This window comes from Furipterus horrens, unplaced genomic scaffold (genome assembly GCF_987537825.1).
Source record: "Furipterus horrens unplaced genomic scaffold, mFurHor1.1.pri manual_scaffold_22, whole genome shotgun sequence".
NCBI lineage: Eukaryota > Metazoa > Chordata > Mammalia > Chiroptera > Furipteridae > Furipterus > Furipterus horrens.
Genome location: NW_028327192.1, coordinates 706,853 through 851,031, shown reverse-complemented (window position 1 = coordinate 851,031; position 144,179 = coordinate 706,853). Strand labels below are relative to the sequence as shown.

Below are 144,179 nucleotides of genomic sequence, written 5' to 3'. Positions count from 1 at the left end.
TCCCAGAGTGGGTGGGTTTGCACACATTCTAGCACTGTGGGGGCCCTCTGAACTCTCCTGAGAGACAAGCAGTTTCTTCTGCCACACCAATCCCTCTGGTTTTCACAGTAGAAACAGAAAGGCTTTATTTTCCCGGTGCTGGAGACATGAGCTTTGTGGTCTGAACTGGGAGTGGGGTCGCTCCCCAGGTGTCCCTCTCAGTTTCTATAATGTATGACCACTGGTTCGCCAGCTGCAGCCACTGCTTTGCCGCCCCCGCTGCAGCTACACCTCATCCTCTCGCCCCAGCTCCTAGTCTCCGCCCCTCCCACCATCTGGATGAGTATTAATTCTTTATAGATTTGTTTGTTGGGCTTCTATGCGGTTCAATTCTCTTGCAGTTCTAGGTGGTTCTTTGTCTTGAGGTAGATGTAATCCTTACGGTTGTGCAAGGAGGTATGATGTGTCCACCTACACCTCCACTTTTGCCCTGGGGTTACTTTAAATGTTAGTTTGTGTTGTTCAGAGTTCTGGTTTTAACACATTGTGACTGGTGTGCAAAAGAGGATCGAGATTTACATACTATTCTATCTGTCTATCTATCTACCAATCATGTATCCACTTCCCACACACACCTTTAGAGAGAGAATTGAGTTGCAATCTTAGTACAAAATAGGAGAGGAAAATTATCTGCAACATTATGTACCAACCCTTAATGGAAGATGTTTGAACCATGGATCAAAGCATACGATGGCAGGACAATTTACTGTTTTCATTCAACACCCTTCCATTTGGTGATTGTCTCACTTAAGGAGGTGTTGTTTTACTAGTTGGAAAGTTAACTGTGGCTGATATTTTGGTTGTCTCCTGAAAGTGGTCCACTAAAGGGTTTGACACTTGAAAAGATGTACACACATGTGAATATGAGAGAATATTCAAAATGTTTCTACAATTTCAAAAGTGGTTTTCTATGTTATATAATATATGTATAAACAGAATAAAATGTCTCGAGTCCATGCATTACACATTTGCAGTAAGCATTCCTAGGTGTTAGATTAGATTATTGACGCTTAGTATTTGTCCCACTCTCTAATTTGAAACATCATTTTGGGTTTTCCATGTGCGTTTTTGAAATAAGGAACTAAAAGAAACTGCAAATAACATCTATACTAGAAGCAGAAACATGTGCATGCGTGTGTGGAGGCAGAGAGCAAGGATTACGTGTATCAATATCAGGCATCTGTGTCTCTAATGTGATTCTGGGTGATTGCGCGCGCGCGCTTGCTTGTGTGTGTGTGTGTGTGTGTGTGTGTGTGTGTATGTATGTACATGTGCCTTGGGATGCTGGCTGCTCTCTGGTTGGAGTTGAGGTCACCCAGGCACTCCTGCTTTGTGTGACAGGCTGGCAAGTCTTGTTGCAGAGAGGCTGCAAGGACTGAGTTACCTGTTTTTCCTTCCTCCTTTCTTTCTGTGCTCAGAGCAGGTACACTAAGTTCTCTAAGGCAGAGAACCTGAAACCTGCATGACCATGTTATGTCCAAATTATACACATTAAGTCACGGTATAGTTCATATATCTATGAGTGTGTGTGAACAAAGCTGCACATGCAGGCATTTACTACCGAAATCATATTCCATCTTCTAAAGAGCATCATTGGAGACTGATAACGGATGAGCTAAAATCTATAAGTGAATTATAATGCCTATCTGTACGGTGAATACAGAAAAGTAGAACCTATGAACATGGTACTTCTGGGTGGGAAGAGGAGGATTAAGAAAAGGATTGCATGTGCATCCCATACAACTAAATGTCTGAAATTTACTTCAAGTTCTTAAATTTCGGAAGGTCCACATTGTCAAGAGATTCACAAGAATGGTGTGAAAGTAGGCACTCACATGAAACGGTGATCAAGATGCTCTTGAGTGAGGAAATGCAATGGTAGGTCATAGGTGCAGGTATGTGCATACGAGTGCACGGGAGATGTGTGGGAAGCCCATTCGCCATCATACTGAGAGCGAGCATCTACAATGTGTCATCTCCTGCATACATTGCTCTGCACGTTTTACATTCTCCACAAGCCCATGTGATGTGTCTTTAGATGGACAAAACAACACACACTAGCATTACAGACCCAATGTTTGTGTCACACACACACCACGCACACACATGCTGCTGCTCTGAAAGACTCTATGAGTCCAAGGAAAAGGAGGACTGTCATGAAAGCAGTAGTGCCCACTCCTGTGGAGTAGGAGGGACTGGCATCAATGGAGTAGCTTCAGTTGGAAATAGATTGAAATGCAAAAAAGGAAGAAAAGAAGCATGGCATCTACATTATAAATAAGATTTAACTAACATTTCTGTTTAAGAATGGCATGCGTTCCAAGGTTGGGGAAGGGAAAATGATGACTCTATCCCCATTTATTCTTTTAAATATATATTTTTAATTATACTGTCATAGTTGTGCCAATTATTTTTCCCCTTGCTCCCCTCCACCCAGTACCCCCTTTCCCTCCAGCTATCCCACCCCCCTTACTTCATGTCCATGGGTCGTGCATGTAAGTTCTTTGGCTTCACCCTTTCCTATATTATACTTAACTTCCCCCTGTCTATTTTGTACCAATCAGTTATGCTTCTTAATCCCTGCACCTTTTCCACCATTCTCCTTCTTCCCCCTCCCAGCTCATAACCCTCCAACTAATCCCCAGACCGACGATTATGCTCCTATTCTGGTTGTTTGCTTAGCTTGCTTTTGTTCTTAACTTTTAGATTCTGTGTTGATAGGTATGAGTTTGTTGTCATTTGAATATTCATAGTCTGGATCTCCTTGTTCTTAAATAAGTCCCTTTAACATTTCATATAATAATGGCTTGATGATGATGAACTCCTTTAGCTTTACCTTGTCTGGGAAGCACTGTATCTCCCCTTCCGTTCTAAATGATAGCTTTGCTGGATAGAGTAATCTTGGTTGTAGGTCCTTGCTCTGCATCACTTTGAATACTTCTTGCCAGTTCCTTCCTGCCTGAAAAGTTTCTTTTGGAAAATCGGCTGACAGTTTTATAGGAACTCATTTGTAGAAGACTCATCTCTTCTCTTGCTGCTTTTAAGAGTCTCTCTGTCTTTCACCTTTGGCATTTAAACTACTACGTGTCTTGGTGTGGAACTCTTTGGATCCAGCTTGTTTGGGACTCTCTGTGCTTCCTGGACTTGTATGTCTGTTTCCTTTGTCATATTAAGAAAGTTTTTCTTCACCATTTTTTCACTACATTTTCAATTTCTGGCTATTCTTCTTCTTCTTCTTCTTCTTCTTCTTCTTCTTCTTCTTCTTCTTCTTCTTCTGGCACCCCTATGATTCAGATGTTGACACGTTTAAAGTTGTCCCAGAGGTTCCTAAGCCTCTCCTCGTTTTCTTCTATTCTTTTTCTTCATTTTGCACTGGTTGACTGTTAATTTCAGCCTTATGTTCCAAACCATTGATTTGAACCCTGGTTTCCTTCCCTCCACCATTGGTTTTGTGTGGATTTTCCTGCATTTCACTTTGTATAGTCTTCACTTCTTCCCTTAAGAGTTTGTCATACTCAAGCATGTCTTTCCAGTCTGTGAGCATCGTTATTACCAGTATCTAACTCTGCATCTCTTAGGTTGGCTATCTCCTCATCTCTTAGTTTTCCCACTGGAACCTTGATCCCTTCCCTCTTTTGGGCCATATTTCTGTCTCCCCAACTTGACCTGCTCCTGTGTTTGCCTCTGTGTCTTAGGTAGAGCTGTTGTACCTGTTACATGGTAAGGGGCAGAGCCTTAGGTGTTTCTCAGTACAGGGCAACCTGTTTCACCACATTGTGGCACTGTATATGGGGGAGGCGTCTGAGAGGGAACAATGCTGCTTGCTCAGCACTCATCCCTTTTCCAGGAGCTTCTCCCACTTCCTGTATGGGACTGGCACACCTCTAACTGTTTCCCTGGCCGTCGTTCCCAGGGTGGGTGGATTTGTGGATGTTCTAGGACTGCTGAGAGACTGGCGGCTTCTTCCTCCACCCCAATCCCTACTGGTTCTCACGGTCAGAAGCAACGATGCTTTATTTTCCCGAGCCCTGGAACCGTAAGCTGTGTGGTCTGGTCTGGAGCTGGGATATATTCCCCAGTTGTCCTCTAGACTTTCATAATGTGTGACTGCACTTTCTGCTGGCCGTCCACTGCCACTGCCTTGCTGCCACTGCCATTGCTGCCTCTGCCACCGCCACCACACCACCTGCTCTCCACCCCAGTTCTGCCCCTCCTACCTGTGTGGATGAGTATTACTTCTGTGTATCTGTTCGTTGGACTTCCATGCCGTGCAATGTTCTGGTAGTTCTGGGTGTTTTTAGTTCTGAGGTAGCTGTATTCCTTCTTATGGTTGTGGAGGGAGGGGAAGCATGTGTACCTGTGCTGCCATCTTGGCTGGAAGTACACCCTCTTCTCTCATTCCCCATTTAACTAACTCGCTTGGATTTCCTAGATTAATATAGAGGTGCATTTGGTACCATTTTATCCCTGGAAGAGCAGTGCACTTCAGAAGCCCAGAGAAGGGTAAAGGGCCTGTCCCACAAGCAGTTGGAGTTCAACAGATCCTGCTCACAGAACCTCGCCTACCACAGTCCACCTGGCATTCGGTAAGACTTTCCCATTGTACTACACATCTCATCTGCAATCATTTGTTTCATGTTGACATTTGGCATGTGTTTTATTTTTGCTCCTCACTGCACAGTCACTACTTCACACTGATTTGGTGCTTGAGGGTGGGGGTGGGGATCCATTTAAACCACCATGGAGAAGCAAAGAGATGTGTGTCCCAGCCAGTGGCCTGTGCCTGCAGCGATCCTTATGAACGGGAATACCTCTAACACCCACAAGAACTTCATGAACCCCTGGCTTCTATGTTCCCACTCTTGGACATGCTATCATGCTGATACCCATGTCTGTAGATCGGAGGTCATCTCTGACTTCCTTGGGTGCACAGGGCCATGCTCGCACACCAGAAAAGAGACCCTGAAGCATTCCCCTAGGATGAGCCCCGAGGAGCACAAAAGGCACTGGATGTCCAATGGCACAAATGAGATCCTGGACATGACGCCAACCTCCACACACAAGTGATCTTTATTATGCAGTAGTGACAACAGGACACAAAGTGGGTTCAGAGGGCTGTGGAATTCTTCTGGTATCTTTCATATTTTTTCCCAAATAGTTGCCTTGTACTCGGCCTCCCCCAACTCTGCCTGTTACACACCAAAAAAGTTCTTTCTGACACTCTTCTTCTTTTCCTTTTCCATATTCCAGTATTCTTCAGTTCAGTCTATCAAAACACAAGTTCCAGCATTTCTGGGAGATTCAGGTGGAGAAGAACAGGTCACACAAGCAATAATCCCTCTCAAGTCCTAGGCAAAAACATGTGGTGAAACACATTGCCTGAGGACAAACCTGCTGTAGCTGTGGGACAGCTGCACCCCTAGACTTCTGTTAATTACCTTTTAATACCCAAGACCAGTCATAATGGACTCCAAATATGTCTTGTGCAGTTGGAAAGGCCAGTTCTGGCCAGCAAGGGTTTTGTCCAGATCCGGACGCTCACCAAAAAATAAGAAGAAAAAGCCATGTTATCTACAAGTTGAAATACTCTCAGTAGGTAAAAATATTCAAGTGAAACGCAGGGAAGTAAAGATCCTAAATGAGTCTCAAGTTGAATCCATCTTCTCTTCGATAGTGGCCCAGCCAAAGGCCAGCGTCCCACCAGGAGAGCGAGCAGCCTACAGGAGAGCTTTGACATTGGCACAGAAGATTCTGAAAAAGAGAGCAAAGTTGGGTCCGTCCAGAGCATCAGATGATCCAGAGACCATTACAATGTCTCCAAAGGGGCCACGGATACAGTCTCATAAAAAATCTCGGGAGCCCAAAGGGCATTCACTGAGATGTCTTAGCCAAAGGAAAACCCCCAGATCACTGTTGGTACATTCAGGGGATGAAGACACCCCTGATGGTGACAAATCACAGGTACACACATGTGTCGCTCCTGTTCCAAGAAAAAAGCAAACAAAGTCCTCAGAGAGTTTCAGCATGTGCTCAAACTCCCCATTGCTTTCAGAAGACAACCATGAGAAAGACGGCAAGGAAAAGACAAACACCTCAAAAGCTAGGTCCCGGAATTGCACAGTCAGGAAGAACGGTGCAGGTGCTAAAAGGGGAGGCGTGCTTCCATGTCGGCCACCCAGTTTCATCGTCACTGTGCCCAAGGCTCTGAAAAGAAAGGCACCATGCAGAAGCTGCCCAAAGACCTCGGCTGTCTCCTCTGACTGCTCTGGGAACATCGAGGACCCTGGAGAGGGTGCCTGGAAGCCAGGCTCCAAAGGTGTGGCAGCACCCTCCAGTGCCTCTAAACCAGGGCTGCGGTATTCACGCCGTTTGGCATGCAAACAAAGGAAGCGGTGGGCACCAGAGTTTCAAAGAACACAGCAGGAACCTCAACCTCTTGTTGACTCAAAGGCTATGAACCCCACCACCGCCATGAAGAAGGATGTTGCCGAGGATGTGGGACAACCGATAGTCAGGAAGAACGGTGCAGGTGCTAAAAGGGGAGGCGTACTTCCATGTCGGCCACCCAGTTTCATCGTCACTGTGCCCAAGGCTCTGAAAAGAAAGGCACCATGCAGAAGCTGCCCAAAGACCTCGGCTGTCTCCTCTTACTGCTCCGGGAACATCGAGGACCCTGGAGAGGGTGCCTGGAAGCCAGGCTCCAAAGGTGTGGCAGCACCCTCCAGTGCCTCTAACCCAGGGCTGCGGTATTCACGCCGTTTGGCATGCAAACAAAGGAAGCGGTGGGCACCAGAATTTCAGAGAACATGGCAGGAACCTCAACCATTTGTTGACTCAAAGGCTGTGAACCCCACCACCGCTATGAAGAAGGATGCTGCTGAGGATGTGGGACAACCGATCGTCAGGAAGAACAGTGCAGGGGCTGAAAGGGGAGCCATCCTTCCATCTCTGCCACACAGTTCCATAGTCACTGTGCCCAAGGCTCCGAAAAGAAAGGCATCACGTAGCACCTGCCCCAAGACCCCAACTGTCTCCTCTGACTGTTCCGTGAACATCAAGGACCCTGCACAGGGTGCCTGGAAGCCAGGCTCTGAAGGTGTGTCAGCACCCTCCAGTGCCCCTAACACAGACCTGCGGTGTTCACGCCGTTTGGCATGCAAACCAAGGAAGCGGTGGGCACCAGAGTTTCAGAGAACACGGCAGGAACCTCAACCTTTTGTTGACTCAAAGGCTCTGAACCCCACCACCGCTATGAGGAAGCATGGCGCCAAGGATGTGCCACAACTGATAAGCAAGGCTGTCCCACAGGAGCTCGGCCCCATTGAAAGAGGAATGGTGGTCTGGTTTAAATTTCAAAACCACCCGTTTTGGCCAGCAGTGGTGAAGACTGTCAGCCACCCAGAGAAGACTGCAAGGGTGCTTCTGATTGATGCAAACATGTGCGCAGCATGGAGCGGCATTCGAGTGCCTCTTCGCAGGTTAAAGCATCTGCATTGTAAGGAGAAGGAGAAACTAATGGAGAGAGCCAAGAAAGTGTACGAGCATGGTGTGAACTGGTGCTTCTCCCTGATTTCCCACTACGGAGAACAGCTCCGTCACGGGTCTTTTGTGGGTTCTTTCCTGGACTACTATGCCGCCGACATCAGCTACCCAATTAGGAAAGCCATCCAAGAGGCGCATCTTGAGGTTGATTTCCCGAAGGTGAATTACGCCGACCTGGAAGATTCCGAGGAGGAGAGCTCCCCAGGCGGGAAGGGGCCCTGCAAGAAAACGCTCCCTGACCAGATGAGGGCTGCTTGGGACCGAGAAAACCAGAAGCTCGTGGACTTCATCGTGAGGAGAAAGGGAGCCGACTCCCATCTTCTGGACATCCTCAAAGGCAGGAAACAGTCCAGGTGGCTGGTGTCATTTATGAAATCAGCCAGATATGTGATCTGCGTTGAGACATACCTGGAGGATGAAGACCAGTTGGATGACGTGGTAGGGCATTTACAAGAGCTCTACAAGCAAATAGACAAGAAGGCGCTGTCTCTGACAAGGGATGACAAAGTAAGTTTTGTTCTGGAAGTCCTTCTGCCAGAAGCCATAATTTGTTCAATTGCTGCCCTTGATGGGCTAGATTACAAGGAGGCAGAAGTAAAGTACCTGCAAGGGCCACCTGTGCATTACCGGGAAAAAGAACTATTTGATAAAAATATCTTAAGGGAAATAAAAAAGAGATCGGCAATCGTGAGCAAGGCGAAATAACTCTCCCCCTGCACCCACACCTTAGCCAAGAGACCTCTCACTCGTAGCATTAGTAAGAAACCCCGACTGCACGAAACGTGTGATCCCTCCATCCTTTACCACACATAAAGACATTCTGGAAATTCGAGAATGTGCTAAGTTTGTTTTAGATCTTTCTCTGGCAGTTGTGGGTGGCACGGTCCTCATCATTTTTTGTTCACAAATTAATTTGTTAAAATATCACTGACACCTGTACTTGCCTCTGCTTGCTCAGATGTGTGACTCTCCAGGTCATTTAATAAAGTTGCTTTTGACCGTATATAGTTTGTATTTTCTTATAAGACACACACTCTGTCACTACCTGAAAGAGCCCTGGTAACAGGTACTAAGCAACAATTGCTTTCAAACTCTGAGACGTATTTTACAGAAACGTCACATGAGCTGCTCGTTATTTTCGTGATACATTCATATAAACGATTGAATTCCTTCCCAATATAATTCCTGAGTTTCCCCTGCTATGTGTATTCCTTTGGGGGAAGGGGGCAGGAACATCCCTGAGATGTGAGACCAATGACAGAGATCTTTTTCTATATATTATCACTACCATCAGATGGTTCTTGGAAAGGCAATCTGAAATCCAGACCAAGTGAAGGGATCATCTGCATATAGCCCACCTGTGAGTAAATGAGATCTCAGCATGCAGTAAACACTTGATCAGCCCGTGCTGGTAGAGCTGCTCCTACTGGGCCTCAGGGTTCTCAGCCCTCCTAGGGGGTCTGACGAGTCTTCCAGGGCCAGGACAGTGAAAGACCAGGTCCTCAGCGGGCGCCCCGTGTACATCCTCCAGGGTCTGCTCCACCGTGGGGGCCGCTGGGCGAGTGGGCAGCACCACGTGCTTTTTGGCCTTCGGGCCCGTCATCCCTCACCCCTTCAGTGTCCGGGGCCGGTGGAGGTCCACCTCTGCCTCTGTTTCCCCGCTGAAGTCACCTCACCTCACCTGGGCACGCGCCCAGGGCTGCTGGCACCAGAGGGAAGTCTAGTTTGACTCTTATGAACACATTTCACAACCTGTAGAAACATAGTTTCTTCTATTGGCAAATACACTCGCTTTCAAGAATCACACCTCTAACAAAGACATTTATCAGCAAGGCACTCATTAACAGCTCCAAATCCATTCTACAGCCTCTGCAACAAAAGCCAAAGCAGGCAAACCCAAGACTTGTCTAGCAATCAACGTTTTAGCATTTCAAAATATCTAGATATCCAATAACTTTCACCAAAATTCACTAATTTAGAGAGGAATAGGTGAAGTAAATTAAATCAAGGTGATCAGGTGTGGCTCGAGGTTTTTTTTTCAACACTTTTCATAAGATTTACCTTCCAGAAATTTGCACATTAAGATAGTCCAGATAAGAGTTATTGGACACCAGGCATTTGCATTTCAAAGGCAAACTTTGGTTTTGGAGTTGTGGGCGCGAGGTGAGGGGATGGCATTTATTAGCTTCAGAAGTCTTCTTTAGCTCAGAGATAGTCTCTAAATTTTCTTGTTAACCTTTGAAAAGGTTATCTGTGCTCCTCCTAGAGGCTTTTAATTTCTAAATCAATAAGCTTCTCATTCATTCAGTTTAGTTTTAGAGCCAGTATTTTCTAATTTTGCATGCAAAAAAAAATTAGGCTCCAAAAGAAAACTGTAGTTTGGCCATTTTAAGTTGGTAACACTTCTGGTTAAACCCTCCCCTTTCTTTAATGCACGTACAAGTCAAGGCTTTCTACCAGGAGTATTAATGAGGGCTGGGGGGTGGGAGTTTCTCTGGCTTTGGAGGCACAGTTTACCATGTTAATTTTAGTTTGATTTTGAGATCTGTACAGTCTGTACTTCACATTCACAGAAAGCAATACGAATTGAAAAGCAAAATTAAAAAACCACCCACTCATTTTTTCCCCTCCAGCCCTGCCTTAACCTGGGTTCTGTCAACCTTTAATCTTAGTTCCATTTTGAAGATTTAAAAAGACAACTCAGATAAAGTCAGGGTCTCATACCTTAAAACAGGGAGGTCTGGAATTCCAGTTGAAACTCACCCGAGTTCACCCTTTGGAAAACGAAGAGCCAGTGAGGCACAATGGGCCTCTGCTGATACATAGCATGAGTCTGGGTCTGCAACGTGGTCCGGGGTAAGATTCTTCGGAATCCTGCTGACTCTGTCAAGTTGTTATCGATGTAAGAAACATTTGAAAATACAGAGAATTTTTGGAGAGTTTATTTGAGCCAAATTGATGGCCAGGAAGCAATATCTCAATGGATTCAGAAATGCTCCCACATTTGAATTCACGTGAATCAGAAACCTCTTAGCACTGAAAAGAAAGATATTAAGGTTTCTAAATTTATAACCCTCGGTTTAAGTCTGTTTACTTAACAGATTTATTGTAGTTTATTTGTAAAAACAGAGAACAATGATTGTAGTTTTAATAGTATTATTCTGAAGGTGATATGTAATAATGATAATGAAATGTTTAGGCATATAATGTTGAATGTATGTTAAGTTATTAGCTTTTATTCTCCTCATTATTATTATTATTATTATTTTTTTTTACACCATGAACTTGTAATTTTGAGTCATTTAGTCAGGATTGTGGTTTGGGACGTGATGATATAATAGTTCGTTTCTTCATAAGATTTCTTCCTATGTAACGATTGGACTTATGATAGTGGCCTCCTATGAACCAGCTTTTATCAATATATTGAGTTCACCAATAACAAAGAAAATAAAATAACTCTTAATGTGGGGCTCTTCACTTCACAGTGGTTTATAAAAATGCAAATTAGTAACACTTTCTAATATGATGGACAATTTTGAATTATGAAATGTTCTATTGAATTTATTTATTTTAATACTTAATGTATGAGATAAATTTTGGCTTGTAATCGGTAGTATAACTAGTATATTTCATTGTGGGCTCAGAATGCTTGGTTTAGATTTAAAAGTTGAGCTATGAGCATTGTTTTCTCTACTGAATTACACAAAGTCCTTGCTATATGGAAATGGATATAGTATAAAAAAGGCATGCCTTCTCTTCCATAACAATCATTAGTACAGGGACAATCGATACTGTAGCCCTATAAATCTAACTGAGCCAGGGGCGATACTAAATATGTGTGATTGATTAGCTAAAAACAATCTTTAAGTAATAGCTCAAGTGATGGTTAAAAGTAGTTATAAATAGGGACTTCTGGCCAAGGTGGAGACCTAGACCAACACGCTGCATCTCCCTCCACCACTAAGAAGGAATACAGCTACCTCAAAACTAAACACAATGAGAAGTTTCAGAAAATCAAGCTGCATAGAAGTCCAACAAAGATATAAAGAAGAAATACTCATCCAGACAGGAGGGGCAGAGCCAGGGTGGAGAGGATGCGGTGTCGTGGCAGCGGCGGCGGCGGCGGTGGCGGCAGCAGCAGGCCAGCAGAAAGCACAGTCACACATTTTTTAAAGTCAGGAGGGGCACCTGGGGAGCGTTCCAAGCACCAGACCAGACCACACAGCTCACAGTCCCAGCACTGGGGAAAATAAAGCCTCACTGCTTCTGACTCTGCAAACCAGTGAGGATTGAGGCAGAGGAAGAAACTGCCAGTGTCTCAGCAGAGTACACTTGTTGAAAGGGTCCCCACAATCCTAGAACGTCCACAGACCCACCTACTCTGGGAACAATGGCCAGGGCAACAGCTAGAGAGGCGCCGGTCCCATACAAAGTGGGAGAAGTGCCTGGAAAAGGGGCGAGTGCTGAGCAAGTGGCATTGTTCCCTCTCAGACCCCTCCCCCACAAACAGCACCACAACGTGGTGAAACGGGTAGCCCTGTACTGACAAATACCTAAGGCTCCGCCCCTTATAACATAACAGCAGTGACAGCACTACCTAAGACACAGAGGCAAACAAACTCAGGAGCCTGCCAAGATGAGGAGACAGAGAAGTATGGCCCAGAAGAGGGAATGGATCAAGGTTCTAGTGGGAGAACTAAGTGACGAGGAGATAGCCAAGCTAACAAACGAGGAGGGAGGTAGCCAACCTAATGGAATCAGAGTTTAGAACAGTGGTGATAAAGATACTCACTGGTTTGACAGATATACTTAAGTATGGCAAGCAAGTGCAAAAGGGAAGAAGTGAAGGCTATGCTAAATGAAGTGAAGGAAAATCCACACAAAACTAATGGTGAAGGGAAGGAAACCAAAGTTCAAATCAATGACTTGGAACATAAGGGAAAAACGGTCAACCAGTACAGAATGAGGAAACAATTAAGAAAAAAAATGAGGAGAGGCTTAGGAACCTCTGGGACAACTTTAAACATGTGAACGTCCAAACCGTAGGGGTACTGGAGGGAGAAGAGGAAGAGCAAAAACTTTAAAACTTATGTGAGAAAATAATGAAGGAAAACTCTCCAAATTTGGCAAAGGAAACAGACATACAAGTCCAGGAAGCATACAGAGTCCCAAACAAACTAGTCCCAAAGAGGACCACACCAAGACACATCATAATTTAAATGCCAAAGGTTAAAGATAAAGAGAGAATCTTGAAAGCAGCAAGAGAAAAGCAAAGAGTTTCCTACAAGGGGGTGCCTATAGGACTATAGGCTGATTTCTCAAAAGGAACTTTGCAGGCAAGAAGGGACTGGCAAAAAGTATTCAAGGTGATGAAAAGCAAGGACTTACAACCAAGATTACTCTATCCAGCAAAGCTATCATTTAGAATGAAAGGGCAGATAAAGTGCTTCCCAGACAAGTTAAAACTAAAGGAGCTCATCACCACCATGCTCTTATTAGATGAAATATCAAAGGGACTTACTTAAGAAAAGGGTCAAAATTATGAACGTTAAAATGACAAAAACTCACAACTGTTAACAGCTGAATCTAAAAAGTAAAAACAAAATCCAACTAAGCAAACCAGAATAGGAACAGAATCAAAGATATGGGGATTATTTGGAGGGTTATTAGCTGGGAGTGGGGAGGGGGATAAATGGGGAAATGGTGGAAGGATTAAGAAGAATACTTGTTTGGTACAAAATAGACAGGGGGAAGTTAAGAACAATATGGAAAAGGGTGAAGACAATGAACTTATATGTATGACACATGGACATGAACTAAGGGGGTGGGATTGCTGGAGGGAAAGGGGTACTGGGCAGAGGGGAGCAAAGGGAAAAAATTGGGACCACTGGAACAACATAATCAATAAAATATACTTAAAAATAATTTTAAAAGAAAAAAAGAGTAGTTATAAATAAATGTTTCGGGACTTCCAGCCAAGATGGAGGTGTAGGTAGACAGACACGCTGCGTCTCCCTCCACAACTGAGAAGCAATACAACTACCTCAAAACTGTAGACAACCAGAAGTTCCAGAAATCCGAGCTGCATGGAAGTCCAACAAACAAAGATATAAAGAAGAAATACTCATTCAGACAGGCAGGAGGGGCAGAGCTGGGGTGGAGAGAATGTGGTGTGTTGGCAGCAGTGACAGCAGCTGTGACTGGCCGACAGAAAGCACAGTCACACATTAAGAAAAAAGTAGGGAGGGACATCTGGGGAACGGTCCGAGCCCCAGACAAGGCTGCACAGCTCACAGTTCTGGTTCCAGGGAAAACAAAGCCTCATTGCTTCTGACTGTGCAAAGCAGTGGGGGGTGGGGTGGCAGAAGAAACTGCTGGTCTCTCAGCAGACTCCATTTCTTTAGAAGGCCTCCATGGTCCTAGAATATCCACAAACCTACCCACTCTGGGAACCACAACCAGAGCAACAGCTAGAAGGGTGCCAGTCCCATACAGGAAGTAGGGCAAGTGCCTGGAAAAGGGGCAAGTGCTGAGCAAGTGGCATTGTTACCACGCAGACACCTCCCCCACGTACACCACAATGCGGTGAAACAAGTCGCCTGTCACTGACAAATACCTAAAGCTCCACTTCTTACAATGTGACAGGTGCAACAGCTCCACCTAAAACACAGAAGCAAACACAGGAAGATGTGAATTGAGAACACAGAGGTATCGCCCAAAAGAGGGAGCAGATCAAGGTTCTAGCGGGAGAACTAAGTGATGAGGAGATCGCCAACCTAACAGACGCAGAGATGAAAACACTGGTGATAAAGGTGCTCACATTGAGCATTGGCCTGCGGACCAAGTGTCGCTGGTTTGAGTCCCATTCAGGGCACATGACTAGGTTGCATGCCAGATCCCCAGCTGGGGCTGCGTGAGAGGCAACCGCACATTGATGTTTCTCTCCCTCTCTTTCTCCTTTCCCCTCTCTCTCAAACAGATAAATAAAATAAATAAAGTCACCCTTGTGAAAAATTAATTCATTAATTAATATTATAAAAAATAAATAAAGTTCTAAAAAAGAAAAGGTGCTCACAGACTTGACAAATACGCTTGACTATTGCAAATGCAGAAGGAAAGAAGTGAGGACTAGGCTAAGTGAAATGAATTAAAATATGCATGAAATCAATGGTGAAGGGAAGGAAACCAGGGTTCAAAGCAACAATCTGGAACATAAGGAAGAAATAAATAGTCAACCAGTACAGAATGAAGAAACAATTTTTGAAAATGAGGAGGGGCTTAGGAACCTCTGGGACAACTTCAAACGTGCCAACATCCAAATCATAGGAGGGCCAGCAGCAGAAGAGGAAGAGCAAGAAATTGGAAACTTATGTGAAAAAAATAATGAAGGAAAACTTTCCTCATTTGGTGAAGGAAATGGACATACAAGTCCAGGAAGCATACAGAGTCCCAAGCAAGCTAGGCCCAAAGAGGACCACACCAAGACGCATCATAATTAAAATGTCAAAGGTTAAAGATAAAGAGAGAATCTTAAAAGCAGCAAGAGAAAAGGACATAGTTACCTACAAAGGGGTCCCTATACACTATCAGGTGTTTTCTCCAAAGAAACTTTGTGAGCAATAATGGACTGGCAAGAAGTATCCAAAGTGATGAAAAGCAAGGACCTACAACCAAGATTATCCAGCAAAGCTGTCATTTAGAATGGAAGGGCAGATACAGTACTTTCCAGACAAGGTAAAGCTAAAGGAGTTCATCATCATCAAGCCATTATTATAGTAAATGTCAAAGAGACTTATTTAAGAAAAAGAAGAAGATCAAAACTATGAACATTAAAATGGCAACAAACTCACAACTATCAACAACAGGATCTGAGAAATAAGAACAAAAACAAGCTAAGCAAACAACCAGAATAGGAACATAATCGAAGATATGGGAATCAGTTGGAGGGTTATCAGCTGGGAAGGGGGAGGGGAAGAAATGGGGAAATGGTGCCGGGATTAAGAAGCATAAATGGTTGGTACAAAATAGGCCAGGGGATGTTAAGAGTCGTATAGGAAAGGCAATAGACAAAGAACATACAAGCATGACCCATGGACATGAACTAAGAGGGTTGGGACTGCTGGAGGGAAGGGGGGTACTGGGCAGAGGGGAGCAAAGGGAAAAGAAATGGGGACAACTGTAACAGCCTCATTAACGAGATGTAATTTTTTTTTAATTGTGAATCATGATTTTGGTATCATGTTTAAGAAAACTGTTAAACCCAAGTTTTGAAGATTTTATTTTATTCGAAAAGTTATATATTGAGTTAATTTTTGTTTAAAGTATAAGATATTAAGGTCAAGATTCATTAATTTATGTATGGAGTTCCAATTTCTGAACATCATTCGTAGAAATGAGCATCCTTTCTTCATTAAACTACTTTTCCACCTTTGTCAAAAGTTGTTGGCTATACTTGTTTGAGACATATTCTAAACTTTCCACTATGGTTGATTGAGCTAGGTTTTTGTTCCTATGCCAATATACACGATCTTGACAGTGAGTCTCATGTCTATAACTATTAACTGTAAGTGTTAATGTAACTATATAATAAGTCCTAAAACCAGGTGGTACAAAAGAAGAGCTGTTGTGCACGGGCTGATCTATAGTGCAAGACTATTTTTAGTGATCCTCTGGTGCCATTGATGCCACCCTTCAGGCGTGTTGGTTTCAGAACTGGTTGATTAAAGCTCTGCTGCAGTCTGAAAGTGGTCATCTGTGTGTTGGGCCTGGAGACTCTTTGGAGCATCTCCAGTGCGGGTCAAACTTAGCTGGCACTTTGGCAGGCTTCGACCACTTTGTACAAGATAAAAGGTGATCTGTGTTTGCTTGCTACTCGTGTTGGACTTGGAGGTACTTGGAAGAGGCTATACACTAAAAGCTGAGGCCAGCTGCCACTTTCCCTAGTCTTGTGGTTGCTTAGTTCAAACTGTTAAAGGACAAGACCGGTTGCCACTTATGCCAAACTTGGGGCCACTTGGTGGGATTCACAATGCAAATCAAGCTTGGTCGCTGCTTGTGCTGGGCTTGAGGTCACTTGGCTGGAGCTACAATGTACATCGAGGCTGATTACTATTTGTGTGGAAGTTTTGTGGAACTTTGCTATTTGTGTGGGGGGTTTGTGGAACTTTGAGAGATTCTTTAGCATGAGTTGAGGGCAGCCACTCTTTGTCTGTGGCTTTTGGACTTCTCAGAGAGTCTGAAATGTGAGCCAAATGCAGCTGCCACTTGTGTGAGGTTTGCCGACCTTCAAGAGAGTCTGAGGCACTAGCTGATGGCAGCCACCAGTTATGCCAAACTTCAGAGCCACTTGGGAGATGCTACAAAGTAATCTTCAGTTGGTTGCCACTTAGGCTAGGTTTGGAAGTTCTTGGGAGAAGCTGCAGGGTGAACCGAGACGGGCTGGCATTTGTGCCAGGCTTGAGAGTCTTCAGCGGACACTACCATGCGAGAAGACTCCAGCTGCCAGTCGTGATGTGCTCAGATATGCTTGGTTAGAACTATACTCCAGGCCACAACTGGCTGCCTCTTACAACAAGCTGTGAGCTACTTGATGGGATTTACAATACAGGTTAAAACTGGTAGTTGGCTGTTCTGGGCTTTGGGACACTTGGCAGGAGCTAAAATACCTGCAATGGCTACTGCTTGTGTGGCATTTGTGGATCTTTGAGAGACTGTAGCATGAGCCCAGGGTAGCTATCATCTGTGCGAGGTTTGCAAACTTCTGAGAAAGTCTGCAGTGGAAACTGTAGGCAGCCACCACTTGTGTGAGGTTTGTAAATTTGGGAGAAAGTCCACCTCATGGGCTAGGCAGGTGGCTTGTTTGGAGAAGTTGCCATGAAATGTTTGGCCAGGGGAGCAAGGAGGGTGGTGCAGAATCACAGGGAGTCGCCAGGGCAGGGAGAAGTGTTAACCAGGTTAGTGGAGAGAACACGTTTGGTACCCACCTGTGCAGGGCCAGCTGAGTGGCAAGAGAATTCAACCAAGTAACAATGACACATGCCAGAACTTCCTTCCTCGGAGATTTGCCCCAACCCCTGCCTTTTAAGTCCTCCCCTTGACATTCAATTAAGGTCTACCTCCTATGTTCCTGGCACTTTCTGAGCTGCACTGGAACTTAGAAGGAGTGAGTTTGTGCTTGGATCCTTTAAGAGCAGCGTATCTATCTCCCACAGCTTTTGTCTCTCAAATGCAATCTCTGCTGGTTTTCACAGACAGATATTATGGGGATTCCTCTTCATGTCACTGGTTACCTGGACTGGCGAGCTGGGTGTGGGCCTGGGATCCCCCACTTCTCAGTGTGGGTGGGGGATTCACTATTGAGCTTCCTCTCCTGTTTTATAATCACCACCCTGTGGGTGTGGACCTGCAGGGTCCACATATTTGCCTCTACTACCAGTTTCAACATGGCTTCTTCTTAATATTCTTAGTTACAGGAGTTCTGTTCAGCTCCTCTTCAAGTAGCTCTCAATGTCTGTTTTTCCATAATTTAGTTGCAATTTCAATGTGCTTATTGGAAGAGGTGAGCTCATAGTATACCTACTCTGCCGTCTTGTCCAAAATCAGGCTTATTCTTCTTAGTTTGCATGGAATTCTTTTTTCTACTATTTTATTTTTTTACATATCTACATCATTATTTATGAAGTAAATTTCTCATAGAATATAGATGGGATGATTTTGGTTGGTATTAATTTGACAGTCTCTGTTAGATGGGCCATTTATATTAAATACAACTATTTATAACTTAAGATTTAATTATGCCACTTTACTATTACCTTTCTTTTAGTTGGCTCCTTTTTTGTTCTGTTAAATCTCCTCTGCTTACCTGTGTGTTAGTTGAATTTTTAAAATATTTTCGTTTGAGATTGGCTCAAGAGAAATTAGCCATCTGAATACTACACCAAAAATATTCTAGAAATCGAACAGATTTTTAGGGACCTGGAAGACTGTAATAAAAGATCTAATGTTTTTGCACTTGGCTTATTTCTTCAAAGGGAGAGTAATGGAGAGTATCTGGGAAAGCATTCAAAAAATATTTTTTGAAAATTCTCCAAATTTGTTAAAAGACTGAAGTCTACGGACTAAAGAAGTTTAGGGAAATCCAAACAAGATAAACTTAATAAATCTCTGATAAGTTACATCATAGGCAAAATTTTAAAAATTGAGGAGTGATGTCACCAAGATGGCAGAATAGCAGATCACCAGCCCGCATCCCCCAAAGAAACAAATATTTCTCAGCCATCCATAGACCAAAATGACTTTGTGGTAGCTTTAAAATCTATGCAGAAGGTTGTGAAATCCCTGCGGAACCCAAGACTAAGGATGACTGCTTTCTGAAGGGAAAAACACACAGCAATGGTAGGCCGAACCATGGACTCTGCTATGGACAGAAAGAAGTCCTACCCTTCTCTTAACTCAGGTGTAGTTTTTCCCTTATGCGATCCCTTTGCCAACCAGGAGGAGCCATGACCATCTGTACCATCGGTAATAGGCTTGAGAATCGTGGACCCAACTATGTTCATTAAAGCAGTTCATAACTTGAGTGTAATAGCACTCTCTCAGAATCACAAGTCAATACTGCATGCACAGTGGACCACCCAAGAGACCCAGTAGAAATCACAACTACAGGTGTTCCCATAACAGGGATGTAGACCTCAGACAGGGTTGTACATGAAGCAATCCTGTGAACAGGCTTCAGTCCTCTGGGACAGCAATTATGGAGGCAATCACTTCAGTTTTGAGCAAGAGAGGTGTTCGCCAGCTACAATCATTCTGCGCAGACTGGATGATGTTTCAGTTCTTTCAAAGTTACATCAGCATAAGGCTCCCTGGATCTCAAACATCAGGCAACCATAATGGCCCAAGAATATTAATAAAGCTCCTGTAATCAATACTAAAATAAAATGGAGACCCATGAACTGCTTCAATAATAAAACAATACTTATAAAGGAGCTCAGTGAGCAGCAAAAGAACACAGGTAGATAACTAAAACTCAGGAAAACAAGATACACAAAATGAGAAATTTTCAAAAGAAACAGAAAATGTAAGATAGAATCAAAAATAAATCCTGGAGGGGAGCTGAACTAAAAATATACAATAGAGACCCACCTTGAGCATCTGTCTCACCGAGGAGGGGTGTCAATAGAGGGGCCTGAAGCTAGAGCCCCAACTCCCCACCTCACAGCTCATCCCACACCCCTCCACCCTAGGAGTGCAGGACCCTGAGGAGCTTCATGTCCATGAACAAAATTTTAACAGGTTTGCAGGTCGTGCCAGTTTATCTCTTAAAAAAGATGTGGGAGAGACAAGAGAAAGATGGTGGCAGAGTAAATAGCAGTGTGGTCTGCCTGCTCCCATCGCGGAAGGACTTGGAGTATACACATGGAGCAGAGAGTGAGTGAGAGCAGCTTTCAGAGAGGGCGAACAGGGATGGGAGTGTGGGAACAGCGTGGGAGAGGCCAGTAACCATGGCCTGCACTCTCCAAGCAGAGTCACTGGGCTTCGTAGCCCAGCACCTCTGATGTACCAAAAGGGGCAGCTGCTGACCGGCTCATTAGCCGGGAGCTGCTTGGAAACTGCACTACCACCGTAGGCGTCCTGACCAGCGACATCCGGGAATGGAGTCAGCCAGAAGGTTTGGTGAAACAGTCGGAGGCACAGGAACACAGAGGCCAGCCCTGACTGCAAGGAACTGTGTGGATTAAGACTTGGTAGGGACCCCCGGGGCGGGCAGCCCTGCGCCCATGGGCGCATGCGCACAGAGGCTCTGCCAGACACAAATGCAGAACTGAGCTACAGAGAGGGATGCACATGGGGGAAACCTGAGGGACAACCTGGGATTTGGTAGGGACCATGGTCTGGCAGCCCTGTACCCACGAGCATGCACACACAAAGGTTCTGCCAGACAAAAACACAGACAGACCAGTGCTGCACTTTGGAAGCCACACAGAGACTTTTTTGGAAAAGGAGAGGAAAAAAGGCCCAAGACTGGGCAAGGACTATGGGCATGCACACCAGCTCATCGGCAGAGTAGAGTTGCTAAACAAAAATGAAGAGCACTACAGGGTACCACAGAACCAGTGGAGGGGGAGACCCCAACTCAGAGCAGGTCATAGCAGAGAGCTGTGGCAGACTCACGAGCGAGAGAATAGCAGCCCTAGAATTTAGCTATATCTCCTCACAGACAGAGAGCCGGAAAGGAAGATATGAAACCCATGGAACTCTGACCAGGGCCAGATCCAGAAAGAGATGAAAGCAGTAAAAACCAGATATTACTGGGGAAAATTCCACCATGGTATTTTTCGTGAGTTATTGTTTGTCCTCTCAGTTTATGCATTTTAAGTCACTATATCAGTTGTTATATTATAGTTTATTCCAAATATCATATGTTGCTCCCCCCTTGTATTACCCCACCTTAACCTCCGATCTCCTCTTCTTACTTTGGTCTTAAATTCTATCTTCTCTCCTATTTCTCTCATTCTGTAAGCTTAAATATGAAAAAAAATATTTTCCTCTCTTAGCATGGTTTTCACTCCTCATTCTTAGTATATCATCTCAGATTCACTTCCCTCACCTTTGGGCATCTCTTAAACTTTTCTTTCTTTCTTTTTACCCTCTTAGTCCCATCCCACTTATATCAACCATAGCCCAAAGGTTGTACTGGGGGAAAGCTCTTTCTTTGGTCTGTTTCCTACCTTCTCTCCCTCTTATTCTTATTCTTCTTTATGGTTTTTGTTTGCCTTGTTCATGCTCCCTCTTGCACTAAATATATAACATATAACTTCTGTATAAACGTAATACTATACACTTCCACTCTCTCACTTCATTCTACCCTCTCTGTCCCTTTTTCAACATACAATGTAAATATTACTTACTGTCTCACATTGCCGTGTCCCTACTCACTACTATTATTACTCCTCCACTTTCCCTCTCAAAAGTCATCTTCCTTTCAGTTAGCCAACTCTTATCTGCTTTTCCTTTAGTATAATAGTCTTAATCTCTTTACATCTATGTTAATGCTACCTCATTTGCTGCTGCTACAGTGATTATGGGTGGGGGATCTTTTGAGGGCATGGGTTTCTTGCCAGGGTTGTTTGTTTGTGTTTTAACATCATCTCCACAAAAGAATTGAACATGTGGTGGGAAGAGTGACTCTCAACTAGTGAGAGGAAAGGTTCCCCAAAAGAGCAATAGAACAACCACAAACACTGAAATCCCACCAGACAGCCTAAACACACAGCATAAAGGGAATTCCAAGAGCATCAAGCTCAGGAGATCAAAGAGACTGCAACACTGAATCCCCCAGGTCTCCTATTACAGAAGGTCATACCATGAAGGCAGGAAGTCAAAGCAGACAAATCTAAGAAATAAAAACAAACAAGAAGATGCACCTAAAATGGGGAGACAAAGAAACAAACCCCCAATGGGAACAAATAAAGGAGGAATAGCCAGAAAAAGAGCTAGATGAAACAGAGGCGAGCAAACTATCAGACATGGAATTCAAAAGAATGGTTATAAGGAAGCTCAATAAACTTGACAAACTCAGAGAAAACTACAACGAACTCCAAGGGAATTGCAGAAAAACTCCAGGGAAACTATAAAGAACTCCAGGGAAGCTATAAGGAACTTACTGAGAACTACGCCAGCATTAAAAAGGACATAGAAACTAGTTATAAGAGCCAGGAGGAAATGAAGAATACAAGTTATGAACCGAAGAACACAGTAGAAGGAATCAAAAGCAGGCTAGAGGAAGTAGAGGATTGGATCAGCGAGCTGGAGGACAAGGTAGAAAAAAATTCCCAGACAGTGCAACGGCAACAACAACAACAACAACAACAAAACACTGAAAAAGAATGAAGAAGGTATAAGAGAGCTTCAGGACAACATGAAACATAACACTATCCATATCATAGGGATACCAGAGGGAGAAGAAGGGGAGCAAGGGATAGAAAGCGTGTTTAAAAAGGGAATGACAGAAAACTTCCCTGACTTGAGGAGAGGAAGACATCATGCAAGTCCAAGAAGCACAGATGGTCCGAATGAAGATTAACCCAAAGAGGCTCACGCCAAGACTCATCGTAATTAAAATGGCAACATTCAAAGGCAAAGAGAGAATCCTAAAGGCAGCAAGAGAGAAACAGTCAATAACACACAAAGGAGCTCCAATAAGACTATCAGTGGAATTCTCAACAGAAACACTACAAGCCAGAAAGGGATGGCAAAACATATTTCAAGCAATGAAAAAAAAGGCCTACAACCAAGACTGCTCTACCCAGCGAGGCTCTCAGTCAAGATGGAAGGTCAAATAAGGAGTTTCCCAGGCAAAAGGAAACTAAAAGAATAAACTTCCACCAAACTGGCATTGCAAGAGATGCTAAAGAGACTGCTTTAAGAAGGTGAAGAAAAAGAGAAAGAGAGAAGAAGAAAGGTACAAAGGGGGGGGAGCACAATGAATAAGTAACTATCTATAATAACCTTAAAAGTAAATAGATTAAATGTTCCAATAAAAAGGCATAGGGTAGCTGAGTGGATAAGAAAACATGACCCACATATATACTGTCTACAAGAGACCCACCTCAGAACAAAAGATCTACACAGACTAAAAATGAAGGGATGGAAAAAAGTATTTCAAGAAAACAGACATAAAAAAAAAAAGCGGGGATAGCAATACTTATATCAGACAAAATAGATTTCACAACAAAGGCCATAAAGAGAGACAGAGAAGGACATTTCATAATACTTAAAGGAACAACACATCAAGGAGATATAACCCTGGTAAACATATATGCACCAACATAGGACCACCCAAATATATAAAGAAAATCTTGCAAGACTATGAGGAGAGTATCAACAGCAACACAGTCATAGTAGAGAATTTTAACACCTTGTTATCACCAGTGGACAGATCTTCAAGCAAAGAAGCACCAAGGATATTGAGGCATTGAACAACACTCTAGGTCAAATGAACTTAGTTGATATATATAGAGCCTTTCACACCAGAGAAGCAAAATATACATTCTTGTCAAGTGCACATGGAACATTTTCAAAGAGAGACCACATGGTAGGACACAAAACAAGCCTCAACAAATTCAAGAAAATTGAAATTATATCAAGCATCTTCTCAGATCACAATGGCTTAAAATTGGAAATCAACCTCAAGGGAAAAACTCAAAAACACTTAAACACGTGGCGAATGAATAACATGATATTAAGTAATGAATGGGTTAACAATGACATCAAGGAAGAAATCAAGAAGTTTCTGGAAACAAATGATGATGAATACACAACAGCCCCAAACCTATGGGACACAGCAAAATCAGTCCTGAGAGGGAAGTTCATAGCAATACAGGCTTACCGAAAAAGGACAGAGGAATCCCCAATAAAAAATCTAACCCTACACCTACAAGAACTAGAGGAACAACAACAAACAAAGCCCAGAGTGAGAAGAAGGAAGGAAAACATCAAGACCAGAGCAGAATTAAATGACATAAAGACTCAACAAACAATTCAAAACATCAATAAAACCAGGAGCTGGTTCTTTGAAAAGACAAACAAAATTGACAAACCTTTAACCAGGCTCATCAAGAAAAAAAGAGAGAGAACCCAAATGAACAAAATCAAAACTGAAAGAGGAAAAATCACAACTGATACCACAGAAATACAAAAGATTATAAGAAATTACTACAAACAACTATGTGAAAAGAGATAGGAATGATATGAAACCTGGATGAAATGGACAAATGTCCGGAAACATATCATCTTCCAAAACTGAATCAAGAAGAAACAGGAAGCCTAAGTAGACCAATAACCAAGTGTGAAATTGAAGCAGTAATCCAAAAACTCCCGGCACACAAAAGCCTTGGACTGGATGGCTTTACAGGTAAGTTTTACAACACATTCAGGGGAGAACTAACTCCTATCCTTCTCAAACTACTCCCAAAAATCCAAGAAGAGGGAAGACTCCCAAAATCTTTCTATGAAGCCAGTACTACCCCAATTCCAAAACCAGGTCAAGACACAACAAAGGAAGAAAACTACAGGCCAATATCGCTGATGTACATCGATGCTAAAATCCTCAACAAAATATTGACAAACCGGATCCAGCAGCACATTAAAAAGGTCGTCCACCACGAGCAAGTGGGATTCATCCCAGGCATGCAAGGATAGTTTAATATTCACAAATCAATAAACATAATGCACCACATAAACAAAACAAAAGACAAAAAAAAAAAATCACATGATCATATCCATAGATGCTGACAAAGCATTTGATAAAGTAAAACACCCATTTTGATGAAGACACTCAGAAAAATGGGAATTGAGGGAGCATACCTCGACATAAATAAAGGCCGTATACGAGAAACCTGAAGCCAACATCGTATTCAATGGGCAAAAACTGAAACATTCCCCCTAAGATCAGGAACAAGACAAGGATGTCCACTTTCTCCTCTCTTATTCAACATAGTTTTGGAAGTCCAAGTTACAGCAATCAGAGAAGAAAAATAAATAAAAGGCATCCAAACTGGAAAAGAGGAAGTAAAGCTATCATTATTTGCAGATGACATGATAGTGTACATAGAAAGCCTTATAGATTCCACCAAAAAACTACTCTGCCTAATAAGTGAATTTGGCAAAATAGCAGGGTACAAAGTCAATATTCAGAAATCAAAGGCATTTCTGTACACCAACAATAAAATGTTAGAAATAGAAACTAGAAAAAAACCCATTTGCTATAGCAACAAGGAAAATAAAGTACTTAGGAATAAACTTAACCAAGAAGGTAAAAGACCTGTACTCGGGAAACTACAGAACACTGAAGAAAGAAATTAAGGAAGATACTGATAAATGGAAGCATATACCATGTTCACGGATGGGAAGAATCAACATCATTAAAATGTCCATACTACCCAAAGCAATTTATAGATTTAACACAATCCCTATTAAAATATCAACGACATATTTCACACACCTAGAATAACTACTTCTAAAATTTATAGGGAACCAAAAAAAGACCACGAATAGTTGCAGCAATCTTGAGGAAGAAGAACACAGTAGGAGGACTCACAATGCCTGATATCAAACTGTACTACAAAGCCACGGTGATCAAGACAGTCTGGTACTGGCATAAGAACAGAAATATAAATCAGTGGAACATAGAGAGCCCAGAAATAAACCCACATCTCTATGGTCAACTAATATTTGACATATGGGGAAGAAACATAAAATGGAGTGAAAAGAGCCTCTCCAACAAATGGTGCTGGGAGAACTGGACAGGGACATACAAAAAAATGAAACTAGACCACCAACTTGCACCACACACGAGAAAAAACTCAGGATGGATCAAAGACTTAAATGTAAGCCGTGACACCATAAAAGTCCTAGAGGAAAACATAGGCAGGGAAATCTCAGATACTCAATGTAGCAACATTTTCACCAACATATTTCCTAGAGCAAAGAGTAAACAAATGGGAGCACATCAAACTAAAGAGTTTCTGCTCGGCAAAAGAAAACATCAGCAAGATGAAAAGTGAACCAACCATATGGGAAAACATACTTGCCAATGTTACCTCAGACAAGGGTTTGATCTCCAAAATATATAAAGAACTTATAAGGGTTGGTGAAATATGGGGTGGTCTTCGGGCTTCACTTTAAAACTGGATTCTCTTTTCTATCCTAATGGCTTGGACATAAAGGGCCCAGAGGTGTGTGTGTGTGGGGGTGGGACTAAAATACTCCCCTCAGCCCAAAATTAGTACAGTGGACAAAAGGGCTCCGGACAGGTGTGATGTGTCTTGCACACCCTCTGTGAAAAAAGCCTTTTTCTTTTTCCTAAAGTGGCACATGGAAAAATTGTCTTCGGTAAAGATTTATTTCATTTACTTACAGCACATGGGCATGAGGACTAAGGGAGTAGGAGGTGAGCAGATTGGAAAGGTGCCTGGCAAGCACACAGTAGGTCTGCAATAAATATTAGCCAAGCAGGATTTCTTGGGCTGTATCCTGAGCCCCATTCTCTCTCTTCCCTACACCCTTCCTCTCACTTCTATTCTCTCCCAGAACTTTGACTTCTTCTGTAATGATTCCCAAATGTATTTGCAGCATGGAACTCTTTCCTGAGTTTCACATTCCTGTAGCCATATGTCCCTTGTTAATAATAAATATAAAGTTTATGAATGAACCATGTTGATTGCTAATAAGCCGTCTTCCCTTAGAAGCAGCACTTACAAGAATGTTCTTGACTTTTTATTTGAGCCAGTCCAAGTTTATTTATTTGAACAGTCCACTTCAACACAGGTGTCCAGCTCTAGTTTTAAACTGGGAGAGGAACATGAAAGGTTGGGGAAGGAAATTAACAGTGTGTGTAGGACTGCCTCTGAATTTCTGCTTGTTATCCAAAGCAGGTGTATATTCAAAGATAGCTCTACCCTTCAACCCTTATCACCTTCCTACCACCAAGTCATGAACACTGGGATTGTTGAGAGTGTGGTCAAACATGTGATCTCAAGGACCCTGACAACAGGCTACAAATGCTCCAGAACAGGAGACATATTCTGGTGATAAATAGCTACCTGGCACTTTGTTAAGGCTCCACATGCCTTAACCCACTTAAACATCATTATCAACTCCAAGGTGAGTGCTGACAATAGTCACATTTTCAGGTGGGTTCACGCTGGAATAGTAAAAGTTGCTCAAGATTACACAGCTAGAAAGTAGAGGAACAAGAATATGAACACGTACTGTCATACTCCAGAGCCTCACTCTGTTCATCAAGGTTCCTTAACCCCAGCACGAGTGACATTTGGAGCCAGATACCTGTGCTGTGGAGGACCTCCTGTACACTGTAGGATGTTTAGCAACACCACTGGCCTCTACCCACTAAATGTCAAAAGCAAACCCCAAGTGGTGACAATCAAAAATGTCTCCAACATTGCCCAATGCCTCATAGGGAGTAAAATTACCTCCCATTGAGAATCCCTGCTATAGATGGGAGTGGGCTAGTTTAGAGATTAAATAAGTTGCCGATCAATGATAACTAGTAAAGAGTCCAACCTGTATTCAAACCTAGCATGACTTGATGCCATATATTATGGCATATTAATCAATATGGCAGAAAAAACAAGAGCCTCCTCCACCACCACCCCCCAAAAAAAGAAAGAAAGGAGGAATAAAAGAAAATAAATAAGATGATTCTTTTCAAATGATTTGCTTTTGTTTAAAGCAAAAGAAAGAGAACAGAAGTAGTCCCTAAAGACTGTTAAAGAAACAGACTGTCAAAGATTGTTTTAAGAAAAAGAGTCTCTAATGTACTTAAACTTAACTAAGAGTACGCAGGAACATTCTATGAAGCAGTGTTTCCCAGACTCAGCTGTGTATTATAACGTCCCAGGGAGCTTTAAAAATACTGATATGAGTCCCAGCCCCAGGAGATTCTCATTTAATTGGTCTAGGATGTGGCCAGTGTTTAGGGATTTTTAAAGCTCTCCATGTGTTGCCCGCATGAATTCAAAGCTAAGAACCACTGCTATAAACAATTAAACTAACCTTATCAATTATGCATATTAAATTGATTATATTTCTTTAGCTTAATAGAAAACCAAATGGTTACTTAATAAACTGACTGTGTACACTATTCTCAACATCCATTGAGCTACTGATCATCAAATTTGTAGACATCCATAGCATTCTATAGCCAGAAGGGAAGTATTCTCTAGTTCCTAACCTTTGGGCCATCTAGCCTCCCATCATTATTTGCAATAGAAAATGAGCAAAAAAACTTGGAAAGGATATTTGTTATTTCATAATTTTTACAACATCGTAAAAACAAATTTTAGTTATTGGATAAAATCTGGTTTAGAATGGTTTTGAGGCTCTAAACATTCTTTTTATTATTCCAATATGTTTGACTGAGTGGTTTTTTCTAAAAGTTAACCTTGTCTCTACTATCATGAATAATCTAGAACTCAGTAGATGCATCAGTTTCTAATATGTGATTTATTCAGATGACAATAGGGCCTTATAGGTTTTCGTTAAGATAGTCTTCAAACTATGGAAATGATAACCATTTTTCTCAGCGAGCTTTCTGTCACAAAGACCAAGGAATCTTGTCTAATATGAACATAACCCTGCTGTTCACTCCAAGTATACTTCTTTTCCTTCCCTGGGCAATCTACACCTGCACATAAGCAATAAAACAGTGTGTGCGTTCTGATCATTTCTCCAATACCGATGACCTTTTCTAATCACACTGGACAAAAACTTGTCTAGCAATTTGCATTGATTCTTAGAAGACGGTCATTTCTCAAACACGCATCTAAATGTAGGTCATTTCTCACATACTGATCCATGGAATCTGCAAGGTTCTTCAGAATTAAACAAAAGAAACCAAAAATTATGTCCCGTTACAAGTTATCTTTCAATCACTACTCTGAAGATTAAGGGGTGGGTTTGCTTATTCTGTTTTGTGGTTTTTGCCCATTTTGTTGGGGCTTTTTTGGAGTAAGAAGAAGGCTGGGAACTATAAAAACCTTTCCCCAGCCCTGTAAGTTTATAAATACCTTTCAAGAGTTGGATGGAGCTCAATAAGCTATGGTAGAAATGCTCTTCAAAAGAGTCTATACTTCCGTAATGGCTACCATTACATTGGAGCCTTACTTTAGACACCAGAACTCAAAATAGCACTGACTCTGGGTAGCAGCAATATCTGAATTTATCTAACACCTAGATTCCCAGAGAGTTATGTGTAACTTAATTACATTTAATTCTGTTTTACTTATACAAACGGTCCACTATATCCTGCAGTTAACTCTTTCATTTAAAACAGATGAGGGCAGAGAGCACAAATGCTTACTTCTTTTGAGTCTCCATTGCATCTAGTAACCTGGTTTATGTTTAAAATATGCTTTTGTGTTCAAAATACGTGCTATTTCTTGGTTGTCAGAGGTAAATGATTCTTGCATCACAAATGATTATTCTCTAATTTCTGCTTTTCCTTGTTCCATTGCTCCTTCTAAACTAGAGAGAAATTTAGACCAGGATAAAGCCTATGAATGGAAAGGATGAAGTGACAAGGAAAAAGAATGGTGCAGATGTGAGCGTGGGTTTTTTGATGACTGTTGATTACTTGACTCTGGCTTTCAGTTTCCATCGATTGGTTGGGGTCGACTGGATTGACTACCATTATGCTTTGTTTCTGAGAGTGAGCATTTTATTTTCCGTGCAGCAGCATGCCCCTCGTGCATAGGTCATTTCCCTGAGACCTCAAGTATCCAGGAAACAGCCAAGAGCTAGGAAATAAGTCTGAACACTTCTGAGCATCCAAAATAGATATGGCCATTTCCCCACTGTCCAAAACCTTACATAAAGTGGTAAGCCCTTTAGAGCTCCCTGCTCGTAATTCTCGTAAACTGAACTGTGTGAGTTTCTAACAAGGCATGTTAGAAGCAGCACATTTGTTAGGAGGTTTGCAAAAATAAGGCTGCCAAAGCCTGAGACACTGGCAACCACGAAATGGCACCTGAGAGACAGCAAGAGAGAAAAAGACCAAACAACAGCAACAAGATAGAAAGCCTGACAAAACAAGAACCAAGGAATCAAAACTCAGATATCTGATCATGCCTTGTAGAGGCAAATAACCCTATAGTTGGACTGCATGTAAGGACAACATTGTATTCTAATGGGGAGAGATTGAGTCATGGTGACAAAACTGAGAAAGCCAAGAGTAAGATACACCCAGGAAACTGTTGGAGGGGGCAGAAAAGTATGCAATATGCTTTAGATCTATAGCCAACATCGTTTTGCAGTTGTTTTTGTGTTTAAGTGAGCGAAGATCATGGGGGGAAATGATATCTTAATTCTTAACCAGTTAACAGTTTTTAACAAAAAACCCATTCTTATTTAAATGATTTAAATAAGTCATTTAAATATGCCACATCCTCCGTAACATGCTGGATACATTAGGCATTACTGTATTTCGAGCAAAGCATGAAAATCTCTTTAGAAGTGTCGTGTTCTACGAAGTGTCACCATTACAGCAATGGAAGGAGAGACAGAGAGAGAAAGAGATACAGAGAGACAGAGATTCCAAGTTCTGTCAGGGTTATTACAGTTCCATCTTCCTTGCGTTTCTTTTCCAGCCACATGTGCTTTCCATTTTGACATAGTTACTAACACAATATTTAATTCATTCTGCTTTTATTTTATTTACTATCCACCAGACTTATCTTTCCATGTACCTCCATAATAGTCACAATTTTCGTTTTGATGGCTGCCATGTTCCTAAATTGCTTCCAACTTCACTAATTATCCATAAGAACTAGTGTAATAAATAAACATCTATACATATATAGCTATTATGTGCTTTTGTAGTTCTGAATTACAAATGTACCTAAGGTAGAGTAAGAAACGTACCTGAAGAGTGACCAGCTTTACAAGACTGTGGTAAAAATAAGGTCAAAACACTAATCAAAGCCCTCCTCCTAAGATTAGCAGTAATCTAATCCCTGGAGATCTGTTCTCCCACTGCTCTGCATTGCCCAAGATCCTGGGGATTCATTCAAATTCTTCACTGAGAGAAAACTAGGTACTTACACCATCTGGCGGACACTTCGTGACACTGCTTCAGTTAGTCCTGTACCGTGGCCCCGACGACCCCATGCACCTCATGGGCAACATGCACGGCTCTTATACTGGGAACACTCCTTGCCCACCTGTGAAGGGGGCCCGGTGGGCATTAGCATTCCTCTACTAACAGAAGAACACAGAGAAGCTCTGAGAAGTGGTTCCCTGACCAAGGCGTCACAACCAGTAAGGGACAAAGGCAAATGTTTCATCCCCTAAAACAAACCGTTGTCCATTTCATCACATGATCTCATCATGCCAAGCAAAATCTGAAAATATTGGTGGGGGGGCACTATTCACCTGATTTTTTAACTGTGAGGGACACACTGTACCATATATATAGGTCTGCTTCTGTATCATAACTTTTAAAATATCTTGTGAAAACAGAAAACATACCATATGTGAAATGATGCTCCAAAACACCCTTACACATTATTGGGCTCAAATAATTTTAGTCAGTTGAAATTAACAGTGTTATTCTTTTCCTTTTCATTGAATATATTGGGGTGACACTGGTTAACAAAATTATACAGGTCTCAGGCGCACGGTTCTACAGCACATCATCTGTACACTGTATTGTGTGTTCACCACCCCAAGTCAAGTCTCCTTCCATCACCAGGTACCCTCTTTGCCCTCCTCCACCTCCCTAGACCTTCTCCCCCTTGGAAATCACACTGTTGTTGGTGTCCATGAGGTTTTTTCCTCTCTCCTATTTGCTCAGTCCCTCTACCCAGCCACCCAACCACCCCCAGACAGCTGTCATCCTGCTCTCCATCTATGAGTCTGTCTCTATTTTGCTTGTTAGTTCAGTTTGTTCATTACATTCCACATAAGAGTGAAATCGTATGGTAATACTTAGAGATTAACATAAAAAACAACGTGAAAGAATCGAGTTGGAAATGCAGTCTCCAAACAACACATTATGGAACTTCAGATGTGTAGTTACACTCATTTCCATGTGATGATATGTCACTGCAGCCTATGGCTGTGAGATGAATTCACTTCCTATTTGCTTTTGAAAGTGTTTCTCCAGCAATAACTCTGTATAGCTGTGCCCTCTGCTGGATGGAAATGGGTACCACTTTGTGGAGCTGTGCAGAGATGTGGTGTGTTATAATTCCATCTATTTAGGCAGAAATTTTCATTACTTGAAGTCTGAGTAATATTTCATAAATTAGTTGGCTCCATCCCACGCCATTCCTCACTCATCTTTATAAGTTACCGGTAAAGAATCTCATCTACTGAAGATTCAAAATACTGTTAACGATTAGGTCAGTACTGTTTATCTGCTGATACTGACTTGTTACTTCCAAAAAAAGTACTCATGAATTAATATAATAACATAAATACAGATTAATCTTTTTGGAGTCTCCCGTGGTTCAAGAAAATGCATCATGAAACCTCTCATTAGAGTATTTAAGTTTGCAAATATCCAAAGAACCACAAGTATCATCCCATTTAATTTCATTGGGCCATTAAGCAAGTGTTCATTCCCAGGTGGTATGCTATGTTTCAAAGACACAGAACCAAATAAGGCATAGCCCCAGTTCTCAGGAGTTTTACCATGGAACAGAAGATGCTGAGAAGGAAATGGACAATTGTGGAGTAACACACGTCATGAACACTGGGCATAGCTCAGATGCCCCTTCATTGAAGGACTTGCTTCAGCCTCAGAAAGCCACCTCACCCAACACCATGCCCCCTTCCCGGGGCTCCTGTCCAGTGACTGCTGCCTATGAGAGAACAAAGGCCCTGACATCTCAGTCTAACTTGGACAACTGAGAAAGGCCATTTTAGCTCCTGAGATGCCTGCGGGTTCCACAGAGGCTGTTGTTAGGCCACATCCAAGTTCAACTCTTCTCTCTAGCCCAGTGCTTCTCAACTGGGGGTGATTTTGCAGCCCCCCTCCCCCAGCCGCATACTTGGCAATGTGGAAACAGTTCTGGTTGTCACAACTTGGGGAAGGAGAGTGGTGTGTGGGTGCTACTGACATCCAGAGGGTAGAGGACAGGGATGCTGCTAAACGTCCACAATTAGCAGCCCCACCGTAAAGCATTACCCATCTAGGTCAATATGCCAGCAGTTGAGAAATCCTTTCTACCCAGTCCTGCTTCTTTCATTTCCCTTTCATAGGTGTTGGCCCCGAGGTCATTCCTTAATAAACATCCTGCACACTAAATTCCGTTGTTGAGTCAGCGTTTGGAGGAACGGTTACAAAAGGATCTATAACAAGAACCCATTTTGGTTTTATATGTGTGTATATAAGCAAGAGAGTGGCATGTATGTGTTGAAATGTATTAGTATAACACAAACCTGGAAGGACATACTCTAAAGATGAAGAGCCGGTATTTTACAGTAATGGGACCGTGTCTTGTTTCCTTTTGTGCTTAAGTGCCTGGTTTCTGAGATTTGTGTATTTCTTCTTGTGATCTGTTCTGTGCAGAGAGCACATGTTACTTTTGCAACTTGGGGAGGGAAAGTGGGGTAATTTCAAAGAAAGAGGGCATGGCCAATAGTATCAAACATTGCAGAGAGGCCAAATAATGCCAGATAATAGCTAGGAAGAAGCCAGCAGAGAGCCTCGGGGAGGTGGCTGTAGAAGGCGAGGGAATCAAAGTAGGTCGTTTTCTACAGCAGTAGGACCACAAAGAGAAGTTGAAGAATAGAAGAGTAAGGTGCAGGAGATGAAAAGTCGACCAAACCGATTGCCAAGATCAGAGCCTGGACGAGATTGATGCAGACACAAAAGGAGCTGGGGAGAAGACATGTGCTGATGTAAGACAGAGGTGTGTAATTGGGCAAGGTGCGTGTGAGGGCGTGGGTTTGGATGCCAAGAACACAAGAATGGATTGGCCCAGGCAGAAGCCAAGAGCCCTCTTCTTCTAAAACAAGACGCACGGTCATTACGGAGTTCAGATGGCAACACATTTTGAAGTGATAAATTCTGCAACTGGTCATCTTCAATTTTTCAGTAGGAGGTGAGGTCGTCCACTGAAAGAGCGTCTGGGTGGCGGGACAGGAGTTTGCCAGGAAGGTGAAACGGAAGGGAAACAAGCGACCCAAAGCCCTGCCTGAGAGGGCATGCTCCTAGGAAACTTACCTTTCCTTTACCCAGTTTCAAAGTAAAATCTCAGGAGTGTTAGCACTACGGACATCACCGAGGCCAGGGAACGGGCTCCCAACCAGCGCTTCTCTACAACACTCAGGTGGCAGAGGGCTCCCGGAGGGCTCTAAAAGGCCCACCTGGCAGGATCAGCCACACCTGTACATCTCCACGGGGCTTTTGGGCACTCAGTATCACAGTCTGGGATTATTCTGTGCTACTTTCTGCTTTAGGGAACGGTGTCTGAAGATTTCCTTGCCTTGCCGTGGGGTTTCAAGAAGCTGTACAACCTCTCGCCGGGTCTTCTGGCATATCTCAATCTGATCTCCAGCTGCTGGGACTTCTCCAGAGTATAAAAAAGAGGGCATGTCATGCTGCAGCTGGAGCCTCGTTTTCTCCTAGCTCTCCCGGACACACCTGTCCACCCCCAGGACACGCTGATATGAGATCATTGTTAGCATATGGTCTTAATAGAGCGTGGAATTTTTAGGTGCTTTGTTAAAAGAAATGGTTCTCAACTGGGAGTAATTTTGCCTCCATGCCAAGGGGAGATTCGGCCATTTTGCTGAACATCCTACAATGCACAGGGCAGCTTCCACAACGAAGAATGATCTGTCCCCAAATGTCAATAGTGCTGAGGGTGAGAAACCCTGCTTTAAAGAGTTCCTTATCTGCAAGGACCTTTTCTTTTTTAAAATCCTCACTCCAGGATATGTTTTTAGTGATGAGAGAGGGAGACGGAGAAGGAGAGGGAGAGGGAGAGAAGGAGAGAGATTGATTGGTTGCCTCCTGTATGCACCCCGACCAGGAATCAAATCTGCAACCTATTGGTGCAGGGGAGACACTCCATCAACTGGGCCACCCAGCCAGGGCTGCAAGGACCTTTTTAAAGTCTTCCTAAAACCCATATAAGGGTTATTTTTAATTTGAAATTAGTGTCTAAAATAAATCAAAGAAAATGCCAGATGAGAGTGACGAATGGTAGGATTTATAAATGTCCACAAGATGGCACTGAAACACAGACGAAAATTCAATCTTCTCCAGCCTCCATTTCAGAATGCAGTTTCTCACTCACCCTGGTCAGCTTTCTAGGGTAACAAAAGCCCATCCTTTTTCTAAAGGGCTTGTCACTTTTTTGTGCCTAGTGTTCCCTACCACCAGTATTTTCATGCAAGTGAATTAAAATGATTAATGACTAAAACTTAGCCTGGAACATAAAAAGAACAGGGCCACCTACTCGATCAGCTACAGAATTTGCGGGAGAATCTGCTAGCTTCTTGCCTTCTTTTTAGCTTAACATTTAGCTGGGCACCTGGCTAGCAGACATTTCCAAGACTCCAGTACCCTTAGGATGGTCAAGTGACAAAGCTCTGGCCACAAGTGGGATTTAAGCAGAAGTGTTGTTGGAGACTTCTGGGTAATACCCTTAAAGAAGTGGTTCTCAACGGGGGGGGGGTGACTTTGCCCCTAGGGGACATTTGGCCATGCCTGGGACATCTTTAATGGTCACAACTGGAGGATGCTAGTAACCTGTAGTGGGTAGAGCCCAGGGATGCTGCTAAATATCCTACAATGCACAGGACAGCCCCCCAAACACAGAATTACCCAGCTTCCAATGTAAATTGTGCCCCGGTGGGAAAATGCTACTTCAGAGGAACAGGGCATGCCACGGCTTCCCATACCTCTCTTCCCACTGGCTGTGACGGTACAGTGGTGCACCATCTTGGTCCATGTGGGCCAAGGCAACAAATCAGGGAGCATGAAGCTACAAGATAGGTGGCATCTGAGTCCCTGAGCCAGTGAATCTACCTTACCACTCTGAACACCTTCCACCCAGAGACAGAATATATACACACACACTCATGGCACTATAGTCCACATACTCGTAGTACTTCAGTAACTGCTCTACCTCAAACATATCTACTCTAGACCTGTCTGTTCTGCCTTACCCAGGAGGCCCTTGGCATTTTCTCCCTCCTACTTACCCCTATTTTTCTCATGGTCCTTCTCCCCTGATGTGGCCTCTTCCCTAAGGCAGATATTTCAACAGCACCCAACTGATTTATCAGCCTCACTCCATACCTGACCTTTCCCAGAAGATACTACACTCCTAACCACTCCCCATACACCCCCACCTCCACCCCCATTCTATCCATAGATATTTCATTTTACCCCACATTCATTTCTTAAACAGAGCAAAACTACTAAAAAATGTCAGTATCATGAAAGAGCAATAAAAAAATCTGGGGAACTGTTCTAGATTGCAGGAGACTAAAAGATGGCAAAACGAAATATATGGATTGTGGATAGGGTAGAAACGAGTGGCAGTAGAGGCCATTATGGGATAGTTAAGGAAAATTGAATATGAATTGCATGTGGAAGAATGTCCTTGTTCCTAGGAGATGCATACTGAAGTATTTAAGATTGAATATCATGGTGTCTGCAACCAACTTCCGAATGGTTCAGCAAAATAAGGATTATTTTATATAATAACTACATATTCATAAGTTTAGTCAGTTGGGTGCTAGATAGATTTTAGATAAAGCAAGATGGCAAAACATTAATAATGGGTAAAACTGGATAAAGGGTCTATGAGTACTCATTGTACTGATTTTCCTTTGGGTTTTATTTTTTCCCAAAATATAAAGGGCTAATAGAACATCACTTGAAGAATGTTTTTCATAATACACGTGCTTCTGCTGTAGTCCAAAACCAAGGAATCAAGACTTTTCCTGGGTGGGACTTGGGAATCTGCATTTTAAAAGTCCTAGCGCCCCAAGTAAGAAACACGCCTGTGAAACTGCATCTCAGACCCGCCTCTGCCTCCTCTGGTCCTGGATTTCCTTCAGAACTTAAACCTTGACACTAGTTATTTTTGACAATGTTGAAAGCAGGTGCAGCTAGGGATTGGGGGTGGTGAGAAGAGCAGTGAACTGAGGATATGTTCGGGAGCACTCCAGTATTTTAAGATGGGCAGACAAGGAGAATTCCATGAGACATCAACAAGGAAGGGCCAGGGAAGTAAGATGGTAGAAATGCCAGGAGTGCACGTATATACTTCAAAAGAGGATAGAGATAGATGAGAAGGCATTCTAGGTGCGCCTGCTCTAGAAGTTGCATCAGGATGAGGAAAACTAAGTTGTTACATCAGTTCAGAAATGGGTCATTTGATGCCAGAGTAGATTTTCTTGGCCAGCCCTCTCTTCCTTCCAGTTGCCAGTATGTGCCGTGGGACTGGCTGACAGAGCCACCTGATATCTCAGACGGGAGAAATTTCTTTTCCAAAAAAAGCAAGGTCTCTGGGAGAGAGATGCTATCAAGCCCCAGAGAGAAAGTTTAGCAGTTAAGGGGGGTTTCCTTTGCTTCTTCCTCCTGCTGAATTCTGGGACGGGATTTATAGTTCTTGGGAGGCAGTGTACAAAACCACCTCAGAGTCACAGAAAATACTCCTGTTTGACATTTGAGAGTGAAGCGGTTGGGGATCATGGAGCCTGGAATCTACGGCTCCTAGAATTGGGTGGTAGTGAGAGTGTTAAATACAAGCTGTGAGACTTGACGAAGGGAAGTAAAAACCTACCACTCCTTCACCAATTGACTCCATCACAGCTGGGGTTTTACAGCCCCAGTCATAAGGGGCACCCTTTCTCGCTCTTACTTGCCCCGCTAAGACGTGTGTGGACCCAGGTATGGATAAATCCTCTTCACTTTCAGTGGAGCTCAGTGAGGCATTTTTAAAAATGTAAAATGAAAGAAGGATACAAACAGAAGTTAACAAAGGAAGTAAAGAACAGTTGGTCAGGACAACGGTCCATTTGATCCATTCTTCCCATAGCAGACGGAGCAACTGCTCCAGAACACAAATCTCACCCTGAAAATGCCAGGCTCAGACCTTTTAAGTGGTTTTCCATTGACCTCAGAAAAGAGTCCAAAATTGTAAATGACACACAAGGCCTTTCTGATACTAGCTGACGTTTGGCTTTGTCACCCATCAGTTCTCTTCACACACTCTACACTCCAGTTACCACTTTTGTATCTGTATGGCCACTGAAATCAAGCACAGTAGTTAAGAGTACAGACTCCAGAATCAGGCTACCAGGCCTTAATCTCAGACGTGAGCAAGACTCTGATCCTCTCTGCCTTCATTTCTTCAGTGACAAAACGAGGCTACCAACAGAGGTGCTTTAAGGATCAGATAAGAGGCCTGCCACAAAGTCAGCACACAATACATGTTAGCTGTTCCTCAACAAACAATGATTGGCTGACTGCCTGTCACGTCCATTTATCCCATGCTACTTCTCACCTAGAGGAAAGGCAGACATGTAAACAGGACATTATCATACGTTGTGATCAAAGTGAGGATAGAGCTGTGTGAGCCAGAGGGAACAACTCGTGGGTTTCCTCCCTCGCACCCTTCCCTCAGCTACATTCATCAAAGGTGTTACTTCAAATTCAACTTTTAGCCAGGCCCTGAGGCTTGAGAAAAGTAAATAATTTCCAATTTAATGCTGGCATTAGAACTTTAGGCACTGGCATAGTCCTACTGCCTGTTAAAATATCAAAATACTTTCATATTGCTTAGCAAATGCCCTGAGCACCTGAAGTGTTCTGGCTCTCGGGAGCACTGACTGGACACCATCAGCGTCCACCCTCGTTCCCCCTATGGCACATGTGTGGCAGCTTGTCCGACACTGTTCTTTTGCTCTCATACCCCACCCCGATGGTAGCAACTCTAGGCACTGTGAGCAAATGGGAATTACCAGTTTGTTCAAGCCAGCATTCATTTGGATATCACCTTGGCTTGCACTTGGGGATACCGCCTGCTCTATGAGTCCTAGGAGCTGTCTCTGTTTGCTTGTTGAGACGCCTGTTGTCTTAGGATAGCTTTTGGCCTTCTTTTGGGCCATGGCCTATGCCTGCAATACTCTTTGGAAACCTGTGCCTATCCACCAGCCTGGCTTCCTTCTAGCCATCTATCTACCCCACGTGAGAGGTTTCTGTTGCCTCCTAAAGGCACCCAATCCATTCTGTCGGTATTACCAGCTCTACGTACGCTAGGACTTATCATGACATGTGGCATTAGGAACATGTCCTGGTATCTATGAAAGAATACAAAGTGAGAGATTTGGAACCAGAGCTATCTGTCCTTGAATCCCAGCTCTACCATTTCTTAACTCTCTGAACTTGAGCAGGGTATTCAGCTTCTCTGGGCCTCAGTTGCCTCACCTGCAAAATCAGATAATACTAATATGTACTTCATAGGGCTTTGGGGAAAATTAAAAGACATAGTAGTGAAAAGCACTTAGAAGAATGCCTGGTACATAGGAAAAGCTCAGTAAATGTTATTATTGCTATTGTTACTATTCTTATTATTTTATATCGAAGCTTTAATGGGCACATTGAGCATATTTTCAAATAGTTTTACCTTGCTTGCCTTTTCGAGTGGCTCAACACCTCCACAAATGTAGGTACGAAAGACATTGATTAGCATGCCAATTTCCAAGGGGAAGAAACTGATGCTCAGCTATATTAAGGGATTAAGTGACATTAAGTGGCAGTGGTGAATGACACATTTTTGACTCCCTATTTTCTGTCATTTTCCCCACCTGGGAACACTGAAATAGGTGGATCATTATTTATTCAATAAAAATTTATTAAATGGCTACTATGTACCAGATATTGCGCTAAGCACCGAGGATACAGTAGTGAGCAAGACTGACATTCTAGTGGGAATAAACAGTCAATAACCAAACAAATAAGAATATAAATGACATATCAATTGGTATGATGAAAATAAAACAGGGTGATGTTTAAAGAATAACTGTGAGAGTTCGGTGAAGGAAGGAAGGCTTTTCTGAGGAGGAGACTTTCATGACAAGAAGACAAGCTGGAACCCTTTTCTTTTCTTTTCTTTTCCTTTTTTTTTTTTTTTTTTTCTGTGTGGTTGCCTCTCACTCGCGCCCGCAACTGGGGACCTGATGTGCAACCTGGTAATGTTCCCTGACTGGGAATCGAACCAGCGACACTTGATTCTCAGGCCGATGCTCAATCCACTGAGCCACAGCAGCCAGGGCTTGGAACCCTTTTCACATTTGATATGTGACTGGGATCTGGGAGGGAAGTTCTCACAGAAAGGAACTTCCTGCTCTGGGCCTCCACAGACAAGTGGAAGAAGCAGGAGGGAGGGCTGCAAGTTAAGGGTGGCTCAGGGCCTAAAGTCAGAATTAGAGACTTTCTGGAGAAGCACAAAGCAAAGAAACTCGTGAATAGTGCAAGGCATTTTCCTTACAAGTATTTATTAAGTCTATATTTTTCAATTAACTTTACTGAGATATAATTTAGATAGAATAATGTTCAGATAGAATAATGTTTACTAATTTCAAGTGTATAGTTTGCTGAGCCTTGAGAAATGTACACATAAACCTGCACTAACCACCCCCCTCTGTTATTATCAAGGTGCATAGATGACATTTCCATAACCCTAAAACATTCCCTTGTGAATCTTTGCAGTCAATTATTGTGAGGTATTTTGTATAATGTCCCTCGATTTGAGTTTACCGAATCATTTTCATGATTACGCCGGAGTCATGCTTTTTTTTTTTTTTTTTTTTTTTTTTGCAAAAATGCCGTAGAGGTAATGTGCCCTTCTCTTGACATCATGTCTGGAGGTAGGTGGTGTCAATGTCTTTACTGGCAATGTTAACCTTGATCACCTAATTAAAATGTGACTGATGGGGTTTATCTATTGTAGTTACTCCTTTTCCCTTTGTAATTAATAAATATTTTGTGGGAGGAGTGATATCCCATAAAGATTTACACTGGCATTGTATGAGACCTATGTGTTGAATTAGAGAATATTGTTTTGTTTTATTTAGTTATAGTAGAAGCATAGTCTGTTTCTGTATTTATCAGCTTTCCTCTATTTTCCTCGTTCATGTTTTATGGCTTTGTTTTTTAATAAACACGGGTTCTGAATGAATAGGAAAACAGTGTGAGAAGAATGGAAAGAAACATAGAGAAGCAAACTTGGATTTGAATACCAACTCTCCCACTTACTGATCACATGACCTTGCAAAAGTCTTTTAAACCTAAGCCTCTAGTTTCTCATCGGTAAAAATGGCTAATAACAAACCACGTCACAAGGTTTTAGGAAGAATTAAAGCACTTAGTAGTGTCTGGCACTCAGTAAGTGCTCTGTAAATGCCATTTCTTGCCTTCCTTAATATGCCAGTGTTTAATATTGTCATTGTCTTTCTCTGACTGGGTGGCTCTAGGATATAGAAACACAATCAATTTTTAGATGTTTTTCATGTTCTGACAGCACAAAGACTTTAGTGCAGGGGTAGTGCTCAACCTTTTACATGTTTCTGAGTCGCTGGGGAGAAAGAATCTGGAACTGTTTTAGTTGATGGCAAATTCTTACACCTCACTAGTATTTTCTATCTTATACTTCTGCAAAGTTCACTTATTACTTCTGGTATTAGGGGACGTGATTTTCATGGATGTACAAATATATATCATTTGCAAAAGTAGCATTTTTATTTGTCTTTTTTCCGTATTAGAACTATTTTAAAGCAGAATTTTGAAAGGTCGATTTTGTGTTGTCCCTGTTTTCAAGCACAATTAATGCAATATGAGCTTTGTTGGGAAGATGTACTCCTATGTTCAGCAAGAGAGGAAACACTACAGACATCCTTCTCCTTCTCCCTGATATTTGTAAGGTTTCAGTGAAACTTTGATTTCTCTGCTTTTTCCTTGCTCCAAGTTTTATTTCCCCTTTCCTAAACTTGTTTGATTTGTTCCCTACGTTCTTTAAGCAGGAGCCAATGCATTGGCTTCTTTTGTACTGATACACGTTTTTAGGACAAGACGTTCTCTAAGTACTGCCTTGGCAATATAATGCCTACCCATTTTTGCTTTTGCCTCAAGTTCCATTATGGTTTGGCATGGCACTGTTACTGTATCTTCTGTATCACAATCAAGGAATTTTTTGCATTAATTTTTTATTGAATTTGTTGGGGTGACATTGGTTAATAAAATTACAATCTATAGGTTTCAGGCGTACAGTTCTATAATAAGCCTTCTGTATATTGTATTGTGTGTTCACCACCCCTAGTCATATCTCCTTCTGTTAGGGATAAAGAAGCAAGCCAGTGACTCTCAAACCAGCAGGAGAAAATTAACAGATGAATCATGGAAAAGGGGCGAGGGAACGACATTCTGCAGCTCCTCACACATATCTCTGGGCTCAAAAGGAGAAAGACTGTTGTCACCAAACACAGAGAAATGGGAAGATGTAGCTAGATAACTTGGCAAGTACAGTAAGTTGGACATAGACCTATAACTAGATTACCCTTAGTTAATCACACCCTGAGTTAAGTAGTTAATCACATTAGAATAGATTGTGAACCCGGATTAACCAGTAGTGGAGAAACCGGGGAGAAGGAGAGGGGAGGAGAGCTCATCGCCTTAGTATAAAACCAGTTTACTTTGTCTACTTTGCGCGCACATGCTCCTGGCTGGTGGTGCGCCCAGCTCCGCAGACTCACGAATAAATGCCTCGCTTTGCTGCTCAAGTCCTGTGTACCAGTGATTTATTGTGAGCGTTTCTCACCCTTCCATCACCATTTTTCTCCCCTTTATCCTCTGCCTCCCCCAATTCCTTTTCCCTTTGGTAATCACCATACTGTTGTCTATGTCTATGAGGTGGGTTTTTTTTTCCTTTTTCTTTTTTGGCTTAATTTCTTCACCTTTTCCACACAGCCTCTCAACCTCCCTCCCTTGTGACAGTTGTCAGTCTGTTCTCTACCTGTTTTGTTTGTTTATTTTGTTCATTAGATTCCACATATGAGTGAAATCATATGGTACTTGTCTTTCTCTGACTGCTATTAATTTTGACTTAAAAAAACATTACACAGTATGGAATTTCCTCAAAAAACTAAAAATGGAACTGCCTTTTTACACATTGATTCCACCGCTGGGATTATACCCTAAGAACCCTGAAACACCAATTCAAAAGAACCTATGTACCTCAATGTTCATAGCAGTGTTATTTACATTAGCTAAGGGCTGGAAACAGCCTAAGTGCCCATCAATAAGTGAGTGGATCAAAAACTGTGATGCATTTACACAGTGCAATACTACACAGCAGAACGAAAGAAGGAACTCTCGCCCTTCACAAGAGCATGAGTGGACCTGGAGAATATTATGCTTAATGAAATCAGCTAGCGGTGAAAGGCAAATACTATACGATCTCACCTAATACAGGAACCTAATGAATAAAACAGACAAATGAGCAAAATAGAGCCAGTGATATATAAACAAAGAGCAGACTGACAGCGACCAAAGGGGAAGGGGAAGGGGAAGGGGAGTAATGGGGGAAAGAAAGGGAAGGGTCGAGTCAAGGAACAAGTATAAAGGACCCATGGTCATGAGCAAAAGGTAAGAACTGACTATGAATGTGGGAGTGGGGGTGGGCAGGGCAGGGGAGAGCAATGGGAAAAGGATTAGGACAACTGTAGTTGAACAACAATAAAATTAAAAATTAAAAAACTAAAAGCATATTAAAATAAAAATAGTACATTGAAATATTATTTATCTTGATTACTGAGTTTTCTGGTACCCCCTTAAAATGTGACCCTGAAGCAAGTGCTTCTAACACTTCACCTCAACACAGCCCTAGACCTGCAGTAACCTTCTAGATGAGTTATGCTCACAACTTCCTTTTAAAATGGATGCCTGATGCTCAGATAGACTAAAACTGTTAGAGATAGCAAACCAATTAATTACACCACCTATCAGGAGATAATTGTGATTTTCCCCTCCTTCTTCTCCTGTCTTCCCTTTTTACACGTTGGGTTCGCGGCTCAGCAGAAATCTTTGCCCATTTCCAACTGTTGGCACTGAGGAAGGCCGCATTGCTAATATGGTGCCGGGGAGCACTTCTCAATTTATAGAGGTGAAAGGCCAGGGTCCCACCCTCCAGGGATAAACCTCAAGACTGCAGAGCTGTTCCAGACACTTGCCAGGGCCCTTTGAGGCCCAAAGCATTCTTTTCTCTCTTGGAGTTTGTCAATTAGTTCTGGCAAAAATCAAGTTTCCTCACCCTGATCTTACCTCATCTACACAGGTTTCCCTGAGAAAATATGGAAAAGAAACTCTTATAATCCTGAAATATCAGAAGTAAAAAAGCCCTCAAGGAGAATCTTACCCCAATGCCTTCCACTTAACAGCACTTATAACTTCCTGTGCTGTATCTCCACAGTCCCAGGAATCCCTAAGGCTGCCTCATAATAAAAATCAGGAGCAAGTCAAGAGCCAAGTTAATCAAGGAAGTAAACTACTATGGGCCCCAGTTATGCTCAGGGAGATCTGAGTCATCAGAAATGCAGCCCTGGCCCTGTAACTTGTTTATTAAGGATTTTCCTAAGGACAGAGACAAGGATCTGTAGTGGCTCAACTCCAAAGCTCTTCATGGGGTGGGATGGGACTGCAAAAGATTTGACTAGCTTTCATTTGAGTTGTGGAGCTTTAAAGGTTCTGCTTTAAAGGGGCCTGCCTTTCCTTCTGACAGGTCCAGGCACTGTGAAGGTAAAGTTTGCCTCCATGCCTCTTATCCCCCACCCCTCACCCCGTAAAGTGTCTCTCTAGGTTACATTGTCAGAGAATTTTGTTTTTATTTTAAAATATATCAAGAACACTTGCAAATGTGTTAGGATGGGCTTTGAGACATACAGCTTCCTTCACATAGCCACATTTATAAGATTCACCTTGTGCAAAGCATCACATCCATTCCTCCAGCTTAAACAGTGAGGGTAATTTCTGGCTACATTTTACACGTGAAGAAACAGGCTTACAGTCTAGGTGACTCTGTAAGGCCACGTAGCTAGTAAGAGGCAAAAGCTTTGACTTTTGAATTCAGAAGGATGCCACATCTTGTGCTTGTTCTACAAAGCCACTCGCACCTCAAAGGTGCTAAGGTATGCCACAGCAAACTAGCTAGTAGAGGACCACAGGGTCAAAACCACTATCTTGATCTCATCTGATCTGCAATGAATTCTAGCATTATAATTGACTTCTGAGAAGCATACAACAAATCTAGGAACTTAGTGCTAGTCTCAATGGAATTCGCATAGCATGGCTATGAGGAATTTACCATTCTGTAGTTTATTCTCAGAAAAATTTCCTTTCAGACTGGTAGAAGACAAGGAAATCTCATCAATTGAAGGAAATGACTTATAAGGAAACTTTATTCACACAGGGGGGAGGATCAGAACACATTGTAGTTCAGTCAGTAAATACTAAATAGCCATGGCTAAATAGTAAGTACTAAATAGCCACATGCAGTTGATATGGAGTGTGTGTGTGTGTGTGTGTGTGTGTGGGCGTGCGCGAGCGCGCGCGTGCATGTGGCAAGTGGTCACAATGTCCTTGAGTAATATACCTATCAATTTTTTTTTTGTCTAAGCTAGCTGTCCTGTCATGATGACTGTAGTCAAGAACCCTGCCTCAACACCCATGTATTTCTCCAGCTTATCCTTACATAAAAGAGTGCCTTAGTATGCAGGTGCCACACTATCTCACAGTTCTTGTTGGCCCTGTGCTACTTCTGTTTAATTTCTTATATATATGAGTCCCTGTTGTCCAGGCAGTATGGATAATTTGTTACTGTCTTGCCTGCCGCCACGAGAATAAAGTTGGTGTGAATTCCTTCTGCAATGCCCCACTGTCATTTTGCAGTCTCACTGAATCCAAAGTTAACCTGCCTGGAGCTGAGCTCCTGCGGCACTTGGTACAGTCAGCAGGACTTGCCACAAACGAAAGCTATGGAGCAGGGGTCAGCCACGGGGCACGGCCACTCAGGGTGGGCTATCGGGTTGGCCTGCATGGATATGTGGTTCATGGTGGTGACCGTGTTGGAGGCTTCGGTGCCCCTGCAAGATTGGGAGAGGGTAGAAGTGACTCCTGAGGTGAGAGAAGAGGCTCTGCTGAAGATAGGGGGCTCTCTAGGGAAGAAAAGTGCCTGGGTAGGGGCTGGTGCTGTAGGCTGGCTATTTCTCTGTTCTGCATAAAGCATTCAGGGAGTTGCTTGAATTGGAAGCCCAGGTCCGAGAGTTGAAAGAGGACCTGTCTCAGGAGCAGGAATTGAGGGCTGCCTGGGAGAAAACATGGGAGCTATTAGAGGTGGAAGTGGCCACCCTGAGGGCCTGGATCAGGACTGGTTTTGTGACAGGATCAGAGGTACAGGTCATAGACTCCTCAGAGGATGAGGATGAGGAGGAGGATGTTGGGGAGGGCTAGACCTCACCCATTTCAGCCATGCCTGGGGTGGCGGTGGTGGTAATGCAGAAGATTAAGACTAAGTGTCCTTGAATGACTGAGGGTCAAGCCAGCCCCCTCTGCCAGTCACAGAGCACTCCACAGTGCATCCGTACTTGCAAGCAGAGCTGGTGGATTTGGGGAGCTGCTTCTGGCAAAAGGCGTCAGAATCTTTGGCGGCTTGGTTGCTAAGATTATGGGATGTAGGGGCGGGTGGCATTTTACTTCCTGGCCAGGGAATGGGTAAGCTTGTATCCAACCCCACGCACCCAGTGCTGAGGCAGCAGCTGCAGAATGCACACGAGACTCCAGGCAATCATTCCCTGTTAGATTGGATCAAGGCAGCTGATCGCATTACGTGGCCGAACCCAGGAGATCTTCCATCTACGTCCAGCAGGTGGCAGTTGTATACTGGGTTACAGCAGCTATTAGGAGAACTGGGACTGAAGGATGCTATTTATACTGTAATTTGAAAACTCATGGCCTGGATGAAGAAGTGTTCACAGCGAGAATAAGGGATTTGGTCCTACAAACTGCACTGTAGTAGTTATTCAGACCCAACAGAAACTACCCTGGGGAGGGGAGTAAAGGTGTGGTATACAAAACCAGGGAGGGACCTGATACCTGCTATTGTGTTATCTCAAGATATCTCTTTAGCATGCAGCCTACCGGACGAGCAAGACCTACCCTTGTTAGTACCACTAAAACCTGTTTTTAAAATCACCCTTAGGGTCAGTCTGTAGCAATGTGTACATGGACTGGGCATACACCCTTTGCTGAGGTGGCAAATGCCTTGGCATGCAGTGTCAGCACAGAGACGCCAAGCAGAATTGCCACCGGCTTACCATGGAGAGCGTGGATCCTTTGTTCCTGTCTCACCTGCTGCCACAAGAATAAACTTGGGACTTCTGGCCAAAATGGAGACATAGGTAGACACGCTGCATCTCCTTCCACAACTGAAAAGGAATACAACTACCTCAAAACTGGAGACACCCAGAAGTTCCAGAAAGTCGAGCTGCATGGAAGTTCAACAAACACAGATTTAAAGAAGAAAAACTCATCCAGAGAGGCAGGAGGGATGGAGCCGGGGCAGAGAGGAAGCAGTGAGGTGGCAGTGGCAGCTGTGGCATCGGCAGTGGCAGACCAGTGGAAAACGCAGTCACACCTTTAAAAAAAGTAGGGAGGAACACCTGGGGAGAGCTCTCAGCACCAGACCAGACAGTGCAGCTCACAGTTCCAGCACCAGGGAAAATAAAACCCATTGCTCGTGACTGAAAGCCAGTGGGGGTTGGGGCATGGGTAGAAGCTGCTGGTCTCTCAGCAGAGTTCCTTTGTTTAGAGGCCCTCAGAGTCCTAGAATGCCACAAACCCACCCATTCTGGGAACCACAGCCAGAGAAATAGCTAGAGACAGCCAGTTCCACACAGGAAGTGGGAGAAGTGCCTGGAAAAGGGGCGAGGGTTGAGCAAGCAGCTTTGTTCCCTCTCAGACTCCTCTCCCTCATATGGCACCACAACGTGGCAAAATGGGTCGCCCCATACTAACGAAGACCTAAGGCTCTGCCCCTCCCAATGTAGCAGTTGTGACAGCTCTACTAACACAGAGGCAAACACAGAAGCCTCTCAAGTTAATGAGACAGAGAAGTATGGCCCAAAAGAGAGAACGGATCAAGGTTCCAGTGGAAGAACTAAGCGATGAGGAGATAGGCAACCTAACAGACTGAGAGTTCAAACCACTGGTGATAAAGATGCTCACAGATGTGACAGATATGCTGGAGTGTGGCAAATGCAGAAGGGAACAAGTGAAGGCTAAGTTAAGTGAAACCAAGGACAATCCACACAAAACCAATAGTAAAGGGAAGGAAGTCTGGGTTCAAATCAATGACTTGGGACATAAGGAAGAAATAAACAGTCAACCATTGTAGAAGGAGGAAACAAGAATTGAAAAAAAAGAATGAGGACAGGCTTAGGAACCTCTGGGACAACTTGAAACGTGCCGTCATCTGAATCATAGGAGTGCCAGAAAGAGAAGAGGAAGAGCAAGAAATTGAACCTTATGTAAAAATAAATAAATAAATAAATAATGCCAACTTTGGCAAAGGGAAGAGACATACACGTCCAGGAAACACAGAGTCCCAAACAAACTAGACCCAAAGAGGACCACACCAAGACACATCACGATTAAAATGCCCAAGGTCAAAGATAGAGAATCTTCAAAGCAGCAAGAGAAAAGCAGAGTTACCTACAAAGGGGTGCCTGTAAGACTATCAGCTGATTTCTCAAAAGAAACATTGCAGGCCAGAAGGGACTGGTAAGAAGTATTCAAAGTGATGAAAAACAAGGATTTACAACCAAGATTACTCTATCCAGGAAAGCTATCATTTAGAATGGAAGGGCAGATAAAGTGCTCCCCAGACAATGTGAAGTTAAAGGAGTTCATCATCACCAAGCCCTTATTATATGAAACGTTAAAGGCACTTATTTAAGAGAAAGAGGGTCAAAACTATGAACATTAAAATGACAACAAAGTCACAACTATCAACAACAGAACCTAAAAAATAAAAACAAACCAATAAAAGTAAACAGGCAACCAGAATAGGAACAGAATCATAGGCATAGGGATCATTTGGAGGGTTATCGGCTGGGAAGGGGAAGGAGGAGAAGTAGTGCAGGGATTAAGGAGCATAATTAGTAGGTACAAAATAGGCAAGGAGACATTAAGAATAATATAGGAAAGGGTGAAGCTGAAGAACTGGTATGCACAACCAATGGACATGAACTAAGGGGGGTGGGACTGCTGGAAGGAAGAAGGATACTGGGTGGAGGGGAGCAAAGAGAAAAGAAATTGGGACAACTGTAACAGCATAATCAATAAAATATACTTAATTAAAAAAATCAACTTGGCACCTTCCTCCAAAGAAACCCTTTTGTTCCTCTAATGTGGGACATTGAAAAATTAATACCTGCCTTTTGTCATCTAGTGGTTATGGATTGAATGATGTCTTTTAACCCTGTTGCCAAAACTGTTGTCCCGAGAATACAACAAGGATGCCAGCCCGTTAAACCAAGCACGCCATTGTCCGGGGACAACCAACGGACCTGGAGTCTGCAAGACCCTTCCCCATGTGAAAAGACCACCCTCCCCTCCACACCCCCATTCTTATTAGCGATGTCTGGACCCAAGGGTAGGTAGGCCGACGGCCATGTCCAGAAGCAGTTAGAGGAGCTCCAGACCGTCACCCATTGTCCTTTATAAGATTATAAAGGGTCTTAAGTCTGAGAGGGGGGATTGTTATTTTTTATTGTTAGAATAATTAGTTAATTGATTAATTAATTAATTTTAAAAAAGAACAATATAGGAAAGGATGAAGCCAGAACTTGTATGTACGACCCATTGGTATGGACTGGGTTGGGGGGGTTGCTGGGGGAGGGGTGCTGCTGGGTAGAGGGGAGCAAAGGGGGAAAATTGGAGCTATTGTAACAATATAATTAATAAAATATACTTAAAAATAAATAAATAAACTTGGAATGAATTCCCTCTCAAACACTCCACTGTCACTTTTTGGTCTCACTTAATCCAAAGTTAACCTGCCTGGAGCTGAGCTCCTGCAGCACAGTAGCCCATCTGCAAATTCCTGACAAAGATCGAGAAAACCGTACCCTCGGGATTAGAGGGGAGATTATCAAGTTATATGTGTAATGTGGCAGAAACAGGGGGTCCACAGGTGGCAAACCTCTGGATCATAATGGACAAACCATATTACTTAGAGATTTGGACATGAGTTATATCTTTATGTCTTGGGTGCTCAGAAAATTACCTAAGGTCAGATATAGACCCAAGCCCAACACTGTATCACTAATCCTTGGATTTAGACCCACTCCCCTCTTTTGCCTCAGATATATCTGATTAAGAAACACGACTTTTTTTTTCTAGCCCTGGCTGCTGTGGCTCAGTGGATTGAGCATCGGCCTGCGAGCCAAGTGTCGTTGGTTCAATTCCCAGTCAGGGCACATGCCTGGGTTGCAGGTCAAGGTCCCAGTTGGGGGCTCGTGAGAGGCAACCACACATTGATGTTTCCCTCTCTTTCTCCCTCCGCTCCCCTCACTCTGGAAATAAATAAATAAATAAAATCTAAATAATAATAAAAAAGTTAACAATAGAATGTATATTTTAAAAAAAAGAACACAACGACTTTTTTTTTTAATTTTTAAATTCATGTTGTTGCCTAGCTTATTTATTACCTTGTACTTGCATAGTCCAACTGCTCAGACGTATTGGGAAAGACAGTCGTGTAGTGTGTTGTTCAACTTGCCTAATGAAGGGGCGCCCAGATGGCATGGAATGCTGCTGTGGGGATGGGGTGACTAGCTACAGAGTTGTTGAAGGGACTGTTAGTTTACAACTTAGTGAGCAGCCAGTCCAGCAGTTGTTTTCTAGCCATGTTGTCCATGGCTTCATCCAGTTGTCGTTCCTTGGCAAACCTCATTACTTCTCGAAGGAGATCTCCAACACTGTACCCCTTCTCTGCTGCCTTAGCTGAAACTTCTGGAAGCTGTGGAGGGAGCAGAGATAGCTTGAGTCATGTGATACTTTTGAAGAAAGGTCTCAGGTGGATAAAGTGAACTACCCCCCTCACCCACCTTTCCGCCCATGACTAAGATTAGAGTAAAAGCTTTCGCTGATCCAGGACTGCCTTCCCTCTCCTTTTTCCTTGACCCTCCTCTAATGTCATAGATCAAAATGAAAAACATAACTTCATTTTGAGCATCAAAAAACAAAACCTGGAATCAGTTGTCTTTACTAAATACTTCTCTCCAAGGCCTGGGTCTTTTGGTTAGTCTGTGCTGATTGCTAGGTCAAGGTTAGGGGTGGCCATCTCCCCCACCTTCCTAAAACATATTTTACCAAGTAGTTTGTTTAAAGGGCCACTGAATTTAAAAAAAAAAAAAAAAGCTAATCTTTCTCGCCTCCTCTTGGCTGAAATGTGCAGACCCCGAGGTGCTACAGCCTCAATTAATGGTTCATTGCTTTTGTGTCTTTTTATGAGGATAAAGTAATTCATAAAGCACATGGTAAAGAGCATACTTGAGAAAAATTTGGACTGCTCGTGAGCCCTAAGTACAGTTTTGCCTCACTTCCCCTGCCCAGTCTAACCATCTTTCTTCTTGTGCTTTGCCATTGTTTACCTTCTCCAGTTGTCCATCATCATCTCTCACGAAACAGAGCACAGGCTCCTTAAATTGGGAGGCTGCAATCCACTGCAGGACAGCCTGGAGCTGTTTCTGCAAGCTACTTGTTGAGCACCAATTATTGATGATGACTTCCGGCCCAGAAAACTCTCGATAGTTCTGTGACATTGCACTACTGTGACTGCATCTGGGGCCACCAACTTGGAAACTTGGGTTGTGTACCAAGGCTGCTTGTTCTTCCAATTCGGCCAGGGCTTCCCTGTTGTTGTGATACCTAGCCATGATAAGGCACAGCTTCCTCACAGGTTCTACCAGTTGATTGATGAATTGCCAGTTCATTTGCATCATCCCGCTGGCAAAATCAAGGTCTAAATTCTCCTGGAATTGTTTTTCCCCTCTCTTGGACATTGAAGTTGCTTTGTTTGGCCTGGGCTCAGAAGGCTTGCTCTCCCCTTCAGATTGCTCTTCACTGTTGAAGGAGGTCTCACTGAGCAGTTTCTGAATCAGTGATAGAATGATGTTTGACATATCGGACTTTTGGCACTCCGCCTGTTGTTGAGTCTCCTTTACAGAGGTAGATGGCCCAGGAGCTCCACAAGATTCTAGATGTTTCACTGAAAGTGCCTTGGCACTTTGGTCACTTGCGTTCTTTTCAAATTGGGCACTCTGAGTCCTATGGCCTATGGTGGAACCAGGATAGTCATCTTCAAGTGCATCTTTGGCCTCGGCCTGCTGGGTCAGGTGGTACTGAATCAGCATAGGGGCAGAGACAATCAAGTCCTTCGCCAGTGACTCTGTGGAAGGGCTGATCTTCTCTCTTTTTTCTTCCTTACTCACGCATGCTTTGCCAGCCATCTCGCCTTGGTTTCGTTGTTTTTGGTTCCACATGGACAGGCTCTCCTTGAGGATGTGTTCAGCAACTCTTTCGGCGCTAATCAATGACTTGCACTCCTCTGGTTTTATTTTGCATTTGTCCTTCCCCTTCAATTCAGTTTTCATGGTGGAGAATTCAAGACTTTGGTTTTGACTTTGGTTCTCGTATTTTTGAGACTGTGGGAGCCGGCCTTCAAGGATGCGTACAACAGAGGCTGTGATTTAGACTCCTTCTCTCCAAGCAGAACAGTAGCCAGGCGCTTCAGCATGGCCTCCATTATATGTGTAGCATTTTGTTTTCCGTGGTTGAACAGACTCTTCTTGACAGCTGAGATAAAGTCGCAGTCAGTCATCAGGGCCGCAGTGATATTATGCAGGTTCTTCAAGCAGGAATCAATCAAATCAGAGACAACTTCCTGGGTGTGTTTTAACAACACCCTCTTCAGGACCACACAAGCGGGAATTGGCTTCCCAGGAGCATGCACTTTCAAGGTCTTCAAAATGGAGACCATAAGGTCAGATGCCACCTGATTTGCATAAACCGTGAGTCCTTTACTGATAGAGTGTGAAAAATCTTTGCTCTCTTGTTGGCACATCTCTTTGTCTACCCCCTTGTTCTTGTTGGATAATTCACTATACATAAACTTTTTCCTGCCACCTTCCCTGCCCTCTTCTCCAGTGCCCCGCCTTTCCACATAGGATATTTCCTCAGCATCATGGGCCATGTCAGAAACGATCTTGCTCACAGCGCTGCGGGGAGTGTTTTTCCCTTTGTTCCCAGAGGGTGGATAGATTGAATGACGAAAGCATTTGCTTCCATTTTCCAACTTCTTGATTTCATTACAAGGCATCTCCATTACCAGATTAGATAGCCGGATGATGGTGAAGGAAAGGTCATCCATGGGACATTCTCCCTCAGGAGAGATTACTGCCCTGTTAGTGCTAGAAGATTTTGCTGGAGAGGTGGAAGGACTCTGATTTTTGTTGGTATTCTTGGCTGCAGTCATGTCTACATGTGGGCTTTGAGGTCTATTGGCCATGTAATCGATATTCAGTTTATCATCATAGATGCTGTAGCAGTTTGCAGAGGGTAATTTGTGATGTTCATCTTCATCTCCTATTTTATGTTTGCAGCTAGAGGCTGAGGGACTTAGTGCATGTTCGAAACCCAAGGCATACTTCTGGATATCATTTAGAAGCCAATTTACAACAGTTATAGGATCAGAGGGAGCTTGTGTGAAAAGGCATATAGATCCGTCCATCTAAAAAAAAAAAAAAAAAAAAAAGAACACCTAAGAGTTTGGGGAGGCTACTTTCCCCCCTTATTTTATTTAGAAGACATATCTTTCTAAACTGCATACATTAGGGGTTTACCCTTTAGGATTTGCATGGAAACATAATACATAATTATATCCCTTTGAGCACAAGTGGTAGCGTGTCAATTTCACATGAGCACGTGTGCTTATCTCAACATGTGTCAAAAATGTATCAATGTGTCTGTCATGTGTGTGTGTGTGTGAATAACAGTATAGCAATTCATAAGTGGGGACATCTCAGTAGATGTGAGAATGTTCAGTCTGTGTTGTTAGCGTGTGTGTCCGTGTGCACATGTCAGTGCACATGTATGCCTGCCTGTGTGTAAGCCTGTGTAACAATGTGTTGACATCAATACCGATTTTATATGTTTCCTGTACGGGCCAACGTGTGCATGATAGCGTGTACATTTTGTACACTGTGTGAATGTAAAAATGAATGTGTATGTCAGTGTGTCTGAATATGTAAATGACAAGTGTCGATTTGAGTGATCTGCATGTTTGTTTATAATACAAATCTAATAGAATGTATCATGGAGCTATACCTATATGTGTATTAATCCTGTCTGCAGCGCGGCCTCCTGAGACTCAACGGTTTGGCTGAACTAAGTGGCTGGGTTGGTGAAGAATGGGGTGGTTTGTGGGCTTCACTTTAAAACTGGTTTCTCTGTTCTATCCTAATGGCTTGGACCGAAAGGGCCCAGAGGTCTAAGAGTGGGGAAAGCTAAACTATTTCCCTCAGCCCAAACTAAGTAGAATGGGCAAAAGGGTTTTGGACAGGTGAGATGCGCCTGGCACACCTTCCTCCAAAGAAGCCCGTTTCTTTTCCCTAATGTGGAACATTGAAAAATTAATCCCTGCCTTTTGTCATCTAGTGGTTATGGATTGAAGATGTCTTTAAACCCTTTTGCCAAATCTGTTGCCCCCAGAATACAACAAGGATGCCAGCCTGTTAAACCAAGCACGCCGTTGTCTGAGGACAGCCAACTGACCTGGAGTCTGCACGATCCTTCCCCATGTGGGAAGGCAACCCTCCCCTCCACACCCCCACTCTTATTAGGGATGTCTGGACCCAAGGGTAGGTAGGACGAACGACAACCATGTCCAGCTTGAAGCAGCTAGAGGAGCTTGAGACCTTCGCCCATTGTCCTTTATAAGATTATAAAGGGTCTTAATGTCTGAGAGGGAGGGATTGTTATTTCCTATTGTTAAAATAACTAATTAATCTTTTATTTATTTAAAAAAAAAAGAATAAAAAAAGAATAAATTCACATGTTAACATATATAGTAATTAATAGATAATAGATAATACATCAATAAATGTTTATGTTCAATGTGGATCGGTGCTAATATAATGACTGTGTATGTCAATAAATTGGGTATCAGTTTATGTTATATTTATATGCTACGTGAATGATTGAGAATGTGTGTCAGTGTTGCACACACCCTGGGTATTTGAGTACTTGTGTGAATACGTGAGTGGGGATGTCATTGTATTTGTGTCAAGGTATGTATCAGTGCATTCAAATGTTGTTAGTGTCACTTTGCTTAAGTTTGTATGTGTGCGTATCAACATGAGGTATATTTACAGAGTGGGGCGAAAAGTAGGTTTGCAGTTGTATGTATGGAAAATAATAAGTAATAATTCAAGAATAAACCGTTTCACATACTCATAACTGTAAACCTACTTTTGCCCCACCCTGTGTAAGAGTGCATGCCTATCACCTGAACTTGTACAGTCACTGTGTTTTGATCGAGGCTCATGTGTGTATGTTTATGTGTAGTGTGCATGTTTATGCATAGTGTGCATGGATGCATATATAGATGTTGATGTGTCACATGTGGGTATGTCAATGCAGCTGACTCTATACCTTTGTGTAGGTGAGTCATTGTTTATGAATATACACACACATGTGTTGTTTCAATGCTTGTGTGTGTTCACCAGTGTCATATGTAGACACGTAGCCAGGGATGTGTGTGTCACTGCTCGTATAAATTATTTTGTATATATTGCTGTGTGTCAGTGTAAATTATGTGCATATGCTCATGTCTAGATATGTGTATATGTATTATACATGTCTTCCACTCCTTGCTAAGTACCATCGTCCTCTTTACCCCTTCCATTTCTTCATCTCCTTACTTTCTACTGAATCCCTAGAAGTTTGAGGTCATGATAAGTTCAACATTTTGAAAATGGGTTTAGGTTACAATCAAGGACACCTGCATTATGTGTAGGAAATATGTGCTGCACTTTTAAGAATAAACATTAGGTATAATTTATCCCTTTCTTAAGACTTCAAAATGGAGTCCTCCTTCCAACTAAACCCAAAACTCTTTGAAGAATATTTTTAAACTTTTTTTCTTCCTTAGGAGCCACTCTCATCACTCCAAATGTGTCTGAGGCCAGAAATGTTGTTCCTGGTTATAAGATAAGCATAGAGATGCAGAACAAAAAAAAAAAATTGACTCCTTTGAGATAAAACCAAATATCCTATTTCAATATCAACTACTCCAGGTTTGTAGGACTGTGAAGGTGACTTGTCATGGGCCAGGAGCCCAACAGATATAATTTAGGTAGTTACAGAAAAACAAAAGGACTTGCATGTGACAGTGGTATCCAAATCGAATTGCTTCTAACTTTACGCTACCTAACAGTCTGTAATCTCTTAGGCAACAGGTTTGGGGAACAAGCCACTACAGTTCTTGGTCATTGTGGATTCTCTCTGTTCCATATATGCTTGTTCTTTTTCTTTTTTTGGACACTGGGCAATGTGGAGCACACAAGCCCAGTAGAAGACAACAGAAAGCACTGAAAAAGATCATGCTTTCATTCCACATCTTTGTTAGGATAAGGGTAGCAAGATTCTGTTTGGAGTAGGGACCTGCAATCAGGGAAGGGCATTCTGAACCTCTGTGATTAGTGCCATTGTTAGATACCTGGACATTAAACTTACCTGACTTTGAACTTAGGCCTGTGAACTCTGGAATATCATAGTAGCCAAATGTAGGGCCTTGTTTGGAAATATTTCTCTTACCTTTTGTGAACCAGAGTCTTCGGTGTCAGCACTGGACTCTGGGAATTAGAAAGGGTGGACTCGGAAGCTAAGCATACCTTAGACTGGTTTTGCCTCTCAGTAGCCTTGATTATAATAATTTCTTTCTCTTTCAGATGGTGTTGCGTTAGGTCACCTCCGGAACAGGAACCACCAGCATCCTATGGGATGAAGTGGTGAGATTCTTATGAATAACTGCTTTTTGAGACTTCTCCAAGCTGCCCTCTCCAAAACATGAATGTCATATCTCTTATCTTTTCCTTTCAATGGAGAAGGATAAGTAGGCTTGTGATGCTAGCTAATGTTTGAAGAATGAGATATTGTTCTCCTCACAAATTACTACCCCTCCAGAGGCATTCACAAATCCATAAATCTTAGGAATCATATTTCATGTATCGTCAAACTTTTGGACAGTTTTCTCACTGTTCTGACATGCTACCTTCCATGCTGTAATTCTTTCAGGCCTACCAGCAAATTAAGTTCCTTCTAGAATGAGATTTGGCATCAAGAGTGACAGTATATTCTCAACCGGGGGTTTGGGGTTTTCAAAAATGATGGCTGCCCACCTGAATCTCCTCCATCCTTCCACCCTCTGGCACAGACTTTCCCTTTTATTATGCTGCCACTGATAACTCTTTCAGCAGTTTCTCACTCATTCCAACTCTGAGGGGAGCAGAGAATACTCACCTTGGAACCTTTATCTTCCACTTTCAGGGTGGACACATCGACAAAGCATATCTGCACCAAATTAGGACAGCGTATTGAGGAAAATTCTAGAGAAAAGACTGCGGTTTCTCTTTGAGACGATAAAGCACCTACCGCATAGGGGTTCTTGTGAGGATTGATTGAGAGTGAATACAAAGCTTTCAGCAGAGTACCTGTACATAGTAAGTACTCAATAAATGCTATTAGGCAGAGAGAATCTTATCATTATTGTATTTCCTAGATAAGAATACCTACCTGTCAGAGATGCCCAAATTACAATACCTACATTTACTGAAAAAAGTAAGAAGAAAGGTGCCTTGCCCAACTGACGCAAACTCAAAGCTGAAACTTACATTAGAACTCAATTCAGGAAACTAAAGAGCAACACAAACAAACGAACTAAATAGGCAAAGACTAGAATAGTAGTCAGTAGGGGGGAGGGGGGAGCGGGAGAAGGGGGATAAGTAAGGGAAGGGTCTAGTCAAGGAATGTATATGAATGACTCATGGACATTGACAACGAGGAGGGATATAACTGTGGGAGAAGGGATGGGCTGGGAGGGAGGAGCAATGGGGGGAAATGGGACAACTGTAATTGAATAACCAAAAAATAAAATTATAAATAAATAAATAAATAAACATTAAAAAAAAAAAAAAGAAACCAATTCCCTGGCTTTCAGTTAGAGCACTTTCAACTACCGTAGCGTTCCCCAAAAGTGGTGTTTTTGCTACTGATGTTATAGAAAACTTTAAGTGATACATGGATAAACATTTCTGTGTTTAATATATGTACTTTTTTGTTGTTTAGTAGGAAAAATACATACTAAAACATAAAACCTGTGACATTATGGATAATATTGCTTAGGTTGATGGTAATTTTTAAATGTCAGTCAATTAAAAAAGCATTAAATACATAACAGTACGAATGGCATTTGAACGTGATAAAAAATGTGAAGTATTACACATTTTGCCCTCCTGTGGGAGTCCCACTTGAGTGCAACTTACTTGTAGCTAGCTGATATTATGATTCCATTAGGCTGGTAAAACTAGGCAACCACCACTCCTCCCTCCCCTGAGGCTCCCCCCACCCCCCTCCCCAGCTACTCTTCATTCTCCCCCTCCCTTCACGTGTCCCTCTGTGATGTATAAGCATACTGCGCCCCGCCCCCGCCCCCACCCCCACCCCCCAGCCCACAAACTTTACTGAACTTGATATCTTAGAGAAACGACACTATCACCCTCCATTAGTCTATTCTGGGTTCCAGGATATCTGTATCCATAAAGCAATCCTTTCCACCCCTTAGTAGGAGTAATTTAGTATCTTACCACTTTCCGTTCCTGTTCTTGCTGTCCTTTTGGGCTATGGAGCTTGACCTTGCACACACCCCTGGCGCTGTGTAACCACTCAATATTATCAGGCCTCTGGAAAGGCAAAAGAAAAGGAATCCGAAAGGCTTATATATGGTTTTTAGAAACTGGCTCAGTTTGGATAAGAAGGCCCTGGAACTCAGCTATGTAGTTCATATTGGGTTAGGCTAGAAACTGGTGGGGTGAGTAGTGGGAAAGGGATTCTCTGAAATTATCAGGATCATTTTAGCATACTTCGTTGGGAAGCAAATTTAAAAGGAAGTATAGAGAACGTGGAGATTAACTTTAGAGACTTATTTCTACTAAACTCCACTAAATCTCACCTGCCTCTACTTCCTTTGCCATTCTTAAGCACCTTCAAGGAATCAAGCATACCTCATCCCCCTTAATTGAATTTTAGTTAACCCCAGTTCAACCAGAGCCTTTCTCATGATATAAGGAGTGAAATGGGATAAACAGCTGTAACACTTACCACATAGAGCCATTGGAGAAGACTAAGGCCAACACTAGTAGAGTGAAAAAATAACCTTTTTAATTAAAACAACATATGAGATCCCACAATAGAACAAGATTCTGAACACTGAGAAAACTCGGTCTAATAGCTATAAAAACCAGGCCCCGATCCCATAGAACCATATTTAATTTTATTTTTGAAAGAATAATCATCTCTGCCAACTTCTCTTACCACTCCCCACCACCTACCACCCCAGCCTGGAATTAAAAGTAAAAAGAAAGTGGAAAAAGCCCTAAATAATGTTTGTTATGTAAGACCTTAGACGCATGTACAGGAAGACAGAGTTATGGGTTCAGTAGAATTGTTTTGGTACCTCGTACTTGGATTTGACTTTGTTTTTTAACTAACAAGAGAAACTTTTTGCCAAATGGTAGAGGGCTATTGAATTCCTCTCCTCCAACTTCCTTCAAAATTTAGACCCCTTTAACCTCTAGCTCCCTTCTCCTCTTCCCCTCTTTTTCCCCCTCCCTTCCTCCCTTTACCTTCTTCCATTTTTCTCTCCCTCTCTCCCTCCTATACTCAGCTATCCTTTCACCGGATAGTATTACATGCCTACCCTTTATGACCCCCCCAACCCTCCAAGATCTTTGAGGGTCTCCCAAACATTTAGGAAAAGGCTTCCCATACCCTCAAAAGAGGGGGTTTCTTTTTTCCCAGAACTAGAGATCACTAGCCTAGAAACAAAGAGAGGGAGGCAAAGAGGTCTCTCGTGTCCAGATTCTAAAGAACTGTAAAAAACAACAACAACAACAACAACAACAACAACAAAATATATAAACTCATTACCTTGATAATGAAGTTCTTTTGGCTGAAAATGTGCCACCAAGAAAGGAGATGTGTCCCTTTAGATGGATCTGGGCAGTGTCAAGTTCTCGGGTACCCGCAGCTGGCTGCTGCCCTTGTCAGCAGTTGGACAAGACTGAAGGGCCAAAGCCTTTCCTGCTGCTTATGACCCTGGGACATGACACCAGAGTTTGTTGGGTCACAATGCCTGAAACCATAGCAACTGCAGCAAAAGTGTAGCAGGCTGGCAAACTCAACATCTCTTCATATGAAAACCACCTCAAACTGCCTTCTGTATGACAACCTTCTGTTCTCTCTAGAAGGGTACACATAATCCTTTCATGTTTTGTCCAGTTCACACCTTGAAACCTCCTTTCTCTTTCTTCTTCTTGCTGGACTTCCAGAACAATCTAATCATACTCGTTACCAGTAGAGTCTATTTTTCACAGAGCAGTGTTGATTTTCACATCTTAGCTTAATTTTCTTTGGTTTCCCCCCTGAAGGTTCAGAGTTAGAGACAGAGTTAATCAAAGTCCTTTCTGGGTATCCTGAATGAAGGTATGAAAATAGAAAGTTGGAGACTTCCTTAGCAGCTTCTGTGGTTTTATCTCGCCATTAAGACACTTTTAGTCAAAAAGAAGTTCAGAAGACTTGTGCAATATTGGAGTAGGTTATTTCATAAGAACTTGAAATAATTCTTTTCTCGTGCATTTGGATGCTATGATAATCCTTCCAGTCTGACATAAGATGTTCGTTCTTTCCTCAACTCCCCATACTCTCCTAAAGCCTTGACCACCAGCTAGCACTAGGACTTCTACTTCATGACATTGCTGTTTCTTTCTATAGCTGACAATAACAGCACAAAGTTGGGTGTCCTTAGGATCCTGGGTGCCTAACTGGTCCAACAAGCTCTAACCTTCATCATGAAACATTATTAGCCCAGAATAAAAGCCAATAGTCTTGGGACAGGGTCAGCCTTTCAGAGGCTCCTCAAGCCCCTCTTTATTATTCTCCACTATCGCCAGTGCTGGGTTTCTTGGTACGGTATTCTTTAGAAGGTCATCTATTACACTTTGGGGTGCCTTTAGCTTATCCCCAGTGTGGAACCACTCGCCCACAACCAAATGACTTGCAGGGCGCTCAAGTGTTATTTTGTTCTCTCCTTTTATTTTTTCCACATGTCTCCACTTTAACCTCCTACATGAGAAGAACTGCATCTGAAGTTTTAAAAGATCGGTTGAGATGATTCTCCTAAACGCTAGGGTTTCATAGTCTTGGTCTGACTTCATTTGTTACTTTCCCTGTTACCTCTAGGATTTCATGTCTTAAACTTGTTGTCCAGTTCTGATCTTTTTAGTTCATGGCATCGAAGAGAAACAGAGCTGGACATCTGTTAAAGGTGGCAAGGTAGATTTTATTCAGGCTACTGCAGTAGAGGAGAGACTTTAGATAACTAGAGCTCAACTCCAGTGCAACAAAAGGCAGGAGCCCTTTAAATGCTGGGGTGTGCTAAAGGAAAAGTATTGAGGGACATTTTGGGGGCCAACGGAGTTTGATCACCATGATCAGGGCCTCTGCGTTTGCTAACTGGCACTTATCAAAGTTGAAGTCCTATCCTTCCATAGAGATTGGGAAACAGAGGCTCTGTCTTTCTTGATGATTACATTTCGAAGGGATGGCTCCCAGGTCCTGGAAACAGATATTTCTGGGTTGTAGAAGATATGTCTCAGAGGGACAGAGAAAGGATTTACAATTACAAGTTCTGTAAATGCTCTATGAAAAGGGAGGGGAGGCAGGGGCCCATGGTCAGGTTTTGGCTGAAACAGACAGGGAATTCTTTTGGCAATGTTGAGCTTTCCCAGGCCGGTATATTAAGGAGGCTGGGATCATCATTCTAAGGACATGCCTTGAGCTCATAAAAACCGAAAGTTGGAGTTTTTATAAGCCAAAGGTGAGGCCTAATTGAGAAGAAGGTTCAGATAAGCCTGACTATATCAAACCATTATTTTATATACCTTAAATACACACAGCTTTTATTAAAAATTAATTTTGGTCAAGAAGGGAGCTTTCGTCAATAGCGATGGGCTAAAATCCACAGTATAGAACTTGTTTTTCCTTTACCACTCTTTTGTCACGGGGAACTTCTGATATTTAAGTTGGAGCTCCTGTGTCTGGCTCATGTCTATGGAATAAGAAGCAAAGAAAGGAAATGTTTATTTATTCTCCAAGCACAAGAATGTATATCCCTAAGGTTAAAAAAACAAAACAAACAAACAAACGGACAAACAAACAAACAAAAAACCCTCTGTGTCTCCAAGCCCAGAAGGGAAAATCTGTGATCTGGGCCTGGAAAAATGTCTTATCAAATCCTCCAAACGACAAAGAGAGAACTCTTATTGATGATTAGAGCCCTGTCCCATGGTACCCCAACCTTGTCATCCTGGAGGCTAACAAGAGCAGTTTTTGGATGATAAACCAGTAATGAAAATGCAAGGAGGCTCAGTCATATGGTACTGCCTCTTCTTTCTCTTAAGCTGCTGAGGCTCTCAGAGTGTCCCGTACTGACAGATGGGGAAGAAAGGATGTTCAGAGTCAAAAAAAAAAAAAAAAGGAACATGCTACATTAGTGTGTGGATATGTGTAAAGTAGTATGCACTTAGGTTATCCTCTAAGAGACAAACATAAATATGTTAAACCCAGAAGCTTTGGTCACCTTTTTTTCCCCCTAAGACCATCATTCATTTTCTAGCCTTGTTTATTCTATCCAAATATCTTCTCCTCCATACAAACTTGTGAATAGCCATACAAATCACACTTTAACTATGCTTTCAGTTTGTATTTGATTTGAAAGAGCTATTAATAAAAATGGAACCTGTGTTTGTAATGTAATTATTATGAATAATGGCAACATGAAGTTGAACTGAACCGAACTATCAGCCTTCATGAAACTGGTCTGCCTGTCAGTGCCACCAAGTATCTTTCAGCCTCAGATTTAGCCTCCCTAATTTAGTTTATGCAATGATACTGTGACCATTAGGTTTAATCAACTTTTCCTATTCTTGGATCACCTACACTGAAACCTTGAAGACAGGTTCTCTCTTTCTCTTCGTATCCGTGGTGATACGGGCTACAGAGTTGGGCTCAAGAAACAAATAACGGTTTTGAAAGTTCAGGCAGGAAACATAATTCAGAAAGCATGGAGTCATGGAATCTGAAATAATAACAAAGATTTTGGTTAGCTATTTGAGTGGGCAGCGTTCTTCATAAAGCAAAAACTCACACTTCAGGCATGCCTCAGAATCACCTGGAGAGCGTATTGAAACAGATAGTTGGGCCCCCTCCCAGCGTTTCTAACTCTGCAGGTCTGAACATTTGCCCGGTGCTGTGTTTTGCATGCATTTTCTCATTTATTTCTCACGCAGCTGTATGATATGGGTACTATTTTAATCCAGGTTTTATTAACGGCAAAATGGAGCCCAGAGAGGCCATTTGATTGGTGGTTCAGCCACTTCCGGTATGAGCCACTTCCAGTACGAGCCGCTTCCATTATCTTGGGGACGGGGGTTTACGTGTGTGTGCTCAGAGATTAGCACGCGTTTACTCTCTTCTAGGGTCCGAAGATGCAGAAGAGGAATCCCCATAGCAAAAAAAGCAAGGGTAAAAGGTACCTAGTCTGAATTTTTGGCCCTCTCTGGTGGTTTCAAGCCTGATTGAAAAGTGTTGATCGGTTATCTCGCCCTGCCGGTGAGCATGCTAGGGTCCGCGCACCACCTGTTGGCCGTTAGTGTGAGGCGGTTGGTCTGAAACCGTCGGTCGTGAGGCCGCTGGTCTGACGTGGTAATTCCGAGGCGGTTAGTCCCTTATCCCTCTGCCCCTCATCTGTTTGTTTTGTTATGTTCTGTTTTGTTTCGTCTTTTTTCCGTTACTGACTGGTGGGGAGCGGCTCTCCCGTGTGTAGCTTTAGCTTTCAATCCATGTATGGCTTGTTAATGGTGCTTTAAAAAAATGTTTATGTCAGAGCTGGAGAAGTGGCTGAGGAAACTAGGCTGTTAGTCGGGATTCTTTTTCGTTTTTTATCAGACCAACAAACTTTTCTGACAGAAAAGTATTTAAATGTAATATTAGTTGCTGACAGTTTTTCTCCTTCCCTCCAGAGAGTGTCTTTATTTGTCAATAAATGTTTCAAACAAAGGCCTCGGAGGAAAGAAAGGGGATCTGGAAGCATAAACCTCTTCAGGTTCCCTCATAGTGCTTATAGGCATCGATCCGCCCACACACCCTTCAGGATCGCCCCTGGTTTTAGGGACATTTAAATAGGATGAAGACTGCCCTAGTCTTCAGCTTTGTCAGGTAGTTGCCCCGCAGGGATGTCAGACTTAACCTTTCTGTGCCTGTTGCTCTCAAAGCTAGATGGTAATGAGTTCGTGTGGCCACTAGGAGTTCGCAGCTGCTTGGGAAACGTGTTTCCACACGGTACAAGATCACTCCATACAAAAACCCATTTTGCCAAGGCATTCCTCAAATTAAAAGGGAACTCGGCGAATCCCCCCTCTAGAATAACTTGCATCCGAAAACCTGCCGTTTTATGTATGTTACATTTATAACCTAATATTTCATAATTATTTATAATAGAGATGACACACTTATAACATTAATGTACTATTTCCTTAGTAGTCCCATCAAAAAGATGTGTTAGGTTCAAGGAAGAACTTCGCCTAACTCTCTGTATAGACTCTTAAGAGTTGCTCATGTACTTAGACACTCAGTAATCATTCTTGGTGATGTTGGGCTGAATATGACAACAGTGACTGTACTGGCAATAATGGTGTGCCGAACAACATGTCCTCTGAAATCCTTAGCAGTTGTATTTTAGCCTTGCTTTGGCACGTATCATGTTCTTTCGTGTGTTGGTAGTTATTTCATTATGAGCGTTACCTTTCCAAATACAGAATGAGTGTGTTTTACTCATTGTCATTTCTCCTGCCAGGGGTACTATTAGGTTCATATATATTAGTAAGTGCTTAAGGCTATTTATATAATTCAAAATCAGTGTGTGCATTGAAAACTGATATGTTTGTTATATGTCTGTTATATCGCAATTTTTGTTTTAAAGAAAGAAAATTACTGATAACGGTTGTTCAAGAATTGCTGTGCCCAGAACCATATAGAACTGCTTGGCCGTGACCAAGAACATTGGACTATTTTGGTACAAATTGCCTGGCTTATTGAACCAACTTCCTCACTGGTTCCATGGAGTCTTTCCTGTCACTCTTCAACAGACTTTTTAAAGAACCAATATATTTTATTACTCACTGTAATTGTATAACAGCTTCATTGACACCTAATTCAAATACCATCCATATAAAGTGTACAATTCAGTGACTTTCAGTGTACTCACAGAGTTGTGCAGTCATCACCAAAATAGATTCTAGAACATCTTCATCACCAAAAAAAGAGACCTCATGCCCTTTAGCTATCGTAACTCCCCCAACTCTATACCTCTCCAGCTGTTGGCGGCCAGTAATCTGCTTTGTGGATGTATAGATTGACTTATTCTGGACATTTAATATAAATGGAACCATATAATAGGTAGTCTGTTGTGACTGCTTTCACTTAGTATAGCTTTTTGCAATGAAGAGTTGTGACAACTTGTGTGGAAATGCTGTTTATGAGGACAGCTCATTAGAGACAGTGCCAAGGGCTTTCATTAGGGGCTGGTCCTCCAGGCACCCTCTGCCTAGCACATACCAAAATCCCAGAGTCCCAGGGGGAAAGCTGTTGTTCACCATAAATCATATTGTTTGCACAAACAGTTAAGGTACAATAAGCTACTCTCATCAGTTGGGATAGTGGGAGCCCTTCCCTCCGACCAAATCCAAGTTCCTAGATCCCAGCCAAGGGCCAACCTTGCAAGCAGGATTTTCAAAAACGATAGCATTGTCAGGCCCACTATGTTAACTCTTCTCTGCACAGATTTTGATACAGATTGTATTGATTCTGTAGATCAATTTGAGGGCTGCCATCTTAACAATATTAAGTATCCTACTTGATGAACATGGGATGTCTTTACATTTGTTTAGGTCTTTAATTTCTCTCGATATTTTGTGGGTCTCGGTGTACAAGTCTTGTAGTTCTTTGATTACATTTATTTTCTAAGTCTTTTATTATTTTTGATGTCATCGTAAGTAGAATTGTCTTAATTTTATTTTCACATTGTTTCTTGCAAATGAATACAATTGAAATAGAAATACAATTCAATAGAAATACAACTGAGTTTTGTATGGTCTTATGTCCTGTACCCTTGAGCTGGTTTATTAGCTCTCATAGCTTTCTTTTTGTGCTCATGGATTCCTTGGCCTATTAACGTGGATTGATTTTTTTGAACCAGCCTCGCATCCCTAGAATAAACCTCACTAGGTCATGGCATATAATATACTTCTTATATTTGGATACGTTCTGTTTGCAACAGCTTGCTAAAGATTTTGAGTCTATTTTCATGAGGGATATCGGTCTGTAGTTTTCTTTTCTCATACTGTCTTTGTATGGTTTGGTATCATGGTAAAAGTGTTCTCATATAAGTTGTTGTAAGGTATTTCCTCCTCTTCTGTGTCTTAGAGAGATGGTATAGAATTGATGTTAGTTATTCTTTAAACATTTAGTTTCATTCTTCAGTGAAATATTTTGGGCCGAAAGACATTTTTTAATTACAAATGCAATCCCTTTAAAACAATGGAACTATTCAAATTATGTATTAAATACTGAGTATATCCTGGTCGTTTCTGATTTCCAAGGGATTTTTCCATTTCAATTAAGTTGTCAAGTTTATATCTATCATAGGGTCTGTAATGATATCCTTTGTTTCATTTCTGCTATTGTTAATTTGTATTTAATTGTCAGTCTTGCTAGAGGTTTGTCAATTTTATTGATCTTTGCAAAGAACCAGCGTTCTGTTTCATTAATTTTCTCTGTTGATTTTTCTATTTTCTATTTCATCAATTTTTGCTTTTATCTTGAATATTCCCTACTTTATCTTTGCTTTGGATTTATTTTGCTCTTCTTTTTCTAGTTTTGATGTGGAGCTTAGATTGACTTTTAGACGTTTCCTCTTTTCTAATATAGACAGTGGGCTATAAACTTCTCTTGCAGCACTGCTCTGTGTCCTACAAACTTTGATGTATTGTATTTTCATACTCATTCAGTTCAATGCGTTTTTATTTGCCTTAATATTTCCCCTTTGATCAATGAGGTGCATTGTTTAGTTTCAAAGTATTTGGGGATATTCCTGTTACTTTTGTTATCGATTCCTTTGTGGTCAGAGGTAACACTCAATGATAATTTCGCTTGTTTTATGTTTGCTGGTTTGTTTTATTTATTTATTTTTCCTTTTATTTATTTATTTATTTATTTATTTATTTTGGTTTTTCAATTACAGTTGTCCCATTGTCCCCCATTGCTCCCCCCACCCAGCCCATCCCTTCTCCCACAATCATATCCCTCCCCATTGTCCATGTCCATGAGTCGTTTATACATGTTCCTTGACTAGTCCCTTCCCTTACTTATCCCCCTTCTCTCCCTCCCCCCTCCCCACTACTGACTGCTATTCTAGTCTTTGTCCTATTCAGTTCGTTTGTTTGTGTTGCTCTTTAGTTTCCTGTATTAGGGGATATCATACAGTATTTTGCTATCTTTGCCTGGCTTATTTCACTAAGCATAATTCTCTCTAGTTCTATCCATGTTGTCGCAAATGGCAGGAGTTCCTTCTTTCTTTCTGCTACATAGTATTCCATTGTGTAAATGTACCACAGTGTTTTGATCCACTCATCTACAGATGGGCACTTAGGCTGTTTCCAGCACTTAGCTATTGTAAACAGGGCTGCTATGAACATAGGGGTGCATAGGTTTTTTTGAATTAGGGTTTTAGGATTTTTCGGGTATAATCCTAGCAGTGGAATCGCTGTTTCAAAAGGCAGTTCCATTTTTAGTTTTCTGAGGTAATTCCATACTGTTTTGCATAGTGGCTGCACCAGTCTGCATTCCCGCCAACAGTGCAGTAGGTTTCCGTTTCTCCACATCCTGGCCAGTATTTGTTGTTTGTTGATTTGTTGATGATGACCATTCTGACAGGTGTAAAGTGGTGTCTCATTGTGGTTTTTATTTGCATCTCCCTGATGGCCAATGATGTTGAGCATTTTTTCATGTGCCTATGGACCTTCTGTATGTCCTCTTCGGAGAAGTGTTTGTTCAGGTCCTTCGCCCGTTATTTAATTGGGTTGTTTATTTTCTTGATGTTGAGTCATATAAGCTCCTTATATATTTTGGAGATCAGTCCCCTGTCTGCGATATCATTGGCAGATATGTTTTCCCATATGGTTGGTTTCCTTTTCATCGTGCTGATGTTTTCTTTTGCTGAGCAGAAACTCTTTAGTTTGATGTAGTCGCATTTGTTTATTTTTTCCTTTATTTCTCTTGCCTTAGGAGATGTATCCGTGAAGATATTGTTACGTGGGATATCTGAAATTTTCCTGCCTACGTTTTCCTCTAGGACTTTTGTGGTGTCACGTCTTACATTTAAGTCTTTAATCCATCTTGAGTTTATTCTCGTGTGTGGTGTAAGTTGGTGGTCTAGTTTCATTTTTTTGCACGTCCCTGTCCAGTTTTCCCAGCACCATTAGTTAGAGAGGCTCTTCTCACTCCATTTTATGTCCCTTCCTCCTTTATCAAAGATTAGTTGACCATAGAGGCCTGGGTTGTTTTCTGGACTCTCTATTGTGTTCCACTGATCTATGTGTCTGTTCTTATGCCAGTACCAGACTGTTTTGATCACAGTGGCTTTGTAGTATTGTTTGATGTCTGGTATCGTGATTCCTCCTGCTGTGTTCTTCTGTCTCAAGATTGCTTTTGCTATTCGGGGTCTTTTTGGTTCCATATGAATTTTTGGAGTATTTGTTCTAGGTCAGTGAAATATGTCAATGGCATTTTAATAGGGATTGCATTGAAACTGTAAATTGCTTTGGGTAGTAGGGCCACTTTGATGATGTTGATTCTTCCCATCCAAGAACATGGTATTTGCTTCCATTTTTTTTTTGTATCTTCCTTCATTGTGGCGTGATTTTCAGTGTACGGGTCTTTTTATCTCTTTGGTTAAGTTTATTCCTAGGTATTTTGTTTTTCTTGCTGCTATAGTAAATGGTATTTTCTCTTTTGCCTCTGTCTCCGATAGTTTATTGTTGGTGTACAGAAATGCCTTAGATTTCTGTATATTTATTTTGTACCCTGCTATTTTGCCAAATTCACTTATTATATCGTGTAGTCTTTTAGTGGGGTTTATAGGGTTTTCTAGGTATGCTATCATGTCGTCTGCAAATAGTGATAGTTTTACGTCTTCTTTCCCAATTTGGATGCCTTCTATTTCTTTGTCTTGTCTGATTGCTGTGGCTAGGACTTCCAACACTATGTTGAATAGGAGTGGAGAGAGTGGACAGCCTTGTCGAGTTCCTGATTTCAGGGGAACACTTTCAGTTTTTGTCCATTGAGTATGATGTTGGCTTCGGGCTTCTCCTATATAGCCTTAATTATGTTAACGTATGCTCCCTCTATTCCCATTTTGCTGAGTGTTTTCATCATCAATGGGTGTTGTACTTTATCAAATGCTTTCTCTGCATCTATAGATAGGATCATGTGATTTTTGTCTTTCATTTTGTTTAGGTGATGTGTTATATTTATTGCTTTGAGAATATTAAACCATCCTTGCATCCCCGGGATGAATCCCACTTGATCATGGTGTATGATCTTTTTGATGTATTGCTGGATCCTGTTTGCCAAAATCGTATTGAGGATTTTAGCATCTATGTTCATCAGTGATATTGGCCTGTAGTTCTTTTTCTTCGTTGTGTCTTGACCTGGTTTAGAATTAGGGTAGAAAGAGTTTGGGATTTTTTCCCTCTTCTTGGATTTTTTGGAATAGTTTGGTTAGGGTAGGAGTTAGTTCTTCCCTCAATGTTTTGTAAAATTTGCCTGTGAAGCCATCCGGTCCAGGGCTTTTGTGTGCAGGGAGCTTTTGGATCGCTGTTTCGATTTCCTCCTTTGTTATTGGTCTGTCGAGACTTTCTACTTCTTCTTGGTTCAGTTTTGGAAGGTTATACGTTTCTAGAAATTTGTTCATTTCTTCTAGGTTGTCGAATTTCTTGCCATACAGTTGTCTGTAGTAATTTCTTACAATTGTTTGTATTTCTGAGGTATCAGTCGTGATTTCTCCTCTTTCCTTTCTGATTTCGTTTATTTGTGTCTTCTCTCTTTTTTTCTTGATGAACCTGGCTAGAGGCTTGTCGATTTTGTTTATTTTTTCAAAGAACCAGCTCTTGGTTTTGTTGATTTTTTGGAGTGTTTGTTTAGTCTCTATGTCACTTAGTTCTGCTCTGATCTTGAGGATTTCCTTTCTTCTTCTTGCCCTAGGCTTTGTTTGTTGCTGTTGTTCTAGTTCTTGTAGCTTTAGGATTAGTTTTTTATTTTTATTTTTATTTGAGCTTCTTCTGTTCTTTTCAGATATGCCTGTATTGCTATGAACTTCCCTCTTAGGACTGCTTTTGCCGTGTCCCATAGGTTTTGGGCTGTTGTGTGTTCATTGTCATTAGTTTCTAGAAATTTCTTGATTTCCTCTTTGATGTCATTGTTAACCCATTCGTTATTTAATAGCGTGTTATTCATTCTCCATGAGTTTGGGTGTCTTTGATTCTTTTCTCTGAGGTTGATGTTTCGTTTCAAGGCATTGTGGTCTGAAATGATGCTTGATATCATTTCAATTTTCTTGAATTTGTTGAGGCTTGTTTTGTGTCCTATCATATGGTCTATCTTTGAAAACGTCCCATGTGCCTTTGAAAAGAATGTACATTTTGCTTCTTTGGGGTGAAAAGTTCTATATATATATATATATCAGTTAAGTCCGTGTGGTTTAGTGTGTTGTTCAATGCCTGTATATCCTTGGTGTTTCTTTGCTTGGATGATCTCTTTGTTGTTGATAATGGAGTGTTGAAGTCCCCTACTATGAGTGTGTTGTTGTTAATATCCTTCTTGTGGTCTTCTAGTATTTGCTTTATGTATTCGGGTGCTCCTATGTTGGGTGCATATATGTTTATCAGTGTTATATCTTCTTGATGGACTGTTCCTTTAAGTATTATGAAATGTCCTTCTTTGTCTCTTTGTATTGCCCTTGCTTTGAAATCCGTTTTGTCTGATATGAGTACTGCTACCCCAGCTCTTTTGTCAGGTCTGTTTGCTTGGAATACTTTTTTATATCCCTTTACTTTCAGTCTATGTAAATCTTTTGTTTTGAGGTGTGTTTCTTGTAGAAAGCAAATATGTGGGTCCTGTTTTCTTATCCATTCTGTTACCCTATGTCTTTTAATTGGAGCATTTAATCCATTTACATTTAAGGTTATTCTCAACATGTATTTATTCATTTCCCTTTGTAGCTCTGTTCCTCTACTCTTTATATACATTATATATATATATATATTTTTTTTCTCTTTCTTTTTCTTAGACTATTCCCTTTAGCATCTCTTGCAATGCTGGTTTGGTGGAGATGTATTCTTTTAGTCTTCCTTTGTCTGAGAAACTCCTTATTTCCCCCTCTATTTTGAGTGAGAGCCTTGCCGGGTCGAATATTCTTGGTTGTAGGCCTTTGTTTTTCATTGCTTGAAATATTTTTGACCATTCCCTTGTGGCTTATAGTGTTTCTGTTGAGAAATCGGTCGACAGCCTTATTGGAGCTCCCTTGTAAGTTATTTGCTGTTTTTCTCTTGCTGATTTTAGGATTCTCTGTCTTGGAATGTTGCCATTTTAACTATGATGTGCCTTGGAGTGGGTTTTGGGGGGTTCCTCTTTATTGGAACTCTCTGTGCTTTCTGGACTTGCATAACTCTTTCTCTCATCAGGTTGGGAAATTTTTCTGTCACTATTTTTCCTATCAGTTTATCTATTCCTTGTTCTTCTGATTCCTCTTTGATTCCAATTACTCTTATATTGCTCTTCCTTATGCTATCCTGCAACTCCCTTATCTCTTCTTCATACTTTTTAAATCTTTTTTTCATTTTGCAGTATCGTCTGAGAATTTTTTCCTACATTGTCCTCTATCTCACTAATACGATCCTCTGCTTCGTTTAGTCTGCTTTTGACTGATTCTACTGTGTTGTTCAGTTCAGAGATTGCATTCTTCATTTCTTCCTGGTTCTTGTTGATAGTTTCTATGTCTTTTTTATGCTGGTGTAGTTCTCTGCAAGTTCCCTGTAATTTTCTTGCAGCTGTTGGTAACTTCCTTGGAGGTTGTCGTAGTTGTTTTTGAGGTTGTCGAGTATATTGAGCTTCTTCACCATCATTGTTTTGAATTCCATGTCTGACATTTGGACTATGTCTATTCCATCTACCTCAAAATAAAACTACCATGCCTCCTTCTTGATTAGAGCACCTCAAGTGGTGAACCTCTTTAGTTTGATAACCCAGCTTGCTTGAACAGACTCACATATTAAAATGGTAAAAGAAAGAGAGAAAGAGAGAGAGAGAGAGAGAGAGAGAGAGAGAGAGAGAGAGAGAGAGAGAGAGAACAAATAAAAAGAGAGAGTGAGAGAGAGAGAGAGAAAGGAAGAAAGAAAGAAAGAAAGAAAGAAAGAAAGAAAGAAAGAAAGAAAGAAAGAAAAGAAGGAAAGAAGGAAGGAAGGAAGGAAGGAAGAACAGAATGGTAAGATATTGAGTATAGTACAACCTAGTAAGATTCTAAGAAGGGAACCATCGGGAAAGGTTGCCACTAATAAGTATGACTTAGGCTGGTCTTTATAAGTTTAGAACAGTCAGAGAAGCGTATTCTAAGCAATGGAAATTGCATAAAGGCTTGGAAGAAGAAACACATAAGACGTGGTGTCTCCTGAGGACGAGGCAGCCTCCCCAGGGAGTGGTGATTTTTGAGGGAGGTATGGAGAGCTCTGGAACAAGGAAGGGGCCTTTCAATTTGATTTCAGAAGTGCTAGAGAGTCACTGTGTGTCCTCGAACAGCTAGAGCAATGTAACAAACCTAGTACTGTGTGACATTAGGACTACAGCAGTTTTCAGGAAAAGCTTACTGGAGAAGATGTGTCGGGGACAGAGGTCACCTGAAGATGAAAGTGCAGACTTGGGAGCGGACAAGAAGAGAAGCAACAGAGCTTGGTTCAAGATTGGAGTCAGGGAGCAGAGAGAGGGAACACTCAAAGCTCACCCTAGGGTTTCTAGCTTGGGTAGTGTTGTAGGTTGAATTGTGTCGCTTTCAAATTCACATGCCTAAGTCCTAATGTGCAGAACTTCAGAACATGACCTTAATTTGGAGACGGTCTCTACAGAAGTGATCAAGTTAAAATGACGTTATTAGGGTGGCCTCGATTCATTATGATTGCTGCCCTGGACACAGGGAGAAACCATGCGAAGACAAAGTTGGGGGTCAGGTGTACCACAGATTTCCAGCAAAACAGGACGCTCTCACAAGAAACCAACCTGCCAACACCTTGATCTTAGACTTCTCTGGCCTCTATAACTATGAGAGAATGAATTTCAGCTGCTTTTTACTTATTACTTTTTTAAACAAAAGAAATGTAGTTTCTCACATTTCTGGAGGCTTGCTTAAGATAAAAGTATCATCACGGTTGATTTCTTCAGAGGTGTCTTTCTTAAGCGTATAGATGACCATCTCCCTGTGTCTGTACATGTCTGTTCTCTGTCCATCTCTGTGTCTAAATTTCCTCTTTTTAAATCCACGCCCACTTTGATTTTATTTTAATTTGATTACCTCTTTAAGTATCTCCAAATACAGTCACATTCTGAGGTACTAGAGGTTAGAACTTCAACATATGAATGGAGGGAGAATTCAGCCCATACAGGGAAAGAAGAAAACACAAAAGGGGAGGCAGATGAAAAGAAGGAAAAAAGGGTGAAGGGTATGTATCAGTTTTGAATGGCTTCCTCTGCAGGTCATAGTAATTCACAGAGTATTGAACCAGGGCTTTGCTTTTATCACTGACATTAAGTTCGATGGGGGTGGTGTGCCAACACTGGCTCAGCTGGGAAAAAAAGGTCGTCAAAGACCAGGCTCTTGCACTATTTCTACTCTGCCATCTTTGCGTTTTTCATCTGAATGCTGGTTGTGTCGCGGGGACAAGATTGCTGTTGCAAACCCAGAGATTCTGTCTGCCTTCAAGACAGGAAGATGGGGAAATAGGCTCTACCGATGATCTCCCTTCTCTGTCCTTTTCATGGAGAAGCCAGGTCTGTCCCGGAAGCCCCCTAACACATTTCCATTTATGTTTCCTTGGCCATAATTGGGTCACGTGGCCAGCCCTGGCCACCAGAAACTCTGGCTTCCCATATCCTTTGGTAAGAGGCAGCAAGGAAGAAGGGGGTCAAGATACCTCATGAATTAGTCAATCAAGTTCAGGTTAGGGAGGGAGAGAGGAGTGAGCAAAAAGAATAGTAGGGAGCTGGGGGAAGAGAAGAAGAGGAAACTTGTCTGCAATCATTTTTAATTACTTTATGAAAAAGGTGAAGTTTTCAAATGGTAGCCCTTTCCAGGGTAATCCCCTCGTCTAATCATTAGTTATTGTAATAGCCAAAGTATAGTTCAATAGCTAAACAACCTCTCATCTCTTGGCAAAAACATATGCATTTCTGCTGCTTTGAAAAGAGTAAAAAATAAAAGAATTGTGTTTGGAAATAACAATACTTCAGAGACAGGCCTTAAACGCTTTCTTTGTCCCTTAAGAAAAGCCCTGCAGAGATATGGCCAAACCAATGTAAGAATCAGCATTCAAAAGAGGAAGGGAGCCCACCCATGAGGGCCCTCAGGGTAAATTTCATGAAAAATCTGGAAGGGATACCTACATGCAGGTACTACTGGCAGGCTCAGGTTTCAACTTAATAGCAAGTAAGGGAGTTCAATAAGTTACTTGGGAATAAACATGGAGATTCAAGGAATCCCTGAAAACATATACATAATAATTTTGGAGTTGAGGGAAACTCTGATTAAAATAAAAATGTTTTAGTCCTGGCATTCAGAGTAAGATATACAAGAGGTCAAGAGGCCAAGGAGAGCCCTAACCAGTGTGGCTCAGCTGGTTGGGCATCATCCATTAAAGTGAGAAGTCACTGGTTCAATTCCTGCTCAGGGCACATGCCTGGATTGCAGGCCAGGTCCCCATTGGGGCACCTGTGACAGAGGCACCCGATCGATGTTTCTCTCTCACGCCAATGTTTCTCTCCTCTTTCACAGAGGGCCAAGCACTGAGTGAGGTTGCATAGGACAGGTCACAGAGGGAAGGTCACCAGGGCAGGTCACAGAGGGCAGGTCATGGGGGAGTTCAAAGAGGCACGGCTGTGAGTGAGGATATAGGGCCAAGTAATGGAGGGTAGGTCACCAGGGCCAGTCACAGAAGTCATGTCACTGAGGGAGGTAATGGGGAGCAGGCCACAAATACCACATGAAGGAAGCCAGAGCTTAGAGCAGGACACACAGGCCTGGTCACAGTGGACAGTCACTGAGTACAGGTCACAGATGGATGCTCCCAGGGGGCAGGTCGCAGACAGCGGTCATAGCATGTTACTGAGGGAGGTCATAGAATGCAGGTCAAGGAGGGCAGGTCCCAGGAGGCTAGTCAAAGCATGAAGCTTTCAGAGAGCACGTCACAGACAGCAGGTCCCTAGGGCAGGTCACTGGAGCCCAGGTCACAGAGGGTACAATAGACCGGGCATGTCACAGATGGCAGGTAAGAGAGGGCCACACACACGGAAGGCAGGTGACTGAGGCAGGTCACACAGAGCTGCTTACTGATGGCAGGAATGAAGGAAGTTCACTCGGGCCGCTCACTGAGCAGGGTCACAGAGGGCAAGTCACAGACAGTAGGTGACAGAAGGCAGGTAACACAGAGAAGGTCAGAGAGGGCAGGTCACAAAGGCATTTCACCCAGGGTAGGTAAGATAGGCCAGGTCCTCGAAGTCATGTCACTGAAGGCGGTAAGAGGGGGCAGGTCCCAAAGCCCAGGTGAAGGAAGCCAGGTCTTAGGGCAAGTCATAGAGGCTAGGTCGCAGAGGGCAGATCACAGAGGTCACGTCACAGAGGGCAGGATACTTAAGGCAAGTTACTGAAGGCTGGTCACACAGGGCTGGGCACACAGGGCTGGGCACTGATGGCAGGATGAGGGAAGTTCACCAGGGCAGGTCTCTGAAGGAGGTTACAGAAGTCACAGAGGCTCAGGCACTAAGTGAGGTCCCATAGGGTGGGTCACCGAAGGCAGGTCACTGAAGGCCGGTCACAGAGGCAGGTCATAGAAGGCATGTCACCGAAGGACGTAATATGGGGCAGATCCCAAATCCCAGGCGAAGGAAGCAAGGCCTCAGGGCAGATCACCGTGGTCGGGTCACGGATGGCCGAACTGAGGACAGGACACACAGATCACATCACTGAGGGTAGGTCACAGAGGGCTGGTCCTGATGGAAGTACTGAGTGAAGGTCACTAGAGCAAGTCACTGAGCGAGGTCATAGAGTGCGAGTGACAGGGCGGTGGCTCACAAAAGACAGATGACAGAGGGCAGGTCATGAAGGAGGTCACAGATGTGAGGGAGAGCATACAGGGCAAGACACTGAGGGAGGCCAAAGAGAGCATGTTACTGAGGCAGTCACAGAGGGCAGGTCACTGAAGGCAGGTGAGTGAGGGCTGGTTACTGATGGCTGGTCACACAGGGCCGGGTACTGATGGCAGGACTGACGGAAGGTCACTGGGGCAGCTCACCGAGAGAGGTCACAGAAGTGAAGTCACAGAGGGCCAAGAACTGAGTGGGGGAGGTCGCATAGGACAGGTCACAGAGGGAAGGTCACCAAGGCAGGTCACAATGGGCAGGTCATGATGGAGGTCAAAGAGGGCAGGGTAGTGAGTGAGGACCTAGGGCCAAGTCTCCGAGGGTAGGTCACCAGGGCAAGTCATAGAAGTCATGTCACTGAGGGAGGTAATGGGGAGCAGGCCACAAATACCACATGAAGGAAGCCAGAGCTTAGAGCAGGACACACAGGCCTGGTCACAGTGGACAGTCACTGAGTCCAGGTCACAGATGGATGCTCCCAGGGGGCAGGTCACAGACTGCGGTCATAGCATGTTACTGAGGGAGGTCATAGAATGCAGGTCAAGGAGGGGAGATCCAGGAGGCTAGTCAAAGAATGAAGGTTTCAGAGAGCATGTCACACACAGCAGGTTCCTAGGGCAGGTCACTGGAGTCCAGGTCACAGAGGGCACAATATAGCTCATGACAGGTTTTCAGGATGGAAGGTATACACTTTGGAAGATGATGCTGCAGAACTACCAAGAATGGATTGGAGAAGAGAGAAATCAGGTAAGAATTGAATAGTATGATCTAGGAATGATGAGGTCCTGAACAGGGGAGCAGCAGTAGGAATTTAAAGAAAGAAATTAAAGTCCAATTGCAGTGACATCTTCTCAAGCAGCAGTGAGAGCAGCTGCTCCTTTAGTTTCGCTCTGCCGCCCAAGGATGACAACAAGAAGAAAGATGTGAGAAAGCTAAAAAGACAAAAGATCCAGTGAACAACCTGGGGACAAGGCCAAAAAGAAGAAGTGGCCCAAAGACAAATTTCAGGCCAAGCTCCATAACCAAGTCTTGTTTGACAAAGCAACATGTGAAAAACTGTTAGGAACTTCCTAAGTACAAGCTTATAACCCCAGCTGCTGTCTATGAGAGACTGAAGATGTGCAGTTCCTTGGCCAGGGCCGCCACCCTTCAGGGGATCCTCAGTAAAGGCCTCATCCAACTAGTTTCAAAGCACAGAGCTCAAGTAATTTACACCAGCTGTCCCAGCTGTTGGTGAAGATGAGTGGACAACAGGTCCCATCAGCTATACATTTTGAAAAATAAAAATGTATTAAATCAGTAAAATAAAAAGAGTACAGCTGAAGAGGTAAAAAAGGCAGGACCTAGCAATAATAACTGGATGGGAAGGATAAGGGGCTCTGGATGAGTCAAACATGATACTAAAGTTCCTACTCCAAGGGCTGACACGTAGGAGCAAACTTTAGAAGAAATCTTCCTTAGTACGTCATCAAATCTTCACACCAATCAATAATTGGTTCCCAGGGAACATTAGAGCAATCCACTGTGTCCTTGGAAACACTCGTAAGACAGCTATTTCATATATGTAATTCTAAAGTGTTAAAAGAATATGGATTTTAAAACTCTTTTACTGCTTTACCTAAGCCACCTCAATTAGTTTAGAAGAGTGACATATGACAGATACTTGAGCAAGATTAATAAAAGGGGCATCCTATCCAAAAAAGAAGGGGTATATCCAGGATTCGACCACCTCCGAAATAGGTGTGTATCCATACGAAGCAGAGGATAATGTCACGAGGACAATCTGCTCGTGTGAGAATGAGACAGTACGTGACTCTCAATTCCTAAGCTTTTTGCTCTCCTGAAGTTTTTTCATACTGTCATGCATCCAGGCCTTCTCCTGTGATTGTAAGTTTGCATGTAAAGCAATTTTCAGTCCCTATAGTTATTCCAGCAACAAGTGCGCCATACGACACTCACATAATATATTTGAAAATAAAAAAGGTATTCAATTATTACAATTACTGCTTCCTGTTTTACATAAACCAGTGCAACAGCACACGTGGAAGCCATTGGAACCTGATCATAGACTTTTTAGGATCCACAATCTGGTCATTGCTAATCTCCTGAGAACTGATTGCTGAATACAAAATGACGATCAAAGCATCACTTTAAATCACAATGTGTCTATTTCTAGGTAATATTCCCATTTTACCATCTCTTGTTTAATAATATCACAGCCCTTGAAATAAACCCTGCTAATAAAAATAAATATAGCACTTAACATTAAACTGAGAACAGCAAGTCCAAATGGAAAATAGGTAAGAATCTAAAATGTGTAATTAAAATATTGTTCTCATAAGTTATGAAACGGTTTAACTTCTGCTTCAGAATAGCCATTATGTTTTATAAGAATGTACTGTTACCAAATACAACAGACCTTAAAGAACTGCTCATCGAAATTTTTCAGTTTCTTCCAGTCTTTGGCTCTGAACAGTTCTAGCGTGTTGAAAAAGCTTTTGTTGCTTGTTGAACAAAATCTACATGTATAGAAGAAAAAAAGCTGAGATAAAATGTGGTTAGTTTAACAGCTAGCAAAACATAATTCTGTATTCCCGGCAAAAGGATCATTTTTTAAGTCAGCATTTTTAACAGTTTCTGTGTTAACTTTTATAACAAAGTTCAAGCATTTGTGCTCCCCAGTAAAATACAAAAAATATAATAATAGTATACATCAGTCCTTGAGAAGAAAATTTCCAATCCTACACCATACATAGTTATTAAATACAATAATTCCAGGTAGTTTCAAAATCCACATATGGCCCTTACAATCAATGCTTTAGCAAAAAGTAAGTGAAAACCATGCAACAATCTTACTTAGTAATTAGGCGAGAACAATTATTTCCTAACAATATTCAAAGCACGTAATAATTATTGGTCATTCAGCATCCACACAGGTGACTTTTCCAATAATGCAGGCCTTTGAGTTCTTTGACCTAATCTTTGAAACAATTTTGTCTCCTTCCCTAGTTTAACTGTTTACTGACATGTTTGTACCCTAGATTCTGTCGTCCCCAACAACTGTGACATCTATATGATACGAAGGAGAGCAGCCTTATATAGAAACTGTGTGTCAGATCTTCTGTAGAAAAATTTTCAACGACCTTATTATATATAGGACCTCATTTATCCTCAGAACAAACCTATGATGTAGGTACTCTTATTACACTCCTTCATAGATGAGGGACACTGAGACGCAGAGATACATAATCTGCCCGTGGCTCCACAGTTAGCAATTAGTCAATCAGAAATGGATCTCTAACATTATGGCTCCACAGCCCAGGGTCTTGACCACTCCATACAATATGCTTTCTCTCTATGTCTCCCAACATTTGTCCTCTACCTCCCTATGTTTGTTGCTCACTCCCTTTCATACTACAGCTCAGTACTTATCAATACCTAAGACCGATTGAATCAATCACTTTTCACTGCCCCCTGTTGCGTCACATGTCTTTACTTTCCTCCTTCCCAGCTAAATTCCATGGTCAATCATAATACCTACACCCCTGCTGTATATTCCTTGTCCCCTTCTCATTCTGTCCATGTGCATGTACAAATCCCACCGTGAAAAATCCAACCCGCCAGCTGCTCTGCCACAGCATTGCATGCTAGTCTCCCAATGGACTCATAATCACTATAACACTAACCTAAGTTAGGCCCATAATGATGCTTGGCAATGATATTTCCCAAGTCCATTCACTGGCCCCCTCCCAGGAAATATTTCCTATTCTTGTCCTCTGCCCCCCAAAAGCAACACTGCCCTGGCTGGTGTGGCTCAGTGGATTGAGCGCTGGCCTGAGAACCAAAGGGTCACTGGTTCAATTCCCGGTCAGAACACATGCCTGGGTTGTGGGCCAGGCCCCCATTTCGGTGTGTGTGAGAGGCAACCACTCATCGATGTTTCTCTCCCTCTCTTTCTCCCTCCTTTCCCCTCTCTCTAAAAACAAATAAATAAAGTTTTTTTAAAAACCTGCCTTAAAAAAAAAAAAGGTGAGTCCATGTGAAAAACATTTATTTTGAACCAAAACAATATTAAATTTAAAATAAACAAATACTATTTGATTCTAACCTGACATTGAAGGCTCTGTGTGCGCAGGATTTTCACATAGTTTAAGCAACAGAACATAATGCGCACCGCTTCCATACGTAGTTATTTTGGAGAACTCAGCTGTAGGTTTTTAAAAAGAAAATCAAAGTACCTTACTCAGGATAGTCACACATTTAATATTTGCTGGATTTAGGGAACATTAATACTTACTCAGTCTTTCATAGGCGCTCAATAAATGGCAGTTGTTTTATTAATGGTTAACATTTTTAATGGACTTTATATATTAAAGAAGCATGTGGTTCTGACGCTGAAGAGTGTATTTCCCAATGACCCATTAAACAAAGACAGCAATAGACTGGGATAGACACTTTTATCTTTAGTTTGAGTATCTGAGGAATATTTAAAGAAATTGCACACACCTGTGATAATCATAAAGAGTTCTTCATGTTCAATAAGGTGATTAATCCCTCTGTTGCTTATTAGCAGCTTCTTCTTTTTTTTTTTTTTTTTTTTTTCTGTGCTTGTCTTCCCAGATTAGGGTAACATCTTGCCAACGAAGTGAACTGAATACATTGGAACTGGAGGTTAACTTTCCTCATACTAATGGAAAGGAAGGAATAACGTTAGTGGTACCAGGGCCATTAGATTTATCTAGTTCAGTTTCTGTCTCCGCCGTTCCTTTCCTGATGCTTTACAGTACTAAAATGCTTTCTGCTCTCAGTACAAGATTGTAAGTTGAGTGACATAGTGTAAATTCACTAGGTTTATTGAGGCTGGTCTGCCCACATTTGGGCACCAGATGAGGCCACACACCTGGGTGTCAGATGATGCAGAGATGCCTCCAACGCCCCAGCTCGGTTGGAAACTACTCTGTCCAGCAGAGGTTTCATGACCATGGTGGAACAAGTCTATCCAGGACACTGTATTTTATCTGGGGAGTAGAGAGGCACCTGTTCCCTCTAGTGGAGAAAGTGCAAGACCTCCATTCCTCAGGCTTTTTATTGAGAAGGGTACATATGAGAGATACAAGTCAAAATTCATAAATCATCAATAGCTCTTAGGCACCTGGATTACAGTTGGCAATTACAGATTACAAGTACCAATATAGAGGGCACAGTGACCAGTCTGTGTCAGCGTCTATTAAACCTCTTGACACAACGTTAGCATTAGGTGCAAGGTTTCATACGTTCCTTGCCAGAGATTGCTTATAGTTAACTAAGAGATAAGCAAAACAGAGCACGCTCCAAAGCATAATAAGCGTTCTTTAAATCCAATTCCCATGGAAACCCTCTGAATGGCCTTTGGCCCTGTCTTCCTCATTGCCTTCCAGTGTTCTGTTGAGACTTAAGGACAACCCAGAGGGGCCAGAGGCAAGTCTGGCTCACGGCCAGGGTTACAATTCCCGAAGCCACAATGATCATTTCCCCACATCTCCCCCTTTTTTGTTTTTTGTAATACCCATAGTAGAAAGGCCTATAAAGCTTGTTACTTGCTTTTCTCACATACGATCACGGGTAAATTACTTGTAGACACATGGGAGGACACAGTACGACAATGACCAATAAATGTCCAGCTGCTCCTATTACCCATCTATGTAAATTTAGTCCTTACAACCAATTTTTAGGGTTAAGCCATTGAAGATTATTACTTAGGGTTTGAAACACTTTTTGTTCAGCAAGCTGCTTAATGTCCATAAGTTTAAATTGTAGCCAATCAATTGGGCCTTTTAGATTGGTGGGAAAGGCATCCCATAGATGATGTATTGTCAGCCCTAGAATGCTGACTAGAGTTACATTTTACTGGAGTGACACATAGTCTTAAGAATCCAGGGTTGCAGGCAAGCTGTTGTCGGGTGACCAGGGCATCCTGTCATTCCTCCAGCCAGAGTATGGCTGATTCCGTGGCTGAGAGTTGGGCCAGGATTTCCTGATTAACATGGCTCTGCAACAGAAGATCTTAGGGACCAGTCTGTTGTTTAGCCAGGGGCTGTTCAGGGCCTTGAGCCTTCCAGGTCTTCAGTAAGACTTGGGCCCCTGGGCGGAGTGGGTGTGGGGGCTTGTCAGGTGGATAGATAAACCTGCAATGAGCAAACTTGTACAAAATGGTTAATTTACATAATAACTTATAAACCAGACTTTGGGTCTATAAGACTGTGGAGCTAGCCAGTCACAGGGCCTTTGCTGGAATGATAGTATTTTTGATGATGTTACAAACCAGGACGTCCTCAGTATAAAGCGGAGACCAGCCTATTTCTGTAATTAACGGGTTAAACAGTGGCAGCTATTCCCTGGAAGGGAGTTGGGAGTGTAGCGTGCCTCCCTGTTCCTGCTCTGAAACTAGACAAAGAGAAACAATTTTATTTTTGGTGATTACTGCATTCCTTTAATGTGCTTAAAAGTGGGCTATTCTCATTTTTTAAGGACCTTGATAATCTTCACAGAGGCTAGAGAAGGCAGGGGAGATAGCAAGCTTAGCACTGCTCGTTCCTGGCACTGCAGCTTCTAGGTCTAAAATTTACAATGTTTCAAAGACATACATGCTTACTTGTACTTCTTATTTCTTTTCCGCTTCTATTTCTATTCTCGAGTTACCCACTCAAATGTCCTTTCTTCCCATGCCACGCACAATCTCTTTCCTTTATGCCTTTTTACCCTTTCTTTACCTTCTTAATTCCTTCTTTTTTCTTCCTTTTCCCTCACTTTATTTTTTCCTCTCTTCCCCCTACACAATTCTCTTTTAACTTGCGCACACCGTCTACGACTAACTCGGACTTTCTGCAACATATGTAATTTTTTTGACCCAGCATTCTACAAGAAACATAATGAATTTTTTAAAACTTACATCTAATTAGGTTGCTAAATTATTTCGATTCTTTGGGGAGGACTCCATACTCCCCCTTTTTAGCTTTTTAGGAAAATTTTTAAAGGTATGTTGGGCTTTGTAGCCTGGTTTATTATCAGTTTTTATTTGCTGTGGTCGACCTAAGAAATTAAACGCCTGGAGCCAATATGCTCGAATATGTTTGGCTGATTTTCCTGCAAGAGCGGAGGCATGCAACACCTTAGAGTAAGTACTTATTGATATATGGAGGTATTTACATTTTTAAAGTAGGGGGTAATGAGTGACATTTGTTTGTTAAATTACTTGCGGGGCCAATCCTCGAGGGTTGGTCCCACTGCTGGGTGTTGCTGCACCCAGCCCCTGGCAGTCTGCGCATTCCCGGGTAATTTGCTTAGCTTGAGAACGGGAAATGCCAAATTCTCTGAGAAGTGCTTGAGAAGTTTGGTGGTAAAACTGATGAGAGGCAACTGCCTTTTGGAAGGTAGTTAATACACTGACTAAGGCATCAGCATGTTCGTTGCCTTTTGCTACAGGGCCTGGGAGGCCTGAATGAGAGCGAATATGGGTGACAAATATGGGATGCGCACTCCTATCAACCGAACTTTGTAAAGTTAGGAATAAACGAAGTAAGTGGGGGTCTATAGACCCCTTAAGTAAAGCTTGATCTATGTGGAGTATAGTATACACCAGATACCCAGAATCACAGACGAGATTCCGGGGTTCATTTGGCCATTGTTGGAGGGCCGTAATGGCTGCAGAGAGTTCAGCTCTCTGGGTGGATGAGCAGTTGTGAGGTACACAATTTTTTCAACTCTGTCCTTCCCTGTATGTGATGGCTGCTTTTCCAGTTTTTCCTGATTCATTTACATAAATAGTTTTTGCTCCAGATATTGTGGTAGGACTAATTTTACTTCTAATATGTAAATTTAATTGAGGAATATTTTATAAAAGTTTATCTGAAGGAAGATTGATCTTGAGCTTTTTGATAGAATCAGTTATTGTGCATTGAAATTTCAAGGGTTGACAAAAAGCTTGTAAATAAATTTGAGGTAAGGGTGTTGAAAAGATAAATAAGCTGGCGAGTAGTCATACCGAGGCTAGGCCTTGGCCAATTGATAACACCTAACAATTGTTGGAGATTATTGCGAGTTAAAGACTTTGGAGAATTAATTTGGAGCATTTGAGGCTGCCAAGGCTTCAACTGTTGTACTTCCTTAGGAGCTGCTTGTAAGCCTGCCTGGGCTGTAGATTGCTGGAAATGAGCAAAGGTATTAGCCAATTGTTTCTGAGCTTTTTTGTAACATTTTCTTCTTTGACAAAGCTATCCAAGTATTTCAAAATGTATTAAGCCTGATTGGTCTGGAGTTTTCTTCTTTCTGGTAAGAAGAAAATAATAAATCTTTGAGATATTTCAAGGGCCCTTTGAAACCCCTGAGGCTCTAAGGAAGTCTTTCACATTTTAAATCTTTGAAATCTTATCAACTACGGAATATATATTATGAAATGATATTTGACTATTTACTTAAAGTGATAATAAAAGGTTTATAATATTAATATAGACTGACAAAAATTCAGTTGAGAGACATGAATTTTTGAATAGTAGCTGAATATTTGAGTAATATGCCACACTATATAATTATTTTACTAAACAGAACCTTAGTTTTTAGGCAATTAGAGGAAAAACATTTTTACAGTTTTTCTGTTAAGGTCTCGGTCAAGCAGGAGTAGGCGGACATGGGTCAGTCAGTGGAGGGAGCAAGAGACATGATGACTTTCCAGGATCCCAGAGGGAAGGGGTCTGCAGTGTCGATCGTTTGGCAGTGCTCCACATATTCCCCTTTTCCTCCCCCTTTCCTACTTCTGTCACAGCTGTGGCACCTCTTAAACCTGAGTTATTTCCTTTAGTTTCCCTTTGTTTTTCTGGGACCACAGTGCTTTGAGCCACGGCAGTATGCAGTAAATTAATCAGATGCCTTTCCTTCATCTGGCATCCAGTTCCTTGTATTAGTTGCTGGAGTAATCTAAAGTAAAGCTATTGTTCTTCGGATAACCCTGACCCCATTCTTTCATGGGTAGTGGGCCCCCTTTTGTCAGTTTTGGTTTTGCCCTCTTATCCTGCCTCTCTTTTGAAGTGGACCATACTTTTTCTGACTCTAAACTAGGGATTAATTGGTGTAGTGGGTCGAAGTGTGCTGCTTGTGAAAAGGGCTCCCAAGGGTGTCACACCATGGTCATCCCAACCTCTCTTACGTGTCTCGGTTTCCCTCCCAGTCGTCTAGAACAACTGGAAGGTCTCGGCGTGCTGAATGACCAGTTCTTATTTCGCACGTCCCCAGACGAGCCACGAATGATATGACTGTGAGTAGAATGTCCTACGAGGCCCTTGCATGTCTCATGGTTTGACCCCCCGACACCTCTGCTAGGTCCCAACTCACGTAGGGACACCCGAGAATTTGGGCCAGAGGGAGGAAGTGCCTCTTACTTCAGAGCTCGGTCATCGCCGGAGCCCTCATACAAATCCCATTTCTGTCCTAAAGCTTCTCTGGCTCTCACAAAATCCTATTCAGGGGGAAACACCACAGGGGTCGGGCAGTGAGTGCTTGTGACTGTGTTCCTGGGTTGCACGGACATTGGCTTGTGGCTGGCAGGTGCCTGGTGCTCTAACGCGGTCCATGTGCCAGCTTATCCTGTCACAGTAGTCTTACAAATGGCAAGTAGCCTATTGGCTTATAAGTGCTTGTCCTGTGCCCGTAAGATTGTGCTGACTTATTGAATGAGAGAAGCCAAAATGGTCCCTTAGTGAGTGAGAGGAGACAAAGACGAAACCAAAACTCCCGCCAGAGAGAGTGGCAGAAAGAAGAAAGACCCCCCTCCCTTTTCCTAACCACACAGGCAGCCTTTTCCAGAGGGAACCTGGGGGCTGCAAGCCCTTACCAGGGGCAGAGGCACCAAAATTCCTGTCCATGCAGTGCGGTTGTCCATGGTTAGGCTCTTGGTCCCACAGCCATTCCAGGCGTCACTTCTCTTGAGTGCCCCTTGCCCAGGCACTAGATGAGGCCCCACATTCAGGAGCCAGATGAGGCTGACCTGCCCCATGTTTGGGCACCAGGTGAGGTGCAGTTGCCTCCAATACCCTAGGCTTGGTTGGAAACTTCTGTCCAGCAGAGGTCCACGACCACAGCGGAACAAATCCATCCAGGACACTGTTATTTTGTCGGGGGGTGGGGGTAAGGGAGGTGGCTGTTCCCTCTAATGGAGAAAGGGCAAGACCTCCACCCCTCATGCTTTTTATTGAGAAGGGTACGCATGGGAGATACAAGTCAAAACTCATAAATCATCAATAGCTTTTAGGTGTTTGGATAACAGTTGACAATTACAGGATACGTGGGCCAGTACAGAGGGCACAGTGACCAGTCCGTGTCAGGGTCTATTAAACATCTTGACAGCACTGTGGCATTAGGCGCAAGGTTTCATACATTCCTTGCTAGAGATTGCTTATAGTTAACTAAGAGATAAGAAAAGCAGAGCATGCTCCAAAGCATAATAAGCATTCTTTCAACCCAGTTCCCATGAAAACCCTCTGAATGGCCTTCAGTCATGTCTCCCTGATGGCCTTCCAGTGTCCTGTTGAGACTTAAAGACAACCCCGGGGGTAGAGGCAAGTCTGGCTCGTGGCCAGGGTTATAGTTCCCAGAACAAGTTTATTAATCACTTTAAGTTTATGGTGTCATAAACATCACACAGCTCTATCTTCAGTCTTGAAACTGATTTGCCCAAGTACTGGACGTGTGGCTAGCATAAACATTTGTATCCAGTCTTCCTCTTTCCCGACTGGTAGCTCACAGAACAGTGCTTTTCCATTAGGATTCTGTCATTTATTTTGTTTATCGCTTCCTGGCCCTTTCGCACAGGACAACCCTAAACTGGTGACTCAGGTTTCAGAAAGCCACTCAGTAAGTCAAAGATAAAGTTATTTCTCTTCTTTTGCTGGTCCCGCCTCCTTGCAAGCTTTATCTTCGCGTGAACGATGTTGAACTGCATTGCAACATACACGCACTCAATGACAAAAGATAAGCAAGCCCTTTGCAACGTGTCTCTCCATCTGCCCAAACAGAGAGTACATTTTTAGTCCGAAGTCGGACATTTTTTGCATCAAGAAAAACATCGTTTTTTGGTTCTCACATAGAATAATTAGTACCATAAAGCAGTAAGCTCAACCCAGGTTTCTAAGGTCAAGTCAGAGGCTTGAGTGCTATGCCCAAGTCTAAGTATGTCTTGTAATTTCAACAGTCGATGTCCTCTTTGCTTAAAGACTTTGTTCATTGGTCCCTCACCTGCCCCCACCCCCCAGCCCCCAGCATGTTATACAGCTGTGTAAGATATGGCCGAGTTCCCAGGCAGAAAGCTAACGAATAGGCATCGTCAGTAATTGCCCATGTGAAGACCACAGTGTCAATGGTCGTTGGTGTGCTTCTGGAAGAGTTCATGTTCTTAACACAGCAGGTGAAACTGTTAATGGTTAAAAATCATTGTTCTCTTTGTCTGAGTACAAGTAATTTTGGAGTTCTGTTAAAAATTAATTTCCCATATTTTATAAATGTTTGCCTTCAGTCTAATAGGACATACTAACAAAAAATTGTGTCAGAATAGCAATAATATTTAATAAGTGCAGATGTTCTGTTTTATGTGAAAGAATGAAGATTTTCCTTGTCTATGTTGGCCGATGAGCAGAACAGGTGAACCTTCCATTTGGCCCCACAAAAGCAGTTAACAATTTCTCTTGAATCAAAACAGGAAGGAAATTTCTAGGGCAGCCTTCCTGCATGGGGACCATCTTGTCCTCACGCCCTTGAGATGTCGTTCTCAGGCTGCTATCACATGACCTCCAGATGACCCCTCAGAAAAAAGGGGAAATAACAAGTGTCATGGGGAGAGTGGAGTAAACAAAGGCTTTACACATTGCTCGTGGTACTTTTAAATGCTACAGTGGCTGTTGAAAATGGTTTGGTGTTCCATCAAAAGCTTCAACATATAATAAGTACATGATTCAGTAATTCCACTCCCAGGGATACACCCCCACCCCCCTAATAAAAACATTTAAAAACACGGAAGTATCAACATTCAAAACAGCCAATGATGGAAGCAACCCAAGTGCCCATGGGCTGACGGATGGATAAACATCCTGCAGACTATCCATGCAATGGCACAGTATACAGCCATAAGAAAGAGTGTTAAAGTGTGGATGAGCTCTGAAGCCATTATTCTAAGTGAAAGAAACCACACACCAGAGGTCACATAATGTATGATTCAATGTACATGAAGTGTCCAGAATAAGCCAGTCCGTAAAGGCAGAAAGTAGTTCAGTGGTTGCCAGGGATTCTGGGCAGGAGGAATGAATGAAGAGTTGTTACTGGGTAAAAGATTTCTTTCAGGACTTGGCAAAGTGTTTTGTAAGAAGACAGGCTTGATAGTTTCACAATACGGTGAACTTACGCAATGCCACCGAATGGAATACTTTACAATGATTAATTTTACAATGTGTCAGTTTTGATTTCAAGCAATTTTAACTATAAAAATAACACTTTTCAGTCCACTGTCATAAAATAGTCCAGTATTTGGGGAAAACTAAGCTATTGATTTTAATGCATCAATTTAAAATAATAGGAAGCCCATTGTTGCTTCCATGTAAACGTGCTTGATGAAAAATATCACTCTATTCCTTTCAAATATTTCATTCCTTTTATTGATTCTAGAGAGAAGGGAAGGGAAGGAGGGAGGGAGGCAAGGAAATGCCCTGACCGGGTTGTGGGATGACACCCAACCAACTGAGCCACACCAGCCAGGTCAAAATCACTCTACTTTTTGAAAATAAAATAAGTACTGAAAGTGTGGTTTTGACTTAAATGTGGGCAAAGGCTCTTAGTGGACACTTCTCCAAAGAGGACAGACAGACGGCCAAGAAACCTATGAAAAAATGCTCAATGTCACTCATCATCAGAGACATGCAAATTCAAACCACAATGAGATATCACCTCTCACCTATCAGAATGGCTATCACCAATAAATCAACAATGGTGTTTAAGCAGCCTCTTGAGAGAAGAAGCGCTATTAATTGATTTGTCAAAATTATAGACTAGGGAACAGAGATGTCAGGTCACAATATGAGAGTCACGCAGCTGAAGAGAAGCAGAGCTCAGACTCAAACCCGTATCCGTCTTTTGGAAAGCCTCTCTGATTTACAAACATTGACTGTGAATGTACCACACTATTTACCGTCCCCCAAAACTGGATAGGCTAGAGGGTAGGTCTTGATATCTTTCTCCCTCTCCTCCACACTAACAACCTGTTGAAAGCCTACAGTTATAGAAAAGTCCAGCTTGGCCTTCTCTTGTGGATTGCATGTGGAGTGGGATGGCTTTGTCTGGCCCTAGAGGCTGGGATCCTGGGCTGTGCTGGGTCTGTCTGGAGCCATCAGCCCATGAAGGCTTATCTGGGGCATCAGTTGCCAATTCTGCATCCAGTGGACCCCATGTTGGTGGCTTGAAATCGGCCATGATGGGAGAATTAACATCGTGAAAATAAGAAGACCCTAGAAATCAGACCTGCACTCTCCCCTCCCAAGGGCCTGTCCCCAGCACGTCACTGCCCAGGACTGACCACAGAAGGTCACCTGGAGCTCATTAACGGAAGGGAGAGCTACATCACAGGGCAGCTCTGCCCCCCACTGTAAATGACTATGAGAGAGGAAGTGTGTGCCCTCTGCCCCGACGACAGGAGCCTGTCTCTGAACATAATGTCCGTTGGCAGTGAGTGTGCTTAGAGCAATACACACTGAGCTCAGATTCCACATGGGAGAGGTTCATCCTGACCTCCGATCATCCTAGGTCAAGGGCTCTTTGTGGGCTCATCCCTTCCCAGGAAGCATGTTGTGCTGATGACCCTGTCAATACACATTTGTCTGAGCGTAGACCCAAGGTCCTTGGTCGTGCCACGGGACCCTGGGTCCCTGATTTGCCTTCCTCTGGCTTCCAGGTGTTTCATCCATTCAGTTTGTCCCCTCTGTTTTACTTTATTTTATTGCATTTCATTTTTATTTACTTTCAAAATCCTCACCTGAGGATATGTCGTTTATTGATTTTAGAGAGAGGAAGGGAGAGAGAGGAACATCGATGTGAGAAATATGGATCGGTCTCCTCCCAAACATGGCCCACACAGGGATCAGACCCCCAACTCAGGTATGTGCCCTGACTAGGAATCAAGCCTGCAACCTATTGGTGTACAGGACAACATTCCAAACAACGGAGCCACCCTGGCCAGGGCTCTTTAGGTCATTTTCAATTGACAGAGTTTCCTTGGATATCACCTGCACAAACATATCATGCCTCATATGTCCTGGCAGGTTGAGAAGAGGTCCTTAACAGGACGTGGAACCGAATTGTGTGTCTGAGTGCACAAACTTGCATGTGTGTGATTGTGTGTCTGATGTGTGTGTGTGTATGTGTCTCAATCAAGGGAGGACAGAGCTGTTATCCTTTTGGTTTTCCATGGCACCCTTTGTTAAAAACTCTCCTGCCCCTCAATGCTTATTCCATGAGAACATCAGGTATTCTCTCTATATTCATTTATTAATTTATTCATCCATTCATTCCTTGGATTGGTTGGGGTGTAACTGACTGAGAGCTAGATCAATGCTGTGCATCTATGGAAACCAGTTTCCATAGAGAACGGTTTGTTGACATTCCATTCCAGTTTCCATGGCAACTAGGGTAAGCCATTTTTTTCTGGTGGCAGAAACATTTACAGACTGGAGAGCTGCAGTAACGGTAGAAACATCAAGACTAGTCGGTGTCTCCAATCAATGTGAGTCCTGTGTGTGTGTGTGTGTGTGTGTGTTGCCAGTGTTTGGCCTTTAGTTGGACATTAAGAGCTCTGATCCTTCCTGTTTTATAAGAGAGGATGGCAGCTCCTCTTGTTGTGGGCTAGGGTGGTTGAGTAACCTGTCATACCCCATCCCCATGTCAGTGTCCTCAGTGACATCTGTTGCATGAGGGTATTGTCACCTGAGTTCTTGAAAGCAGAGATCCCCAAGTATTTCTCTTTTACACCTCTGCTTACTTACAGTGATTGTCACATGAACCCTTAAAGCCATAAGCTTATTCATTTACACCTGCTCATAGTAAAGAGCTATTATGTGTGTGATGTGAGAGAGAGGATTTGAAGCCTGCAAACAAGACAAATAGGCAGGGTTGGAAGATGTAAGGTAACTTTGTGTAACCTGCGGGATGATATTGTGCTCACCCTGAGTCGCTCACACACACACACACACAAAGAAGTGTGTTCTCTACCAGTCAAATGTCCTCGTATCATACCATTAATTACAGTTAAGTAAACAATTCAGATCAGTTAATGGCTCCTTCTTTATTGTACAAGCATAAATACAAGTTCCTTCTTGAAGGCTCTGTGTTTTTTGGTTATGTGTTGGAAAGTGAATGCTGCTGATGTTACAGTTTGTATATGTTTATTTGTGTTTCTAAAGAAAAACAGCTTTTGTAGTATGTACCATTGCGTTCTTTATCAGGGATGCGCCTCCAGAAGAAGCAGGTTCCAGGTAAAGGTTACCCATGCCTTTCAGCTCAGTCCTGTACACTGCTGTATGATCCTGACACTGCACTCTGCCCATTCCATTTTCCCTCTGCCTTCTAGCTGCCTGTGAGGCTCAACCAGGGGGCCACGGGCAGTCTGGACATGACACAGTGACACAAGCAGCTGTACCTTCCTCTCCATTCCTGCTCCTCTTGGGGCCACCCCAATAACGGCCCTTCATATGACAGGGGCAGGGCATGTGATTGCAGTAGGGGCCAGCACCGACAGACTGGTGAACAGTCTCCTGACACATCGGAGTCCCAGGTCAAGGGCGGGGGTGGCCCCTCTCAGATCCCAGAGCTGCGGCTGGAATGCTTCACTTTTCCCCATCAACAGTGGGAGGGGTCTTGGGTTTGAGCATCCTTCCCTTGACCTCCTGGAGAAACCACACAGAGTTGGGCAGCCCCTTTTCCTTACAAATCTGAGCCCAAGCTCTGAGGCCTCCTCCTCTAGGGTCATGAGTTCTCAGAACCACCATTGCTTCCCCTGGTTTTTCCAGACCTACAGGTGCCCACTCTGCCTACCATGGCATCCTTCTTTATTTTTTAAGTATATTTGATTGATCATGTTGTTACAGTAGTCCCAATTTTACCCCCTCTGCTCCCCCTCGGCCCAGTACCCCCCTTCTTTCCAGCAATCCCACCCCCATTATTCATGTCCACTGGTCGTGCATATACGTTCTTTGGCTTCCCCCTTTCCTATATTATTCTTAACTTCCCCCTGTCTATTTTGTACCAACCGTGGCACCCTTCTGAGTGTCCCATTGCTCCCTCTTTGCTTTTCCTGGACTCCAAATCATTCTATTAAACAATAAGACGGCCCTGCCAATAAGCAGGTTGGCTTTTCTTCTTTTCGCTTCTAAGGTCTTGCATTTTGCTTTGGTTCCTAGAAGTTTTACTATGAAGAGCCTATATGTGTTTGTACATGTGCTTGCATAACTGTGCTTGTGTAGGGGTGTGTGTGTGTGTGTGTGTGAGTGTGTGTGTGAATGAATGAAGATAGTGGTTTGGACACACGAACTATACCACATGAAATGATTCTTTATCTTGGAAAATTGCTGGCTATTGCTCTTTCACACATTCTGCAACACCCCTCTCTCTGCTTGGACTGCTATAATTATCTTTGTGTGTTTCTTTGCTCAAGTGCTCATGCTTCTCCTTCTCTGAGTAGATGGCCCAAAAAGTGAGTTCCTGCTTGTTTGTTAAGGAGAAATTGGGAGACAGAGCTTGGTAATTGGCTGATGCATGTATCTTTAGAGTCAGATCTGATTATTTGCAGGTGAGACAGAAATCTAACTTTTTTATTCCTTTGAGAAAACTGAGGACAGTTCATGCTTTTCCAGTTTGTAGTAGTTCTCGTTTAAATAGTATGTATAAGAACAACCCACATCTCCAGGTAGGCGTGCCATCTATGCATTTGTGAAACTAGTGAATGACATAAGAAAAAATGTTCCAAGATATCACATCTCACTCAATCATTCTACAAATAGAATTTAAGCCCAATGAAATCTTTATTGTTCTTTTTATTATTATTTCTTACAGCCAACTGTAGATATTGATCTCAAAATAACATTTCAGTTAAAAGGATATATAAAACAATGCTTAAAGTATTCAGACGATGCAGCTTAGACAGTCCATGGATATTTAATTTGGCTCCAGACTCCTAACCATTTCTTCTGCTTGTTCATATTTAAATTTCTTATGACAATATCTGCCCTATGACTGTATGAGAAGCTTCAAAAAAAGCAGTGAGAAGGTTTATGCTGAATTCATCTGGGAATGAGGGGTGCAAAAATAGGCAAGAATGTATTTTCTTCATAACAGAACATTGAGAGTGTTGCTCTGTTATAACAAAGGGAACTGCCAAGTCACGTTTTTATGGAAATACAAGTTTGGGGGACAGTTCAAATCACAAAACCTGCCATTTCAAAGAAGCTCCACGAAACTGCTAGTCACTGTAGGGAGGGGGAGTTGGGGTGAACATGAAAGAACGTCTGGCTCTGGGGGTGGTGCTGAGGGCGGTGTTGGGGGCTCTCTCTTGGAGACACCACCTTCAGAGCACTGGCTCCTCCCTTTTTCCTTCAGAAATGATTACAGCCCTCACAGGGGAAAGGAGAATAGAGCTTCCAAATAGTTCTTCCAAAACTCGTGGCTGTTGATTGGGGACACGAAAGCTCTGTCTTCCACTTCTTTGTTTGCTCAAGCAAAGAGCAGATGGGATAGAACAGAAGTTATACCAGGACCTGAAATATCAAAGCTAGTGCATTTGAGAACTTGATTTCCCAATGGCCTGAAATGAACTATGAAGCTAGAGGTTACGGAGTTGCTATTGATTGTGCCCCCTGTTGTTTTGTCTTCTTCTGTGTATCCTCTCTCTTCGGGCATGTCAGATGTGATTGTGAACTAAAACATTAGAAGCATCTTCATGTCCAAGTCTCCGAGAATTTGGGGTTACTTTATTTTTTTGAATATATATATATATATATATATACATATATATAATTTTATTTTATTTTTTATTGGTTTTCAATTACAGTTGTCCCATTCTCCCCCCCACCTTGCTCCCCGCCCCACCCAGCCCACCCCTTCTCCCACAGTCATATTCCACCCCATTGTCCATGTCCATGAGTCATTTATACACGTTCTTTGATTAAACCCTTCCGTTACTTATCCCCCTTCTCTCCCTCCCCCCTCCCCACTACTGACTGCTATTCTAGTCTTTGTCCTATTCAGTTCGTTTGTTTGTGTTGCTCTTTAGTCTCCTGTATTAGCGGATATCATATGATATTTTTCTTTCATTGCCTCGCTTATTTCACTAAGCATGATTCTCTCTAGTGCCATCCATGTTGTCACAAACGGCAGGAGTTCCTTCTTACTCTCTGCTGCATAGTACTCCATTGTGTAAATGTATCACAGTTTTTGATCCACTCACCTACAGATGGGCACTTAGGTTGTTTCTAGCACTTAGCCATTGTAAACAGGGCTGCTATGAACATAGGGGTGCATAAGTTCTTTTGAATTGAGGTTTCAGGATTTGGGGGGTATAATTCTAGCAGTGGAATCGCTGGTTCAAATGGCAGTTCCATTTTTAGTTTTTTTTGAGGTAATTCCATACTGTTTTCCATAGTGGCTTCACCAGTCTGCATTCCCACCAACAGTGCAGTAAGGTTCCCGTTTCTCCACATCCTCGCCAGCACTTGTTTGTTGATTTGTTCATGATGGCCATTCCGGCAAGTGTAAAGTGGTATCTCATTGTGATTTTTTTTATTTGCATTTCTCTGATGGTTAGTGACGTTGAGCATTATTTCATGTGTCTATGAACCCGCTGTGTATCCTCCCTGCAGAAGTGTTTGTTCAGGTCTTTTGGCCATTTTTTAATTGGGCTGTCTGTCTTCTTGGTTTTTAATGAGTAAGTTCTTTATATATTTTGGAGATCAACCCCTTGTCTGAGGTATCATTGGCAAATATGTTTTCCCATATGGTTGGTTTCCTTTTCATCGTGCTGATGTTTTCTTTTGCTGAGCAGAAACTCTTTAGTTTGATGTAGTCCCATTTGTTTATTTATTTATTTTTATTTCCCTTGTCTTAGGAGGTGTATCAGTGACAATATTGCTACATGGGATATCTGAAATTTTCCTGCCTGTTTTTCTCTAGGACTTTTATGGTGCCACTACTTACATTTAAGTCTTTGATCCATCTTGAGTTTATTCTCATGTGTGGTGTAAGTTGGTGGTCTAGTTTCATTTTTTTGCATGTCCCTGTCCAGTTCTCGCAACACCATTTGTTGAAGGGGCTCTTCTCACCCCGTTTTCTGCTCCTTCCCCCTTTGTCAAATACTAGTTGACCATATAGACCCGGGTTTATTTCTGGACTCTCTATTCTGTTCCATTGATCTGTATGTCTGTTCTTATGCCAGTATCAGACTGTTTTGATCACAGAGGCTTTGGAGTATAGTTTGATACCTGGTATTCTGATTCCTCCTGCTGTGTTCTTCTGTCTCAAGATTGCTTTGGCTATTCGGGGTCTTTTTTGGTTCCATCTAAATTTTTGAAGTATTTCGTCTAGGTCTGTGAAATATGTCATTAGTATTTTAACAGGGATTGCGTTGAATCTGTATATTGCTTTGGGAAGTATGAACATTTTAATGATGTTGATTCTTCCTACCCACCAACATGGTATTTGCTTCCATTTATTTGTACCTTCCTAATTTCTTTCTTCAGTGTTACATAGTTTTCTGAGTACAGGTCTTTTATCTCTTTGGTTAAGTTTATTCCTAGGTACTTTGTTTTTCTTGTTGCTATAGTCGATGGGATTTTTGTTTGTTTGTTTCTATGTCTGATATTTCATTGTTGGTGTACAGAGATGCCTTCGATTTCTGTATATTTATTTTGGTACCCTGCTACTTTGCCAAATTCACTTATTGTGTCGAGTAATTTTTTCGTGGAGTCTGTAGGGTTTTTTAAGTACACTATCATGTCATCTGCAAATAATGACAGTTTTTCTTCCTCTTTCCCAATTTGGATGCCTTTTATTTCTTTTTCTTGTCTGATTGCTGTGGCTAGAACTTCCAACACTATGTTAAATAGGAGTGGAGAGAGTGGACATCCTTGTCTTGTTCCTGATCTCAGGGGGAATGTTTTCTATTTTTGTCCCTTGAATATGATGTTGGCTTCAGGTTTCTCAATTATAGCCTTAAATATGTTGAGGTATGCTCCCTCTATTCCCATTTTGCTGAATGTTTTCATCATCCATGGGTGTTGTACTTTATCAAATGCTTTTTCTGCATTTATTGATCATGTGATTTTTGTCTTTCATTTTGTTTAGGTGGTGTATTATATTTATTGATTTGCAAATATTAAACCATTCTTGCATCCCTGGGATGAATGCCACTAGATCGTGGTGTATGATCTTTTTAATGTGTTGCTGAATCCAGTTTTCCAATATTTTGTTTCGGGTTTTAGCATCTATATTCATCAGTGATATTGGTCTGTAGATTTTTTTCTTCGTTGTGTCTTGACCTGGTTTTGGAATTAGGGTGATACTGGCTTCATAGAAAGAGTATGGGATTTTTCCCTCTTCTTGGATTTTTTAGAATAGTTTGATTAGGGTAGGAGTTAGTTCTTCCCTAAATGTTTTGTTAAATTTACCTGTGAAGCCATCCGGTCCAGGGCTTTTGTGTGCCTGGAGACTTTTGATTACTATTTCAATTTCACTCTGTGTTATTGGTCTGTTCAGGCTTTCTACTTATTCTTGATTCAGTTTTAGAAGATTGTATGTTTCTAGAAATTTGTCCATTTCATCTAGGTTGTCAAGTTTCTTGCCATACAGTTGTTTGTAGTAATTTCTTACAATCCTTTGTATTTCTGTGGTATCAGTCATGATTTCTCCTCTTCCATTTCTGATTTTGTTTATTTGGGTCCTCTCTCTTTTTTGCTTGATGAGCCTGGCCAAAGGCTTGTCGATTTTGGTTTTGTTTGTTTGTTTGTTTGTTTGTTTTTTCAAAGAACCAGCTCCTGCTTTTGTTGATCTTTGGAAGTGTTTGTTTAGTCTCTCTGTCATTTAACTCTGCTCTGATCTTGATGATTTTCTTCTGTCTACTCTCCCGGGCTTTGTTTGTTGTTGTTGTTCTAGTTCTTGTAGATGTAGGGTTAGATTTTTTATTTGAGATTCTTCTATACTTTTCATGTGAGCCTGTATTTCTATGAACATCGCTCTCAGGACTGCTTTTGCTGTGTCCCATAAGTTTTGGGCTGTGGTGTATTCATTATCGTTAGTTTCCAGAAACTTCTTGATTTCTTCCTTGCTGTCATTGTTAACCTATTCATTTCTTAATATCATGTTATTCATTCTCCATGAGTTTGGAAGTCTTTGATTTTTTTCCCTTGAGGTTGCTTTCTAGTTTCAAAGCATTGTGGTCGAAAAGATGCTTGATATGATTTCAATTTTCTTGAATTTGTTGAGGATTGTTTTGTGTCCTATTTATTATGTGGTCTATCTTTGAAAATGTCCCATGTGCCGTTGAAAAGAATGTATATTTTGCTTGTTTGGGGTGAAAAGTTCTATATAACAGTTAAGTCCATTTGGTTTTGTGTGTTGTTCAATGCCTCAATATCCTTGGTGTTTCTTTGCTTCGGAGATCTGTCTATTGAGTGTGTCGCTGTTGATATCCTTCTGGTAGTCTTCTAGAATTTTCCTTATATATTTGGGTGCTCCTACGTTGGGTGCATATATGTTTACCAGGGTTACATCTTCTTGATGGATTGTTCTTTTAAGTATTATGAAATGTCCTTCTTTGTCTCTTTTTATGGCCCTTGCTGTGAAATCCGTTTTGTCTGATGTAAGTGTTGCTACCCCAGCTTTTTCTTTCCTGTCCGTTTGCTTGGAATACTTTTTCCATCCCTTCACTTTCAGTCTGTGTAAATCTTTCGTTTTGACGTGTGTCTCTTGTAGGCATCATATATGTGGGTCATGTTTTCGTATCCTTTTCAGACCCTATGCCTTTTGGTTGGAGCATTTAATCCATTTACATTTAAGGTTATTATTGACATGTATGTATTCATTTCCCTTTGTACCTGTGTTCCTCTCCCTCTCTTTCTTCTTTCTCTTAAAGCATTCCCTTTAGCATGTCTTGCAATGCTGGTTTGGTGGAGACATATTCTTTTAGTCTTCCTTTGTCTGGGAAACTCCTTATTTCACCTTCCATTTCGAAGGAGAGCCTTGCTGGGTAGAGTAGTCTCGGTTGCAGGCCTTTGTTTTTCATTGCTTGGAATATTTTTTGCCATTCCCTTCTGGCTTGTAGTGTTTCTGTTGAGAAATCGATTGCTAGCCTTATCGGAGCTCCCTTGTATATTATTTGGTGTTTTTCTCTTGTTGCTCTTAGGATTCTCGCTTTGTCTTTGAATGTTGCCATTTTAATTATGATGTGCCTTGGAGTGGGCCTTTTTGGGTTCATCTTCATTGGGACCCTCTGTGCTTCCTGAACTTGCATGACTTTTTCTCTCATCAGGTTAGGAAAATTGTCTGTCATTATTTTTTCTCAGGTTGTCTATCCCTTGCTCCTCCTCTTCTCCTTTTTGTATCCCTATGATTCTAATGCTCTTTAGTCCCATGTTGTCTTGCAGTTCGCTTCAACCCTCTTTATTCTTTTTGAATCTTTTTTCATTTTGTTGTATTGTCTGGGAATTTTTTTCTACATTGTACTCTAACTCACCGATCTGATCCTCTGCTTCATTTAGCATGCTTTTGATGGATTCTACTGTGTTCTTCAGTTCAGAAATTGTATTCTTCATTTATTCCTGGTTCTTATTAATAGTTTCTATGTCCTTTTTTATGCTGTTGTAGTTCTCTGTAAGTTCCTTGTAGCTTCCCTGAGATTCTTTGTGGTTTCCTTGGAGTTCCTTGTAATTTCCCTGGAGGTTTTTGTAGTTTTCTTTGAGATTGTCAAGTACATGGAGCTTCTTTATAACCATTCTTTTGAATTCCGTGTCTGATAGTTGGCTTATGTCTATTCCATCTCTCTCTCTTTTCTGGGGATCCCTCCTTTCCTTTCATTGGGAGGATGTTTCTGTGTCTCCCCATGTTGGAGTCTTCTTGTTTGTTTTTGTTCATTAAAATTGATGGCTTCGATTTCCCGCCTTTGTGGTATAAGATTTTTTATAGGAGTCCTTGGGGATTCAGTGGTATAGTCTCTTCGATCTCCTGAGCCTGACGCTCTTGGGATGCCCAAGTTTCAGGAGTCCATATAGAGTCTGGGTCTGTAAGGCAGCGTCCTTGGTGGCTTCGGAGTGAGCTGGAGCGGGCACCTTCAAAGCAGCAGCATGCCTGCATCCTTACTAGTTCAGGTCACATGGCTGATTCCTGACTGCACACTGCACAGCTGCTTCTTGTCACATGGCTCCTACAACCTGCTCCACCACGTCATGAGGCACTCCTTTACACTTCTCTTCCATGCTCCTTCTTACTCCAGCTCTTAGCCCAAAACCGCATGGCCCCTTCTTTCACACCAGACCTCATGGTCAATGGAGGGGCCCTTCTACATCTTTTCAAACAGCATGCCCCCCTTCCTGACGGCTCCCCTAATTTTCAATGCTGACCCTATCCACCATAAATCATTGCTATGAAAAGTATCTTAAGCCTTATCATCTGCCCTTTCACCCAGGCAGCAGCACAGCTATTATCTAGCTCCCAGCCTGCCATTGGCATGCAAAGTACCTTAAAAGTACTTCCCCAACCTCCAACCATGGGCTGTGGGGACTTTCGGGATGTCTCCCCTGCCTTGCTACATCTTGCATCTTGGTGTGGTCCTCTTTGGGACCAACTTGTTTGTGACTCTGTGTGCTTCCTGGACTTGTATATCTAGTTCCTTCACCAAATTAGGGAAGTTTTCCTTCATCATTTTTTCAAATAAGCTTTCGATTTCTTGCTCTTCCTCTTCTCCTTCTGGCACCTCTGTGATTCAGATGTTGATATGCTTAAAGTTGACCCAGAGGTTCCTAAGCCTCTCCTCATTTTTTTTTTTTTTAATATTCTTGTTTCTTCATTCTGTACTGGTTGATTGGTTATTTCTTCCTATGTTTCAATACATTGATTTTAACCCTGGCTTCCTTCCCTTCACTATTGGTTTCATGTGGCTTTTTCTTCATTCCACATAGTGTAGCCTTCGCTTCTTCCCTTATGCACTTGCCATACTCAGTTGTTTCTCTGAGCATCCTTATTAGTAGTGTTTTGAACTCTGTGTCAATTAGGTTGGCTCTGTCTTCCTCGCTTAGTTATCCCTCTGGAGCCTTGATCTACTCTTTCTTTGGGGCCATACTCCTGTTTGCTCAACTTGCCAGCCTCCTTTGTTTGCCTCTGCGCTTTAGGTAGAATTGTTGACCTTGTTACTTTTAAGGGGCGGAGCCTTAGGTTTTCGTCAGTGCTGCGCGACCTGTTTCAACGCCTTGTGATGCTGTATGTGGGGAAGGAGTCAGAGGGGGAACAATGGTGCTTGCCCAGCACCTGCCACTTTTCCAGTCATTTCACCTGCTTCCCATATGTGACCGGCACCCTTGTAGCCGTGGCTCTGGTGATGGTTCCCAGAGTGGGTGGGTTTGCACACATTCTAGCACTGTGGGGGCCCTCTGAACTCTCCTGAGAGACAAGCAGTTTCTTCTGCCACACCAATCCCTCTGGTTTTCACAGTAGAAACAGAAAGGCTTTATTTTCCCGGTGCTGGAGACATGAGCTTTGCGGTCTGAACTGGGAGTGGGGTCGCTCCCCAGGTGTCCCTCTCAGTTTCTATAATGTATGACCACTGGTTCGCCAGCTGCAGCCACTGCTTTGCCGCCCCCGCTGCAGCTACACCTCATCCTCTCGCCCCAGCTCCTAGTCTCCGCCCCTCCCACCATCTGGATGAGTATTAATTCTTTATAGATTTGTTTGTTGGGCTTCTATGCGGTTCAATTCTCTTGCAGTTCTAGGTGGTTCTTTGTCTTGAGGTAGATGTAATCCTTACGGTTGTGCAAGGAGGTATGATGTGTCCACCTACACCTCCACTTTTGCCCTGGGGTTACTTTAAATGTTAGTTTGTGTTGTTCAGAGTTCTGGTTTTAACACATTGTGACTGGTGTGCAAAAGAGGATCGAGATTTACATACTATTCTATCTGTCTATCTATCTACCAATCATGTATCCACTTCCCACACACACCTTTAGAGAGAGAATTGAGTTGCAATCTTAGTACAAAATAGGAGAGGAAAATTATCTGCAACATTATGTACCAACCCTTAATGGAAGATGTTTGAACCATGGATCAAAGCATACGATGGCAGGACAATTTACTGTTTTCATTCAACACCCTTCCATTTGGTGATTGTCTCACTTAAGGAGGTGTTGTTTTACTAGTTGGAAAGTTAACTGTGGCTGATATTTTGGTTGTCTCCTGAAAGTGGTCCACTAAAGGGTTTGACACTTGAAAAGATGTACACACATGTGAATATGAGAGAATATTCAAAATGTTTCTACAATTTCAAAAGTGGTTTTCTATGTTATATAATATATGTATAAACAGAATAAAATGTCTCGAGTCCATGCATTACACATTTGCAGTAAGCATTCCTAGGTGTTAGATTAGATTATTGACGCTTAGTATTTGTCCCACTCTCTAATTTGAAACATCATTTTGGGTTTTCCATGTGCGTTTTTGAAATAAGGAACTAAAAGAAACTGCAAATAACATCTATACTAGAAGCAGAAACATGTGCATGCGTGTGTGGAGGCAGAGAGCAAGGATTACGTGTATCAATATCAGGCATCTGTGTCTCTAATGTGATTCTGGGTGATTGCGCGCGCGCGCTTGCTTGTGTGTGTGTGTGTGTGTGTGTGTGTGTGTGTGTGTATGTACATGTGCCTTGGGATGCTGGCTGCTCTCTGGTTGGAGTTGAGGTCACCCAGGCACTCCTGCTTTGTGTGGCAGGCTGGCAAGTCTTGTTGCAGAGAGGCTGCAAGGACTGAGTTACCTGTTTTTCCTTCCTCCTTTCTTTCTGTGCTCAGAGCAGGTACACTAAGTTCTCTAAGGCAGAGAACCTGAAACCTGCATGACAATGTTATGTCCAAATTATACACATTAAGTCACGGTATAGTTCATATATCTATGAGTGTGTGTGAACAAAGCTGCACATGCAGGCATTTACTACCGAAATCATATTCCATCTTCTAAAGAGCATCATTGGAGACTGATAACGGATGAGCTAAAATCTATAAGTGAATTATAATGCCTATCTGTACGGTGAATACAGAAAAGTAGAACCTATGAACATGGTACTTCTGGGTGGGAAGAGGAGGATTAAGAAAAGGATTGCATGTGCATCCCATACAACTAAATGTCTGAAATTTACTTCAAGTTCTTAAATTTCGGAAGGTCCACATTGTCAAGAGATTCACAAGAATGGTGTGAAAGTAGGCACTCACATGAAACGGTGATCAAGATGCTCTTGAGTGAGGAAATGCAATGGTAGGTCATAGGTGCAGGTATGTGCATACGAGTGCACGGGAGATGTGTGGGAAGCCCATTCGCCATCATACTGAGAGCGAGCATCTACAATGTGTCATCTCCTGCATACATTGCTCTGCACGTTTTACATTCTCCACAAGCCCATGTGATGTGTCTTTAGATGGACAAAACAACACACACTAGCATTACAGACCCAATGTTTGTGTCACACACACACCACGCACACACATGCTGCTACTCTGAAAGACTCTATGAGTCCAAGGAAAAGGAGGACTGTCATGAAAGCAGTAGTGCCCACTCCTGTGGAGTAGGAGGGACTGGCATCAATGGAGTAGCTTCAGTTGGAAATAGATTGAAATGCAAAAAAGGAAGAAAAGAAGCATGGCATCTACATTATAAATAAGATTTAACTAACATTTCTGTTTAAGAATGGCATGCGTTCCAAGGTTGGGGAAGGGAAAATGATGACTCTATCCCCATTTATTCTTTTAAATATATATTTTTAATTATACTATCATAGTTGTGCCAATTATTTTTCCCCTTGCTCCCCTCCACCCAGTACCCCCTTTCCCTCCAGCTATCCCACCCCCCTTACTTCACGTCCATGGGTCGTGCATGTAAGTTCTTTGGCTTCACCCTTTCCTATATTATACTTAACTTCCCCCTGTCTATTTTGTACCAATCAGTTATGCTTCTTAATCCCTGCACCTTTTCCACCATTCTCCTTCTTCCCCCTCCCAGCTCATAACCCTCCAACTAATCCCCAGACCGACGATTATGCTCCTATTCTGGTTATTTGCTTAGCTTGCTTTTGTTCTTAGCTTTTAGATTCTGTGTTGATAGGTATGAGTTTGTTGTCATTTGAATATTCATAGTCTGGATCTCCTTGTTCTTAAATAAGTCCCTTTAACATTTCATATAATAATGGCTTGATGATGATGAACTCCTTTAGCTTTACCTTGTCTGGGAAGCACTGTATCTCCCCTTCCGTTCTAAATGATAGCTTTGCTGGATAGAGTAATCTTGGTTGTAGGTCCTTGCTCTGCATCACTTTGAATACTTCTTGCCAGTTCCTTCCTGCCTGAAAAGTTTCTTTTGGAAAATCGGCTGACAGTTTTATAGGAACTCATTTGTGGAAGACTCATCTCTTCTCTTGCTGCTTTTAAGAGTCTCTCTGTCTTTCACCTTTGGCATTTAAACTACTACGTGTCTTGGTGTGGAACTCTTTGGATCCAGCTTGTTTGGGACTCTCTGTGCTTCCTGGACTTGTATGTCTGTTTCCTTTGTCATATTAAGAAAGTTTTTCTTCACCATTTTTTCACTACATTTTCAATTTCTGGCTCTTCTTCTTCTTCTTCTTCTTCTTCCTCTTCTTCTTCTTCTTCTTCTTCTTCTTCTTCTTCTTCTTCTTCTTCTTCTTCTTCTTCTTCTTCTTCTTCTTCTTCTGGCACCCTATGATTCAGATGTTGACACGTTCAAAGTTGTCCCAGAGGTTCCTAAGCCTCTCCTCGTTTTCTTCTATTCTTTTTCTTCATTTTGCACTGGTTGACTGTTAATTTCAGCCTTATGTTCCAAACCATTGATTTGAACCCTGGTTTCCTTCCCTCCACCATTGGTTTTGTGTGGATTTTCCTGCATTTCACTTTGTATAGTCTTCACTTCTTCCCTTAAGAGTTTGTCATACTCAAGCATGTCTTTACAGTCTGTGAGCATCGTTATTACCAGTATCTAACTCTGCATCTCTTAGGTTGGCTATCTCCTCATCTCTGTTTTCCCACTGGACCCTTGATCCCTTCCCTCTTTTGGGCCATATTTCTGTCTCCCCAACTTGACCTGCTCCTGTGTTTGCCTCTGTGTCTTAGGTAGAGCTGTTGTACCTGTTACATGGTAAGGGGCAGAGCCTTAGGTGTTTCTCAGTACAGGGCAACCTGTTTCACCACATTGTGGCACTGTATATGGGGGAGGCGTCTGAGAGGGAACAATGCTGCTTGCTCAGCACTCATCCCTTTTCCAGGAGCTTCTCCCACTTCCTGTATGGGACTGGCACACCTCTAACTGTTTCCCTGGCCGTCGTTCCCAGGGTGGGTGGATTTGTGGATGTTCTAGGACTGCTGAGAGACTGGCGGCTTCTTCCTCCACCCCAATCCCCACTGGTTCTCACGGTCAGAAGCAACGATGCTTTATTTTCCCGAGCCCTGGAACCGTAAGCTGTGTGGTCTGGTCTGGAGCTGGGATATATTCCCCAGTTGTCCTCTAGACTTTCATAATGTGTGACTGCACTTTCTGCTGGCCGTCCACAGCCACTGCCTTGCTGCCACTGCCATCGCTGCCTCTGCCACCGCCACCACACCACCTGCTCTCCACCCCAGTTCTGCCCCTCCTACTTGTGTGGATGAGTATTACTTCTGTGTATCTGTTCGTTGGACTTCCATGCCGTGCAATGTTCTGGTAGTTCTGGGTGTTTTTAGTTCTGAGGTAGCTGTATTCCTTCTTATGGTTGTGGAGGGAGGGGAAGCATGTGTACCTGTGCTGCCATCTTGGCTGGAAGTACACCCTCTTCTCTCATTCCCCATTTAACTAACTCGCTTGGATTTCCTAGATTAATATAGAGGTGCATTTGGTACCATTTTATCCCTGGAAGAGCAGTGCACTTCAGAAGCCCAGAGAAGGGTAAAGGGCCTGTCCCACAAGCAGTTGGAGTTCAACAGATCCTGCTCACAGAACCTCGCCTACCACAGTCCACCTGGCATTCGGTAAGACTTTCCCATTGTACTACACATCTCATCTGCAATCATTTGTTTCATGTTGACATTTGGCATGTGTTTTATTTTTGCTCCTCACTGCACAGTCACTACTTCACACTGATTTGGTGCTTGAGGGTGGGAGTCGGGATCCATTTAAACCACCATGGAGAAGCAAAGAGGTGTGTGTCCCAGCCAGTGGCCTGTGCCTGCAGCGATCCTTATGAACGGGAATACCTCTAACACCCATAAGAACTTCATGAACCCCTGGCTTCTATGTTCCCACTCTTGGACATGCTATCATGCTGATACCCATGTCTGTAGATCGGAGGTCATCTCTGACTTCCTTGGGTGCACAGGGCCATGCTCGCACACCAGAAAAGAGACCCTGAAGCATTCCCCTAGGATGAGCCCCGAGGAGCACAAAAGGCACTGGATGTCCAATGGCACAAATGAGATCCTGGACATGACGCCAACCTCCACACACAAGTGATCTTTATTATGCAGTAGTGACAACAGGACACAAAGTGGGTTCAGAGGGCTGTGGAATTCTTCTGGTATCTTTCATATTTTTTCCCAAATAGTTGCCTTGTACTCGGCCTCCCCCAACTCTGCCTGTTACACACCAAAACAGTTCTTTCTGACACTCTTCTTCTTTTCCTTTTCCATATTCCAGTATTCTTCAGTTCAGTCTATCAAAACACAAGTTCCAGCATTTCTGGGAGATTCAGGTGGAGAAGAACAGGTCACACAAGCAATAATCCCTCTCAATAGGCAAAAACATGTGGTGAAACACATTGCCTGAGGACAATCCTGCTGTAGCTGTGGGACAGCTGCACCCCTAGACTTCTGTTAATTACCTTTCAATACCCAAGACCAGTCATAATGGACTCCAAATATGTCTTGTGCAGTTGGAAAGGCCAGTTCTGGCCAGCAAGGGTTTTGTCCAGATCCGGACGCTCACCAAAAAATAAGAAGAAAAAGCCATGTTATCTACAAGTTGAAATACTCTCAGTAGGTAAAACTATTCAAGTGAAACGCAGGGAAGTAAAGATCCTAAATGAGTCTCAAGTTGAATCCATCTTCTCTTCGATAGTGGCCCAGCCAAAGGCCAGCGTCCCACCAGGAGAGCGAGCAGCCTACAGGAGAGCTTTGACATTGGCACAGAAGATTCTGAAAAAGAGAGCAAAGTTGGGTCCATCCAGAGCATCAGATGATCCAGAGACCATTACAATGTCTCCAAAGGGGCCACGGATACAGTCTCATAAAAAATCTCGGAAGCCCAAAGGGCATTCACTGAGATGTCTTAGCCAAAGGAAAACCCCCAGATCACTGTTGGTACATTCAGGGGATGAAGACACCCCTGATGGTGACAAATCACAGGTACACACATGTGTCGCTCCTGTTCCAAGAAAAAAGCAAACAAAGTCCTCAGAGAGTTTCAGCATGTGCTCAAACTCCCCATTGCTTTCAGAAGACAACCATGAGAAAGAGGGCAAGGAAAAGACAAACACCTCAAAAGCTAGGTCCCGGAATTGCACAGTCAGGAAGAACGGTGCAGGTGCTAAAAGGGGAGGCGTGCTTCCATGTCGGCCACCCAGTTTCATCGTCACTGTGCCCAAGGCTCTGAAAAGAAAGGCACCATGCAGAAGCTGCCCAAAGACCTCGGCTGTCTCCTCTGACTGCTCCGGGAACATCGAGGACCCTGGAGAGGGTGCCTGGAAGCCAGGCTCCAAAGGTGTGGCAGCACCCTCCAGTGCCTCTAAACCAGGGCTGCGGTATTCACGCCGTTGGGCATGCAAACAAAGGAAGCGGTGGGCACCAGAGTTTCAAAGAACACAGCAGGAACCTCAACCTCTTGTTGACTCAAAGGCTATGAACCCCACCACCGCCATGAAGAAGGATGTTGCCGAGGATGTGGGACAACCGATAGTCAGGAAGAACGGTGCAGGTGCTAAAAGGGGAGGCGTACTTCCATGTCGGCCACCCAGTTTCATCGTCACTGTGCCCAAGGCTCTGAAAAGAAAGGCACCATGCAGAAGCTGCCCAAACACCTCGGCTGTCTCCTCTGACTGCTCCGGGAACATCGAGGACCCTGGAGAGGGTGCCTGGAAGCCAGGCTCCAAAGGTGTGGCAGCACCCTCCAGTGCCTCTAACCCAGGGCTGCGGTATTCACGCCGTTTGGCATGCAAACAAAGGAAGCGGTGGGCACCAGAGTTTCAGAGAACACGGCAGGAACCTCAACCATTTGTTGACTCAAAGGCTGTGAACCCCACCACCGCTATGAAGAAGGTTGCTGCTGAGGATGTGGGACAACCGATCGTCAGGAAGAACAGTGCAGGGGCTGAAAGGGGAGCCATCCTTCAATCTCTGCCACACAGTTCCATAGTCACTGTGCCCAAGGCTCCGAAAAGAAAGGCATCACGTAGCACCTGCCCCAAGACCCCAACTGTCTCCTCTGACTGTTCCGTGAACATCAAGGACCCTGCACAGGGTGCCTGGAAGCCAGGCTCTGAAGGTGCGGCAGCACCCTCCAGTGCCCCTAACCCAGAGCTGCGGTGTTCACGCCGTTTGGCATGCAAACCAAGGAAGCGGTGGGCACCAGAGTTTCAGAGAACACGGCAGGAACCTCAACCTTTTGTTGACTCAAAGGCTCTGAACCCCACCACCGCTATGAGGAAGCATGGCGCCAAGGATGTGCCACAACTGATAAGCAAGGCTGTCCCACAGGAGCTGGGCCCCATTGAAAGAGGAATGGTGGTCTGGTTTAAATTTCAAAAACACCCGTTTTGGCCAGCAGTGGTGAAGACTGTCAGCCACCCAGAGAAGACTGCAAGGGTGCTTCTGATTGATGCAAACATGTGCGCAGCATGGAGCGGCATTCGAGTGCCTCTTCGCAGGTTAAAGCATCTGCATTGTAAGGAGAAGGAGAAACTAATGGAGAGAGCCAAGAAAGTGTACGAGCATGGTGTGAACTGGTGCTTCTCCCTGATTTCCCACTACGGAGAACAGCTCAGTCACGGGTCTTTTGTGGGTTCTTTCCTGGACTACTATGCCGCCGACATCAGCTACCCAATTAGGAAAGCCATCCAAGAGGCGCATCTTGAGGTTGATTTCCCGAAGGTGAATTACGCCGACCTGGAAGATTCCGAGGAGGAGAGCTCCCCAGGCGGGAAGGGGCCCTGCAAGAAAACGCTCCCTGACCAGATGAGGGCTGCTTGGGACCGAGAAAACCAGAAGCTCGTGGACTTCATCGTGAGGAGAAAGGGAGCCGACTCCCATCTTCTGGACATCCTCAAAGGCAGGAAACAGTCCAGGTGGCTGGTGTCATTTATGAAATCAGCCAGATATGTGATCTGCGTTGAGACATACCTGGAGGATGAAGACCAGTTGGATGACGTGGTAGGGCATTTACAAGAGCTCTACAAGCAAATAGACAAGAAGGCGCTGTCTCTGACAAGGGATGACAAAGTAAGTTTTGTTCTGGAAGTCCTTCTGCCAGAAGCCATAATTTGTTCAATTGCTGCCCTTGATGGGCTAGATTACAAGGAGGCAGAAGTAAAGTACCTGCAAGGGCCACCTGTGCATTACCGGGAAAAAGAACTATTTGATAAAAATATCTTAAGGGAAATAAAAAAGAGATCGGCAATCGTGAGCAAGGCGAAATAACTCTCCCCCTGCACCCACACCTTAGCCAAGAGACCTCTCACTCGTAGCATTAGTAAGAAACCCCGACTGCACGAAACGTGTGATCCCTCCATCCTTTACCACACATAAAGACATTCTGGAAATTCGAGAATGTGATAAGTTTGTTTTAGATCTTTCTCTGGCAGTTGTGGGTGGCCCGGTCCTCATCATTTTTTGTTCACAAATTAATTTGTTAAAATATCACTGACACCTGTACTTGCCTCTGCTTGCTCAGATGTGTGACTCTCCAGGTCATTTAATAAAGTTGCTTTTGACCGTATATAGTTTGTATTTTCTTATAAGACACACACTCTGTCACTACCTGAAAGAGCCCTGGTAACAGGTACTAAGCAACAATTGCTTTCAAACGCTGAGACGTATTTTACAGAAACGTCACATGAGCTGCTCGTTATTTTCGTGATACATTCATATAAACGATTGAATTCCTTCCCAATATAATTCCTGAGTTTCCCCTGCTATGTGTATTCCTTTGGGGGAAGGGGGCAGGAACATCCCTGAGATGTGAGACCAATGACAGAGATCTTTTTCTATATATTATCACTACCATCAGATGGTTCTTGGAAAGGCAATCTGAAATCCAGACCAAGTGAAGGGATCATCTGCATATAGCCCACCTGTGAGTAAATGAGATCTCAGCATGCAGTAAACACTTGATCAGCCCGTGCTGGTAGAGCTGCTCCTACTGGGCCTCAGGGTTCTCAGCCCTCCTAGGGGGTCTGACGAGTCTTCCAGGGCCAGGACAGTGAAAGACCAGGTCCTCAGCGGGCGCCCCGTGTACATCCTCCAGGGTCTGCTCCACCGTGGGGGCCGCTGGGCGAGTGGGCAGCACCACGTGCTTTTTGGCCTTCGGGCCCGTCATCCCTCACCCCTTCAGTGTCCGGGGCCGGTGGAGGTCCACCTCTGCCTCTGTTTCCCCGCTGAAGTCACCTCACCTCACCTGGGCACGCGCCCAGGGCTGCTGGCACCAGAGGGAAGTCTAGTTTGACTCTTATGAACACATTTCACAACCTGTAGAAACATAGTTTCTTCTATTGGCAAATACACTCGCTTTCAAGAATCACACCTCTAACAAAGACATTTATCAGCAAGGCACTCATTAACAGCTCCAAATCCATTCTACAGCCTCTGCAACAAAAGCCAAAGCAGGCAAACCCAAGACTTGTCTAGCAATCAACGTTTTAGCATTTCAAAATATCTAGATATCCAATAACTTTCACCAAAATTCACTAATTTAGAGAGGAATAGGTGAAGTAAATTAAATCAAGGTGATCAGGTGTGGCTCAGAGTTTTTTTTTTCAACACTTTTCATAAGATTTACCTTCCAGAAATTTGCACATTAAGATAGTCCAGATAAGAGTTATTGGACACCAGGCATTTGCATTTCAAAGGCAAACTTTGGTTTTGGAGTTGTGGGCGCGAGGTGAGGGGATGGCATTTATTAGCTTCAGAAGTCTTCTTTAGCTCAGAGATAGTCTCTAAATTTTCTTGTTAACCTTTGAAAAGGTTATCTGTGCTCCTCCTAGAGGCTTTTAATTTCTAAATCAATAAGCTTCTCATTCATTCAGTTTAGTTTTAGAGCCAGTATTTTCTAATTTTGCATGCAAAAAAAAATTAGGCTCCAAAAGAAAACTGTAGTTTGGCCATTTTAAGTTGGTAACACTTCTGGTTAAACCCTCCCCTTTCTTTAATGCACGTACAAGTCAAGGCTTTCTACCAGGAGTATTAATGAGGGCTGGGGGGTGGGAGTTTCTCTGGCTTTGGAGGCACAGTTTACCATGTTAATTTTAGTTTGATTTTGAGATCTGTACAGTCTGTACTTCACATTCACAGAAAGCAATACGAATTGAAAAGCAAAATTAAAAAACCACCCACTCATTTTTTCCCCTCCAGCCCTGCCTTAACCTGGGTTCTGTCAACCTTTAATCTTAGTTCCACTTTGAAGATTTAAAAAGACAACTCAGATAAAGTCAGGGTCTCATACCTTAAAACAGGGAGGTCTGGAATTCCAGTTGAAACTCACCCGAGTTCACCCTTTGGAAAACGAAGAGCCAGTGAGGCACAATGGGCCTCTGCTGATACATAGCATGAGTCTGGGTCTGCAACGTGGTCCGGGGTAAGATTCTTCGGAATCCTGCTGACTCTGTCAAGTTGTTATCGATGTAAGAAACATTTGAAAATACAGAGAATTTTTGGAGAGTTTATTTGAGCCAAATTGATGGCCAGGAAGCAATATCTCAATGGATTCAGAAATGCTCCCACATTTGAATTCACGTGAATCAGAAACCTCTTAGCACTGAAAAGAAAGATATTAAGGTTTCTAAATTTATAACCCTCGGTTTAAGTCTGTTTACTTAACAGATTTATTGTAGTTTATTTGTAAAAACAGAGAACAATGATTGTAGTTTTAATAGTATTATTCTGAAGGTGATATGTAATAATGATAATGAAATGTTTAGGCATATAATGTTGAATGTATGTTAAGTTATTAGCTTTTATTCTCCTCATTATTATTATTATTATTTTTTTTTTTACACCATGAACTTGTAATTTTGAGTCATTTAGTCAGGATTGTGGTTTGGGAGGTGATGATATAATAGTTCGTTTCTTCATAAGATTTCTTCCTATGTAACGATTGGACTTATGATAGTGGCCTCCTATGAACCAGCTTTTATCAATATATTGAGTTCACCAATAACAAAGAAAATAAAATAACTCTTAATGTGGGGCTCTTCACTTCACAGTGGTTTATAAAAATGCAAATTAGTAACACTTTCTAATATGATGGACAATTTTGAATTATGAAATGTTCTATTGAATTTATTTATTTTAATACTTAATGTATGAGATAAATTTTGGCTTGTAATCGGTAGTATAACTAGTATATTTCATTGTGGGCTCAGAATGCTTGGTTTAGATTTAAAAGTTGAGCTATGAGCATTGTTTTCTCTACTGAATTACACAAAGTCCTTGCTATATGGAAATGGATATAGTATAAAAAAGGCATGCCTTCTCTTCCATAACAATCATTAGTACAGGGACAATCGATACTGTAGCCCTATAAATCTAACTGAGCCAGGGGCGATACTAAATATGTGTGATTGATTAGCTAAAAACAATCTTTAAGTAATAGCTCAAGTGATGGTTAAAAGTAGTTATAAATAGGGACTTCTGGCCAAGGTGGAGACCTAGACCAACACGCTGCATCTCCCTCCACCACTAAGAAGGAATACAGCTACCTCAAAACTAAACACAATGAGAAGTTTCAGAAAATCAAGCTGCATAGAAGTCCAACAAAGATATAAAGAAGAAATACTCATCCAGACAGGAGGGGCAGAGCCAGGGTGGAGAGGATGCGGTGTCGTGGCAGCGGCGGCGGCGGCGGTGGCGGCAGCAGCAGGCCAGCAGAAAGCACAGTCACACATTTTTTAAAGTCAGGAGGGGCACCTGGGGAGCGTTCCAAGCACCAGACCAGACCACACAGCTCACAGTCCCAGCACTGGGGAAAATAAAGCCTCACTGCTTCTGACTCTGCAAACCAGTGAGGATTGAGGCAGAGGAAGAAACTGCCAGTGTCTCAGCAGAGTACACTTGTTGAAAGGGTCCCCACAATCCTAGAACGTCCACAGACCCACCTACTCTGGGAACAATGGCCAGGGCAACAGCTAGAGAGGCGCCGGTCCCATACAAAGTGGGAGAAGTGCCTGGAAAAGGGGCGAGTGCTGAGCAAGTGGCATTGTTCCCTCTCAGACCCCTCCCCCACAAACAGCACCACAACGTGGTGAAATGGGTAGCCCTGTACTGACATATACCTAAGGCTCCGCCCCTTATAACATAACAGCAGTGACAGCACTACCTAAGACACAGAGGCAAACAAACTCAGGAGCCTGCCAAGATGAGGAGACAGAGAAGTATGGCCCAGAAGAGGGAATGGATCAAGGTTCTAGTGGGAGAACTAAGTGACGAGGAGATAGCCAAGCTAACAAACGAGGAGGGAGGTAGCCAACCTAATGGAATCAGAGTTTAGAACAGTGGTGATAAAGATACTCACTGGTTTGACAGATATACTTAAGTATGGCAAGCAAGTGCAAAAGGGAAGAAGTGAAGGCTATGCTAAATGAAGTGAAGGAAAATCCACACAAAACTAATGGTGAAGGGAAGGAAACCAAAGTTCAAATCAATGACTTGGAACATAAGGGAAAAACGGTCAACCAGTACAGAATGAGGAAACAATTAAGAAAAAAAATGAGGAGAGGCTTAGGAACCTCTGGGACAACTTTAAACATGTGAACATCCAAACCGTAGGGGTACTGGAGGGAGAAGAGGAAGAGCAAAAACTTTAAAACTTATGTGAGAAAATAATGAAGGAAAACTCTCCAAATTTGGCAAAGGAAACAGACATACAAGTCCAGGAAGCATACAGAGTCCCAAACAAACTAGTCCCAAAGAGGACCACACCAAGACACATCATAATTTAAATGCCAAAGGTTAAAGATAAAGAGAGAATCTTGAAAGCAGCAAGAGAAAAGCAAAGAGTTTCCTACAAGGGGGTGCCTATAGGACTATAGGCTGATTTCTCAAAAGGAACTTTGCAGGCAAGAAGGGACTGGCAAAAAGTATTCAAGGTGATGAAAAGCAAGGACTTACAACCAAGATTACTCTATCCAGCAAAGCTATCATTTAGAATGAAAGGGCAGATAAAGTGCTTCCCAGACAAGTTAAAACTAAAGGAGCTCATCACCACCATGCTCTTATTAGATGAAATATCAAAGGGACTTACTTAAGAAAAGGGTCAAAATTATGAACGTTAAAATGACACAAACTCACAACTGTTAACAGCTGAATCTAAAAAGTAAAAACAAAATCCAACTAAGCAAACCAGAATAGGAACAGAATCAAAGATATGGGGATTATTTGGAGGGTTATTAGCTGGGAGTGGGGAGGGGGATAAATGGGGAAATGGTGGAAGGATTAAGAAGAATACTTGTTTGGTACAAAATAGACAGGGGGAAGTTAAGAACAATATGGAAAAGGGTGAAGACAATGAACTTATATGTATGACACATGGACATGAACTAAGGGGGTGGGATTGCTGGAGGGAAAGGGGTACTGGGCAGAGGGGAGCAAAGGGAAAAAATTGGGACCACTGGAACAACATAATCAATAAAATATACTTAAAAATAATTTTAAAAGAAAAAAAGAGTAGTTATAAATAAATGTTTCGGGACTTCCAGCCAAGATGGAGGTGTAGGTAGACAGACACGCTGCGTCTCCCTCCACAACTGAGAAGCAATACAACTACCTCAAAACTGTAGACAACCAGAAGTTCCAGAAATCCGAGCTGCATGGAAGTCCAACAAACAAAGATATAAAGAAGAAATACTCATTCAGACAGGCAGGAGGGGCAGAGCTGGGGTGGAGAGAATGTGGTGTGTTGGCAGCAGTGACAGCAGCTGTGACTGGCCGACAGAAAGCACAGTCACACATTAAGAAAAAAGTAGGGAGGGACATCTGGGGAACGGTCCGAGCCCCAGACAAGGCTGCACAGCTCACAGTTCTGGTTCCAGGGAAAACAAAGCCTCATTGCTTCTGACTGTGCAAAGCAGTGGGGGGTGGGGTGGCAGAAGAAACTGCTGGTCTCTCAGCAGACTCCATTTCTTTAGAAGGCCTCCATGGTCCTAGAATATCCACAAACCTACCCACTCTGGGAACCACAACCAGAGCAACAGCTAGAAGGGTGCCAGTCCCATACAGGAAGTAGGGCAAGTGCCTGGAAAAGGGGCAAGTGCTGAGCAAGTGGCATTGTTACCACGCAGACACCTCCCCCACGTACACCACAATGCGGTGAAACAAGTCGCCTGTCACTGACAAATACCTAAAGCTCCACTTCTTACAATGTGACAGGTGCAACAGCTCCACCTAAAACACAGAAGCAAACACAGGAAGATGTGAATTGAGAACACAGAGGTATCGCCCAAAAGAGGGAGCAGATCAAGGTTCTAGCGGGAGAACTAAGTGATGAGGAGATCGCCAACCTAACAGACGCAGAGATGAAAACACTGGTGATAAAGGTGCTCACATTGAGCATTGGCCTGCGGACCAAGTGTCGCTGGTTTGATTCCCATTCAGGGCACATGACTAGGTTGCATGCCAGATCCCCAGCTGGGGCTGCGTGAGAGGCAACCGCACATTGATGTTTCTCTCCCTCTCTTTCTCCTTTCCCCTCTCTCTCAAACAGATAAATAAAATAAATAAAGTCACCCTTGTGAAAAATTAATTCATTAATTAATATTATAAAAAATAAATAAAGTTCTAAAAAAGAAAAGGTGCTCACAGACTTGACAAATACGCTTGACTATTGCAAATGCAGAAGGAAAGAAGTGAGGACTAGGCTAAGTGAAATGAATTAAAATATGCATGAAATCAATGGTGAAGGGAAGGAAACCAGGGTTCAAAGCAACAATCTGGAACATAAGGAAGAAATAAATAGTCAACCAGTACAGAATGAAGAAACAATTTTTGAAAATGAGGAGGGGCTTAGGAACCTCTGGGACAACTTCAAACGTGCCAACATCCAAATCATAGGAGGGCCAGCAGCAGAAGAGGAAGAGCAAGAAATTGGAAACTTATGTGAAAAAAATAATGAAGGAAAACTTTCCTCATTTGGTGAAGGAAATGGACATACAAGTCCAGGAAGCATACAGAGTCCCAAGCAAGCTAGGCCCAAAGAGGACCACACCAAGACGCATCATAATTAAAATGTCAAAGGTTAAAGATAAAGAGAGAATCTTAAAAGCAGCAAGAGAAAAGGACATAGTTACCTACAAAGGGGTCCCTATACACTATCAGGTGTTTTCTCCAAAGAAACTTTGTGAGCAATAATGGACTGGCAAGAAGTATCCAAAGTGATGAAAAGCAAGGACCTACAACCAAGATTATCCAGCAAAGCTGTCATTTAGAATGGAAGGGCAGATACAGTACTTTCCAGACAAGGTAAAGCTAAAGGAGTTCATCATCATCAAGCCATTATTATAGTAAATGTTAAAGAGACTTATTTAAGAAAAAGAAGAAGATCAAAACTATGAACATTAAAATGGCAACAAACTCACAACTATCAACAACAGGATCTGAGAAATAAGAACAAAAACAAGCTAAGCAAACAACCAGAATAGGAACATAATCGAAGATATGGGAATCAGTTGGAGGGTTATCAGCTGGGAAGGGGGAGGGGGAGAAATGGGGAAATGGTGCCGGGATTAAGAAGCATAAATGGTTGGTACAAAATAGGCCAGGGGATGTTAAGAGTCGTATAGGAAAGGCAATAGACAAAGAACATACAAGCATGACCCATGGACATGAACTAAGAGCGTTGGGACTGCTGGAGGGAAGGGGGGTACTGGGCAGAGGGGAGCAAAGGGAAAAGAAATGGGGACAACTGTAACAGCCTCATTAACGAGATGTAATTTTTTTTTTAATTGTGAATCATGATTTTGGTATCATGTTTAAGAAAACTGTTAAACCCAAGTTTTGAAGATTTTATTTTATTCTAAAAGTTATATATTGAGTTAATTTTTGTTTAAAGTATAAGATATTAAGGTCAAGATTCATTAATTTATGTATGGAGTTCCAATTTCTGAACATCATTCGTAGAAATGAGTATCCTTTCTTCATTAAACTACTTTTCCACCTTTGTCAAAAGTTGTTGGCTATACTTGTTTGAGACATATTCTAAACTTTCCACTATGGTTGATTGAGCTAGGTTTTTGTTCCTATGCCAATATACACGATCTTGACAGTGAGTCTCATATCTATAACTATTAACTGTAAGTGTTAATGTAACTATATAATAAGTCCTAAAACCAGGTGGTACAAAAGAAGAGCTGTTGTGCACGGGCTGATCTATAGTGCAAGACTATTTTTAGTGATCCTCTGGTGCCATTGATGCCACCCTTCAGGCGTGTTGGTTTCAGAACTGGTTGATTAAAGCTCTGCTGCAGTCTGAAAGTGGTCATCTGTGTGTTGGGCCTGGAGACTCTTTGGAGCATCTCCAGTGCGGGTCAAACTTAGCTGGCACTTTGGCAGGCTTCGACCACTTTGTACAAGATAAAAGGTGATCTGTGTTTGCTTGCTACTCGTGTTGGACTTGGAGGTACTTGGAAGAGGCTATACACTAAAAGCTGAGGCCAGCTGCCACTTTCCCTAGTCTTGTGGTTGCTTAGTTCAAGCTGTTAAAGGACAAGACCGGTTGCCACTTATGCCAAGCTTGGGGCCACTTGGTGGGATTCACAATGCAAATCAAGCTTGGTCGCTGCTTGTGCTGGGCTTGAGGTCACTTGGCTGGAGCTACAATGTACATCGAGGCTGACTACTATTTGTGTGGAAGTTTTGTGGAACTTTGCTATTTGTGTGGGGGGTTTGTGGAACTTTGAGAGATTCTTTAGCATGAGTTGAGGGCAGCCACTCTTTGTCTGTGGCTTTTGGACTTCTCAGAGAGTCTGAAATGTGAGCCAAATGCAGCTGCCACTTGTGTGAGGTTTGCCGACCTTCAAGAGAGTCTGAGGCACTAGCTGATGGCAGCCACCAGTTATGCCAAACTTCAGAGCCACTTGGGAGATGCTACAAAGTAATCTTCAGTTGGTGCCACTTAGGCTAGGTTTGGAAGTTCTTGGGAGAAGCTGCAGCGTGAACCGAGACGGGCTGGCATTTGTGCCAGGCTTGAGAGTCTTCAGCGGACACTACCATGCGAGAAGACTCCAGCTGCCAGTCGTGATGTGCTCAGATATGCTTGGTTAGAACTATACTCCAGGCCACGACTGGCTGCCTCTTACAACAAGCTGTGAGCTACTTGATGGGATTTACAATACAGGTTAAAACTGGTAGTTGGCTGTTCTGGGCTTTGGGACACTTGGCAGGAGCTAAAATACCTGCAATGGCTACTGCTTGTGTGGCATTTGTGGATCTTTGAGAGACTGTAGCATGAGCCCAGGGTAGCTATCATCTGTGCGAGGTTTGCAAACTTCTGAGAAAGTCTGCAGTGCAAACTGTAGGCAGCCACCACTTGTGTGAGGTTTGTAAATTTGGGAGAAAGTCCACCTCATGGGCTAGGCAGGTTGCTTGTTTGGAGAAGTTGCCATGAAATGTTTGGCCAGGGGAGCAAGGAGGGTGGTGCAGAATCACAGGGAGTCGCCAGGGCAGGGAGAAGTGTTAACCAGGTTAGTGGAGAGAACACGTTTGGTACCCACCTGTGCAGGGCCAGCTGAGTGGCAAGAGAATTCAACCAAGTAACAATGACACATGCCAGAACTTCCTTCCTCGGAGATTTGCCCCAACCCCTGCCTTTTAAGTCCTCCCCTTGACATTCAATTAAGGTCTACCTCCTATGTTCCTGGCACTTTCTGAGCTGCACTGGAACTTAGAAGGAGTGAGTTTGTGCTTGGATCCTTTAAGAGCAGCGTATCTATCTCCCACAGCTTTTGTCTCTCAAATGCAATCTCTGCTGGTTTTCACAGACAGATATTATGGGGATTCCTCTTCATGTCACTGGTTACCTGGACTGGTGAGCTGGGTGTGGGCCTGGGATCCCCCACTTCTCAGTGTGGGTGGGGGATTCACTATTGAGCTTCCTCTCCTGTTTTATAATCACCACCCTGTGGGTGTGGACCTGCAGGGTCCACATATTTGCCTCTACTACCAGTTTCAACATGGCTTCTTCTTAATATTCTTAGTTACAGGAGTTCTGTTCAGCTCCTCTTCAAGTAGCTCTCAATGTCCGTTTTTCCATAATTTAGTTGCAATTTCAATGTGCTTATTGGAAGAGGTGAGCTCATAGTATACCTACTCTGCCGTCTTGTCCAAAATCAGGCTTATTCTTCTTAGTTTGCATGGAATTCTTTTTTCTACTATTTTATTTTTTACATATCTACATCATTATTTATGAAGTAAATTTCTCATAGAATATAGATGGGATGATTTTGGTTGGTATTAATTTGACAGTCTCTGTTAGATGGGCCATTTATGTTAAATACAACTATTTATAACTTAAGATTTAATTATGCCACTTTACTATTACCTTTCTTTTAGTTGGCTCCTTTTTTGTTCTGTTAAATCTCCTCTGCTTACCTGTGTGTTAGTTGAATTTTTAAAATATTTTCGTTTGAGATTGGCTCAAGAGAAATTAGCCATCTGAATACTACACCAAAAATATTCTAGAAATCGAACAGATTTTTAGGGACCTGGAAGACTGTAATAAAAGATCTAATGTTTTTGCACTTGGCTTATTTCTTCAAAGGGAGAGTAATGGAGAGTATCTGGGAAAGCATTCAAAAAATATTTTTTGAAAATTCTCCAAATTTGTTAAAAGACTTAAGTCTACGGACTAAAGAAGTTTAGGGAAATCCAAACAAGATAAACTTAATAAATCTCTGATAAGTTACATCATAGGCAAAATTTTAAAAATTGAGGAGTGATGTCACCAAGATGGCAGAATAGCAGATCACCAGCCCGCATCCCCCAAAGAAACAAATATTTCTCAGCCATCCATAGACCAAAATGACTTTGTGGTAGCTTTAAAATCTATGCAGAAGGTTGTGAAATCCCAGCGGAACCCAAGACTAAGGATGACTGCTTTCTGAAGGGAAAAACACACAGCAATGGTAGGCCGAACCATGGACTCTGCTATGGACAGAAAGAAGTCCTACCCTTCTCTTAACTCAGGTGTAGTTTTTCCCTTATGCGATCCCTTTGCCAACCAGGAGGAGCCATGACCATCTGTACCATCGGTAATAGGCTTGAGAATCGTGGACCCAACTATGTTCATTAAAGCAGTTCATAACTTGAGTGTAATAGCACTCTCTCAGAATCACAAGTCAATACTGCATGCACAGTGGACCACCCAAGAGACCCAGTAGAAATCACAACTATAGGTGTTCCCATAACAGGGATGTAGACCTCAGACAGGGTTGTACATGAAGCAATCCTGTGAACAGGCTTCAGTCCTCTGGGACAGCAATTATGGAGGCAATCACTTCAGTTTTGAGCAAGAGAGGTGTTCGCCAGCTACAATCATTCTGCGCAGACTGGATGATGTTTCAGTTCTTTCAAAGTTACATCAGCATAAGGCTCCCTGGATCTCAAACATCAGGCAACCATAATGGCCCAAGAATATTAATAAAGCTCCTGTAATCAATACTAAAATAAAATGGAGACCCATGAACTGCTTCAATAATAAAACAATACTTATAAAGGAGCTCAGTGAGCAGCAAAAGAACACAGGTAGATAACTAAAACTCAGGAAAACAAGATACACAAAATGAGAAATTTTCAAAAGAAACAGAAAATGTAAGATAGAATCAAAAATAAATCCTGGAGGGGAGCTGAACTAAAAATATACAATAGAGACCCACCTTGAGCATCTGTCTCACCGAGGAGGGGTGTCAATAGAGGGGCCTGAAGCTAGAGCCCCAACTCCCCACCTCACAGCTCATCCCACACCCCTCCACCCTAGGAGTGCAGGACCCTGAGGAGCTTCATGTCCATGAACAAAATTTTAACAGGTTTGCAGGTCGTGCCAGTTTATCTCTTAAAAAAGATGTGGGAGAGACAAGAGAAAGATGGTGGCAGAGTAAATAGCAGTGTGGTCTGCCTGCTCCCATCGCGGAAGGACTTGGAGTATACACATGGAGCAGAGAGTGAGTGAGAGCAGCTTTCAGAGAGGGCGAACAGGGATGGGAGTGTGGGAACAGCGTGGGAGAGGCCAGTAACCATGGCCTGCACTCTCCAAGCAGAGTCACTGGGCTTCGTAGCCCAGCACCTCTGATGTACCAAAAGGGGCAGCTGCTGACCGGCTCATTAGCCGGGAGCTGCTTGGAAACTGCACTACCACCGTAGGCGTCCTGACCAGCGACATCCGGGAATGGAGTCAGCCAGAAGGTTTGGTGAAACAGTCGGAGGCACAGGAACACAGAGGCCAGCCCTGACTGCAAGGAACTGTGTGGATTAAGACTTGGTAGGGACCCCCGGGGCGGGCAGCCCTGCGCCCATGGGCGCATGCGCACAGAGGCTCTGCCAGACACAAATGCAGAACTGAGCTACAGAGAGGGATGCACATGGGGGAAACCTGAGGGACAACCTGGGATTTGGTAGGGACCATGGTCTGGCAGCCCTGTACCCACGAGCATGCACACACAAAGGTTCTGCCAGACAAAAACACAGACAGACCAGTGCTGCACTTTGGAAGCCACACAGAGACTTTTTTGGAAAAGGAGAGGAAAAAAGGCCCAAGACTGGGCAAGGACTATGGGCATGCACACCAGCTCATCGGCAGAGTAGAGTTGCTAAACAAAAATGAAGAGCACTACAGGGTACCACAGAACCAGTGGAGGGGGAGACCCCAACTCAGTGCAGGTCATAGCAGAGAGCTGTGGCAGACTCACGAGCGAGAGAATAGCAGCCCTAGAATTTAGCTATATCTCCTCACAGACAGAGAGCCGGAAAGGAAGATATGAAACCCATGGAACTCTGACCAGGGCCAGATCCAGAAAGAGATGAAAGCAGTAAAAACCAGATATTACTGGGGAAAATTCCACCATGGTATTTTTCGTGAGTTATTTTTTGTCCTCTCAGTTTATGCATTTTAAGTCACTATATCAGTTGTTATATTATAGTTTATTCCAAATATCATATGTTGCTCCCCCCTTGTATTACCCCACCTTAACCTCCGATCTCCTCTTCTTACTTTGGTCTTAAATTCTATCTTCTCTCCTATTTCTCTCATTCTGTAAGCTTAAATATGAAAAAAAATATTTTCCTCTCTTAGCATGGTTTTCACTCCTCATTCTTAGTATATCATCTCAGATTCACTTCCCTCACCTTTGGGCATCTCTTAAACTTTTCTTTCTTTCTTTTTACCCTCTTAGTCCCATCCCACTTATATCAACCATAGCCCAAAGGTTGTACTGGGAGAAAGCTCTTTCTTTGGTCTGTTTCCTACCTTCTCTCCCTCTTATTCTTATTCTTCTTTATGGTTTTTGTTTGCCTTGTTCATGCTCCCTCTTGCACTAAATATATAACATATAACTTCTGTATAAACGTAATACTATACACTTCCACTCTCTCACTTCATTCTACCCTCTCTGTCCCTTTTTCAACATACAATGTAAATATTACTTACTGTCTCACATTGCCGTGTCCCTACTCACTACTATTATTACTCCTCCACTTTCCCTCTCAAAAGTCATCTTCCTTTCAGTTAGCCAACTCTTATCTGCTTTTCCTTTAGTATAATAGTCTTAATCTCTTTACATCTATGTTAATGCTACCTCATTTGCTGCTGCTACAGTGATTATGGGTGGGGGATCTTTTGAGGGCATGGGTTTCTTGCCAGGGTTGTTTGTTTGTGTTTTAACATCATCTCCACAAAAGAATTGAACATGTGGTGGGAAGAGTGACTCTCAACTAGTGAGAGGAAAGGTTCCCCAAAAGAGCAATAGAACAACCACAAACACTGAAATACCACCAGACAGCCTAAACACACAGCATAAAGGGAATTCCAAGAGCATCAAGCTCAGGAGATCAAAGAGACTGCAACACTGAATCCCCCAGGTCTCCTATTACAGAAGGTCATACCATGAAGGCAGGAAGTCAAAGCAGACAAATCTAAGAAATAAAAACAAACAAGAAGATGCACCTAAAATGGGGAGACAAAGAAACAAACCCCCAATGGGAACAAATAAAGGAGGAATAGCCAGAAAAAGAGCTAGATGAAACAGAGGCGAGCAAACTATCAGACATGGAATTCAAAAGAATGGTTATAAGGAAGCTCAATAAACTTGACAAACTCAGAGAAAACTACAACGAACTCCAAGGGAATTGCAGAAAAACTCCAGGGAAACTATAAAGAACTCCAGGGAAGCTATAAGGAACTTACTGAGAACTACGCCAGCATTAAAAAGGACATAGAAACTAGTTATAAGAGCCAGGAGGAAATGAAGAATACAAGTTATGAACTGAAGAGCACAGTAGAAGGAATCAAAAGCAGGCTAGAGGAAGTAGAGGATTGGATCAGCGAGCTGGAGGACAAGGTAGAAAAAAATTCCCAGACAGTGCAACGGCAACAACAACAACAACAACAACAAAACACTGAAAAAGAATGAAGAAGGTATAAGAGAGCTTCAGGACAACATGAAACATAACACTATCCATATCATAGGGATACCAGAGGGAGAAGAAGGGGAGCAAGGGATAGAAAGCGTGTTTAAAAAGGGAATGACAGAAAACTTCCCTGACTTGAGGAGAGGAAGACATCATGCAAGTCCAAGAAGCACAGATGGTCCGAATGAAGATTAACCCAAAGAGGCTCACGCCAAGACTCATCGTAATTAAAATGGCAACATTCAAAGGCAAAGAGAGAATCCTAAAGGCAGCAAGAGAGAAACAGTCAATAACACACAAAGGAGCTCCAATAAGACTATCAGTGGAATTCTCAACAGAAACACTACAAGCCAGAAAGGGATGGCAAAACATATTTCAAGCAATGAAAAAAAAGGTCTACAACCAAGACTGCTCTACCCAGCGAGGCTCTCAGTCAAGATGGAAGGTCAAATAAGGAGTTTCCCAGGCAAAAGAAAACTAAAAGAATAAACTTCCACCAAACTGGCATTGCAAGAGATGCTAAAGAGACTGCTTTAAGAAGGTGAAGAAAAAGAGAAAGAGAGAAGAAGAAAGGTACAAAGGGGGGGGAGCACAATGAATAAGTAACTATCTATAATAACCTTAAAAGTAAATAGATTAAATGTTCCAATAAAAAGGCATAGGGTAGCTGAGTGGATAAGAAAACATGACCCACATATATACTGTCTACAAGAGACCCACCTCAGAACAAAAGATCTACACAGACTAAAAATGAAGGGATGGAAAAAAGTATTTCAAGAAAACAGACATAAAAAAAAAAAGCGGGGATAGCAATACTTATATCAGACAAAATAGATTTCACAACAAAGTCCATAAAGAGAGACAGAGAAGGACATTTCATAATACTTAAAGGAACAACACATCAAGGAGATATAACCCTGCTAAACATATATGCACCAACATAGGACCACCCAAATATATAAAGAAAATCTTGCAAGACTATGAGGAGAGTATCAACAGCAACACAGTCATAGTAGAGAATTTTAACACCTTGTTATCACCAGTGGACAGATCTTCAAGCAAAGAAGCACCAAGGATATTGAGGCATTGAACAACACTCTAGGTCAAATGAACTTAGTTGATATATATAGAGCCTTTCACACCAGAGAAGCAAAATATACATTCTTGTCAAGTGCACATGGAACATTTTCAAAGAGAGACCACATGGTAGGACACAAAACAAGCCTCAACAAATTCAAGAAAACTGAAATTATATCAAGCATCTTCTCAGATCACAATGGCTTAAAATTGGAAATCAACCTCAAGGGAAAAACTCAAAAACACTTAAACACGTGGCGAATGAATAACATGATATTAAGTAATGAATGGGTTAACAATGACATCAAGGAAGAAATCAAGAAGTTTCTGGAAACAAATGATGATGAATACACAACAGCCCCAAACCTATGGGACACAGCAAAATCAGTCCTGAGAGGGAAGTTCATAGCAATACAGGCTTACCGAAAAAGGACAGAGGAATCCCCAATAAAAAATCTAACCCTACACCTACAAGAACTAGAGGAACAACAACAAACAAAGCCCAGAGTGAGAAGAAGGAAGGAAAACATCAAGACCAGAGCAGAATTAAATGACATAAAGACTCAACAAACAATTCAAAACATCAATAAAACCAGGAGCTGGTTCTTTGAAAAGACAAACAAAATTGACAAACCTTTAACCAGGCTCATCAAGAAAAAAAGAGAGAGAACCCAAATGAACAAAATCAAAACTGAAAGAGGAAAAATCACAACTGATACCACAGAAATACAAAAGATTATAAGAAATTACTACAAACAACTATGTGAAAAGAGATAGGAATGATATGAAACCTGGATGAAATGGACAAATGTCCGGAAACATATCATCTTCCAAAACTGAATCAAGAAGAAACAGGAAGCCTAAGTAGACCAATAACCAAGTGTGAAATTGAAGCAGTAATCCAAAAACTCCCGGCACACAAAAGCCTTGGACTGGATGGCTTTACAGGTAAGTTTTACAACACATTCAGGGGAGAACTAACTCCTATCCTTCTCAAACTACTCCCAAAAATCCAAGAAGAGGGAAGACTCCCAAAATCTTTCTATGAAGCCAGTACTACCCCAATTCCAAAACCAGGTCAAGACACAACAAAGGAAGAAAACTACAGGCCAATATCGCTGATGTACATCGATGCTAAAATCCTCAACAAAATATTGACAAACCGGATCCAGCAGCACATTAAAAAGGTCGTCCACCACGAGCAAGTGGGATTCATCCCAGGCATGCAAGGATAGTTTAATATTCACAAATCAATAAACATAATGCACCACATAAACAAAACGAAAGACAAAAAAAAAAAAAATCACATGATCATATCCATAGATGCTGACAAAGCATTTGATAAAGTAAAACACCCATTTTGATGAAGACACTCAGAAAAATGGGAATTGAGGGAGCATACCTCGACATAAATAAAGGCCGTATACGAGAAACCTGAAGCCAACATCGTATTCAATGGGCAAAAACTGAAACATTCCCCCTAAGATCAGGAACAAGACAAGGATGTCCACTTTCTCCTCTCTTATTCAACATAGTTTTGGAAGTCCAAGTTACAGCAATCAGAGAAGAAAAATAAATAAAAGGCATCCAAACTGGAAAAGAGGAAGTAAAGCTATCATTATTTGCAGATGACATGATAGTGTACATAGAAAGCCTTATAGATTCCACCAAAAAACTACTCTGCCTAATAAGTGAATTTGGCAAAATAGCAGGGTACAAAGTCAATATTCAGAAATCAAAGGCATTTCTGTACACCAACAATAAAATGTTAGAAATAGAAACTAGAAAAAAACCCATTTGCTATAGCAACAAGGAAAATAAAGTACTTAGGAATAAACTTAACCAAGAAGGTAAAAGACCTGTACTCGGGAAACTACAGAACACTGAAGAAAGAAATTAAGGAAGATACTGATAAATGGAAGCATATACCATGTTCACGGATGGGAAGAATCAACATCATTAAAATGTCCATACTACCCAAAGCAATTTATAGATTTAACACAATCCCTATTAAAATATCAACGACATATTTCACACACCTAGAATAACTACTTCTAAAATTTATAGGGAACCAAAAAAGACCACGAATAGTTGCAGCAATCTTGAGGAAGAAGAACACAGTAGGAGGACTCACAATGCCTGATATCAAACTGTACTACAAAGCCACGGTGATCACGACAGTCTGGTACTGGCATAAGAACAGAAATATAAATCAGTGGCACATAGAGAGCCCAGAAATAAACCCACGTCTCTATGGTCAACTAATATTTGACATATGGGGAAGAAACATAAAATGGAGTGAAAAGAGCCTCTCCAACAAATGGTGCTGGGAGAACTGGACAGGGACATACAAAAAAATGAAACTAGACCACCAACTTACACCACACACGAGAATAAACTCAGGATGGATCAAAGACTTAAATGTAAGCCGTGACACCATAAAAGTCCTAGAGGAAAACATAGGCAGGGAAATCTCAGATACTCAATGTAGCAACATTTTCACCAACATATTTCCTAGAGCAAAGAGTAAACAAATGGGAGCACATCAAACTAAAGAGTTTCTGCTCGGCAAAAGAAAACATCAGCAAGATGAAAAGTGAACCAACCATATGGGAAAACATACTTGCCAATGTTACCTCAGACAAGGGTTTGATCTCCAAAATATATAAAGAACTTATAAGGGTTGGTGAAATATGGGGTGGTCTTCGGGCTTCACTTTAAAACTGGATTCTCTTTTCTATCCTAATGGCTTGGACATAAAGCGCCCAGAGGTGTGTGTGTGTAGGGGGGACTAAAATACTCCCCTCAGCCCAAAATTAGTATAGTGGACAAAAGGGCTTCGGACAGGTGTGATGTGTCTTGCACACCCTCTGTGAAAAAAGCCTTTTTCTTTTTCCTAAAGTGGCACATGGAAAAATTGTCTTCGGTAAAGATTTATTTCATTTACTTACAGCACATGGGCATGAGGACTAAGGGAGTAGGAGGTGAGCAGATTGGAAAGGTGCCTGGCAAGCACACAGTAGGTCTGCAATAAATATTAGCCAAGCAGGATTTCTTGGGCTGTATCCTGAGCCCCATTCTCTCTCCTCCCTACACCCTTCCTCTCACTTCTATTCTCTCCCAGAACTTTGACTTCTTCTGTAATGATTCCCAAATGTATTTGCAGCATGGAACTCTTTCCTGAGTTTCACATTCCTGTAGCCATATGTCCCTTGTTAATAATAAATATAAAGTTTATGAATAAACCATGTTGATTGCTAATAAGCCGTCTTCCCTTAGAAGCAGCACTTACAAGAATGTTCTTGACTTTTTATTTGAGCCAGTCCAAGTTTATTTATTTGAACAGTCCACTTCAACACAGGTGTCCAGCTCTAGTTGTAAACTGGGAGAGGAACATGAAAGGTTGGGGAAGGAAATTAACAGTGTGTGTAGGACTGCCTCTGAATTTCTGCTTGTTATCCAAAGCAGGTGTATATTCAAAGATAGCTCTACCCTTCAACCCTTATCACCTTCCTACCACAAAGTCATGAACACTGGGATTGTTGAGAGTGTGGTCAAACATGTGATCTCAAGGACCCTGACAACAGGCTATAAATGCTCCAGAACAGGAGACATATTCTGGTGATAAATAGCTACCTGGCACTTTGTTAAGGCTCCACATGCCTTAACCCACTTAAACATCATTATCAACTCCAAGGTGAGTGCTGACAATAGTCACATTTTCAGGTGGGTTCACGCTGGAATAGTAAAAGTTGCTCAAGATTACACAACTAGAAAGTAGAGGAACAAGAATATGAACACGTACTGTCATACTCCAGAGCCTCACTCTGTTCATCAAGGTTCCTTAACCCCAGCACGAGTGACATTTGGAGCCAGATACCTGTGCTGTGGAGGACCTCCTGTACACTGTAGGATGTTTAGCAACACCACTGGCCTCTACCCACTAAATGTCAAAAGCAAACCCCAAGTGGTGACAATCAAAAATGTCTCCAACATTGCCCAATGCCTCCTAGGGAGTAAAATTACCTCCCATTGAGAATCCCTGCTATAGATGGGAGTGGGCTAGTTTAGAGATTAAATAAGTTGCCGATCAATGATAACTAGTAAAGAGTCCAACCTGTATTCAAACCTAGCATGACTTGATGCCATATATTATGGCATATTAATCAATATGGCAGAAAAAACAAGAGCCTCCTCCACCACCACCCCCCAAAAAAAGAAAGAAAGGAGGAATGAAAGAAAATAAATAAGATGATTCTTTTCAAATGATTTGCTTTTGTTTAAAGCAAAAGAAAGAGAACAGAAGTAGTCCCTAAAGACTGTTAAAGAAACAGACTGTCAAAGATTGTTTTAAGAAAAAGAGTCTCTAATGTACTTAAACTTAACTAAGAGTACGCAGGAACATTCTATGAAGCAGTGTTTCCCAGACTCAGCTGTGTATTATAACGTCCCAGGGAGCTTTAAAAATACTGATATGAGTCCCAGCCCCAGGAGATTCTCATTTAATTGGTCTAGGATGTGGCCAGTGTTTAGGGATTTTTAAAGCTCTCCATGTGTTGCCCGCATGAATCCAAAGCTAAGAACCACTGCTATAAACAATTAAACTAACCTTATCAATTATGCATATTAAATTGATTATATTTCTTTAGCTTAATAGAAAACCAAATGGTTACTTAATAAACTGACTATGTACACTATTCTCAACATCCATTGAGCTACTGATCATCAAATTTGTAGACATCCATAGCATTCTATAGCCAGAAGGGAAGTATTCTCTAGTTCCTAACCTTTGGGCCATCTAGCCTCCCATCATTATTTGCAATAGAAAATGACCAAAAAATCTTGGAAAGGATATTTGTTATTTCATAATTTTTACAACATCGTAAAAACAAATTTTAGTTATTGGATAAAATCTGGTTTAGAATGGTTTTGAGGCTCTAAACATTCTTTTTATTATTCCAATATGTTTGACTGAGTGGTTTTTTCTAAAAGTTAACCTTGTCTCTACTATCATGAATAATCTAGAACTCAGTAGATGCATCAGTTTCTAATATGTGATTTATTCAGATGACAATAGGGCCTTATAGGTTTTCGTTAAGATAGTCTTCAAACTATGGAAATGATAACCATTTTTCTCAATGAGCTTTCTGTCACAAAGACCAGGGAATCTTGTCTAATATGAACATAACCCTGCTGTTCACTCCAAGTATACTTCTTTTCCTTCCCTGGGCAATCTACACCTGCACATAAGCAATAAAACAGTGTGTGCGTTCTGATCATTTCTCCAATACCGATGACCATTTCTAATCACACTGGACAAAAACTTGTCTAGCAATTTGCATTGATTCTTAGAAGACGGTCATTTCTCAAACACGCATCTAAATGTAGGTCATTTCTCACATACTGATCCATGGAATCTGCAAGGTTCTTCAGAATTAAACAAAAGAAACCAAAAATTATGTCCCGTTACAAGTTATCTTTCAATCACTACTCTGAAGATTAAGGGGTGGGTTTGCTTATTCTGTTTTGTGGTTTTTGCCCATTTTGTTGGGGCTTTTTTGGAGTAAGAAGAAGGCTGGGAAGTATAAAAACCTTTCCCCAGCCCTGTAAGTTTATAAATACCTTTCAAGAGTTGGATGGAGCTCAATAAGCTATGGTAGAAATGCTCTTCAAAAGAGTCTATACTTCCGTAATGGCTACCATTACATTGGAGCCTTACTTTAGACACCAGAACTCAAAATAGCACTGACTCTGGGTAGCAGCAATATCTGAATTTATCTAACACCTAGATTCCCAAAGAGTTATGTGTAATTTAATTACATTTAATTCTGTTTTACTTATACAAACGGTCCACTATATCCTGCAGTTAACTCTTTCATTTAAAACAGATGAGGGCAGAGAGCACAAATGCTTACTTCTTTTGAGTCTCCATTGCATCTAGTAACCTGGTTTATGTTTAAAATATGCTTTTGTGTTCAAAATACGTGCTATTTCTTGGTTGTCAGAGGTAAATGATTCTTGCATCACAAATGATTATTCTCTAATTTCTGCTTTTCCTTGTTCCATTGCTCCTTCTAAACTAGAGAGAAATTTAGACCAGGATAAAGCCTATGAATGGAAAGGATGAAGTGACAAGGAAAAAGAATGGTGCAGATGTGAGCGTGGGTTTTTTGATGACTGTTGATTACTTGACTCTGGCTTTCAGTTTCCATCGATTGGTTGGGGTCGACTGGATTGACTACCATTATGCTTTGTTTCTGAGAGTGAGCATTTTATTTTCCGTGCAGCAGCATGCCCCTCGTGCATAGGTCATTTCCCTGAGACCTCAAGTATCCAGGAAACAGCCAAGAGCTAGGAAATAAGTCTGAACACTTCTGAGCATCCAAAATAGATATGGCCATTTCCCCACTGTCCAAAACCTTACATAAAGTGGTAAGCCCTTTAGAGCTCCCTGCACGTAATTCTCGTAAACTGAACTGTGTGAGTTTCTAACAAGGCATGTTAGAAGCAGCACATTTGTTAGGAGGTTTGCAAAAATAAGGCTGCCAAAGCCTGAGACACTGGCAACCACGAAATGGCACCTGAGAGACAGCAAGAGAGAAAAAGACCAAACAACAGCAACAAGATAGAAAGCCTGACAAAACAAGAACCAAGGAATCAAAACTCAGATATCTGATCATGCCTTGTAGAGGCAAATAACCCTATAGTTGGACTGCATGTAAGGACAACATTGTATTCTAATGGGGAGAGATTGAGTCATGGTGACAAAACTGAGAAAGCCAAGAGTAAGATACACCCAGGAAACTGTTGGAGGGGGCAGAAAAGTATGCAATATGCTTTAGATCTATAGCCAACATCGTTTTGCAGTTGTTTTTGTGTTTAAGTGAGCGAAGATCATGGGGGGAAATGATATCTTAATTCTTAACCAGTTAACAGTTTTTAACAAAAAACCCATTCTTATTTAAATGATTTAAATAAGTCATTTAAATATGCCACATCCTCCGTAACATGCTGGATACATTAGGCATTACTGTATTTCGAGCAAAGCATGAAAATCTCTTTAGAAGTGTCGTGTTCTACGAAGTGTCACCATTACAGCAATGGAAGGAGAGACAGAGAGAGAAAGAGATACAGAGAGACAGAGATTCCAAGTTCTGTCAGGGTTATTACAGTTCCATCTTCCTTGCGTTTCTTTTCCAGCCACATGTGCTTTCCATTTTGACATAGTTACTAACACAATATTTAATTCATTCTGCTTTTATTTTATTTACTATCCACCAGACTTATCTTTCCATGTACCTCCATAATAGTCACAATTTTCGTTTTGATGGCTGCCATGTTCCTAAATTGCTTCCAACTTCACTAATTATCCATAAGAACTAGTGTAATAAATAAACATCTATACATATATAGCTATTATGTGCTTTTGTAGTTCTGAATTACAAATGTACCTAAGGTAGAGTAAGAAACGTACCTGAAGAGTGACCAGCTTTACAAGACTGTGGTAAAAATAAGGTCAAAACACTAATCAAAGCCCTCCTCCTAAGATTAGCAGTAATCTAACCCCTGGAGATCTGTTCTCCCACTGCTCTGCATTGCCCAAGATCCTGGGGATTCATTCAAATTCTTCACTGAGAGAAAACTAGGTACTTACACCATCTGGCGGACACTTCGTGACACTGCTTCAGTTAGTCCTGTACCGTGGCCCCGACGACCCCATGCACCTCATGGGCAACATGCACGGCTCTTATACTGGGAACACTCCTTGCCCACCTGTGAAGGGGGCCCGGTGGGCATTAGCATTCCTCTACTAACAGAAGAACACAGAGAAGCTCTGAGAAGTGGTTCCCTGACCAAGGCGTCACAACCAGTAAGGGACAAAGGCAAATGTTTCATCCCCTAAAACAAACCGTTGTCCATTTCATCACATGATCTCATCATGCCAAGCAAAATCTGAAAATATTGGTGGGGGGGCACTATTCACCTGATTTTTTAACTGTGAGGGACACACTGTACCATATATATAGGTCTGCTTCTGTATCATAACTTTTAAAATATCTTGTGAAAACAGAAAACATACCATATGTGAAATGATGCTCCAAAACACCCTTACACATTATTGGGCTCAAATAATTTTAGTCAGTTGAAATTAACAGTGTTATTCTTTTCCTTTTCATTGAATATATTGGGGTGACACTGGTTAACAAAATTATACAGGTCTCAGGCGCACGGTTCTACAGCACATCATCTGTACACTGTATTGTGTGTTCACCACCCCAAGTCAAGTCTCCTTCCATCACCAGGTACCCTCTTTGCCCTCCTCCACCTCCCTAGACCTTCTCCCCCTTGGAAATCACACTGTTGTTGGTGTCCATGAGGTTTTTTCCTCTCTCCTATTTGCTCAGTCCCTCTACCCAGCCACCCAACCACCCCCAGACAGCTGTCATCCTGCTCTCCATCTATGAGTCTGTCTCTATTTTGCTTGTTAGTTCAGTTTGTTCATTACATTCCACATAAGAGTGAAATCGTATGGTAATACTTAGAGATTAACATAAAAAACAACGTGAAAGAATCGAGTTGGAAATGCAGTCTCCAAACAACACATTATGGAACTTCAGATGTGTAGTTACACTCATTTCCATGTGATGATATGTCACTGCAGCCTATGGCTGTGAGATGAATTCACTTCCTATTTGCTTTTGAAAGTGTTTCTCCAGCAATAACTCTGTATAGCTGTGCCCTCTGCTGGATGGAAATGGGTACCACTTTGTGGAGCTGTGCAGAGATGTGGTGTGTTATAATTCCATCTATTTAGGCAGAAATTTTCATTACTTGAAGTCTGAGTAATATTTCATAAATTAGTTGGCTCCATCCCACGCCATTCCTCACTCATCTTTATAAGTTACCGGTAAAGAATCTCATCTACTGAAGATTCAAAATACTGTTAACGATTAGGTCAGTACTGTTTATCTGCTGATACTGACTTGTTACTTCCAAAAAAAGTACTCATGAATTAATATAATAACATAAATACAGATTAATCTTTTTGGAGTCTCCCGTGGTTCAAGAAAATGCATCATGAAGCCTCTCATTAGAGTATTTAAGTTTGCAAATATCCAAAGAACCACAAGTATCATCCCATTTAATTTCATTGGGCCATTAAGCAAGTGTTCATTCCCAGGTGGTATGCTATGTTTCAAAGACACAGAACCAAATAAGGCATAGCCCCAGTTCTCAGGAGTTTTACCATGGAACAGAAGATGCTGAGAAGGAAATGGACAATTGTGGAGTAACACACGTCATGAACACTGGGCATAGCTCAGATGCCCCTTCATTGAAGGACTTGCTTCAGCCTCAGAAAGCCACCTCACCCAACACCATGCCCCCTTCCCGGGGCTCCTGTCCAGTGACTGCTGCCTATGAGAGAACAAAGGCCCTGACATCTCAGTCTAACTTGGACAACTGAGAAAGGCCATTTTAGCTCCTGAGATGCCTGCGGGTTCCACAGAGGCTGTTGTTAGGCCACATCCAAGTTCAACTCTTCTCTCTAGCCCAGTGCTTCTCAACTGGGGGTGATTTTGCAGCCCCCCTCCCCCAGCCGCATACTTGGCAATGTGGAAACAGTTCTGGTTGTCACAACTTGGGGAAGGAGAGTGGTGTGTGGGTGCTACTGACATCCAGAGGGTAGAGGACAGGGATGCTGCTAAACGTCCACAATTAGCAGCCCCACCGTAAAGCATTACCCATCTAGGTCAATATGCCAGCAGTTGAGAAATCCTGTCTACCCAGTCCTGCTTCTTTCATTTCCCTTTCATAGGTGTTGGCCCCGAGGTCATTCCTTAATAAACATCCTGCACACTAAATTCCGTTGTTGAGTCAGCGTTTGGAGGAACGGTTACAAAAGGATCTATAACAAGAACCCATTTTGGTTTTATGTGTGTATATAAGCAAGAGAGTGGCATGTATGTGTTGAAATGTATTAGTATAACACAAACCTGGAAGGACATACTCTAAAGATGAAGAGCCGGTATTTTACAGTAATGGGACCGTGTCTTGTTTCCTTTTGTGCTTAAGTGCCTGGTTTCTGAGATTTGTGTATTTCTTCTTGTGATCTGTTCTGTGCAGAGAGCACATGTTACTTTTGCAACTTGGGGAGGGAAAGTGGGGTAATTGCAAAGAAAGAGGGCATGGCCAATAGTATCAAACATTGCAGAGAGGCCAAATAATGCCAGATAATAGCTAGGAAGAAGCCAGCAGAGAGCCTCGGGGAGGTGGCTGTAGAAGGCGAGGGAATCAAAGTAGGTCGTTTTCTACAGCAGTAGGACCACAAAGAGAAGTTGAAGAATAGAAGAGTAAGGTGCAGGAGATGAAAAGTCGACCAAACCGATTGCCAAGATCAGAGCCTGGACGAGATTGATGCAGACACAAAAGGAGCTGGGGAGAAGACATGTGCTGATGTAAGACAGAGGTGTGTAATTGGGCAAGGTGCGTGTGAGGGCGTGGGTTTGGATGCCAAGAACACAAGAATGGATTGGCCCAGGCAGAAGCCAAGAGCCCTCTTCTTCTAAAACAAGACGCACGGTCATTACGGAGTTCAGATGGCAACACATTTTGAAGTGATAAATTCTGCAACTGGTCATCTTCAATTTTTCAGTAGGAGGTGAGGTCGTCCACTGAAAGAGCGTCTGGGTGGCGGGACAGGAGTTTGCCAGGAAGGTGAAACGGAAGGGAAACGAGCGACCCAAAGCCCTGCCTGAGAGGGCATGCTCCTAGGAAACTTACCTTTCCTTTACCCAGTTTCAAAGTAAAATCTCAGGAGTGTTAGCACTACCGACATCACCGAGGCCAGGGAACAGGCTCCCAACCAGCGCTTCTCTACAACACTCAGGTGGCAGAGGGCTCCCGGAGGGCTCTAAAAGGCCCACCTGGCAGGATCAGCCACACCTGTACATCTCCACGGGGCTTTTGGGCACTCAGTATCACAGTCTGGGATTATTCTGTGCTACTTTCTGCTTTAGGGAACGGTGTCTGAAGATTTCCTTGCCTTGCCGTGGGGTTTCAAGAAGCTGTACAACCTCTCGCCGGGTCTTCTGGCATATCTCAATCTGATCTCCAGCTGCTGGGACTTCTCCAGAGTATAAAAAAGAGGGCATGTCATGCTGCAGCTGGAGCCTCGTTTTCTCCTAGCTCTCCCGGACACACCTGTCCACCCCCAGGACACGCTGATATGAGATCATTGTTAGCATATGGTCTTAATAGAGCGTGGAATTTTTAGGTGCTTTGTTAAAAGAAATGGTTCTCAACTGGGAGTAATTTTGCCTCCATGCCAAGGGGAGATTCGGCCATTTTGCTGAACATCCTACAATGCACAGGGCATCTTCCACAACGAAGAATGATCTGTCCCCAAATGTCAATAGTGCTGAGGGTGAGAAACCCTGCTTTAAAGAGTTCCTTATCTGCAAGGACCTTTTCTTTTTTAAAATCCTCACTCCAGGATATGTTTTTAGTGATGAGAGAGGGAGACGGAGAAGGAGAGGGAGAGGGAGAGAAGGAGAGAGATTGATTGGTTGCCTCCTGTATGCACCCCGACCAGGAATCAAATCTGCAACCTATTGGTGCAGGGGAGACACTCCATCAACTGGGCCACCCAGCCAGGGCTGCAAGGACCTTTTTAAAGTCTTCCTAAAACCCATATAAGGGTTATTTTTAATTTGAAATTAGTGTCTAAAATAAATCAAAGAAAATGCCAGATGAGAGTGACGAATGGTAGGATTTATAAATGTCCACAAGATGGCACTGAAACACAGACGAAAATTCAATCTTCTCCAGCCTCCATTTCAGAATGCAGTTTCTCACTCACCCTGGTCAGCTTTCTAGGGTAACAAAAGCCCATCCTTTTTCTAAAGGGCTTGTCACTTTTTTGTGCCTAGTGTTCCCTACCACCAGTATTTTCATGCAAGTGAATTAAAATGATTAATGACTAAAACTTAGCCTGGAACATAAAAAGAACAGGGCCACCTACTCGATCAGCTACAGAATTTGCGGGAGAATCTGCTAGCTTCTTGCCTTCTTTTTAGCTTAACATTTAGCTGGACACCTGGCTAGCAGACATTTCCAAGACTCCAGTACCCTTAGGATGGTCAAGTGACAAAGCTCTGGCCACAAGTGGGATTTAAGCAGAAGTGTTGTTGGAGACTTCTGGGTAATACCCTTAAAGAAGTGGTTCTCAACGGGGGGGGGGGTGACTTTGCCCCTAGGGGACATTTGGCCATGCCTGGGACATCTTTAATGGTCACAACTGGAGGATGCTAGTAACCTGTAGTGGGTAGAGCCCAGGGATGCTGCTAAATATCCTACAATGCACAGGACAGCCCCCCAAACACAGAATTACCCAGCTTCCAATGTAAATTGTGCCCCGGTGGGAAAACGCTACCTCAGAGGAACAGGGCATGCCACGGCTTCCCATACCTCTCTTCCCACTGGCTGTGACGGTACAGTGGTGCACCATCTTGGTCCATGTGGGCCAAGGCAACAAATCAGGGAGCATGAAGCTACAAGATAGGTGGCATCTGAGTCCCTGAGCCAGTGAATCTACCTTACCACTCTGAACACCTTCCACCCAGAGACAGAATATATACACACACACTCATGGCACTATAGTCCACATACTCGTAGTACTCCAGTAACTGCTCTACCTCAAACATATCTACTCTAGACCTGTCTGTTCTGCCTTACCCAGGAGGCCCTTGGCATTTTCTCCCTCCTACTTACCCCTATTTTTCTCATGGTCCTTCTCCCCTGATGTGGCCTCTTCCCTAAGGCAGATATTTCAACAGCACCCAACTGATTTATCAGCCTCACTCCATACCTGACCTTTCCCAGAAGATACTACACTCCTAACCACTCCCCATACACCCCCACCTCCACCCCCATTCTATCCATAGATATTTCATTTTACCCCACATTCATTTCTTAAACAGAGCAAAACTACTAAAAAATGTCAGTATCATGAAAGAGCAATAAAAAAATCTGGGGAACTGTTCTAGATTGCAGGAGACTAAAAGATGGCAAAACGAAATATATGGATTGTGGATAGGGTAGAAACGAGTGGCAGTAGAGGCCATTATGGGATAGTTAAGGAAAATTGAATATGAATTGCATGTGGAAGAATGTCCTTGTTCCTAGGAGATGCATACTGAAGTATTTAAGATTGAATATCATGGTGTCTGCAACCAACTTCCGAATGGTTCAGCAAAATAAGGATTATTTTATATAATAACTACATATTCATAAGTTTAGTCAGTTGGGTGCTAGATAGATTTTAGATAAAGCAAGATGGCAAAACATTAATAATGGGTAAAACTGGATAAAGGGTCTATGAGTACTCATTGTACTGATTTTCCTTTGGGTTTTATTTTTTCCCAAAATATAAAGGGCTAATAGAACATCACTTGAAGAATGTTTTTCATAATACACGTGCTTCTGCTGTAGTCCAAAACCAAGGAATCAAGACTTTTCCTGGGTGGGACTTGGGAATCTGCATTTTAAAAGTCCTAGCGCCCCAAGTAAGAAACACGCCTGTGAAACTGCATCTCAGACCCGCCTCTGCCTCCTCTGGTCCTGGATTTCCTTCAGAACTTAAACCTTGACACTAGTTATTTTTGACAATGTTGAAAGCAGGTGCAGCTAGGGATTGGGGGTGGTGAGAAGAGCAGTGAACTGAGGATATGTTCGGGAGCACTCCAGTATTTTAAGATGGGCAGACAAGGAGAATTCCATGAGACATCAACAAGGAAGGGCCAGGGAAGTAAGATGGTAGAAATGCCAGGAGTGCACGTATATACTTCAAAAGAGGATAGAGATAGATGACAAGGCATTCTAGGTGCGCCTGCTCTAGAAGTTGCATCAGGATGAGGAAAACTAAGTTGTTACATCAGTTCAGAAATGGGTCATTTGATGCCAGAGTAGATTTTCTTGGCCAGCCCTCTCTTCCTTCCAGTTGCCAGTATGTGCCGTGGGACTGGCTGACAGAGCCACCTGATATCTCAGACGGGAGAAATTTCTTTTCCAAAAAAAGCAAGGTCTCTGGGAGAGAGATGCTATCAAGCCCCAGAGAGAAAGTTTAGCAGTTAAGGGGGGTTTCCTTTGCTTCTTCCTCCTGCTGAATTCTGGGACGGGATTTATAGTTCTTGGGAGGCAGTGTACAAAACCACCTCAGAGTCACAGAAAATACTCCTGTTTGACATTTGAGAGTGAAGCGGTTGGGGATCATGGAGCCTGGAATCTACGGCTCCTAGAATTGGGTGGTAGTGAGAGTGTTAAATACAAGCTGTGAGACTTGACGAAGGGAAGTAAAAACCTACCACTCCTTCACCAATTGACTCCATCACAGCTGGGGTTTTACAGCCCCAGTCATAAGGGGCACCCTTTCTCGCTCTTACTTGCCCCGCTAAGACGTGTGTGGACCCAGGTATGGATAAATCCTCTTCACTTTCAGTGGAGCTCAGTGAGGCATTTTTAAAAATGTAAAATGAAAGAAGGATACAAACAGAAGTTAACAAAGGAAGTAAAGAACAGTTGGTCAGGACAACGGTCCATTTGATCCATTCTTCCCATAGCAGACGGAGCAACTGCTCCAGAACACAAATCTCACCCTGAAAATGCCAGGCTCAGACCTTTTAAGTGGTTTTCCATTGACCTCAGAAAAGAGTCCAAAATTATAAATGACACACAAGGCCTTTCTGATACTAGCTGACGTTTGGCTTTGTCACCCATCACTTCTCTTCACACACTCTACACTCCAGTTACCACTTTTGTATCTGTATGGCCACTGAAATCAAGCACAGTAGTTAAGAGTACAGACTCCAGAATCAGGCTACCAGGCCTTAATCTCAGACGTGAGCAAGACTCTGATCCTCTCTGCCTTCATTTCTTCAGTGACAAAACGAGGCTACCAACAGAGGTGCTTTAAGGATCAGATAAGAGGCCTGCCACAAAGTCAGCACACAATACATGTTAGCTGTTCCTCAACAAACAATGATTGGCTGACTGCCTGTCACGTCCATTTATCCCATGCTACTTCTCACCTAGAGGAAAGGCAGACATGTAAACAGGACATTATCATACGTTGTGATCAAAGTGAGGATAGAGCTGTGTGAGCCAGAGGGAACAACTCGTGGGTTTCCTCCCTCGCACCCTTCCCTCAGCTACATTCATCAAAGGTGTTACTTCAAATTCAACTTTTAGCCAGGCCCTGAGGCTTGAGAAAAGTAAATAATTTCCAATTTAATGCTGGCATTAGAACTTTAGGCACTGGCATAGTCCTACTGCCTGTTAAAATATCAAAATACTTTCATATTGCTTAGCAAATGCCCTGAGCACCTGAAGTGTTCTGGCTCTCGGGAGCACTGACTGGACACCATCAGCGTCCACCCTCGTTCCCCCTATGGCACATGTGTGGCAGCTTGTCCGACACTGTTCTTTTGCTCTCATACCCCACCCCGATGGTAGCAACTCTAGGCACTGTGAGCAAATGGGAATTACCAGTTTGTTCAAGCCAGCATTCATTTGGATATCACCTTGGCTTGCACTTGGGGATACCGCCTGCTCTATGAGTCCTAGGAGCTGTCTCTGTTTGCTTGTTGAGACGCCTGTTGTCTTAGGATAGCTTTTGGCCTTCTTTTGGGCCATGGCCTATGCCTGCAATACTCTTTGGAAACCTGTGCCTATCCACCAGCCTGGCTTCCTTCTAGCCATCTATCTACCCCACGTGAGAGGTTTCTGTTGCCTCCTAAAGGCACCCAATCCATTCTGTCGGTATTACCAGCTCTACGTACGCTAGGACTTATCATGACATGTGGCATTAGGAACATGTCCTGGTATCTATGAAAGAATACAAAGTGAGAGATTTGGAACCAGAGCTATCTGTCCTTGAATCCCAGCTCTACCATTTCTTAACTCTCTGAACTTGAGCAGGGTATTCAGCTTCTCTGGGCCTCAGTTGCCTCACCTGCAAAATCAGATAATACTAATATGTACTTCATAGGGCTTTGGGGAAAATTAAAAGACATAGTAGTGAAAAGCACTTAGAAGAATGCCTGGTACATAGGAAAAGCTCAGTAAATGTTATTATTGCTATTGTTACTATTCTTATTATTTTATATCGAAGCTTTAATGGGCACATTGAGCATATTTTCAAATAGTTTTACCTTGCTTGCCTTTTCGAGTGGCTCAACACCTCCACAAATGTAGGTACGAAAGACATTGATTAGCATGCCAATTTCCAAGGGGAAGAAACTGATGCTCAGCTATATTAAGGGATTAAGTGACATTAAGTGGCAGTGGTGAATGACACATTTTTGACTCCCTATTTTCTGTCATTTTCCCCACCTGGGAACACTGAAATAGGTGGATCATTATTTATTCAATAAAAATTTATTAAATGGCTACTATGTACCAGATATTGCGCTAAGCACCGAGGATACAGTAGTGAGCAAGACTGACATTCTAGTGGGAATAAACAGTCAATAACCAAACAAATAAGAATATAAATGACATATCAATTGGTATGATGAAAATAAAACAGGGTGATGTTTAAAGAATAACTGTGAGAGTTCGGTGAAGGAAGGAAGGCTTTTCTGAGGAGGAGACTTTCATGACAAGAAGACAAGCTGGAACCCTTTTCTTTTCTTTTCTTTTCCTTTTTTTTTTTTTTTCTGTGTGGTTGCCTCTCACTCGCGCCCGCAACTGGGGACCTGATGTGCAACCTGGTAATGTTCCCTGACTCGGAATCGAACCAGCGACACTTGATTCTCAGGCTGATGCTCAATCCACTGAGCCACAGCAGCCAGGGCTTGGAACCCTTTTCACATTTGATATGTGACTGGGATCTGGGAGGGAAGTTCTCACAGAAAGGAACTTCCTGCTCTGGGCCTCCACAGACAAGTGGAAGAAGCAGGAGGGAGGGCTGCAAGTTAAGGGTGGCTCAGGGCCTAAAGTCAGAATTAGAGACTTTCTGGAGAAGCACAAAGCAAAGAAACTCGTGAATAGTGCAAGGCATTTTCCTTACAAGTATTTATTAAGTCTATATTTTTCAATTAACTTTACTGAGATATAATTTAGATAGAATAATGTTCAGATAGAATAATGTTTACTAATTTCAAGTGTATAGTTTGCTGAGCCTTGAGAAATGTACACATAAACCTGCACTAACCACCCCCCTCTGTTATTATCAAGGTGCATAGATGACATTTCCATAACCCTAAAACATTCCCTTGTGAATCTTTGCAGTCAATTATTGTGAGGTATTTTGTATAATGTCCCTCGATTTGAGTTTACCGAATCATTTTCATGATTACGCCGGAGTCATGCTTTTTTTTTTTTTTTTTGCAAAAATGCCGTAGAGGTAATGTGCCCTTCTCTTGACATCATGTCTGGAGGTAGGTGGTGTCAATGTCTTTACTGGCAATGTTAACCTTGATCACCTAATTAAAATGTGACTGATGGGGTTTATCTATTGTAGTTACTCCTTTTCCCTTTGTAATTAATAAATATTTTGTGGGAGGAGTGATATCCCATAAAGATTTACACTGGCATTGTATGAGACCTATGTGTTGAATTAGAGAATATTGTTTTGTTTTATTTAGTTATAGTAGAAGCATAGTCTGTTTCTGTATTTATCAGCTTTCCTCTATTTTCCTCGTTCATGTTTTATGGCTTTGTTTTTTAATAAACACGGGTTCTGAATGAATAGGAAAACAGTGTGAGAAGAATGGAAAGAAACATAGAGAAGCAAACTTGGATTTGAATACCAACTCTCCCACTTACTGATCACATGACCTTGCAAAAGTCTTTTAAACGTAAGCCTCTAGTTTCTCATCGGTAAAAATGGCTAATAACAAACCACGTCACAAGGTTTTAGGAAGAATTATAGCACTTAGTAGTGTCTGGCACTCAGTAAGTGCTCTGTAAATGCCATTTCTTGCCTTCCTTAATATGCCAGTGTTTAATATTGTCATTGTCTTTCTCTGACTGGGTGGCTCTAGGATATAGAAACACAATCAATTTTTAGATGTTTTTCATGTTCTGACAGCACAAAGACTTTAGTGCAGGGGTAGTGCTCAACATTTTACATGTTTCTGAGTCGCTGGGGAGAAAGAATCTGGAACTGTTTTAGTTGATGGCAAATTCTTACACCTCACTAGTATTTTCTATCTTATACTTCTGCAAAGTTCACTTATTACTTCTGGTATTAGGGGACGTGATTTTCATGGATGTACAAATATATATCATTTGCAAAAGTAGCATTTTTATTTGTCTTTTTTCCGTATTAGAACTATTTTAAAGCAGAATTTTGAAAGGTCGATTTTGTGTTGTCCCTGTTTTCAAGCACAATTAATGCAATATGAGCTTTGTTGGGAAGATGTACTCCTATGTTCAGCAAGAGAGGAAACACTACAGACATCCTTCTCCTTCTCCCTGATATTTGTAAGGTTTCAGTGAAACTTTGATTTCTCTGCTTTTTCCTTGCTCCAAGTTTTATTTCCCCTTTCCTAAACTTGTTTGATTTGTTCCCTACGTTCTTTAAGCAGGAGCCAATGCATTGGCTTCTTTTGTACTGATACACGTTTTTAGGACAAGACGTTCTCTAAGTACTGCCTTGGCAATATAATGCCTACCCATTTTTGTTTTTGCCTCAAGTTCCATTATGGTTTGGCATGGCACTGTTACTGTATCTTCTGTATCACAATCAAGGAATTTTTTGCATTAATTTTTTATTGAATTTGTTGGGGTGACATTGGTTAATAAAATTACAATCTATAGGTTTCAGGCGTACAGTTCTATAATAAGCCTTC

General features: G+C 42.4%; 1 pseudogene; it reads right to left on the bottom strand.

Annotated features, from left to right (window-relative positions):
• Positions 1-51,047: 51,047 nt before the first annotated feature.
• LOC149990149 (A-kinase anchor protein 4-like) lies at positions 51,048-137,776 on the bottom strand (annotated as a pseudogene).
• Positions 137,777-144,179: the final 6,403 nt, after the last annotated feature.